Genomic DNA, 144,179 nt, shown 5'->3' with positions numbered 1-144,179 from the left:
ATCTCCACATCACACATTTTCGTCTTACTTTCCCCACCCCGAACGCTTTCTTTTTTCTTTTTTTTTTTTCTGGCAGTGACTTTAACTTGAGGCAAGAAACACGACAACTCATTATTTCAGGAGCATCACAAGCTTCGGGTGCCCTGTTTGGTTTTTCCAGGTCACCTTTTGGCACTGAGGGGATTCTTTCTGAAATATGAGAAGCCTGAAATATTTCCCAGCTTGGCAGCCATTTGGACCAACCGTAATGAGCAAACACTCATCCCCTCCTCTTTAAGCCATTTTTTCCACTTCTTCTTTGCTATGTCCATTTCTCCCCGACGCGCAGCTCTCTTTACCTTCTTCCCTTCCCTCTCCCCTCTGGCTCGTCTCTTTATTGTCCTATCAACGTTGTTACCCTTCTTCCAAAACTGCTCTCAAGTTTCTGCTTCAGACAATGCCTTAGTTTATTTCCTTGCTGCCCATCCTGCCGGTTTCAACCCCCACCCATAAATCCGTTCCAGTCAACCCCTCTCTCATTTACTTTTTCATATTTCCGCGTAACCCTTGTGTTGGACCTCACCTGCCCTGCGATCCTCCCTCCGTGACTCTCCTGCTCAGTGCCATCTTTCAGAGGGGATTAGCGAGTTTCCTTGTTCTTTATGCGCCCGTTTCTCATCCCATGTTGGCTTTTCTGTGTTTGAACAGTCTTCAGTCTTTCTATCCGATGTCCTCCTGTGCCCTCGTTCTTTCCCTCTTGGATTTTCCCTTCTGCTGAGGCCTCCTCACCCACATGACCGACATCATGAGAAAGTCCTCATGACAGCACACTCTGCCAGCTCTACCATACACTTGCACCCCAGGAGCAAGGAAGTGTTTTGCTGTACAAAGTTCTCCAGGCCAGCATTGTCTCTCATAATAGCAATTTACTCCATAAAATTATAGCCTGGTTCCACAGCAGGGAATTTTCCATGAACCAAAGAAAGTTGGTGTTTAATCCAGGAAATCTGAAATGCATTTGGAAGTGTGGAACCGGAGTCGGAAGGCCCTCTCCGAGTCCCCAAGCCTTTTAAATCAATTAATGAGCGCCTTTGTTATATCTTCTGAGAATAGACCCAGTCTTTTTTATTAAAGTTAACATTTCCGGGGCTGGAGCCCATGTGAGCCGATACTAAGGGAATATCAGGGTACACCATCAGCAGCGCTGGCAGATCATAGTGTAGAAAGAGGTCTGCAAAGACCCTGTCTAATCCGTTTCCGTCTTACTTACAAATGCTGCCATATTTGACAATGAGAAGATGCAATCAAGAACATATAAAAACAGCATAATTAATCTATCCTTCTAACTTCTATATCCACTTTTTCCAAGTAATAACTGATGTGATCCAGAACGACTCCCAAACAGTAAAGGTCACAACGGGATATCCATCTGATGAACTTTTTTATCCTTGGATTGAATTCCATTTTGTTAAGGAACTTTGTGTGCTGTCATCTAAACCATGATACACGTCATATAAAGAGATGAACATTTTCTGGTAGGCCGGTCTTCCTGAAAACCAACATGTGAGATTTAATGGAGCATTAAAAGAACCACAAACCAGAAGCGTCTAAACCATCCACGCAGGATGTTGCAGAAGTCAGAACGGACAAATCTTTTTCAGCAGATCAGCACGTGGTGCTGCCGTTATGTCATCTGTATACATTTTATAAATGTTCTAAGCTTGTAAAAATACCACCCGAGTGATTCGGAAAAATATCACGAGAGCGCAAGCAGTGCTGTCTATTTCCATCGTTCGGTCCAAAGGCAGAAGCAGCAATTTGAATGCACAATGAACCAGACTGAAAAAAAAAGGAGTGATGTTTAGCTTCTACTCTGATCCAGACCAGTGAACTGCACTGTGAGTATGAACACCGCTTCAGACAAGAATGTTCTGTTGATCCTATCTGGCCTCAATCTCTTGTCCCGATCATCAGTCTTTTCAGAAGAGGCAGTGCTTCTTTGGGAGGGGAACTTTTGACACTGCTATAAAAGCTATAGCAGTGATGCGTCTAATGTACCACTGAAGGACCATTTGTGAAACACCAACAACTTAATTCAAGTTTTTAAAGCCAAGACTGATCATCCTGTCTGTAGCTATGACAGAGGTTGATATAAGAAAACTGCAAAACGAGAAAAAAAAAAACCCACTGCGCCACCATGCGGTGGTGCAGTGGGTTCATTCAACCCTTACTGATCATTTCTTCCTGCACAGTATCACTGTTATTATATAAAATGTGTGTATATATATCACATGCGTTCTGCGCTGTTTTGGATACCAACATGGAGATCCTGTTGTAGTGTGACACAGCAGTCATTTAGTGAATTCAGAAAAAAATTCCTGGAAACAGCTGGAGGGAACAAAACACAACTTCAGCTCCTGTTACACATCACAACTCCAAGCTGAAACTGATCAGGACACGAGTATGTTGTGCTCTTCAAGTCTTTCTGTAAGGTATTACTTTCTGGAGTTTTGAGAACAGGCAGAACTTCCATTGGTTTGAGCACACGGTCTGAAACCCACAGAGATACTCGCTACAATAACGAAGGTTGTTTTTTTGTTTCCCATTGAAACCGTTGGTAATGATAAAATACACAATCTGAGAACTATCTCCTGGAGACAAAATCATTTTTGTGCCCATTTAAAACTTGGGGAGTTGGCAGAGAACATCCCGTAACAAATACATGTGAAAATACAATGCCGGGGGACAATCTTTGACAAAGACAAAGTCTGAGGTAGAACACAACATGCTTTGTAATAAAATCTGCAAACAAAAGTTGTGGAGAGCCAGCTGAGGAAATTACACATCACAAGAACAGCTAAGAGTGTTGAATTTAATTGTTTGTGTGGTGGATCACGACCTGGATAATTCTGTATTGATGCAACGACTAAACAATTATTATGGAGAAGTATTCACAGCGCAGTGTGTAGATAGACGCGGGATAATAGTAACTGAATCGAATCACGAGACCAGTGAAGACGCACAGCCCTATTAACAGCAGCCTTTCTGATAAACGGAGGACTGATGTTACATCTGTTCTTCAGATGCACACACAGCTATAAAAAAAAGAGGAAAATCAGACATTGCGAGTTGTGCATCAGTCTGGGATCAGGACCTCCTCCATGTCCGATTTTCTAAATTCATGAAAACCAAAAAGCTATTTGCATGCTATTTTGTACATCCTGTTCCTGCATCAGCTTGGACATGAGTGTGTCTTAGATCAGGCCCTCAGCCACACTGACACTACAATGTTTTATTACCTGTCTGTCGTGCTGGAAAAAAAGCTTTGAAGATGTGATAAAACCACGCAAGTCTAACTGCATTAAAATGAATCATAACCTTTCATAAACCATTCATTCTCAAAAGAAGCAAATCACTCTCCAAACTTCACCTCATCTTGCACTGTGAACTGTGAGGATTTTCAGAATGACTTTGGATCATTTTTGCGGAAGCACAGAATAAATAACTGTCTTGATTTGTTGTTAGATAAACCCAATGTGGGGAAAACATTCCACTGCACTCATCTGTCATCCTCTGGCATTCAGAGTTCAAGTTCTGACATTTACCTAAAAAGTCCACCAATATTCAATAAACGCCATTCATAGTTGTGGGTGTTAACCGCAGCACAATGTGAGGCATTTGTAGCACGAATGCAGCCTACCATTAGCCTCCCAGTGAAGATAATACAACTTCCTCCATTTACATGTTAGAACCTGACAGCCAATTGGAGCCATAAAAGTCCAGAAGGTTCCCATAGCCAGCAGTTCACACCAGGAAGACTGTTGTTAATGTTAATGAGGTGTGATGGCAGGCTGCCTGCTTGTCAAGGTCAAGGCTAGCTTTGCGAACACCACAGAGCAGTGACGGAGGAGCTGCAGTTACAAAAATAAAGTCAAATAGTTGTGCTTTGCCTAAATAAGGACTCTGAGTGTCAGTAGCAAAGCGCTTTCTAATGACAGCTGAATGACGGGTCACAGAAACAACAATACAAATATCAATTATCATTATTGCTTTGACTCTTCCTATGAGTGATCCTTCTATCTTTACTACTAGTATCACTGACCAGAGCTGGATGTAACAGAGATTACCTGATTGCAATGATTATGAGCTAAATGAAAACTCTCCTTATTGATTGCATTATTGATTACAGAAGGTTAGACAGATAACTAACCCGGGGTCAAACAAATTGTGCTAAGAAGATGAACATAAGAACATAAAATAGTTATCATCCTTTCACGTAATTCTAAATTAAATCAATTTGTATCTGCAGCTATGTGCGAAACTAACGGGGAGGAATGTTGATTGGCATGAAAAAAACAAACTTTATCATACCAGATTATATCAGACAGTCTGTCAAACTTATTCTGAACTTTTATGTCCAGTGAATCTGTTGGTTGAATCTGGTGTCTCTGCTGATTAAGCCCCATATATTTGTGTGTGAAAAAACATCCAATAACTGTACTAATTCATTGCAGAGAGACTCACTACAACTTAAAATTCAAGTATTTATTCCCTGTGGATGGCCCACTGATGATAATAATTGTCAAAATAAAAGGACATTTTAAATAATGGGAATTAAAAAAAAAAATCCTTTGTTTTAAACTTATTATTCATGGTTTCAATATGATCTCAAAATATTTACACGATTCAAATTTTTAGTTATTCGACCGTAAACCAAAAGTAACAGTTGTCATGCAAGGTCCTGGCACGCCATCAGGAGTGATTTGAGTGTCCTGCCCAACGGTAATTAGACACATGGACAATGCGTGTTGAGGGATTAATCCCCTAACCTCATGACTGGAAGACGACCATTCTACCAGCTGGGGATAACAAGGTGCAAATCAGCTCAGCCTTCGGCAGTGATGCTGCTGTTACTGTGGTGAGGGACACTTCCTCAACTGGCCCCCCATGACGTTTACAAACTTTCCGATCACATATTTTCTGTGTTGATGTTGCCTTTGTGACTGATCAGCTTCCATATTGCTTTTGTTTTTGTGTTTCAATAGATTATCATTGGTCTCAGTGCTCCATTCAATCACTCTAGAGTAACAGCAAGTAAATGACCTTGGGAGCGGTATGGGGTCAAGCTGATCCTTCCTGAGTAAACAGGGCTTAATGCCAACAAAAGCACTCATTCAAACATACACCTGTTTGCATGATTTGTCTCGTTATTAATCTCACCAGCAAATTGCACGCAGAGTAAAAAAGCAATCTGTATGCATAAACCTGGAATTTAGCAGGCTTTATGGAAGATCTTAGTAAATCAAGCCCTATAAGTTCATAGTGTATGGTTAAAAACTTTTGGAATGTGTCCTCTAAAGCCTCATAGGACTCCTCTAACTGCTGTTTACTCAAATTCACATGGTCTGCCTCATCATGTGAGGCTGTGTCAACCCACAGCCATGCACTCACTATCTAACTGTCTCTGTATAGATACCATGTATACAGACGTACACAACACACAAAAAAAAAAAACTATGTTCTGGAGCTGATGGCTCACACCAACAACTCAGGGAACTCAGCAATGAGGTGGAGTCTTATCTTTCCTCACGATGAACCTGACCAGGCCAGGGCACATAGTTGACATTTGACCCCCAGCTCGACTGCTGTGGGGTCTGTGGGGAAAAGCCACAATGTAGCCTCCAGAAAAGAGAGAAAGAGGAAAAAAAAAAGTGAGTGAGCGAGTGAGACTCATATCGGATAACAGCGAGGCAGAGTATGTGTGTTTATGTCAGGCTGAGCCCAATGTAAACTGCTTGGATGCTGTCTGTCACCACTGCTCAGAAACACGGTTGTCCTGTTTTCAGTGTCCCATTTATAGCCGTTATGAAACTGCTTTTAGAGGATGGCGGTTATGAAAGCACACCATATATTGAAGCAGCACCCAGCAGTTTTATAGTGCTCCGAGGCAAGCGAGGTAGTTTGCGGCATTGCTTCTGTTTGTGCAAAGGAACAAACAGAACATGTGAGAATGAAGGTTTGCCAGAGGACAAAGGATCTGCCAGGGGATGAGAAATGTTCTCACCTCAAACTTCTGGCTGGTTCTTTCGCCACCAGCCAGCAGAGATGGGCCTCTGGAAGGTGTTCACCTGTTGTCACCTTCTGTCCATATTAGAGATTTCAGCATCTCACAGATCAGGAGAAGAAACGCTTTCTAAAAAAGGGACTAAAGCAAGGACTTCTTGTTTTAAGTAGGTACTTCCAAGCTATGATCTCCACAATCCAAAATGTAATCTGATTGCCATGCATGTCATAAAGCAGAAAACAGTGATGGTGAACTTTACAGAAGAAAATCATTTTTTCAAGGCTTCATATCCATAAGAAGTCTCCAGATGAGAACACTTCCTCTAAAATGTACAGATCTGTGTCCAAGACATGATCGGATGCAAGTCCACTTTTGATTCATTTGCTTGTTTGCCTCATTCTGATTACCCTAAATGCATGGTCATGCAACTTTAAAATGAGGAATAGACTAACACCTATTATTTCTTTCAAATTGAAAGTTCTTTTCAGTGTGTTTGTTTGTTTGTTTACCTTACTGACACACTGGTCTGTGGAAAAGAACTTTCGATTTGGATTATACTTGGAAGACCAAATGAACCTTTTTGGACTATTATTTCTTTGTTAAATAGACCATGATTAGATGTTTTGTGGACTTAGTGATGCACAAGCACTCAAAAAAAGTAAAAAATGAAGGTTGTAGCCCCTGAAAGGTCAAGGTCCACCAGATCCAACAACTTGCCTTTTTTTTTATTATCCCTGGGAAAACCTCTTTAGAACTTCATGTTCTCATCCAAAGTTCACTTAAATCCAAACCAAGCTAGTTACAACAAACACCATATTTCAGACTCGCTCAAGGGAGCTCAAGAACAACCAGGAATCACTCCTTTGTATTGCTTTTAGTTATTTAAAAATCTAGACCAAACTCCCTTCTGAGTGGCTAACCTTGCACTGTTTCCTTGTGTTAAAAATGACAAAACACAAAGGTTTTTGATCCGCATACATACAACTGAACCTCCAGCTGCTGCTTTAGCAGAGACAGGTGGGAAGTGTTGTAATGCGTCACATCAAATGAAGATAACATGCTGGCCCAGCGGCTCTGTCAAATTAGGCTTTCAGGAGTCCAGGACGTATTCAATTCAATTCAATTCAGCTTTATCTATGAAGAGCCAATTACGACATAGTCATTTCTAGACACTTTTACACAGCAAACCCAACAGATCCACATGAGCAAGCATAAGCGACTGTGGAAAGGACAAGCGTATGCCCAAAACAGTCAGCCATGACAACCAAAGTCGACCACAGCTGCTTTCAGTCCCTTCTGTGGACAAACAAACTTTATTCCGTCATACTTAAGTACAGAAGTTGTTGGAAATGATTGTGATGTTTGGGATCAAGCTGAAATTGTCTCATTAGCTTGAGGATGTACCCATCCAAAGTCTTGTGCAGCCTGGGGTTATGGGGTCCAGAGTCCACAGCAGCTGACCTGAGGCAAGGAAGGACACACCCTGGACAGGTCACCAATCTGTCCCAGTGTTAACACAGAGACAAACAATCGCCCACACTCAGCACCAGCAGACAGTGCACTAAAGTAAATACATGTCAAGGAACATGTCATTAAAGAGCCAACAGTTTGCATAGGCTGCATTTACTTTTTTAAATTGAAATCATGAGCAAAATCACCAGGAATAAGAAGCCTTGCAGGCCAAGGCCGGGAAACCAAAATGTAAACATCACTGATTGCTTGGTTACGTAACTGACTACAGTCTCACTTTAACACATGTGTACCGGGATATATATGTATATATATATATAATGTAGATAAAAGACTATAGAAAAAAAATGGCAACAATGTGGAAAGTCCCAATAACATTGAGTGAAACTGTGTTTTTAATGAAAGGGCTGGATTTGTCTTTGTTTGTCTTATTTTTAGTAATAACTTGTTTGTTAGGAAGATATGAAAGTGACTACAACACATCCTCAGCATTTTCATCTTACTTTGATGAAGGTAGCTGCCGTCCTTCATTTTCATTCCACAAACTGTATCTGAAACCTCCAACAACTGTTGAAACTCGAAGGCTGAAGTTTCCGACTTGAACTTCCAACGTGTTTTAGATGTTTCCTTCTTTGACCACATTCTGCAGACCTTGATTATGAGCAGATTAATTAGGTGTTGGAAAAAGTAAACATCTAAAACATCCTGAGGACAAAATGGTAGGTTTTCACATTTAATCACATTAGTGTTCAATAATTGCTTGTAACAAAATGTGTTTTTGTTAAATCCTGGTGTCATATCTGTAGTTCTCTGCATGTTCTTCATTCATTGATCGTGCCTCCTGTTCCTTTTGATCCCTCCCATCTGTACCGACCCACCTGTGGCCATATGCAGTACAGACATTAAATTCCAACATGTCTGGGATTTACAATAGAGTTTCTTCAATGTTTCCTCTCTATTACAAAAAATAATGTGAAAGTTCAGATGTATCTGATCCCAGAGGCTCCGTCTCTTTTCACCATCTCAACACTCACTGTGGTCACAAAGCCAAACAACCTCCGCCTGTTTACGTGATCCATCATTTTGAAGTGACGAAACATGTAAACTGGAACACATTCTTTGGCAGCATGGTCACAGGTAATATAAGCAACTTCATCAATAGATAGATAGATAGATGATCTGTCACAGATTCAAAGCTGTGTGGAAAAAAAAGCAAGGAGATGCAGACAAGATATTAGGACTGAATAAAGTGTACAACACAGAAAGCACCGCATTATAAAATAAGCTAATAAAAGTCATGGAGGGCCAGCTGGTGTCCGTGTTAACTTGTGACCAACAGATTTTGAAAACCCAACAGAAACTTGTAGACATTCTAGCGAACGTCGTTTATCTGCAGTTACAGTAAATTTCTAAGTTTAGTGCCTTTTGTGAGTCTTATTTTAACATCTGCTGTTACCAGCATGTGTTTACAGAAATCCGTCACTTGTTAACATGGGAACCAGCTAATCCATAACACCGGCTGGGCGACCCGCTGGTAGTTTACCACGGAGCTCTTTGAACAACTCGCTGTTACGCGATTTGTGGCCATCTCGCCTCTCCAGTGTTTGTTCTCTTGGGGTTTTTATTAAAAACTGTTTCTGAACCACCATCCACTTCTTCTGCTTGTTTTTGACTTTCCTGCTTCCCGTTTATTGTCACGTCATTACGTCACTACGACCGAGGGAACACATGCACGGAACAAACAATCTCCCGTTTAATCCACTCCGCCTTCAGGCCTGTATTTATGAGACACAGTGGATTATCAATCAGCGTAGACTACCTCGTACATTCAGATACGAAATACAATCCACTCCGACTGAAGCGGATCCACTCAGGTGTTTGACACATTTACAATCCGCTTTACCTTACAGTCCGATTAAACGGAGGACTTTTGGGTCCATGTAAACGTGATCACTGTTGTTTCACATGCAGAAGCTTCCGAGTGAACGAGATTTCGTAGAACTGACTTTTGATGTTGGCATTCCCAAACCACCTCTAATCTCTCTATTGCGTAGAAGATCTACTTTACAGCCACAAAGTTGGGAGAACTGCTCCTCATTCTGTCACTTTAGATATTTTCCATAAATTGCAAAAAGAGTTAAAAACATAATTCCAACTTAAAAAACTTAAAGCATAAATTCATACAGATTCTGATAGATAATGAGCAAAAGTTTCTGGAAAAATCACAAACAGATATCCTCTGTTTACAGATCTCTGCTGCTGCAGGAAAGATCCTCCGCTGTGATAATTCCTCTTCTTTCTCTTGTGCGGCTACTGAAACTGCCTGTGTCATAAAAGCTTTGTTCAGGTGAAGGCCTATAGGAAGCCCCGGGCCTCCGGCCAATTCAAGCAACCTGCTCTCAGCGAGTGTAACCAGAGAAATGGCAATGCTCATGGGAGCAGGGATAGTAACTCAAAGACACCCATTCAGCGGCTAAACACTCCTCCCAGGGGTGTAAGCCACACAAGCAAGGCAGCAGAAGGATCACACACTCTCCGTTGTTGCCTCTGTGGAGTTATCGATTCATATTTTACATTGATCACTTCAGCAAAAGAAAAAATGAGCACGATGACCTCTACAGACTTCACAAAGTTTGCTCAGAATTACTTTGAGCAAAAACCAAGTCATCACTTCGGACCTGAAGTCAACGTCTTTAGAGTTAAAGATTCGGAATATAGGTTCTGGGTGACTTTGTCTACATGTATTTTCATCAACCAGAGCTATAGGGTCACATCAGGACACATCAGGCCCCTGAATGTGCAATTTGACAGTCAAAGATATAAAACGCCTTGCAAGGCTGAAATGCTTGACAAGTTTGAATGTGCTTTGCAGAGTTTCACTCGATGTAGTTAAGTTTTCTGGAGCAAGGAGACACATCAGGGTGTGGTCATTATCAGCCAGTTTGCATTAACTTCATCCTAATTATATTGTTTGTGGGGAAACAATCAGTACCATTCAAACCAACATGAGTGCTCATTAACTGATTTTATTGCCGTTTACGAAAACTGAAATATGGTAAGGTTCTTTTTTTTTTTTACATAATCACTTAAAAAGTTGATGCAACTTAATATTTCATTTGTGTTGTTTCTCAGTCCAGTTGTAAAACAAATATTGTTTCGCATGAATCAAGCAACCCCCGCCTCTTGGTTCACCTCCAAATTGACTCTGGCGAGGTCTGTTTGCAACAGAATCATCACAGAACAAAAACATCTTCACCAACCAAACTTTGGCTCCGTCAGGTTTGGAAAAACTATTTTCTTTATGCCGCTATAGATTTAGGCTAATGACAGATCTTACTTAATAATTCTTTTCTTTTCTATCTTTTCTTTCGTATGCAACCATATTATTATGTTAACTCATTTGTCTCTAATCTCTGTCCTTTTCACTTTCACCTTATGGTCCAAAGCAGTTCTAGTTCCCTCCAAATCATCACCTTGATTTCTCTGGTTTGATTTTTGCACGAAGTTGGACTCATAACCTAAAAAGTGAAATCTTATTAAGAACAATCGGCAAAACATGTGAATGAAAACATCCAACCACAGTTATTTAGGCAAATTCTGATTCCATGACATGTCACCTTTCTTTGCACATCATTTTTCATTTTTGTTTTCATCAGAATGGTAAAGAAGACCATTCATCTTGCTCTCTGAACAGGACTGAAGTGCACCAAGAGAAAAATTTACAGTCACTGAAATCACGTGGATTCGATTTATGAGGGTTTCTCTGAAACCTTAAGTTCCCTTTCACAATCCTTTTTCTTAGCTTTCTTTCCAAATAATACAGTAAGTGAACTATTGTTATTGTTGCCGCAAATAATGGAAGAAAAAGTAAGCCCTAATCTAGCTATTACTGTAATCTGGATTTTCAGAGTCATGGAGTTGTTTATGAATATTGTCTTCATTTATTATTCCCGCTGGACTGAAATGACCCCGCGGTGCGTCCCCCACTGCCCCCGAACTCAACATGGCACACTCGTCGATATGAACACTGACACGCTCCGGGCGCCCCACGCAGTCATTTGACATGCATTTAAGCACATAAAATCGTTAGTCTCAGAATGGGGTGCACCCTCCCGTGTGCTTAAACAAAGGGAGAGCACATATGTCAAAGCTCATATGACCTGACAACAATATGCTGAACATAACCATGCACCAGTGAAAACAAATAGACGGGCCGTCTGTACGTGCCAGTGGAGGAACACGCATGGCACGCGATCCGTGTAAAAGTGGTTCAGTGGGAGGGGGCAGGATTTGGAGGGTGACGGTGATAGTGCCGCGGTGCCCTGGCATTAGCAGCAGCTTCTCTTCAGAGAGCCACAACGCAACAAGAAGCTGGAAAACCGAAGAGCCCAGGAAGGAGGGAGGACGGACAGAGGGGGAAATAAATGTGGATGCAGGAGGTAGTGAGGGGATGAGCCTGAGCCGGCAATCGAGAAGAGTGGATAGAGGAGGAGGAGGGCGCTAAGAAGAGGCAAATTCCCCCTCAAGATCATTTAGAGAGTCGAGTCGCTCCACACGGAGTCTGGAGAATGAGAACCACTACAAATTAAGAAAAAGAAATGAAGAGCAACAACCAACCCACCAGCACAGAAAGTACTGAAAAAGAAATGGATTAAAACTTTTTTTTGTACTTTTTTTTTTTTAGTATCACTTTGTACAGAAAAGAGCTTAATTAAAATGGGATAATTTAACCTTAAAAAATCAAAACATGGACACGTTTTTTTACCAGAATTTATCAGCCGTTTAAATAAAATATATAATAAGAATTGAGATTCATGGGCGTGTAGAACAGAATTTTCAGGGTTTCACAACACAACACAGTAAAAGTTCCCAAAACAAACACGAAGTCAGTGTCCTTTAAGTTTTACTGTTAGCAAAACTTGACTTTTCCTGCTCAGTTCTTCCCTTTTCAAACATCAGGAATCATTTCAAAAACCTGCAGGCTTGCAGACGATACGCCAATTGATTTGTTGAATCCCTTTATCTTAGCCAGGTAGCATTAACACAGTTTAGCCAGTAAAGCAGCTCTCAGTGACTCCAGTTGAGAGTATTGATAAAGTGGTAAAACTTTGGTGGATGCCAGACTTTTCTGATGAACCAGAAAGAAATCTTCAGTTGAAGACCCTCTTATGACTCGATGAAGTTACATACACACTCGTGTCACTCCCTTGTGTTGCTGACATTTTAATTTTGTCCAAAGTTTCAAAAGATTCTGTCCATAAAAACATTCTTCGACAGACAAATTCATGATTTAACACAACACACCCTTCTAACATTGGCTTCTGCAGCGGATCGGCGCGCTCCAGCCCAGCCTTCACTCCCCACATGCATCAGTGAGCATTAATCACCCTGTCACCGCTTCGCTGCTCTTCTCTGCTTGGACCATTCTGATAAATACTGACCGCTGCAGGCTGGAGAGTCACCCTCCACAGACACTGCAGTTATGGGGATGCTCTGGCCAAGTTCAACTTCAACTCTGGAAGCCCGTTTCATTCTTCTACTTATAAAACAGACGGTTCCCTCTAACAACTGAAGAGATGACGAAGACACAAAAAAATAAATGACTTCACATCGGTGCATTCACACACAGTGGCTATGCTCACAGTAATTTTACAGGGACTTATCACCCTTTGAGGGATAAAAAAATCATTAAATATTAAGGTGAATCCAAGTTTTTAGTTAAGATGTTGACATCAAGGCTAGTTAAGGTCAGGGATAGTGAGTGGTAAAATCACTTATATGTCCACTTTTCCACTGTTTTAATGGCCCCAAAGCACTTCACATTTTCATTCTCCCATTCACACTTGTACACCATGCAAGACACTCAAATCATCTGAAGAGGAGACGAGGATCAAACCTGCAGCACTGCAATTTAGAAATAATCTGCATTACCAAATGGGCCACAGCTAAATATATCAAAATAAAATCAGTTCAATTCAGTCTGGAGGTATGAATGGTATGTATACAGTATAAGTACAAAAAAAGATTGATTGATTTATTTTACAAAGTTTATTGACGATCAATCACTATTTTGCTACTTTCAAAAGTATTAATTGCCCCACTCTGAAAACTGAAGTTTCCATTCACTGCAATGGGAACAGGATAGAATGTCTGACGCTTGAGAAGCACGTCGTCTCTCGGAGCTGAGCGATCAGATTGCTCATCAAAACGCCCCTCCGGTGCCGTGCGGACGGCGTCCGAGCTTCTGCTCCCACCAGCTGCCAGCAGTGTCACAGGGTTACTGGGCCCTTGAGCCACACAGATAATCAGCTTTATTAGCGCTGCTGCTAAAACCAATTTAAGAGCAGACTAGAGGGATCAGACGGGCCAGCTGTCCACACCAGCGCCTCGGCAGGCACCCCGGCCACACAAAACACCAAAACAACAACCGGCCAGCGATGAGCGCTGCCAATTCAACTGTGTGAGCAGGCTTATTACCATACCTCAGACAGTGGCCCGGAGACAGCACACAAAAGCAGCTACAGAGTCTGCGCTCCGGGGATTATAAGAACATTTAAAATAGATAAACATTAGTGGGTTTTAAGTTTTTTTTCCTCGCTGTAGTTTGGTGAAGTGCCGGACTTTCGGGTCCCTCCCACAAGCCACCGAACTCCATGCAGTCGAAGCATCGGCGCTTCATTAGGAAGTCCGTGACCCTGACAGTGACCCTTCACCAGCCCCGTGACCTCCTGGCGTTTCCTCTCCGCGTACAGTTCGCCTACCCAGCCTGCCTCCGCTGCTAATTAGATGGCGGCGAAAGGAGGCTAACTCCATATTAGTCAGCGCGACGCAAGCGACGCGCTCCAGGCACGGCCTCGGCATTATGTCACGTTTGCTGTCTGGGTTGACAGTGAGACGAAAGGGGGAAGCACCGCTACGTTTAATCTGGTCTGGCCTCTGGTCTCGGTCACGATCGCACTCTTAATGGAGCACCAGGTCTCGTCCGCTCAGACAGAAGTTTCAAGACCAGATTAGCCAGAAAAGGGCAAGTGGAAAAACAGATTGGCTATTGGGGCACGAGGACAGCAGACAGCTTCTACGCTTGTCTAATAGGGTTAGAAACTGCTTGACTGATGCTGTAAAACCAATATTGGAGATGTGTAATTAAGGGGGAAATCTTCACGGGGTTTTTCGCTGGACCAGCTACCTGGACGAAAACAAATTGTCAGTAAAGCATCAAAAATCTACAGAGGAAGAGATGACATTTAATTATTAGAATTAGATTGCACTTTTAGGTTTCTCACAATTACCAGTCAGATTATCAGGTACACTTTTAGTTGCTTTTTTAATGTAAATATATCAAGAGTGAATCAAATCCCTGCTAGAAATGTGGATAAATTACAAATGACACATCAGTCTGAACAGGAGAATGAAAAAGACAGACTCTCAGTTACTCTGAGTTACAGATGAATTTTTCAGACTAGAAGATAATCTCTGAACACGTAAACATTAAAGCAGATGGACAACAGCAGAGTCCTCAGCTGACATTGAAGAATTTCCCCCTTGGATTAATCAAGTATTTCTGTTCTATTTTATTCTATTCCTCATCCACAGATGCACCAAAGCCTGATAATCAAAGGTTGCAAAAAGATCTCCTGAGTCTAAATTTGGATCCGCCATGTTTGTATCAGTGGTTCCGGCTGCTGCTGTGTAATGGGACGGGAGACATTTTCACTTTGGACTCATTGTCCCTGCCTGAGTTTATTCTTTTCTTCATGGGAGCAGTCGTTCTGGATATCGTCTGATGTTTCAGTCACCAAATCACAAAATAATCTGTGGTGCTGCCACGTCTACAGCAAGCACAACCTCTGAGTTCCCAGCTCTGTGTTGCACCCATAAAACGTGGAATGAAGGCTGATTTCAAAGGGAAATTTCTGAATGCAGCTACTAGAACAAAGTATCAAATGTTCCTGCCTCTGAATTCAGGTGTTTAAAGAAAGAAAGAAGAATTACAGACACACATGGAGAAAACACACAGACACCAGGTCCTGTGAAGACTCACTGTGGGCTACAAAACACAAATGTAACTGCTGGAAATCTGGCTTTGCTCGTCTTGCTTGCGTTCGCAATGGAGTTACAGTGGATGGAGCCCTGAGCCCCAAGAAGCACAAAATGATACCATGGAGTTTGACTTGTTGAAGGAAGTAATCAAACACATCAGGGAGCTAATTTAGATTAATCTTAAAAATGGAAAAAAACAAACAAACAAAAAAAACATTTGGTGATCTGTCATCTGTCAAGTTCAAGCCGTGGGAAAAAGGGGCAAGACAAAAAATATTCTGGTATAAGACTGATGTATTATTTTGTTTCGTTTCTTTTATTTTTAATGTTCAAAAACTGACATCAACAGCTCAGCTGAAGATTTTGTTGAATAATTATCAAGTTAATCTTCAGTGTACATTACCACATATTGAATTATCCTGTTTCTGGGACAAATGTTTCCTATTTGGATCAGATTGCAGATATCCGGGTTCACTGAGTCCCAGAAGATTTCAGAATTTTTTGGGGGTGGGCCGTGGGAATATCTACTATAGACAATCTTTAGAATCAAGCATAAGGATCATTTTAAATACAGTTTCACTTGAGGGCCAGTCATGACCTTCGGATGAACTGCAGCCTTATGGTACTTTAACACCAATGTGGCTTTAAAGTGATCATGTTCAAACATAAATGACCCCAAACCTGCCTGTAAATATGAACATCAGTCCCCCCCAAAAATATTTAATGGCATGTAATTTATTTTACATGAGGGAATCACAGTTAGAATATATGAAGGTGAGTTTTGATGCTGAATGGCCTTCCGCATATCTGTATGATGACGACAAGAGAGATTATAAACGATGTGACAATCCTTCAGGATCAGTTGAATCCATCATGTCCGCAGCTGTTCATTCATTCATTAGCGGTCCATCAGCGAACCAGAGGAATCTCCAGTTTTTGTTACAAGCCCAAGGACAAGCTTTGTATTCAAACATGCTTGTTTCTATTGCGCACGTGCACATGTGTGTGTGTGTGTGGACGGACATGCGTGTGTGCGTGTGTGTGTGTGTGTGTGTGCGTGTGTGTGGGATCTGAACGGCAGATTCTTCCAGGCCAGGAGCACAGATCTCACTTAATCTGCAGTTAACGGCTGTTTAAACAACCTCCATAAATGTTTAACCGTGCTGCTCATGCCCTATTGAATGGGAGGCATTTTACCTCATGCAAAAACAGGCCACCAGGGGCCTCAAGGGTCCCCCCCCTCCCCAACTTGCATTTAATGTGTGTAAGAAGGCGTCCATTATCAGCCTCACAATGACACAATTCACTGCGGCTGTGTGTCTGCTCTCCCATTTGGTTTGTATCAGGGCCCCCGGTCCTGCTGATGGCTATCTAATTGGAAGAGTTAATCAGGAGCTAATGTCTGGAGAATTGATGCGTTCACGCTTTGCGAGATAGACCGTACACACCGCGTTTCCTCCGGTAATGATCCGGCGGAGCAGATCAGATTATTCAGTTTCAACATAAAGAAGTGGACGAGTGGTCCCATTTCCAACCACAGTGTCAATCACTAATGGTCCTTTTTTAGTTATTTGGTTTGAGGTTAGAAGTGACTTTTGTAAAGTAACCTTGATGGAAAATACTTTGTTTTTATACTGAGGCATCAAAACAGTGCTTTCTAACCAACTATACAGAGATTTCACTTCATTCTGAGTAGAAGCATGATCTATTCTGGAGACTGTGCTGTAGTTTCTTGGTCCTATTTTTGCTTTTTTGGGGGGAAAATTTCAACTGTATTTTTAACTGATAACAGATGGACCCTGTCTTTTGACCTTTGACCCATCGTCCTACAACGCTCGATGTAACTAGCTGAATCAATGATAATCTCACAGCGTGATTCTGCCACTGCAGAAACCTCCAAACGAAATGCAATAGCATTTGATTACTTTAATGGGATAACAAGCAAGCTTAGTCTTCAAGGGCCAGATCGCATTGAATCTGAGAGAACCGTGCAGCCAAGACTGTCATCAGGCCACGGTATGTTTATCAAAAGCCTCCACTGATCACACTGAGCTTGAATCACGGTCTTGAATTATTTTTGGGAGTGACATATTGGTACAAATCTGTTCACATCTTTTATTTATCATTCATCGTAAACTCCAGTATGATGAATTTTAATGTTGGAGCTTGACATTTACCAGCAGCAGATCGAGTTTTCTATTTGGAAAAAACTGCAGCTTCACTCATTTCCAGACATTTCCACACTTAGCTAAACAAAGTTAAGATATGGTAACAGAAATTCAAACTCCTCCTGCTGATGCATTGCACTGATGCATTGACTAATTTATCGTTTACTAATTTTGTTCAGTATTTGGGCTTTAATATTTTAGAAATGGGATATACTGTTTGCTTTGTCAGGGAAAGATTTTTTTTTATATATTTAACAAGATTTGTACAATGAATAGGATGTTACTCTGACTAATATCCCAAACTAACTGGCAGGTTTTTTTTTTTCTTGGGTTGTTTGTTTTTGACAGCCCACAAATGATCGTCTGCATTTTTTCCCAGATAAGCCATCCAGACGAGCATCCACCCGGAATTATTGACAAATCCAAACTCTTGCCAATGCCTTCACCTATCCCAGACCTTGGCATTCCTTTACACAATAATCTCCAACACAGACACTCAGCCGTATTACTCATGGGTTTCATTCATCGTCTGAATTCATTTCTCAGTCCCTTAATTTAGTCTCGTAATACTAAACATGTGCAGTTATTACATCGGCAGTCAACCTTACATTACAGTTTTGACTTTACATCTATACACCGACATGAGTTACTTTAGCATCTTGTTGATGTTCAGAAGAGAAGAATCAGCAGAAGGTGCCTGTAGGAGGATTTCTGAAGCTCCGACTGACAACTATTTACCCATAAACTGTGAAAACTGTGGAAAAATAAAGGAGGACAGACTGTCAAAGACAAAGATTTCGTACTGACTCCCAACACATGTAGGAGATAGCGTTTAAATTCTACGAATGACAGTTTCAGCCACCATCAGTGAGTGTGTAACTCTCAACCAAACTAGCAACGAATGGTGAGCACAGTGAACCCCCCCCCTCCCCCCCCCCCCCACACACACACACACACACACACACACACACACAGAGTCAATGGTGCCCAGTGCGTTTGAGTGGGCAGGCCTCCCTCCGCTGGGCGCTCCAGGGGAGCACAGTGATTTACTGTTCCTCTCAGCAGTGTTATAAACGCTGCTCCGCTCCTTAATGACACTCTGACATGCTGCATGTTTCCACTGTGTTTTCCTTCGGCTCGATGGTGGCGGCTCCCTGATTGCTGGCCCCATTAGGAGGGCATTCTCCCTGACACCGGCGTGCGCCTTCAGCCATACGCACTCAGGCATTACAAGCAATCAAGTAAAGCGAGGTAATAAGGGGGTGCACCAGCACCTGCTGCGCCACCGCTTGTGAGCAGAGCTGGAGGGAGATGGATGCTAAATTTAAACACAGACCAGAATGCTCCTTGCTGTGGCGCAGTAACTAGCCTGCAGCTCCTGCAGTGACATGATTTGGCCTCGTGTTATTGTGGGTTATTGCAATAAAACGGGTTTTGCTCACACTTGTCGTGACTTAGAAGAAGTAGAAACAAAAACATCCTCAAGTCCAAAATACTGTAACCTGTGAAACTGGACTGTCAGACGGCAGCTGATTCAAGGGTTCACATTCACCCCCAGTGACTTTGGAGTGTCTTCCATGATCATTTGCACATCTTTGAACCACTTCAAGAAGAAATATTGGGTTTGACTGATTATGAACATCCCTACTGTTTAAAACAATAAAACTGCGCATTATTTATGAACCCTCAAGCCTTGACTAAATGAAGAGGTTGAAATTACCCAGAACCACGTGCCTCTGCCAACAGGCCATCACAATAACTATCTACACACTGAAGTGTATGTTCCACTCCAGGAGAGATTTTATTTTTCTGCATTTAAGTGCAAAATGAATATGTACAGGTGTCAGAATCAGAAATCAGTCAAAAGATCTTTTTTTATTTTATTCTACTTTTTCGCAGTTTATCTAAAATCTAATTCTTCCTTCATGGTTTGTAGTCCACTGACCCACTGAACAGCCCAGCGTGTCTGTTATGGACAGCACATGCTCATTTCAGATGAATTCCACTTACCCCAGGTATGTGCTGCAAATCTGCACGTTGTGGTGCAGTTTCGCAAGATTCTCGTAATCCACTTAAAGACAAAAAAAACGAAATCCCCAAAAAGCCATCTCGACCCAATCCAGGCTCTGCCACATCCATACATCCTGTTCCTCAAACACAGGGCGAGAAGATAGTCCAGTGCGGCGGAACGCAGTGACTGACTGACAGCTGCCAGCACAACCGCTCATACCCAATATCTGCGCGCCGCCAGTTGCAGCTGGACCAATGGGACGGAGCGGCGACCATCTCTAGGTCGGCACTGGCTCAGTCACTTGAAATCAGCCTGGACTCCGCTCCGAGGACCACAGATCCCAGTGTGCCCCAGTTTCCCACTACTGCGTGACCAAATCCCCTCTCGAGGTCTGTCTGGACCTGCCGTGTTGAGCTGCCAGTCCCAAGGATGCTGTCCAGACGCCATACGACTCGCGCTCTCGCTGGATTATTCTGTAACCAGCTGGACCTCAGAAACACGCCGAGCAAGTTTGGAAACTGTACTTTCAATTGCATCCAAACTGAAAGTACATTTTGCTTTGAATTCTCATAAGAAATGACTTTTTTTTTTGTTTTTCTTTTTTTTTTTGACATGACTTGGCTTCCAGGGTCGAAATGATCAGACTTTATGAATTATACATTTCGGGCTGTATGTTTGTTCTTTCTGCAAGTGGTTTTTCCAGGGTTTCCGATCATTAAAAAGCACGTGCACAATTTTTTACCCAAAACGTGTCTTTCTGGTCCCACCGCTGGAATATTGACATAACTGAAGCAAACCTTTCAGGAGCTGAAACAGACTGAAGAACATGTGTATGGCTGCGATGTGATGAGGAGCTGCAGAGAGCGCTTAGCGGGCATTAAGGAGCTAACAGCCGAGCACACCAGCTAATCCGACCTTTCTACATGCTATTTACCACTTCAGCTAATTTTACCTCGCATGTGCTTTCTACTGTACCACTGAAAAAGTATGAGGCGAGTGGAATACCTCTTGTTTGCTTTTCCACAAAAACGTTCCTTTTTATGTTCATTCAGCTCAGCTCACATACTAAGGAACAACAGTAAATAGAGAAAAAAATAATATTTATTAACCAACTGTATCTTATTCTGCAACATGCAGTTGTTTTAATTTATATCAATATGTCAAAGTCCATACTGTGTTAATGTCATTGAAGGCAGACAGGAATACATTCAAATGTGTTGGAGAAAGAGCTTCTTGCTGTGAAGGGATGTTTCTATATCACATAAACGTATGAGAGCTACTATGACGAGGCCAATTCAGGATTTGTTCTGAAAAGTGTTGTTGTAATAGTGACTGGTGATGGGGGACGCCTGTGCCTTTTGAAGAATTTGAGGGTGTTGGCACATGGAAAAATGTTCTGTCACCTCTCATCAATTAGCCATTGAAGTCCCCCAACCATTACAGCGTATTCAGCTCCAACTCATCATTCTTTCCATTTTTTCCCGATACCTTGTCCACCACAGGGAACACTAGAACAACATCCAGTGAACAAAAATTGGAAAATGGAAAATTATCCTGTTGAAAATCCAATGTAAAATGCCAGTAAGGTGATTTTCACCAAGAAAATTCAAGATACTCATCGTATATCTCAAATACTGAAACATCCACTCCTTCAGTACACAGAAGTCTGGGATTATCTGGATCACTCATGAATGCATGAAGCATTAACTAACTGACTGATAATATCAGTGATTTACATGACCAGGTTTGTGTAACGAGTTAGTTCATTATTTCCACTTGCCGTCACTTCTACGAGTCGCACGATGGCTCTTGAACGCCTCCTCCTGCTGACGTGATCATGCATCAACGCTGATCCCGTCAGTTCGAGGTTGTTCACGTTTGAGGTGAGTCGGGTCCCCCTTGCGCTCTGTAGTTGGGAAAGTTTAAAATGATGTGGCTATTGTAATTAATAATATAGCATTACAACTTTTGGATTCTCTCGCAGGGGATTGTGTTTGTGCCCGACCGTAGAGTCATTGTGACGGCTGACCAGCACTTTCATTCATTGTCATTGCAGGTAAATATGTATATATTGTTCATATATTTTTGAGGCAGTTCGAGGTTGTTCACGTTTGAGGGGATTGTGTTTGTGCCCGACCGTAGAGTCATTGTGACGGCTGACCAGCACTTTCATTCATTGTCATTGCAGCAATAAACGGCCGTCGTGGGGCGAAATCTCGACAATCGTCTCTGTCCTCGTTATTAAAGAAAACAAAAAAACACAACGCAGAGTCAAAGGACAGAACTGAACCTGCCAGCACCAGCAGCTGGCATGGTTACACTGGTGCCGTGACCCGTTCAGCTGTTTTTTGCGTCCGAACCGGGCGCCATCTATTCCTTGGAGCGTTGCAGACGGTGGAGGAAAGCCCGCGCAGTGGACTCCGCCCCGTCTGGTGTGAAGCGCGCTCAGACAGAAAAGCCCGCGAAGTGGAGCCAGCGCTGTGTGGTGGACGTTTCCGCGGTGTGAAGAGCCGCGAAGCTCGGTGGCGTGGTCAGAGACTGCACGGCGGATCAGCGCAGGTGGCTGCGCTGCGTGTCCGGGCGGCTGGATTGAGGAAGCGTCTTTTCTGCTCTGGCTGCGGTACACATTACACCACTAGGGGGCAGTGTTGTATAAGAAATTGTGGCGTTTTCTCCTACTACCTGTTTAAACAGCCTGGGTCTACAGTGATGTTTTGAGATGCTCATGAATGTTTGATTTTGTGTGGTAACCTCATTGAAATTTTTTTTTTTTTTCTTCCCTCATTTACCAGTGTTTTATTTGTTGGTTATTTCCTCATATAAGGGTTGTTGTATTGTTTGTGCAGGATGGATAAAAGTTTGTTTTTTGGAAGGGGGCGGGGTACAGTGACGTCTACCCCACTTCGGCAGGTTGGCAGGGGCAGAGGTACATTTTTGCTCTCCCCGGTGGCCCCCACACCAGGACTTGGTGTGAGGATTCTGGAGGAAAATGATGGTGCTTCCAGCAGCGTGGATCATGGCATGTGTCAAACACAGCTTCCAAAAGGGGGTGAGGCATCAGACCAGTACTTGGCTGGTGTGGCAGCGCAGATTGGCCTCTCCATAGGTGAAAGCATCGCTGCATGCCTGGAGTCTCGTTTGGGTACCGGGTTGGGACTTAGTTCTGCGAGTCCAGCAGGTAACACAGCTTTTGATCCATCGCTGTTGAATGTGGTGATAAAACCTGAGGTTAAAGAGCCTGTTGGATTCAGAGGGGATGGTCGTGATGAACACACTGTTCAGGAGTGGGAGGAAATGATGTTGGCTTACCTGAAGAAGAAAGGGGTTCCAGTTGCTGAACAAGCCGAAGAAGTGCTGAATAAGCTCAGTGGGAGGGCGCGGGAAGTTGTTAAAGTGGGCGTTCGCAGTAAACCACATGTATCCCTGTCTGGAGGCCCAGATCCTGTTTTTGAGATTCTGGCACAACACTTCAGTGGCACAGTTTCTTCTGAATTGCCTCTGGCTGATTTTTATGCTACATTGCCAAAGGAGGGTGAGGATCCCTTTGATTACTGGCTGCGGTTGAACAGAGCAATGGACATGACACAAGACTGCCTTAAGAAACAGAGTAAATCATTTGAGTTTTTGCCTCATGACTTGACAGCCATGTTTATCAGACACTGCCCCGATCCAGAACTGTCACTGATTTTCAAGTGTAAACCTCTGTCTCAGTGGTCTGTTGCAGAGGTGCATGAGCGGCTTGTGGAGCACCGCAGGGGCAGTACACAGGTGTCTGGTGTCAGGATGCCCGCTCCGGCCCCAGCTCGTCAGCAGCAGCAGGAAGTGAGCTCATGTGTGCAGCAGTTGCCGCGGGCTGTGGCTACAGTGCAGCCGCCGGAGGTGCGACGTTCTGATGACTCCGTTGACAGGCTTGACCGCATAGTGAACATGCTGGAGAAGGTGCTGGATCAGCAGTCGCGGAGTAATGACGTGTTGGGTGGAGTGGGAACTCGCACTCGCCTCAGTCCAGCACCAAGGAGCAGGGTGGCTGCTCCCTGTGCTATCTGTGGTGATCAAGCACACACAACTCACTACCATTGCAGAATGGATCGATTGTGCTTCGGCTGCTACTCACCTGATCATTCACGTGCAGCCTGTCCCAAAGCTCCACCCAGCACTCAGACGGCCGCAGGTTTGGCGGCTCAGATGGAGGGAAACTAAGTGGCCGACATTCAGAGGGGGAAAATGTTGGGCCAGAGGGTGAGCCCCCAGTGTGTACAGACAGTGAGGGTGATTTGGAGTCTGTTTATCAGAGTGTGTGCGAGGAGAGAGTCCTGGGGCGTAGACCGGTTCTCCAAAACATTCAGAGATTGAAATCGCATGACGATCTGTTTTATGAGACTGTGATCTTGGGTGGTAAATTACCAGTGAGAGCCATGATAGATAGTGGTTCCATGGTCTGTACATTGAGCTCTGCTGTAATTCCCCGACTTTGTGAATGTGATGTCTTGACAGGAGATGTTTTGGACTCCACTGATGTGGTTCTGGTGGGCTGTGGTGGTTCCAAAACAGTACCATCTGGTTTGTGCGAACTAGAGGTGGAAATTTATGGCTGCAGTATGACTGTCCCGGTCTTGGTGGTTGACGGCCAGAATGATGACATCATTTTGGGCAGTAACATGCTGCGCTGCTTGGTTCACCAGTTGAAGTCAAGACAGAGTGTGGCTGATGGAGCCTCCACTCCCGGAGATGATGGCAGCCCTGTGAGGAAGCTGTTCAGTCTGTTGGCTGGGGTAGAGGAGGGCACAGAAGACCTGCCAGACAAAATTGGTACTGCAACAACCAAAAGAGCCATTACACTGGAGCCGCTGACTGAGCACCTGGTATGGGGTAAATTGCGTGGTGGAGGTGATATGCTTGCTGGCAGTACTGTGATGTTGGAACCTACCAGTGCTGGGTCGGGTCCCAGATCAGTGATGGTGGGCAGAACGGTTGCAGTTCTGAGAGTTGATGGGTGGCTGCCAATTAAAGTTGTTAACCCCTTTGACAGACATGTGACCTTAAAGAGAAATGCCAAGCTGGCTGATGTGTATGCATGTACTACATTGGAGAGCTTATGTGAGGCGGAGTTGTCCACTGGCACTGGTGCTACAGTCAGACAGTCTGTGCAGATGTCTGTTGAGATCTCAGGTGTGGGTGCTGATGCCCATAGCCTGGTCACTGACGTTTCCAGTCTTCCCGATCACCATCCACCTTTGAGAATGGAGGGTCATGCTGACCCTCTGAATGCATCATTGCATGCAATGGGATTGTCAGATATTGACATTGACTCGTGTGAGGTGTCGCAAGCTGGGAAGGAGAAGTTGGTTGGTCTCATCTCACAGTTCCAGTCGATCTTCTCAAGAGACAAGCTGGACTGTGGGAAGGCGACTGGTTGTTGTCACCGGATTAAGGTGGTTGATGAGAAGCCATTCCGGCTCCCGTGCAGGCGTGTCCCACCCACACAGTATGAGAAGCTGCGGCAAGTACTGGACGAGATGGAAGAGAAAGAGATCATCCGTAAATCCAGCAGTGACTTTGCATCACCGCTTGTTTTGGTCTGGAAAAAGTCGGGAGATCTAAGAATCTGTAACGACTTCCGTTGGCTCAATGCCAGGACAGTCAAAGATGCACATCCTCTCCCGCATCCTTCAGATGCCTTGGCAGCATTGGGTGGCAACGCCTTCTTTTCAACTATGGACCTCACGTCGGGGTATTATAATGTTGAAGTACACGAGGCTGACCGGAGGTACACGGCATTCACGTCCCCTTTTGGCTTGTACGAGTACAACAGGATGCCGCAGGGGCTGTGCAATAGCCCGGCGACATTCATGAGAATGATGCTGAGCGTGTTTGGTGATCAGAACTTCCTCAGTCTTCTGTGTTACCTTGATGATGTGTTGGTGTTTGCCCCCACTGAGGCTTTGGCATTGGAGAGGCTTGAAATGGTCTTCAGGCGGCTCAGCGCTAACAACTTGAAGTTGGCCCCGAAGAAATGTCATTTTCTGAGGAGATCGGTGAAATTTCTGGGGCACATTGTGACGGCAGATGGCATTAGCTCAGACCCAGAGAAAATAGCCGCCATTACATCATTGACTGAAGCGGATTTGATGGAGGACCAGTCAGATATCCCGTCTCCGCGGAAGATCCGGTCTTTTATGGGCATGGTGGTGTTCTACCAACAGTTTATTGAGGGTTGTTCGTCACTGGCTAAGCCGCTGTTTGAACTGGCATCGAATGTGAAGGGACCCCGTGGAAAGGGGAGGAGGCCCCTCAAAGAAAGGAGGGTGCTCCGTGCAGGTGACTGGACTGAGGAGTGTAGTCAGTCCTTCAACCAATTAAAGCGGGCCCTGTTGGATCAGGTTCTTCTGGCACACCCAGATTTTGAGAAGCCATTTCTGCTGTCTGTTGATGCGTCGACAAGCGGACTTGGGGCAGTTCTGTCACAGGTTCCAGAGGGGGGATCTACCGCCAGACCTATTGCATTCGCAAGCAAGTCCCTCAGCCACGCCCAGTCAAAGTATCCAGCGCATCGGTTGGAATTTTTTGCACTGAAATGGGCCGTGTGTGATAAGTTTCACCACTGGCTGAGAGGACACGCTTTCACTGTTTGGACGGATAACAACCCTCTGACCTACATTCTGTCCAAGCCACGGTTGGACACCTGTGAACAGCGTTGGATTGCAAAGTTGGCACCTTTCACATTCGGAATCAGGTATATACCAGGGCCGCAGAACATCGTAGCTGATGCTCTGAGCCGAGAGCCGTTTGCACAGGAGACAGTGTCTCATCGGTTGACCAGAGTGGCCTATGGGGACCTTCTGGCGGAAGCAGCAGCTGTGTGTGCATATGGTGTGCAGGAGGCTTTCCGATGCTCTGTTCATCCCGGAGACAAGGCTGTGGATGGGTGCAAGGCAGTGAGTTCAGAAGCTGTTGTGGCTGGGTCTCTGGAGGCTGACGAAGTCTCAGCAGCCCTTCAGGCACATGATCGAGTGGAGCACAGGCTGTGTCAGCAAGCCCTTCTTCTGACGCACTTCCCACAAACTGTGCAGTTCCCAGATTGTTCTGGTTTGAAGGTGATTCCACAGGAGGAACTTCTAGAGAAGCAGTGTGCTGACCCTGTGCTGTGCAGAGTACTGTCCTATGTGAAAAGGGGGCGGAGACCTTCACGGAGAGAGCGGGCTAAGGAGCCAGCAGAGGTCAATAGACTCCTGGGAGACTGGAGCAAGTTGACAGTCAGAGATGGCATATTGTACCGTGTGTCGAGGAACGTGCTGACGAGGAACAAAACATACCTGTATGTGGTCCCTTCATCACTGCGGGTCAGAGTTTTGAGAGGTGTTCATGATGAGGCTGGCCACCAGGGTCAACAGCGGACGCTGTACCTGGTGAGGCAGAGGTTCTTTTGGCGGGGGCTGTGCAAAGATGTGGTGGAGTATGTGCGGCGCTGTAGGCGGTGTGTTGTGGCAAAGTCTCCGGATCCTGAGGCTAGAGCTCCATTGGAGAACATCAGAACAACTGAACCTCTTGAGCTGGTGTGTGTGGACTTCTGGACGGCCGAAGACTCTTCCAACAGATCACTTGATGTCTTGGTGGTGACAGACCACTTTACCAAACTGGCTCATGCGTTTTTGTGTCCCAATCAGTCTGCCAAAGCGGTGGCACATCAATTATGGCACAATTATTTCTTCATTTATGGGTTCCCCAAGAGAATACATTCCGATCAGGGGGCCAACTTTGAGAGTGCCTTGATCGCTGAGCTGTTGGAGGTCGCTGGCGTTCAGAAGTCACATACTACTCCTTACCACCCAATGGGGAATGGCTCTTGTGAACGGATGAACAGGACCCTGGGGAACATGATTCGGGCTTTACCTCCAAAAGCCAAGCAGAAATGGCCCACAGTGCTGAAGTCCCTCACTTTTGCCTACAATTGTACAGTTCACGAGACTACTGGCTATCCACCGTTTCTTCTGATGTTTGGGCGGGTCCCAAGGCTGCCTGTGGACATCATTTTTGGCTCTGTGCTGGATGTACCAGAGGTCACTGATTATGATCGGTACATTCAGTCTTTGAGAAAGGATCTGAAGGAAGCCATGGATGTGGTGCAGTCGGTGGCGTCAAAACAATTGCAGCGCCATGCTGAGCTGTACAACAGGAAAGTGAGGGGCGCGCCTGTGGAACTGGGTGACAGGGTTTTGCTGGCGAACAAAGGGGAGCGTGGGAAAAGAAAGATTGCTGACCGTTGGGAGAATGTGGTTTATGTGGTGACTGGGGTGCAGGAGGGCAGTCACACTTTCAGGATTCAGAATCCCTCCTCAGGTCAAGAGAAGGTAGTCCACCGCAACCTTATTTTGCCAGTAAACTTCCTTCCAGTGTGTGATCAGTCATCCGAGGATGGGGTGGCAGTTTCATCCCTGTCTGATTTGAGTGATCTGGATGTGGAGGGAGCATCAGTGGCTGCGTCCGAAGGCTCGACTGATTACAGAACCAGAGTTTGGGTGTCTGGCTTACCATCGGCGTCAACTGGGGGAACCACTGTGGATGGTTCAGTCGCAGCTGCTGATGAGGAACCAGCTGTTTTGATGGCTGATATGGCATCTTGTTCTGATTCTCATTCGGTGTTGGATGACCTGAAGCCAGCTGAGGGTTCTGGCCTTGGTCGTGACTCACTTGAGCCTGCGAAGGTCCCGTCGTGCGAGGCTGGTGTGGAAGATCTGGATTGCTCCAGGATGGAGTCGTCTACGGTTGTGGATACCGTGACTGTTCAGGACACCAGGAGTCGTGTCATGTCTCGGGCTGGACGGCTGTTTAAGCCCGTGAATCGACTGATTGAAATGATGCATCAGAGGATGGAGATGGCATCATAGTTTTTTTTGTTTTGTTTTTGTTTGTTTGTTTTTTTTTTCTGCCCCTTTTTGAGTGTTGAGACCTGGGGGTATTGTAGTGTTGGAGTTTTGTACTGACTTGTGATTTTGTTGCGTACGGTCGGTGTGACCATGCTGAGGTGCAGAATGCGACAGAGTATAATATATGTGACTGGCATATGTTGCTCGGTGTGTGGGGTGGAGGTTTGGCCAGCCTTTTCCTCATACTGACTCTTTGGGAGTGGTCTTGTGACTGAGTTCTGTATCTATTCATGTAATTACCTCAGCTGTGTGATATTTGTATGCTTATGTAGATGTTTGTATATATATATATATTTTTTTTTCTTTCCTTGTTCCCTGTATTTGGAAGAGAGTGCTGGTCAATTTTTTTTTGCTTTTGTTGACGGGCAAGTGGAATTTGGCAGGGGGGAATGTAACGAGTTAGTTCATTATTTCCACTTGCCGTCACTTCTACGAGTCGCACGATGGCTCTTGAACGCCTCCTCCTGCTGACGTGATCATGCATCAACGCTGATCCCGTCAGTTCGAGGTTGTTCACGTTTGAGGTGAGTCGGGTCCCCCTTGCGCTCTGTAGTTGGGAAAGTTTAAAATGATGTGGCTATTGTAATTAATAATATAGCATTACAACTTTTGGATTCTCTCGCAGGGGATTGTGTTTGTGCCCGACCGTAGAGTCATTGTGACGGCTGACCAGCACTTTCATTCATTGTCATTGCAGGTAAATATGTATATATTGTTCATATATTTTTGAGGCAGTTCGAGGTTGTTCACGTTTGAGGGGATTGTGTTTGTGCCCGACCGTAGAGTCATTGTGACGGCTGACCAGCACTTTCATTCATTGTCATTGCAGCAATAAACGGCCGTCGTGGGGCGAAATCTCGACAATCGTCTCTGTCCTCGTTATTAAAGAAAACAAAAAAACACAACGCAGAGTCAAAGGACAGAACTGAACCTGCCAGCACCAGCAGCTGGCATGGTTACATTTGCAAAGGACTACAATCTTACAATAAAGTTCAAAAATAAAAGCTGAAGGGGGCCAGCAGAGGAAATGCTTCTCACTAGCAGCATCTGAGCTCAAAGCTGAGCAGACTTTCTTTTTAAAGCAGAAGAGACTTGAACCACATTTTGTGTCGTAAAATTATTAGTTTGAACTCCACTTGAGACATTGCCCTTATTCTAGATTAATGAATACTAACTAAGTCAACAGTTTTCTATCAAATATGAGTTTGATACATCAGCTTCCACCATTTGATGAGCGTAAATTAATCTTTTGGTTTAGGGAAACATGCTGAATGTGTTAAACCCCTAAAGGTTTTTGCAATGTTTTTTGAGAAAACACTCACCTTTCCAGCACAGGAATGATGTCTGATAGCAATACAGCACGAAGAAAAGAGTTAGATAAATCTGCGATATACACCTGAACCTGAAACATCTGAGAAGATAAGATAAAACCATAGTGTGTGTGTGTGTGTGTGTGTGTGTGTGTGTGTGTAAGCTCACACCCGCTCGCCCTCGGGGGGGTAATACACACGGCCATGACACATTTCTCTGAGGAGCTGCTGTATACTGAATGTGAAATATGTGCCGCATCATGACCAAAACACACAACAATGGCTTTATAATTCACATGTTATTGACACCACAGGGGAGCACAAAGGAACAACATGGCAAATAATCACATTATAGAAGATATAAGCAGGGGCCATGTTTCAAAACAGAGACCTTTCAGACCTCTCACACGATTGGAACAAAGACGGAAATGTACCAGTGTGTGATAGAAACTGAGAGTTTAGCAAAAGCACAATGGAACAATCCAATCTGTATTTACTGCTTTATGAATGTAGATGGTTTTCATTTAAATAAATGCATAATGACTGTAAGCTCAAGTGGGTTTTTCCCTGATACCACGGAGACAACAGGAGGCCCCTCACTCTCTTTTCCAGTCCCTCTCGGGGTCCGAGGCGGCGAAACCAGCCCGGGGCACAAATGACTTTGTTGCGGAGAAACTGTGCCTCAGTATCACCGGTGCCCAGTTAATAGACAGTAGGTGAAGGATGAGAAAGAGCAATGTCAACAGCGCAATCTGAGCCGCCCTTTGGCTCGTCTCCAGACCTGCTCAAGCCCTTCGACTCAAGCGGTACTCCAGTGACCAGCAGTGCCGGAGGGGACTGCCGGGAGACCGCCAAGTCCGTCATTCAGACTGTTAGACCGTCAATGTATCAGCAAAAAATGACAAAGACAGTAAAGAGGTGGACTTTTAGCCAGAATATCTTGTCAGTAAATATTTGTGATGCTTTTTTTGTGACTCTAATTTTGTAAAATTGATCAGAATAGATCATAACTGAAGCTTTAGGATAGTTCACATAAATCGACTGATCTTTATTTGTTGGTAATCCAACAAATTCAACATAAAAACAGCTGCTGCTCAGAATGTTTTCTCCTCATATTCCAACTTTTCCTTTTACATTTTAAAAGACAAGTTTGATTCTTTCAGTCTGGAGCGTCAGAATATCAGGAACTGAGATGAATTCTCTAGTAAAAGTTGTAGTCAGGCGGTGGTGCAGTGGTATGCAGCCGTAGTGCACACCAGGAGGAGCCCTGATCAGAATCAACCCCTGGCTTCAGAGCCTTTCCTCATGGAGTTTGCATGTTCTACCTGTGCGTGTGTGTTTTCTCTTTGGGTTCCCTGGTTTCCTCTCACAATCCAAATACATCCAGTTAGGTTTATTGACAACCACGACTGTAGGTGATGGGCGGACGCCTGTACAAGGTGGACCTCACATTTCAGCTGGGAGTGGTTTCAGCCAGCGGAGGCTGTAAATTTGTGCATACAGAAGATAATAAGATGGACAAACCTTATTATGAGGAATTATTGTTTTACGCAGCTGGAGATGCGTGCAATTACAACTTTTCTTGGTAGCTTTTTTTCCACTGAAGTTAATTCTGGATCAATTATTGGACCATAAATCTTTATATATATAAAAAAAAAGGTTGTGGTGAAATTTGGAAATCAGTTCTGGGATTTTTTGACTGAAATAGAAATGTTCTTCCACCCTAATAGAAGTTTGTTGATGTTTGAATCTCAAACCTGCATCCAGCTGGTCGTTCCTGCTGGTAACAACAACACCGGAACACTCATTAAGCACGATTTTGATCTTTTTCATGCAGTGTGAACACAAAGCCAACCAGAGTAATCACATTTCTTTCCCATGTTCTGCTCTTCACTAGGGAATCCTATCACAAGCCTGAACACAGATTCATCCCAGAATATTACACCCACATTGTGCGAAAGCACGTCAGCGCAGAGACGACCTGGGTCACATGAGGTAGACGAACTTCCCTCTGAGGACAGGGGAGGCATACATGTTACCCTACATGCTGCCCTGGTTTTAAGGACAGAAGCCCATTGTCATTAATGACAAACACAGAGGAACATGTGAACTCGTGTACATGCGGACATTTTTCACCTCCAGCTTGGCAGAGGGAATCCAGCACATTTTCATCTGCCGGTGCATGAGGTTACAGTGTGTCCCTGCGCTCACTAATCCACGTTTGTCTGGAACATGTCTCGTCTCCAAACTATTAAGCACAATTGTTCCACTTTGCAGAAAATTAAAAAACTAAAAAAAAAAAAAAAAAAAAAAAAAAGCAAGGGGCATGCTGACGGGCACGTGGCGGTGGAAAGTTGGAAAACAAAACAAAGAGTCGGTAAATGAATGCAAAGCGTGTGCGCACATAAACATAATGCAGCTTAGCGAGATGGATTCCCGCTCATTCATCTCTCACACTGTATTTTTAGAAAGATTGCAAATCCTCTGTCCCCTTTGGCTGATATCAGGCTGTGCTTTGATTTAGGTGGATTATGGGAGTAATTCGTGTGTGTGTGTGTGTGTGTGTGTGTGTGTGTGTGTGTGTGTGTGTGTGTGTGTGTGTATGTGCTGTTGACTTCCGGCCTTCTGTTTGTTTGTGTGTGTGAGACAAATGTAATGGTTCACTGGTGTCACCGCGAGCAGAGAGAGAGGAGAACGCTGCTGGATCCCGCTGTCTAGACTCTGGTAGTGCTATAATGGGATTCAGACAGATTACTGTGATTACACTTGTAGTTGTAATGCGGGGCAGCTTTCTGGGTAGCCAGAAGGCTTCGGTTTCATTCACTGATGTGCCAAGCTGAATTCCTCAATGGCTCAGGGCGTTTCTAACGTGCAGAGAGGATTTGAACTTTTGCAACATGAAGGCATGCAGCAGAGGAATCTCTGGAATTGCTGAATTATGTTTTGCACCACTGCAAATGGGAAGTCAAGCATTGAAATTTCAGTGACCAAATTGCTGTTGACAGGTATCGGACGCACATCTCGTGTTGAATAACATTATTCGAAATAATCCTGCATCAAAGTATTGTGAATGTAGCCTCAGAATTATTTTTTTTTTTTTTTCCCACTTTGTTTGATTAATCAATTTTTGTGGATCTATTTACATTTCGTTGTGTTGGACAAACCCTGTGCAGTGAAATCCATGTGCCGAGATGCACTGAAAGGGAAGAGGCTCCTCTCTGACCCGCTCTGAGCTTTCACACACCGCGGCGTCGCTCAGGTGAGCGACTTAACGCCACTCCTGCCAAACAAACCCGCTTAAGCTTCTCGAATGAGGCCGTCCAGCTTCCCATGTCAGAGACGAAGTGATCGGGGTTAAGACTGACGAGGAACTGACACGAAGTCCCAGACGCTGCCCCAGTCGGTCTGATTCACTTTCGAGATGTCTACGGCCTACATGTCACTTTCAGACCTGTTTGCTCTGTTTAAATAGCTGTCCCAATATGGCTCCATGCTGCACAGCGCTATAAAAGAGCCTTTGTTCCTGGTTTTTGTCCTTAAAATACCCAGCAACACTCAACACGCCATATGTGAGCTGAGGTAATGTGATAGGAGGCTTGTGTTTGCTTTGTGTATCGGATGCCAATGGGGACTGGTTCAGTCACTGCAGGTCGATCCCTCTCCAGCCATCAATCAAAAACAGGCCCTCAAGATATGTTTTCCAACTACATGCTCAGGGATGTAAACGCTCCCTCAGCCTCATCAATGGGATAGCGTGTCTGTACAGGTGGACACCAGGTGACATAAAGCGCGGTCATTTGGGACTTTGACTTTGGAGGCTTTAAGTGCACTCTTGAAGTAAATCCTCTTTGTTGCATCTCGGATTCTAAAGGGTGTTTTTACAGTAGGTCTGAGAACTGTTGACAACACAAGAGCCGGCGTCTTTCATCGTCATTCACCTGTCTGCGAACGATACCATCCAGTCCCCCCGTCGCCCCGTCACTTCCAAACTCATCTAATGGTACATCAAAGCACTTAATCACCAAAGCTGCAGGAGGAGACCACAACAAAAGCAAGAAACATCAGGGAAACCCCCCAACCTCTGACCTTTCTCCCTTATGAGACTCCCTGTGAGGAACCGAAGCTCTCTGATGTGGCACACGTGAACCCCTCATTTCAGTCCCTGACCCCCACCGCGGCCCCAGAGCTACACCCCGTTAGCTTTATGAATTTAACTGTATTTCTCCAGATGTGATGGGCCTGCAGAAGGAACAATGGTGGGGCCAACTGGATTACATCTGAGGAGACCACGAGGTGCACATTTCTGGGGGAGGCAGGAGGCTTTAAGTCCAATTTCCTCGTCTGTCTCCATATTTCAGGTTCCAGATAGTTCGGTCATATGGGGGGAAGGCAAGGTTACTCTTTCATACCTCAGGCTGGATCTCTTATGAAAACACAGAGAGTAAGACGTGTCGGGAAAGCGTGGCCTTGATCTCACACATCTGCATGGTGTTAAGGTTAAACTTCTTGGGCAGGTGTTTAAATGCCTTCTGATGAAGCACAGGGTGGGAAGTGAACTATGATGTTGGGGTGGTAAACATACAGCAAGCAGGATGTAATCCTGCTCCTCCCAGCTCCAGAAAACAGGAATTCTATTTTGTTTCTATTTTTTTTTTCTTTTTTTAACGAATATAAGCTGCTATTTCTGGTTTATTTGGTCTGTTTTAATCGGACTGGCAGTAATTTTACAACACTGAGACTTTGGCCCAGTGATTCAGCTGTGTAAATACAATTATCATCTCAGCCAGACTGTGAGGATGAATTTATGAAAACATGCATGTTTACACCAGAGTGATGGCCTAGTGGTAGAGCATCCGCCTCACAACCCGGAGGTCATGGGTTCGCTGGGCCGGGTCATACCAAAGACCTTAAAAATGGTACCTACTTGCCTTCTAGCCAGGTGCTCGGCGTATATAGAACGGGGTAGGGAGTCAAACACACAGAGCTACCAGAGGTCTAACCACCCTACTGTAGCTTCCACTACTACTCACAGTAGCTGTGTGTAGCCTGGGGTTACGACACGGAGATAGGCACCACCCTACGCACTTAGCACGGGAGACTTTGACTTGACTTGCACGTTTACAGTTGCAGAAATCCTGCAAAATCAGAAACTGGAGCTTGATACCAACATTAAGCCTGAAGAGAAACACTGTGGCAGGAAGGGTATTTCAAATGCTTCAAATGATTTGCATGAAGAAGCATAGAGTAATTGCTGCCTGTATTTTTGGATGTCACAAAGCGGCTAAAAAATCAAAACAAATAAAAGGAGCAAATGGAGGATGTGTTCAAGAGGCATATCTCTCATCTTTACTGCTTGTCCTATTCAGGGTCGCAGGGTGCTGGAGGGCAGCGAGGGCAGCATACGCCCTGGACAGTTTGCTAGTCCTGCCAGACCAAACCCTGCGAACCAAAGTGACCCTTCGTCCTCACACAGGGATTGTCAGGTCTGCTGTCGACTGTATGTCTAAAAAACAACTGTGTGAATTACTTTAAACCATGCAAATGAACAGGAATTAATACGTCAGTGTAAACAGATGGACTGCAGATGCTTGCATGGCATTATTGCAGAAGACACTCATGTTCCTTGTAACCTCACTTTAACCATCCAAACTACAAACACAACCCTACACTCACCAAATTGCAACCTTTCACTGAAAACCACATCTTGACAATAAAACCCAAGTAGAACATTGTGAGGTCCAGTATTTATATCCGTAGGGTGCCCTCTGGTTCGTGGACCCCCACACAGGCCCAGATTAACAAATGACTTGAGTTCAAAGCTTTATAGGAAATCGTTACAAGCTGGCTGACACTAAAGAGAAGAGAGACCACCTGAGAGAGGTACTTGTCAACCTGCCAACTTCCACAACTGTCTGGAAAGCTGCACATCCTCCTGCATGAGATATGGTGATACCAAGAGCTTCAAAATTGCATTTAGATTATTACTTGATCACACTGGTTCCACTTTGACCATGTTATTGAAGACTTTTCAGCTCAGGCTAAAATTGAACATGGAGTTCCACAGGGTTCTGTCTCAGGACCAATAGTCTTCACATTACGCCTCATGTACACCAACTTTCATTGTTATGCAGATGATGCACAAATCTTGATATTGCACAAAACACAGTTGATTTAAATGTCTGACACATTTGTAAGGCGGGTTTAATCAACCATCAGAATAGCTGCTTCTCTTATTGAGGTCAGAGATGTTTTCTTTGCTGGCTCTCCACAACCTTTATTTGCAGACTTGTAAAGACATTTTTTTCTTTTTGGGGGATTTAAGCAACAGTGTTCCAATATATTTGATAGCATCTTCCATCAGAATGCTCAAACCCATCATGTTTGATTTGTCCCTCCAGTCACTTTGATCCTCATCCAGCAGCTTGTTGTCATGTAAAGACGGCAATACAAATGCTCCTGCTTGGCATATGAAGTCGCTCATTGTGTTGTTTTTAAGGATCAACCTCAAAAACACACACAAACCAAAAAACAAAATCTATTTTTGTGGGCAAATTAGCAGACTTTGTATGGCATCTTAGTGAATATGTCTCAGTCTTCAATGAATGTTAAGCATCGTTCAAACACTGAAAAATCCTGAGTATGAAAAGTTTATCTTCCACCCTTAATATCAACCAGAGAAGTGAAAACCTCTGTCAGGCGCTTATTAAAAAACAAAAAAGAATTAACAGCAGTGCTAGAACATTTAAAACACTGTAAATGCCAATAATAGACCATTTTTACATTGTTATGTCATTAATAGTTGTAAGGTAGGTGTCACATCAGGGAGAACACAGAGGTGTCTTGTCCCTAAAAACCTGCTCGGGGTTCTTGAAAGCCATATTCCTGAAGTCAGCTTCTTTCAGGGTTCTCTCGTGCGTCTTGATGTAACTCAGCTGTTCATCACTTCCAGTTTTATCTTGGCTCCCCTGTCTTATCTGTGTCTCTGTGCACTTGCTCTTCCTGTGCGTGTGTGTGTGTGTGTGTGTGTGTGTGTGTGTGTGTGTGTGTGTGTGTGTGTGTGTGTGTGTGTTTGAGTTGTTTCCTCTGCTTCGCTCCTTCAGTATATTTAAACTCTGTTCCGTGTCATTTCCTGATCATCTCATTCCTCGTCTCGTGACATCCCGCTCTCCTCTACTGTTTCTTTCTGTGGATTACGTGTGTGGATTACTCTCTTCTGCTCCCGACTTCTCTCTTAATTAACCCTTGGATACCTTCGCCTTCTCCAAGGACAAGAACTGTTAAACTCTGAGCTCTTTGAGCCTGAGTCTGCTTCTGGGTCCAGTCCTGGTCTCTGTTCAGTCCTCTCTGGAACATTTCAGTGGTACCACTGACGATTAACAGACTGATTGACAGACGGAATATTGTGATTGTGACACACTGTACCTGCGGTTAAGTTGAACAGAAAGCATTCAACCTTATATAGCAAACATCAAGTGAGTCATTAAAGGTGTGTCTCTGCTTTCGGCCTCATGGAGGATCTTCAGCTGTTCGTCTCACATCGAGCAGTAATCAGTCCAATGCTGGACTTAGCTGCTGTGTGGTTTTATAATTTATTAGTCCATATACATAGCTTGTACTAGTTACACATTTTACATATATCTCCTTTACATCGTCAAATTTTGACCTATGCTTGGAAACTTGATTCGGGTCATTTTCACCATTCTAGAGAAAAAGTGACTTACTGAATGGTTCACTCTTTCGTCATGATCTCAACGTGACGGGCATCTGCAGCGGAGTGACGGCGAGACCGGAGAACTGAAGGAGTCGCATGAAGGAACGCCCGAAAGTAAGCAACGTGGGAGAGAGATAAGGCGATGAGGCAGAGTTCAGTCCTTTCCTCTCATTTATTCTCTGAGGCTCACACCAGCGATGTGTATCTTGGATCTGTCCTGCATATTTTTTGCTGATCCCTCCCCGGCGTTCCTCAAACTGCCCTCTGTGTTTGGGCAAGCTTGAAAGCGAGCTGATAGTATTCAAAGTGCCATGACCAGAGAGTGACGCACGAGAGTCGCCGAGCTTTATCTGCACATCGGCAGCTGGGAGCGCGGCTTCAGCGCAACGGCCGCCGGCTCACGTTTCGGCAGCAGCGGTCCCAGACGCAAACCGGACCATGAGAGGCGTTTCATAGGTCAACGGTTTGGTGATTTATGAGACGGTGGAGTGTCACACAATGACAATGCGCAGCATCATGTCACCCGAAGAGCCGCCTTGAAATTTTATCTGCTATACCCCAAAGCCACGGATGGATCTGAAAGGAGAAAGACAAACTAGAAATTACCAGAGGTTTCAGAAAAGTCCTGTCAGCTGATACGCTCATAAAGTTCTCCTGGTCTAATTCCAAACAGGCTGTTCTCGTCACAGAACAACAGGATGCCAGCTGTAAATTAGACCCACCAAGATGCGTTTCCTGCAATCGAGTCAGAAAAACTGACTCACGACCGAGAAGTGAAGAACCGAGCGGAGGTTCCTGAAAAGGCCTCAGGTGCAGAAGTGGAGAAGTGTGTCGCTCGAGTTCTCGTCATTTCGGCAGACTGCTTCAAATCAGGTCTTTAGGACACAAAATCTTCTCATGGTTGTTTCATAGCTTCATGCTTGAGTGTCAAAGTGCAGTTCAGGGAGATTTTTAATCATTTAGCATTTGCCTTAACCCATCAGTCCTTTGTTTTCAAGAGATGAGAAAAGAATTAGTGAAGATGGTCACTGTGATTGAAAGACAATGAGTTAGTTTAATAAGGTCTTGATTTATGCAATTCTCAGTGAGGCCTGTTTCAATAATCCACACTCGAAGCTCTAGAGTGTGGATGTGACAGTTTAGCTGAGCTGTTTAATGACTGATTCACTCATTCAGTGCAGCTGTGAGTGGGAGAAAAATGCTTTATAATCATTTGTTAATATTTATGAACTCAAGGAAACAAAAGAAGCAGAAACAAAACAGCTGAGATAAACTACAAACATGTAGAAAAAAAGGGAAACTGAAATATTTAAGGCTACTTTTCCCTCTATTTGTCACAACAACTGACAGTCAACAATACAACATAAAAATATCGACAACAGCATCTGAAGGTTGTTTTTTGGTCTGTCTTTTGTACCGTATCTTAATTTTCTAATGCTGATGTTCTTTGGTGTTTGTCATGTTTCACATAGTTCCCGGACTGATGAGCCATTATCCTTAAGGAAAAAAAAACAGACATAATCCAGAAGGAGAACATGCAAACTGCACACAGAAAGGTCCCAAAAACCCAGACAGATGTTTTGAACATTTTTATGCAAAAGCTACAGTTGTCATTTGATTATTTTGCATAATGAAGAAAACCCTTAAAACCACAACAGTCACTACTGTACTGAACTGCTACAGTAACAGTTTTAATATTTTTTTTTTCCTTTAAAAAGAACACGTGACGCGATCGCAGCGAGAGGCAGGGCATTATTAGCGCACAGGGCCAGACTGCTTTCCTTTGGTCTCCAGTACATTGTAATAAAGCTGCCATATGTTGCGTGTAGACTGTATTTAATTAGTACCCTGACTATTACGTGGAACGGGTATATTGGTTCTGCACAGTTAACTTCTTTTGTGTTCTTGACATTGTGACCTAATACTGGGAGAAAAAGGGCCATTTGAAATCCGCTTTGAAATTCTGCAGACTTTGTTGTATGTGCTTTAAATTTAAATCATGAATGGGAATGACAGAACAGACCCGCTCCTGAACGGTCGAATACCTATAAAGTTTATAAATATAGCACCAAGGGTTGAATTCCTGTGTTTCCTGGGTGAAGCAGTCCAGAACCAGAAGCACATTTTAAGCACCATGTATATTTTCCTTTTTAAGCTGTTTTGTTTTTACAATCTGCAATGCTCCTTGACTGCTTCTCAAGCAGAAACTCAGACTGTAAAACAGAATTTTCCCTCAAATTCAGCACAGGCAATGTAAAAACTGCTCAGAAATGAGCAAGAACTGTCCACTCCACCCAATTAAATAATCATCAAATGAGCTGAACATCACTGCCCCCCTGTGTCAACGCATGTGAGGCTGTCAGAATGATATTCATTTGAATGGAATAAATTTCAGCCTCGTCGTCCCTGATGAGAAAAGAAGACATTGACCTCTATATCCAGACCCACGAAGATTGGTTGCTGGTTCTTTGGATGGAATTTTGATGCCAACATTTCGCTACAATATGTGTCACCTTGAACCGAAACGTTGTGGCCTCATGTCTCTTTCTGTGTTTTTCCAGTAATATATGTGTTTCTGTCCTCCAAACAGGGTTTCCATATCTGTTCAGGAAGTGTATGATGAATTTATGACTCATGCAGCAATCAAAAATTCATCAAGCTTTCCGGTAGACTGTGAGTCTTTAATTCCATAAAAAGCCTAATCCGGTGACTCATTTGCAGATTTGAAAAGGAAATAGTTATTTTCCATTTTTGTTTCTTCGTGTCGGGGAAACCTGTGCTGAAGAAGAGGTTTTAGGCTGAAAGGTTTGGGATTCTCACTCACAGGTGAGGCGAGGTGGAACTGTGACAATTGTGATAGTTCATGTGGGGATGGAACTAAATTTTAAGGCCAGGCTTCATTCACAGGCCGGTGGGTATCTCCACTTTTACCCGTGATCACAAACTCTGAGTTCATTGACGCAAATATCCTACAGGACTGTTGTCGCTCTTTTCTGTCCCTTTTGGGTGAAGAGTTCGAGCGTCCAGGATGACCTCCGAGTGAAGCCCCGACTGCACTGAAAGAAGCCACTTGAGGTGCTTCAGGCGCCTGATTAGGATGCACCCCGGTTGCCTTCCGTTGGAAGTGTGTTATGCACAGCCAACTTGGACAAGATCTGGAGGTCAGCCCAGGACCCGCTGGAGAGATTATGTCCCTCGTTTGGCCTGGGAACACCTCGGGGTCACCCGGGACACGCTGCAGGAAGTTGTTGGGGAACGAGTTCTGGGGCTTCTCTGGTTCTAACGCAGAACACTCGACCCTGGGCCGAGTGGATTCAAACCTCGTCACATCAAAAACAAACTGAGTGGTAACTATTAGTTCTCAAAAGACTGTGGTGGCAGAAACTCGCTTTGATTCTTCGGCCATCCAGAGATGAGGCGCTCCACAGCCTTTATTGTTCAATGCATCGGTCCGATGCACCAACCGGAAGTGAGTAAGTGTTGGTTTAGTGCAAAACAGTTATCTGTACATGAGAAGTGTGATGATGTTTCAGCACTGATGGGACAGAATAAACTACGATACCCGTTGCCAGCCAGAAAAAATGCAAGACTTATGGGCATCTTTAATATAAACCACATAAATTTTATCTTTAAATTGTATGAAAGCCTTAAAAACACCCAAAAACATGAAGCAGTTCATACCTTTGGCTCAGAGCTTCAAAGGTTTTCCTGATACTGGAGCAGGAGCAAAAACAGATCACTGGTTCCTCCTAGTGGCCATTATTAGGTACTGCTCCTGACACTTTCACACAGCCACCAGTAAAAATCTAAACTAGGCACGAACAGTAAATTCCCATTTATTAGTTGAAGAAGAAGAAGAAACAGCAGCTGCAGCTGTGAACCATTTTCCTAACGTGATCCTGCTCCTTACCGTAACGGCAGGGGAAACTTTTTACTGCATCATTTGGACACATCACAGCGCTCCCTCACCGATTCCTCCCCGGAGAGACCCTGGACGTGTGATTAGTGGTCAGGGAGTGCGTCGACGTCTGATGGCCTTCCACAGGCTCCGTGCCGCACGCTACCGTGGAAACGAGAGGACGGTGGGAGTCAGAGCGGTCCCGTGAGTCACAGAGGACGAGGGGCGAGGGGGGGGGAGACCTGTGGCCTGTCGGGCCCTGCCAGCTCACTCAGCCGGCTGTGGCTGCTGTGGCGAGCTGCAGCCTGACAGCAGCAGGATCTGCACGAATCTGCGGTTTGCTGTCTGGATCTGAAGTGACCGGCGCGACTCTCTCATGCACCTCAAAGGGGGAAACGAAGGAAAGTCCCAGACAAAGTCACATCCGAGAAGGAGCAGTCTTGTAATTCTTCCTATGGAGGAAAGTACAAACAGGAGGAGCTCGGTTGGCATTTGCAGTCTTTAAACTTAGAAAATGACTTGTTCCCACCTGCTGGATTCCCAAAGCCTCAGACAATGACAGCTTCTTGACTATGTCAAGCCAACAAAATGCCTGGACTGGAAGTTATAGAGCAGGTCCTTTGAGGTTGACCATGAGTCACTGAAAGGGGACAACACCCTCCCTCCCCCTCTTCTTTCAGTCCACTCCCACAGCTTTGAAGTGGTGGCAGATTGTGCACAAACAACATAAACTTCCCTGCGACAAACGCTGTGATTTACCACCCAAGGCAAGGAAATGGGCGCTAAGACAGTTCCATTCAGTTTATAGGGCTGTTTTGTAGGCTTCGTACCTCCGGATGGACGCTCTTTTGTGATGGACGCTTTGAGAATGCCTGAAATGAGGATTCCCAAAGAGGAGCCAGGACAAATGCCTGGGCATGGCGCCTGGCTGTGGCTAGCTCAAGCTAAAGGGGCAGGTCTGTTTCTGCTGGCATCAGAAGGCCAAATAATCCCAGCTCTTCTTTTTTTTTTCCCCTCTCTAAAAGTAGTGGGAGTTCCTGACAAGGCTGGGAAATTTTTATAGCTTGCGAGTTATTTTTTAAGCTTGTGTCAAGTTTGAAACTGATTTACCTGAAATCCTGACCGGAAGTCAAAGACAGAGTGAGAGTTTAACACGCTTCGCTGCTGCTCCGTAACTTCTGTCACCCCCCAGCAACTCAACAGAGACTGTTTCTACTCAGGACAAACTGAATTTCACAGAAGAGGACGTCATCTCAGAAAGTTCATTCAAATCAAAACTGTCTTTGTGGCTAAACAAAATAATCAAATATGGTTCATCAGTGATCCGACCTCTTTCACCCAAATCTTCTTGAGTGAATTAATCAGAATTTTGACTTTTTGATGCTCACTGGAACTTGGTCAAAGGGGAAATAATATCCCAGAAAGAATTTCAAAGCGACCTTTCCTACACATAGTATTAATGACCATATTCCTGGAGAACCTGGTCAGGAAGGAGGGGAAGCATCCATTCACAGCCGGGATTAAACAAGCAGCACTGAGCCGTTTTCAATCATTTATCAGGCAGGTTTCACTCTGTTCAGCTCAGCTCGGACTAAAGTTAAACATTGAGTTCCACAAGTTTCTGTCTCGGGACCACGACTCTTCATAATACTCGCTTCCTGAAGGGAATGTTTTCAGGAAACACTCCATTAATTTCCATTGTTGTGCAAATGATATACACATACATCCCAAAACATCTGAGAGCGATTATCTGGAGATGTAACTCTGGATGGTGTTACTTTAACCTCCAGTAACACCTCAAGGAACCTGGGACTCACTTTTGAGCAGGACTGCAGGAACATGTTTTTCACCTGCGTAATATTGCAAAAATATGTAATCAATGCATTTGTTGCTCATAGTCAGGCTTTGTGATGAAATGTCAGGATGAACCTAAAATGCTTTAAAACCTTTCCAGGTGAATTGAATGTGACCTTCTCTAAAATACTGAATGGGCATGGCCAGCTGTTCAGTGTTTCACTGCATCCACTGCTGACTTTTGTTTCAATATGCATCAAAAATGTTCTGCTTTCATCACTGTAGCGTGAACAGATTCGTACAGATTTGACCTGAAACCCAGATATTTCAAACTTTTTGTGTTTTTTTTTAATATGTGCTGTCACTTATACCACTTCACAATAACCCCACCTCACTGCCAATAACTATTTCAAATTAAAAGAATCGATCCGGTCCTCACTAAGAAAGCGATGGTTTACCAGAGTACAGGTCAGCCCACAGCAGCAGCACTTATCTCTCTGTCTGCATGATATTAATAATCAACATTTTTGTTCATAAAACCATTGAAGAAACAGGACACGATGTGTACGTCGACTAATATGTAACATTTGACTCAAATGGTGAGGAGAGTGGATAAACGTTACGTTTGGGTCAAAACCCTCCAGCTCAGATCATCGTCTTCGGGCAGCTAAATGTCTTTAATTCTGAAGTTACGAGACACAGCGACTGAGGTGAGTTTGCTGTGGATCTCCAATGACCTGTAGCGCTCACCTTCTCCATTGGAAATTTATTCACTGAACAATTAAAGAAGAGTTTTTTTTTTTTTATCCCTTCCAGTTCACCTGGAGGGGATCTCATTTCCCTACAGCCTGCAGAGCTAACACAGGTGTGGAGGATGCAGTTTGAATTTTTAGCAACCTCAACAGAGTCATTTATATTAACTTTTCCTCAGCTTTTAACTGCATCCAGCTACAGATGCAAATATTTTAGTTAACACTTTCAAGATTGACTCTGGTGAGTTTACTGGCTTAAGTAACCTTTACTCATCCAAGGTTCGCCTCAAAACTGTGTCCTCTCCGCTCTTTTACATATACCTATGCATTTCAGAGCCATTTGTGTCGTTTTAGAGAATGTCTGGGACAACAAGTCGACTGTGATGAGCCAGTACTCCACTTTTTAACTAACTTTCTACAGGTCGATGAGGCAGTAATTTAATGAGCATGCTTTTCCTACAAAATAAAGATCAAGAAATTGCCAAAATAAGTAATCTAATAAGTCTGCAGGTTATGCATGTTTATAAATTCCATGTTTGTTTTGCAGAGAGAAGTTAAAGTGTATTTTCTCCATCCTGGGACTGATTTGGCAGCAGCCAGCAGTGAATTCACGTCAGAGGAACATTCACACGTTCTTTCTTCGATAGTGCTCTTCTATCCAGAGCTCGTAATGTGTCACAAAAGAGCAGACCTTCTCATGTTGTTGACATGAAAATCTGAAATCAGTGTTAAACAATACTTAGAGGCTCATACTTTGAAAGAAGTTGTCAGTCTGCATATTCAAGAACTTTCATCATTTTATTGTTCTTTTAATAATGTTTTTCCTGAAAGTTAGAAATAAAGACATGATGGAGAAACGGACCCTTCTCCATTACAGACCGTGTCTTTAAAGTGACAGTTGTTTGCTGTTCGATAGAAAACAGTCAGTTCTGTAATGAAAGAACAGAATTACATGTTTATACAGAGGTCCAACAGGATGAATCCTGTTTCCAAATGGTCAAAATTACAGTTTTGTTTTTTTTTTCGAAACAAGCTGCAACATTGTGAATGCTCAGTAGAGGGCAGCATTTTCTCATAAGTTCCTGTCTCAGGGTCCAGCATGAGAAAAGAGCTGCAGTCTGGAAGAGTGTGGTCATATAAATGAAGAAATTCCTCCTGAGTGGAGCATTATTATGTGGCAGGGTCCTTTTTGACAGGGGCCTTTTGAGTGTCTTTTAACTTTCGCAGCATGTTTTAATGTATTTATTGTGTTTTCAGTGTGTTTGTAACTGGATGTTTTATGGACGTCCTTAGTGCTGATCCTTTACCTGCTGGTCAAGAACACTGAAACCCGGGGTGGAGCTGAGGAGGAGGGGATGTCCGAGTCCCAGTCTCCATCCAGGGTCAGTGTGAAGGACGACAGAGATCTGAGGGTGTGTATCGACAATAAACTGTCTGGGTGAAGAATGCTGAGGCTCTCTACAAGAATGTATGAACTTTTAATCCAGCACGAAAGCATAATTTCACTTATTTATAAAAAGGTGAAAAAACAGTGTTAGCTACATCTTAACAGAATTTTAAGATTATTATTATTATTATTATTATATTATTATTGTTAAGTAACAGTAGTGGGGGGATTTCCCCAAAATGATTATTTTAATCTTTAGTATATTACATTTTCTTATATAATTAAAACAGTAATCTGTATTACTCAGTAAAAGTAAATTAAGATTGTTTTTGTTATTCTAAGGGCCATAAAAGTTCTGAACACTGGTGAATTTAACGGCATTTGAAAGAAAATATCTTCAAATGCTAAAAATCTGTCATTTATAGACATTTTATCTTAATAAAAGCCCACTGATATGAATTGTTTTTAGAAAGAAAGCACATCTAATAATAAACTTGTTGCAACAAAGAAATCAAATCTAAAAGTGCAAGTTCACATTTTTGTGATGCAGCACAACCAATAAACATTATCAGTTCATCTCTAAATGTTTTCGGCACATCATTTTAAAAGGGCTGTTTTGTATTTCTTTAGAGTTTTATTGAACTTCAAACATTTCTGAGAAGAGAGATTATTCCCTGGATTCATCCATCACGGCCCAACACAGAGTCCAGTTTAGAAGAATTCGAAACAAGGCCTGACTTCAATGTGTTATCAGTACTAAATTAAGTTTAATTCACCGAGAGCAGCACTGTAAGAGTGGCATTGATGAAATCTCGCTCTCTTGTGAGGGGAAATATGAAAGGAACGTACATGATGCTGCAGAAAGTGATCAGATTTCAAGTTTAGATATTTAGAGTAAAAGAAACAAACCGAAGTTTCAATTATTGAGTGAATAAACTGATAACCTCTCAGGTGAGGTGTTGGTCAGATTCCCTCCTTTCTGGTTGAGCGCAGTGTGGATCAACTGTGCTGAGTTTGCATGTTTTCTCTCTGCTTACATGTTTTTTTTTCCCCCAGGTGCTCTGCATTCCTCCCACAGTTTGATGCATTAGAAAGTAACTAAAGTTAATCTCTAAAGTGCTTTTCTCATAAAATCACAAAGTGCTGCACAGAAACATTGTTTAGTTACCGTCTGGTTTATTTACTCTGCCATATTAAAGCAGATGTTGTGGTATAGAAGATGAACAGAAGCTACACAACAGATTTATTTTCAAAGGAATTGCATATAAATTTAAAGGTGTTGAATGATGTTTGAATTTGAATAAACTGAGCCTGGCTTCTCCCCTGCCCTCCTCCATTACAGATGTGTTAACAGGCTGAACCTTGCTGACCTGAGAAAACAGCGCCGTGTTGTGAGGCGACTGAATGGACCGGCCAGAAGTGCAGTGATGGACAGATAAGAGGACAAAGTCCCCACTGTGCTTCAGCAAAGGGACGCCTCCCTCGGCCTGCCCACACACACACACACACACACACTCACACACACTCACGCACGAGAGGGAAGTCCACCCCGTTTGTGGGGGATGCAGGCACACTCAGGTTTTACACCTTGTCAAGACGTTGCAGCATAAATGCAGATTTCAGAAATATACTGGGCGCACCTGATTAGATGTAACTTTAAAACCTTTCCGGTTTCCTGTCCGGGGTCTCCCTGCCCTCAGCCATAATCCACCAGACCCTGAACAGCTGACTATGGATGTATGTTATTTCAACGCATATTTAGAATATATATTCTATTTTCACGCCATTTGTATTTTAATGGAGGTGTGTTTAATATTTTGAGCAGGAAAAAAACGCAAAGCTTTACAGATTGATGTAGCAGGTAACTTAAGGGTTCATAATATCACATATTCAAGGCTGGAAATTCCTCAGATGCATGTGTATATGGGGGAAGAGGCCAAATACAGTAACTTAGGATGAAGAACATTGTGACTGTTTTGTGAAAACATTCAATGAGAACTTTGGTCTCTTTTAAACTTTTTCAACAATAGGTAAAAAAAAATTATCTCAGTTTTATAGTTTACGACTAAATTTTATCATATATTTTAATTTGGTTTTTTTTTTTAACTCTATAAATGACAAAAAAAAAACTCAAAAATCTACCAAGAGTAGGTCTCGGACTTGTTCCTCATGAGAGGTTAAGGTTTATAAAATGTGTCCAATATTAGAGTCCATAATTAAAAACTGAACAAGCAAAAGAGGCAGTGATTCAGCAGGGATTCATGTTATTAATCAATAACTAACCTGCAAAAACCTCAAACCGCAGTGCAGAAACATGATTCATGATTGCATTGAATTGAAATTTGCTCTCACTGTCTGGTGAGCTCATTTAAACGACACGTAACTCGTATTAACGAATGATGATCAGCAGATGATATCGCCCAAGAACAAACGAGGAAAATACGATCAAGCATCAAATCAGGGACATTATATCTTCACGTCCCCTTCCTCTTCGATTCTCTCTCCAGAAACTTCTGTGACACTACTCCGCAGTTACATTCTTGCACCGCAATTAAGAAAAAGAAAAAAGGGGGCCTGTTGGCTCATTAAAATTCCTGCTTGTGAGAGCGCTGTAGCACGGGAGCGAGGGCCGGCGGGCCCGACACCGCCATTCTCCCTCCTTTCAGGACGCGCACAGGCAGGGAGGCTCGCCCAGCACACTGAGGCCACTCATGTGCACAGGCCGGTTTTCAGAGCGAGCACTCAGGCATGATGCAAGCTCACAGGGACACAATATACGGCAGCACCTCAGACCCCCTCGCCCCCCCTTCACCCCCCCCAACGCAGCCAGGCCTGAAAATCCTAGTGTGACTCAGAGTCTTTTCTTCCCATCCTCCTCTTCTGATTCCAGAGCTGACAGATGTGGAGGTTACACGCCAGCCCCGTGTCTGATCGCGGGTTAGGCGCCGGTGCTCCTGCGTGTTTGGGTTTGATTGACAGGCCGTACGAAGCATCACAGGCCTGCAGGGATGAGCCGACAGAGGCGAGTGAGCGATCAGTGAGTCACCTCATGCTCATTTCACTCACTCCGTCTGTTTACAGTGTGGGTGGCGCCTGAGTGGGACTTCACTCACATCTAACAGGGTCATTCATCTTATTACGGAACTGGTTTTTAGTCATTTCCACGTTGAAAAAAATCCTGGAGAGGAGCTGGAAGGAGTTCAGTCGACTCCAGGGTGATGCAGAGTTCATCACAGGTGGAGTTAAGATACCAGGGATGCAGCGATACCGGTACTGCGGTAGTAAACATGATTAAAGGAGGACTGAAACAGTCATGCAGTTCGCATATCGCAGAGTTGATACTCAGAGTACTATGCATACTGTAGACTGTAGCTACTTTCAGCAAGTAGCTGAAAGTTGCAGATCACTGGGTACGTGGGATACGGGATGGAAAAAGTATTTAGATCCTCTTAATTTTTTACTTTATATTGCAGTTTTTTTTACTAAAATCACAAGTTATTTCCTCACTGTACACACACCAGCCAATATTGACAGAAAAAAAAAAGAATTACAGATTTATTACAGACCAAAAAAAGCATCAGAAGGCCACCAGTCTTCAGACCCTTTCAGACCCCCTGCTCCCTCGGTGTTGAGCAGAACGCACCCGGTGAGATAACAGCCTTTTACTCACCCCTTCAGAAGCAGACAACAGCTTGCTGATAAAGTTTGAGTTTGGTGTTTAGATGGGGGCCAGGGCTGAGTAGAGGTGAGGGTTTCGTCTCAGGCAGTGTGTGGAGTTGTGGTCGTCATCAGTTCTGCTGCCCGGGCCTGGACTCCTCCAGGTGAGATTCAGGACTGTATTTCCATACGAGTAGGACTGCAGGTAGACGTCTGTGTGAAACCAATATTTTACGTATTTGTGTCCTGAAGTTATTCCTTCGTATCTTTTCAGTAGGATGAGCCTCGTGACACAGCGCGGGTGTGGAATGCACACAACATGAGGTCATGGACAAACGACGTCCTCAGAGTCCGAGGCGATGACCTTTCACCTGCCAGATGTGTGTGAACTCTGCAGCATATGGATCCGTCCCACGGACAGGCTGGAGGCTGTTGGTGTGTCTGTGGGACGCCATCAGTGCAGCGCAAGGTTTTTCTGCCCATCTATTGTTTTCTGCGTTGTAATTCTTAAATTATTCTGTCAGATTTATTTCAATGTTTATCAAAACAGAAGCAAATAAAACATCACCCTGCTTTACAGGATGTTTGTTCTTGAATTAAAATGATCTTTTTTTCTGATAAACACCAAGTTATGAATCTCACACAGCAGTTCACTGCTAACAGTTTAAAGCTTCGGGCAGAAGTCTGTCTGAAAGTTAGATTTTATATCAACTTTTTATGATTACATGAAACTGAGAATGTGTTGTTTTGTGAAAACCAAGTGATTTAATACATTTCTAGATGACTGTCAGACAAAAACAGATGAATGTGTGTTATCTGTGGATTATAGTTGCAGCCGAGACATTAAAAAAAAATGAAATGTTCAAGCTTTATTAAACAGAGGCTTTATTATGAACAGCTTGTCAGCATGTGACTGTTTTTAACGATGGCATGAACATCTCTGAAAATGTGAACCTTTTCTCCCCGTGGCTGCAGCTTCCTCACAACACGAAGACCTGCTCATCAGGATATTGGACCATTGATTCATCACGAATGAAACAACAGGAAAATGTACTTATCTAAAACTGTACATCAATAATAATAATAGTAATGATAATAAAAACCCAGAGGGGCGATCGAGTCTTTAGGAATGATTTAATAAGATTTTATATAAAGCGTATTAAATTGCACTTCAAATATTAAGTACATTTCATGTGGCCAGCTAACTGCACCATGAGTAACATCAAACTGTGGTATTTAAACCTGGGTTTTACATGCAGTGGGCATAGAGTGAAACGGGACCACTGAGTCCAACATCACATGTGATACCATGAAGCTGGACATGTGGTGGAGGAAGTTATTAAACATAACAGTTTTTTTAAAGAAGCCATCTGGGAAAATGATCAGTTGCAAAGCAACGGAAAAGCTTCAAGAAAGAAAGGCCGAAAAAGGTACGACACATGAAATATTCTATATTCCACAAACGTGAAATTTGTAACAAATTGTGGCAAAAACCTATCGATAAGCTCTGAATGTGGGATTTGCCCTCCAGATCCAGAGTTGTGGGGCCTCAAATGAGAAAATTGTTTAATTGAAGCATAAACTAAGGTATCCAGTAAAACATCTCTGTGCACCAAATGACCTCTATTAGAACCAAATACAGGAATTCTTGATGCGCAGCTGTACGTGAGGGTTTCCTCCTTCATAATGAAGGAACTCTGTAAATAACTAATCAAAACAAACTGAAGAAGCACTCGGATAAGGTGTATTTTTACTAAAAATAATGAATTTGGACGATTTAAGTACTTCAGTTTAGTCAAGTCGGCGCGTGTGTGTGTGTGTGCGTGTGTGTGTGTCCGTCCATCCATCCAAGGACTTGAGGTTTCTCACAAATTAACTCAATGTGGTCTTTAAATGTTCAGAATTGTGTTGTTTTCCCCATATTTAGTGAACATTTCAAATGAATCTTGACTAAACATTCAAAAAGCTTTGCAATTATTAAATACAACTTGAAAATTACTAGAATTATTCTACTGCGCTAATTCAATGACATTAATTTTTCTTCCGCTGCGTATCATGTTGCATGATTTCAGAGCGATTACGCAGTGATCCCTCACATTTCCGTCTCTCGCTGCATGTTGCGGATTGTTCTCAGACTGTTCATATACAACCCCGTGCCAGCCAGTCCGCCACAGGAAAAAAAATTAAACTTCTCTGATTTGAGGAAAAATCCTGGTCAGCTGCGTAAAGTCGCGTACCAGTCGGTGTTGCAATCGACAACAGATCGCAGCCCGGTGTGAAAGTGGTTAAAAGACAGAACAGAGACGAGCGACACTACTTTTTGGTTTTCTCAAAAACTTTCAGGCTTGGTCACCTGATGAGCTCTGAAACAAGCTAAAGAAGTGAGCAACGCCCCAACCTCTGGGGAGAACAGAGACTTGGTTGTGGAAGAACTGACTGTGCAGATAGAATCTTTTCCAACGAGGCCCAAACACACAATGACAACGGCTCAACTTTTGGATTTTTTTCTGTGGGAGAAAAACCTAAAATAGTGCTGCTCAATATGAGAGCAGTGAGAATCGCTGTCACCACACCAAACTCAAAAAGATTAAAATGCATTGGAGATCCTCAGGATCAGTATTAATCAGAAAACATCAAACACATTTCCAAAGTCGACTCAGCAATGGACTGAAACGGGGATCAGACCACTGTGTGAACCACAGTGATACAGGTTGAGACGGGCCTTCATGGTGGGTTCAGCTGCTGCTCACACAGCTCTCTGCTGCTGCAATACATATTTGAACCCGAGTGTAACAAACAATTCCACATAGTATAGCGGGTAGTGAAATATTTTTAGCACTTGTTCCAAATGGAAACAGAAATGCTTAGAAAGGAAAACACCTACCTGGCTTTAAGGGAGTCTTTTTAAATTGAAAAGTTTATGGAATGTGTGTCAGTTATGTCTTCTCATTTTGAAGTGGTAATCGTTTCTCTTTTCTTTGTTGTTTTCAATGTGTAAAATTCAGCTAATTGTACACATAGTAGTTTTTATTTCAACAAACAACTATTTTAGTCATGACTATAAGATGTCAGACTGATAATTCTGGACTAGAACTTTCACTTTTTTAGTTTTGCCAGTCGTGTGACTTAAATCCAAATATCCTGGTGAGTATCGTCTGTGCTCGTCATTTAGAAATGGTTTTATTCCTCTTCATCATGCATCTACTGACAGGTGCAACTCACAGTCTAGAATTCATAATGTTTGAAGTAAAAACAAAGCAGTGAATCAGTCATTCGGTGTAAAGTGTAGCTCACCTTTGACCCCACAGAGACAGACTCGGGTATTTAAGGTGAAATGTACTGTAAATGCATCTCATAGCAAATGTTTGTCCACAGTGTGGAGCAGCTTCCCCCACTGGAGGGCTGAGTAAAGAGCTCCAACCCAGATGAAACAGCCTGAACCAGAATAAACAAAGCATGAATTATGAAAATGGTTTGTTGCCTACTTTCAAAGTCAACACGCCGTGGCTTCCACCAAAAGGTTCGTGTGTCTCTCTTTGTTTGGTTTGTTCGTGATAAGAGAGTTCTTTGATTATCCTTCCGCCCACTCAGAGACGCGGAGAAAGCAGGACATGGAGGGGCTGCTGGGGGACACTGGGGGCTGCTGGGGGTTTGTACACAAGGACAGCTAGAGCGCCGAGCTCCATCACCTCGACACTACACAGAAGAGTACTGGAGAAAAAAAAAAACCCAAAGTGTTCTACTCAGATCATGATGATCATATTTACCTCAGGGAGCCGAAGGAGGAATGGAAGGAGTAGGAGTCTGAATCTATGATTGATGCTCAATAATTGTTTCCAGTTGTGTCACTGAAAGAAACTAATTTCCAAAGTGGACAGTAAACATGTATTTTGTATGTATTTCATTAAGGCGGATTTTTGGTATGCTTTTATTTTATGGAGAACGGGCTAAATAATTACGATTTTGACAGAAGCAGAAAATAAATGACAAGTGAGACATGTCCAGCCTCATCGTTACCGACGGTGGAAATACAGCAGACGTGCAGGTTCTCTGCAAAGAGAAACAAGTATTAATTCAACAAAAGTTGATTTATACTATTTATTCCCAGCAGTGAATTCCACATTTCTCCATAATGATAATTATTTGTAAAAGTACTTTTCATTTAGGCAAAAAACTCAGAGATACATAAAAGATGTGAAAGGGATAAAAACAAAAAACAGGTAGCCTACAATTAAATTTTGAAATTCAGTGTTACATTATTAACATTAGGGCTTTGTCAAAAATGTGTGTCAATAGAGAATTTTAAGATTTTGAAGATGAAGAAAATGAAGAAATAAAACAGTCAAAAATGAAAACAGTTTATTTCTATATCATTGGTAGCTTTTTTTTTTGTATTTTTTTTTTTTTTTTTGGGGGGGGGGGCATTTCTGGGCCCCTTTACATGTTTTTCCCTGTAGATCTTATCCCTCAGGATGAATCATCTATTAAATATTGCTGAAAAATACAGATTACCACATCTCATCAGAAAAACACAGAAGAAGCAGAGCATACTGGTTAAATGTAAATAAGCTAGAATAAAAATCACCCTTTACCTGTGCGCCCCAATTTGTTGTTTTGTGGGTTTTTAATAAATAAATGAAGCTCAAGAATCACACTGAAAAACTCTCAATGTATGTCTTGTGACTCTTAAGAGTTGCACAGCATATTGCAGTTTTATTGTTATCGTGACATATATATATATACAATATACATATTTCAAAATATGCTCTGAAACAAAAAAAATGGCGATTTAAACATGATTTAAAAAACAATTGACAGTCTGGATTATTTCCCACCTGGGGCAGACACCACAAGCAAAAAAACAATGAAAAAAATAAGTCAGCAAAGTGTTTCCCTTCTGAAAAGCTGCTGGTGGCTGCAGACGCTCTGAAATACAGACCACACAGCAGGTGGAAATGATGGGCAAAGAGAGAGCACAACTATTACGACAAATGTAAATGTACACACATAAATATCTAGGCATGTGGCTATATTCACAATATGTTACAGTCCAACAACATGATGGCAAATTCACATTACATGAAGAATCAACTCTCCAAACTGACGAGTGCATGGTGGGAAATGCGCTTCAGTACGAGCAAGATGGCATATTCTTCAGTTAGTGACAGTGAAAAACGCCATTACTGGTCTGATTAAGTGGAAACGCTGATCACTGCGCTCCGAGTCCAACTGCGCGTCTTTTCGTGAACTTTTCTTTGGCTTCGATGCGCTCACAGGAGAACAAAGAAAAAACATTCTGAACAATATGAAACTTCACCTAACTTTTTTCTCTCCCCATCTACAACTGCTGGATTAAGTTAGCCCGGCCCATCTGGTGCAGCAAATGGCCCAACTCACCAGGGAGCAGGGGAGTGAGAGAGGAGGAGGAGGAGGAGGAGGAGGAGGAAGAGGAGGAGGAGGAGGGGGGGATTGAAAACGGATCAGCAGCCCGAGGATCTCAACACCGCCGCATGTCTCCGCAACAACTGCCGAGAGAGGCCAGGCCGCGTTTACACCCAAACTTATCGGGAGAAGTGAAGGAAACAAAACCCAGAACCGGAACTGGACGGACCGTTACGCACCATGCGAGTGCGCTGATGAACGCGCTCGCCCGCTCGCTCGCGCGTGCACGGCACTGTTTCACGCGCACCTTCCCGGAGAAGATGGATTGTAAGAAAAAGTTAGAGGCGACTTGTGCCCCGCACTGAGCCCTTCCTTCCGTGGGGGAGAGAGAGGGGGAGGAGGGAGCGGGCCGCCGCGCGTCTCCAAAACTTTTCCAAACTCGCTTTCATGGAGTTTCGCGTCCAGTCCGGAGCGGCTCGTTTGCGCGTTTCGATGTCGGCGCCAGCTCTGCTGTAGTTTACGGGAATCGGACTCCTGGCAAAAGAAAAAAAAAAAAAGTTTTCCCCGGAGAGAAAGAAAAGAGAAAAAAGAGTAAAGGAAGAGTGGATCTGGGCAGGAGAACGGAGACGCACGGAAGGTAGGAAGTTTGGTGATGCTGACAGCGGAGCGTCGCTGCAGCTTTTTCTTCACTTTCGCTGGTTTGTTTCCCAAACCGGGCTGTTGTTCGTGGTGTTCCTCCTCTCCTCCTCTCCTCCTGGCCTTGCGTGTCAGCGGCAGATGAGGCTCAGAGCAGCTTCACATCTCATTTGCACTTTGAACCTATCTGACACAGGAATCCAAAAAATTTTCTTCTCCTGCAACTTGATCCATATGGGAAGAGATGTGATCAGAATACTCGGCGCCAATGCTTTTCATAGCTACACACGAAGTGGTTCATTGATTTCTATGAGAGAGCCTCAAAATCTAAACAGTCTTATTTTTTACAGTTAAATTAGGAAATTTAGCCCAAAAGTTCAGAAACAAAAGAAACTTGTAATTACCTCTTTTATGCACTTAAAAAGTAGCACTAAATGTCCAGACAGTCCCTCTTGTCTTCCTTTGGAGCTTCTTGAACCTCTGAATTCTGCAGAAAAGCATCCAGAGGTAGAGGATGCAGCTGCAGCAGCAGCAGGACTGCCGGTGACAGAGCTGTGGGAGATGTGTACTTTCTGCTGAAAGATTCAAAGTTTACTATTTGCTCTGCAGACTGAGCAGTCAACAAACACTTCACGCCTTTGTGGGGGCCCTTTAGCAGCTATATTTGCAGTTGGCTTTTACCCTTATCTAACAGGCTCTGCTAATGATCTGCATACTCATGTGTGCACTTATCAGACCCACTTTTCTGTTGGTTCTTCTGGCCTACATGAGGAGGAAAAGAAAGTGTGTGTTTTGTTGGATTTATTTTCCTCCTCTTATCTGTTTGAAAACCAGTGCTGGGATGATTTAAAAAAAAAAAATTAGCCATGTAAATAAAACAGATCTAGAAAAGTTGGAAAACAGAGTTTATCATTCAAAGATTAATTTGATTGAATAAAAAAAACATCTACAGTCAGTTAAGTTTGTGATGTTTAGAAAGAAAACAGTCAAGCATGTGCATGTTTTCTGCTTCACATGATGACAACGCTGGTCTGGGCTGGGGGGCTGATTTGCATGAGAAGAAAAAAGAAAAAGTTTTAGTGCATTTGTCCATTGTGAGGAATGAAGAGTTCCAACAGTCGGAGCCTACGGAGAGTGAAAGGAGTGAAGAATGGATGAGCCTATTCAGCTCATTCAGCCTCAGTCCGGGGGCTCCGCTCCGCAGCGTTCTGAGACCCTATAGTGACCATGTCACTTTCATCTCCACACTGTGTGTGTGTGTGTGTGTGTGTGTGTGTGTGTGTGTGTGTGTGTGTGTGTGTACGACGAGCCGATGTATGTATGTCTGTGTGTGTGTTGCTGATGTAGTCCCACATTTCCACCCTGGAAGCACTTTATTGAACTGCTTCTCTTTTTCCGAGCCTCTTTCTTTTCTGAAAATGCATAGAAATATACTGAAAAAGGACCCTGTGTGTGTGTGTGTGTGTGTGTGTGTGTGTGTGTGTGTGTGTGTGTGTGTGTGTGTGTGTGTGTGGGGAGGAAGGGGGTGGATTTTTTTTAAGGCAAATACCGATGAAGTCTAGCGTACAGGGACAGAGAGAGAGGGTGAAGAGGGTGAAGTCTGAGTGACTCCAAGGAGGAGGAGGAGGAGGAGGAGGAGGAGGGGCGCCTCCCCACCACCACCACCAACAACAACACTCTCCACCTCCTCCGGCACGACCACCACCACCCACTCCTGCTGAGTAAACTCAAAAGTTGATGTTGGGGGAAATAAAGAGAAAGACCACCGCTCGTCCTCCCCGGACCGCTCGCTCCACTGAGCTCCAGCCCCTCGCTGGACCAGATGAAGCCGTCCAGAGGCCTGTCACACCGGGACGCCGGCCGTACCGGGACGCCGGCCGTCCAGAGGCCTGTCACACCGGGACGCCGGCCGTCCAGAGGCCTGTCGCACCGGGACGCCGGCCGTACAGAGGCCTCGGTGGTTTGGCTGCTCTTCCTCTTTATCCCGAAAGCCTTTCTATCAGCAGACAGCTGAGTAACAGCGCTGGGAACGAGGCCACAGCGTGCAGCTGATCACTGTTACAGCATTACTACTTTTAAAATCACTTTCATGAACTTGAAGTCATTTAAATAGGCATGAACTTTAAAATCTAGCTGTATGCATGTTGGTATTTCATCTGCTCACATCCAGACTGTAGAGCATCTTCCTGCCGTCAAATCAGGGGCTCTCAAAATGTGGGGCGATGGTATTTTTGACATGATAGATCCAGAGTTTAAACCACAGTTCAGCATTAAATGAGACACTTTGTTTGAATTTACTGAATTTATGATTAAATCCAACATTTGATCAGACCATTTAGTATCAAAACCACGTTTTGAACAATAGTTCACTATAAAAATCAAACATTCTTTGTAGTTTTCCAATTAAACCCTAAATGTAGTCACTCCTTTTCCTAAGTAGGAGAATTTAAACAAAGTTCACTATTAAGTTCAGCATTTTCCTGTAGTTATCTATTTTACCCTACATTTCATTACACGTATTACTGGTAAACCTGGTATATTAACCAGGCTGACCATCAAACAACATTTGATCACACATTTTACCAGCAAGACAAGTTTTCTCCACAAAGCCTTCATTAGGTTACTGTTTAATCTCAGCAGTTCACCACGGTGAGATGGTGGGAAGAGCTTTTCATTTAGGATCACTTTGATATTTGAGCATGCGATTTCCATGCAAAAGTCATTTTGGACAAGAAAATAACGTTGACTTAAAATTCTGCCACATTGACTCAAGACAATTTTTAAATGAGAGTCTTAATTATTCATGAAACGATTTGGAGAAAAGCAAGAAAAAAAAATCACAAACTTGATTCAGTTGTATTGAATGGTAGTAAAATGGATTTGAATGTCTCCTCTGCTCTGGGATGGGAGGCCCACAGAGAGTGTGTGTGTGTGTTGTAGACTGAAACACACCCGTGCAGGAATGAATTGATTAGATTTAATTTAATGGCCATTTAACAGCAGTTGAGGCTGTAAAAGGCAGCTATGAGTCGAGTGCCAGCAGCTCTCCTGCACTTGACATGGAGGAAAAATGTGGCCGCTCACATTCATGTGTAGAGCCCTTCACCGGATCCCGGCTGCTGGCGTGGAGGCAGCGGCGCGGGACAATCCCCCCTTGTTTTAACCCCTGTTGTTTCTCTCTCCCGGCCGGGTCCCGTTCATTCTCCCTCAAGTGGGCGAGGTTAAACCGGCTGGACGTGCGGCGATGAGCGGGCGCCGCCGCCCCGGCACAGACGCCAGGCCAGCGCTGGATTGTTTTACACACACTCACACGGCTTCTGGAAACACGTGTTGGTGGGAAACACAGCAGAGGCTGACGTGCATTTAACAAACCGTTTAAATGGCTTTTCAGTAAGACAGAAGCATCAATCAGTGCAGACTGCAGCGCTGTTTGAGGTCTACGTGCTTCGACCGCCTCAATATCCCAGAAACAAAAGCAGAAGTTGAACAGATTCGCCTTTTATACAGTGTTCCCAGCATGATGCACCGTGTGTCAGCAGTGATGGAGGGTGTAAAGATCCGACTCCTGCATCTCGGGCCAAACTGTTCCCACTCCTGATGAGTCTGAAATGACTCATCGGAAACTCAGTTTCCCCCCAAAAGCGACTTCGCAGTAACATCATCATTGTCTGTGGACTCACAAAAGGAACAATGGCGACTGCAGCTCGGAGGTCTTGTGTGGAAACCCGGCCCAGGTCAGCAGAGGTCACTTGGTTTTTTTAAGGAGGGGGAGATGCTGGAACTAATTTCATTATCTGAAAACATGATAAAGTCTCAAGATAATGGAAAGTGAGAGGATTTTTTTTTCTTTTTTTACACTCCATTTGAAGAAAAGAATAAATATGAGCAAAAATATTTATCACATGAAAAAATGAAGCATCAACTGCAGAGGAAGTAACTGGAACTGGAGCACTAATGACAACAGAACAATCGATTGGTGTTAACTAAAAGAAAAAGAAAAGAAAAATCCCACTAATCTATCCTGAACTATTCTGTGACCAATTTTTATTGCATATGTTGCTCATGTTGATGGTTTCAAGCTTCACTAAAACTAATTATTGGTTTTTCTCGAGAATGTAACCCTAACTTGAACCAAACGTTGTTCTCCCCTGACAGTTTCACCATAACCTCAACAATTTTCAGTTTCCTGTTATAGTCTTACAACAGCCTGAACCAGATTTTTGGCCTATCCTGTTTGTCTCACCCCTTGTTTTTTTGCCTGAACAGCCTTTGTGGCTGCCATCATTTTTATTTGTTGTCATTTTAAAGATTGTTTAAATTAGTTCAACAATCAAATGAAACCATTGAATTTGATCTCAGCATTGATTGAAAAAAAAAAAACACGTTTCAAGATGGGAACTTCCATCCTTCAGCAGATTATTTTAAAAAAAGACATATTTGGGACGAATAGTTGGGTTTGTAAGGCGCAGGGTGGCAGGACTCCTGATTGCACCTGACCTCTGGACAACAGGAATATCGGCTGTTTGATACCGCCACACAGGGGGATTATGACTTCCCCTCACTGTATCATTATCACTTCCTCATCAAACACCCAGCAGCCTTTCTGTGTGTAGCTCTGATAGACCAACACAGACTGACAGACAATGGCGTATTGTCTGCCATGTTTGCCGCCGGCCCTAATCGGATGCAGAGGCTGGGCCCGGGGTCCAGGCAGGGGCCACGGGCAACAAAATGCAGCCGTCATACAGAGGGAGGAGGAGGAGGAGGAGGAGGAGGGGGAGTCAGGTCTGTTTGTGCTCGTGACTCTGGGGTTTGTGTTGGGGAAGGGGAGAGGGTTTGTAAGTTATGATTTACACCGGGGGCCTCCGTCGCTCCGAGTCTGTTCAGCCTCCAGGGCAGATCCGCTGGGCTCTTTCTCTCACGTTTCCATAAGATGGAAATATTAGATTCCACAGCGTGCTGATTCAGCGCCAGGCCACAGTCTCCTCTTAGATAGAAGCCCGAGACAAGCGAGTCGAGCCTGGATATAGACACATGTGGTTGTCTTTAGCAGCTCGCTCTGAAGCCATCCCCCCCTCCTCCCTAACATGGCTGTTGCCTCCATCATCTCCGCTCTCTGTTCCTCCCTCCTGTCTCCCCCTTGGCTCTTGTCCAAAGCGAAGTTTACTCATGTTTTGTAATCAGCTCATTAGAGGGAAAGCGGGACGAGGAACGCGGCGGTTGCTCGTATTTGCGTTCGGCCGTTTCACACGCGAGGCTTTGTGCCGTCGGGCTGCTCCCGGAGTGAACCCGGCGATTTCAAAAGGTGAAAGCAGTGAAGATCGCAGGAAGTCCACACTGGTTCATCAGCAGGCCTCACACTGCTGGGCCTGCAGATTGAGGAGCGTGAAAGACTTGTTGCATGGTGACGTGGTGGCATTACCACCTGAGCACCACACGCAGTTACAAATACAGTTCTGATATAAACAAGCACAACCAGGTTGTGGTCTTCAACTCGCAGCTTCTGCACCTCTTTTAGCCAACATTTGTGTGTTGACAGCCATGCAACTTATGACACACTTATTCCAGGAGTTGGTGCAACGTTCTAGCCTCGTGAACCAGACCCGCTCACTCCTCATCCACATTTGGATTTGGAGTTGGGCTCAGTCTGGATAGGCGCCCATTGAAACTTCTTGCAGGGGGCGTCGGTTACTCCATTGACTGACAGCGTACTTCAGCCAATCAGCGCTTCAAAACAAATACGTCATCAAAATGTGTTCGCTTCTCTAAGGGTTAGCATTAGCTCATTAGCTCTAGCTTCCCTACACGCAAAGACAAGCGAAAACGTCTTTTCCTGTTAGAAACTCACCAGGCGCAGACTCTTGCTTGATTGTTGTAATACTTGGTATTTTGGCTATAACTTTACTGATTGCAGCTTTCAGACGATGGTTAAAGTTAAAGTCCATCATCTCCGCTACGCGCAGCGATAGCGTCACTTCCGGTTTAGCCACCGGAATTCGCCAAAAAAAATTTGAAAACAAAAAGTGGCAACGCTGATTGGCTCGGCCATTTCAGACCGACTGAAATCCCCCTCTATGGGCTCCTACCCAGACTGAGCTCAACTCCAAAATCCAAACGGATGAGGAGTGGGCGGGGCTGGTTTACAAGGCAAGCAACGTTCATGAACCATATGCATATTACTAATTTACTGTGATTCCAAGTGACAATGAATGAATGAATGAATGAATTTATTTCGAGATACAAAAATACAAAATAAATTAAGAATGTACTGTACAATATTCCATACAAAAGAGCCACATGTCATTATTGTTTGTCAGGCTTGTTGCTCATTGAGAGAATTCCTACAATCGTCATCTGTGCCCTCCCAAATCAAAATTGCATATTTATATTAGAATCATGTGAACCAAGAGTGAGTTCAACCACCCTCTAGCTTGGAAAGCGTGGTTATTACTCGTTTAGATTATAGATGCACTTTATACACTTCGGATAACGTGCAGATAATTGTATTTACCGCTAACTGTCAGGATTTAAAGACAATGTGACAAAAAATCCTCCTTCATGAAGTCGACTTGGTCAAACATCTTAGAAAACATTCAGCCCCGTATCAAAATCATTTCATCTGTTCTTTTTGTCTCCGTGACCGGTCTGACTTGTCGAAACAGTCCAGTTGACTTGATTTAGCGACTTTGAGATACTTTCCACTTCAATAAATGAGAATATGCAGACGTTTAGGTTTTACCGTCTGTAACAGGGATAAACTACTTTGATCATAATGATTGTCACAACGCTTCCATTCTATGCACGAGGGCCAAATTGTAGCAAATTTCTTACTAAATTATGATAGTTGTGAAACATTTAATGTAAATAGCAAACAAATTCAATTAAGTTTATGGAATGGAAATATGTGCATTTTATCATTTGCATGCAAAAATGTATTGACTAAGAATAAGAATGAATCAAATGTGGTCAGTTCGCCACCTTCTTCATATCATTACATTATCCCACTGCTCGCCGGGCCTGCTTTATGAGTTTCAGCAGTGGTTGTTGCAGTTGAAGCAAAATCTCACCTGGAAATGTGCTTTGGCAGCAGCTACAGATTCATCCTCAGCAAGCAGGCGTGCAGACGCATAACTTTAAGGAGAGGGAGTCCCTTTCTGTCGCCAAAGGCCAGAGATCGGACCGGGAAGCGGCAGCAGCTGGTGTGAACAGGTCAGCCACGTGCAGCCACAGACACACTCAACACTTATCACATCCACAGGCGCTTTGAAATCACCAAAACAACTCTGCAGTTTCCCCACAGTGCAGCAGGTTGACCAGCTTTGAGTTGGCCAACTTTTTCTCTCTCCAACTTATCAGTGCGATCTATAACGCACACAAATACACACAATGCCGGCATGGCTTAAGTAGCCGCCGAGCTTATTGACAGCTGAGGCAGTTGAGAGTGAGTGCTAACAACACATTTAGGGTGAATGACCCGGGCCAAATGCTTCAGAGAGGAAGCCGACTCCACTTTGCTGTTTGCAATGTGGCACCGGCGACAGCTGAGGCTGTAACGCACAAACACACACCTCCATTATAAAGCTGCAGAGCGGACTTTGTGGTATTCATTCAGCTGTGACTCCAAAGTGTGTAAACACTATTGGTTGACATTCAAAATTATATATGCAATGATTTAATAGTTAAATCATTTAAAGTGGTTCAATGTATATGGAAACATTTTTAACCTATTGGGATTATATAGAATTTTTTTTTTTGAAAGTTACAGTGAAGTGACGCTTTTAAAAATAACATTGACTTCATGAATATATACAAACCTCCCCTTTCCTGTCTAAAAAAAGCAATAGAAACCTGGTGGATACAATACAAAGAACCTGTAGAATCTATGTGGAATCAGCCAACATTTGTTTTGAGGCGGCTGTAGTGATCAGAACAGGGACATTGTGACGTGTTGGGAGGAGAATGTGCCGGATGGATGGAGGGGTTGAACACAAGACTTTATTTTCCAAGAGATTTGAATCTGAGCAAGTGAGGAGAGGGCCGATCACATATTGTGAAACATGCTGTGGTTTTCATTTGAACTTGGTTCTCAGCTTTGTTGCAGGAACATAAATCAACAAGCAGGCCAATTTGTGTAATCTTGAGGAAAACATCTCCACTCTTAAGTGTTTCGGTGTGACAACATGCTGGTCCCGCAGACGATGGCTTAAGAGAGCGAGTGAAAAATAACCAACTTTCATCTGATCTGCCATGAAAATCCTTTTCAAGATTTTGAAGAACTCTATTTTGGTAAATAGTAAATGGATTTCTCCACTTTTCCACCACTAACCTTACATTGGAAATCACATTCACCCTTTCACGATGAAATCAGCTGCCATGCAAGAGGCTCAGTCCGTCCACTGGGAGCAGTTTGGGGTTCAATGTCTTGCTGAAGGACACTTTGGCACGTGGACAGACAGGGAATAACACCTGCAACCTTCCGATTGAGAGACGACCCCCCTCTTCATTTCATGTGAATTATTATTTTGTGAACTTTTTGGTGACTCTTCAGGACAGATGGTGCTGCAGTGGTTTGTACTCCTACTTCACAATGAGTGAGGCTGGTTTGAGATTGGGCTCCTGTCTTTCTGTGCAGAGTTTGCATGTTATTCCAGTGCATGTGTCAGGTTTACCGAGATATGCTCGTTTAATGCTGAAGTGTCGGGATGCATTGATACGAGTGGAGGGTACTGCGTCTGGCACTGCACAGAGCACTTCGCCTCATAAAAAGATCCCTGATACAACCCAGCAGGTACTTCCTGTCATGTGGCAGCAACGCAACCTGAAAGTACGTGAGAGAGGACGGGCCATGTCACAGAACAGACTAGGGGAGGAGGAGGAGGATAGTTCGTACAACACCAGCAACTTAACCACCAGAGACATTTGAACCAGCAGAATTAGCCTGATTTGTTTGACTGCTCAGTGGATCTGTTAGCACCGAGCCATGCTACATGCTACATGCTACATGCTGAAGAGCGTCGGGCTCAGGGACCCTGAACAGGTCAGCAGGCCAACTCAAGGCTGAGTCAGTCACACATTCTCACATTCACACCCATGTGAAATTTAGAAGCCAGTCACCACAGAAAGACTCTGTCATTACTCAATTAAAGAAAGAAAAAGAAAGCAAATACAGTATATTATGTAAATTAAAAGATATGCTCAAAGGTGTGTCGGAGTTGTTAGTTTTTCGGGAGAGCAGTCCAGCCATACAGGCTGACGGCTGAAACGTCTTGACAGCCGTGGAGTGGATTGCTGTGAAAATGCCGTGTTCCCCTCAGGATGAATGGATGAAGGATGATGAACACTGACATGCACCTGACTTTTTTTTTTCTTCTCCTTTCGCATAGTTTAATGTTGAAACGCTCACTTTGCATTCCTGAACGTTGCAGTTGTCTTTCAGGGGGTGTGAGGATGACGAATGCCTGTAGAGGAAGCATAGCTTTCTGTTCAGCGGGACCGGGGGGACTCCCGTTTTCACCGTCCGTCGGCGTTGAGACAGAAAAAAAAAAAAGATTCACATGTGTAGAGTTATCCCCTGCTGGGGACGATGTACTATATGGGCCATGAGGTCCACATCTGTTTTCTGTTGTTTGAAGGAGACAAAGAGATCAACCACAGGATATTGCCTTTACTAGGTGGAAAGGTCGGGTTCAGGGGTGGGGTAAGAACTCATCCACAGGGCTTTCCTCCACTGTTTTAGATGCCTTTTATATTACATCAGTTGTTAGCTTCTCATTGCTCTCGATCTTCTGCCATTCACTGGACGGTCGGGCTCTGACAGGGGATTTCAATCCTCAAGTGCCGCATGTAGACTGAGAAGTTTGGAACGGTGAAGAGATTCCTTAAAAACTGGAATTTGGCGGAGGAAGTAGTTTAAAAATGTCCAGATTTTTACAGCTGTGATTGAAAACAGGACTTTTACATGCAGTGTATGAAATCTTTAGTTCATTTTCCTGAATCGACCTTTAGAGGAGGAATCCCACCGAGGGTCCCTCCCCCTGTGGAAGACCTGCCCCCCTGCTGTGAGGAGGCACATTGGGGTAATGCTCTCCTTCCCGCTTGACTGACCGGGATCTATACATGTGTGGCAGCCTGTAGTGATGTTGTTTCAACCTCTGAATCGGACTAATGGATAATGTGCTGCTGTCAGGGGCCTCTCTCAGTCTACCTCCTGACCTTTCAGACCTGAGCTTCAAATCCTCACCGGGATCTCCCTCCACAGACAAGTGATTCACCCGCCGAGAATGCGCCTGTCCTCGCCTTAACTTGTCCTCCCCTCTGAAGTCTCTGAAGCTCGCCGTCCGTCCATTCCGTTGTATCGTCTGTCAACAAAAACATTCTCCGTCTGATATGGGATGTTCTGCACTGATAGCGCAGATTTATGCCACAACACATCAAAGCCGCGGGACCTTCTGAACCGGAACAGTTCTGGGTCTTTGGAAAATGTACAAATGTTCAATTCATCTGCACGTCGCAGGACGTTCAAACATTGGTCGTACATTTTTTTTCCACTTTCAAGTGCACGGCACTCTTGTTGGAAGAATCTTGGGAGTTGAGCATCTTTTTGAAACTTCGACACACTAATGAGGCAGTTAGAAGGACCAGTCTGACTCTTTAAGCGTCTGTGGCTCAGGCGCTAAACTGAATTATTTTCCAATCCTGACAGCATCGGTTCAAGTCCCACTTATGTTACTTATATTTGTTTAATTGAAAAAAAAAAAAAAAACATATATGTAGAATTGACTTTAGCCTGAACATTGCAGACAAGTGTATTTAGCATTTGCAATGGTAAATACTAAAATGACATCAATACATGCACTTCTTAAGAGAAAAAATTTAAATGTTAAAATGTAAATAAACTGTAAGATAATAAATACACTTAAATTATAAACATGGGACGCATCGATACTACTTTTTTCAAGCATGAATACAAGTACAGGTACTAACCAAGTACTTAAGTCTCAATTTCATGCTGAGTAGTTAAACTAATGAGCGACAGCGAGCTAACTCTGCTGCTCTAAACGTCTCGTGGTTAAGATGCTGTGGTACCAATTATCTTTCTCCTCCTGTTGATATTTTGACATTTGACAGACATATTCCATGACAAATACCGTAAAGTTCTCCATAGCAGTAAGAATTTGCTACATAAGTGAAGTCCATTTACTGTTTTCACAATATAGCCAGTAAATCCCACACATTTACCTTTCAAAACCATGTTGGAGCTGTGAGACTGAACAGAAACAAGAGCAATGTATGCAAACCAATAGCTTCAGGTGTGGAGAGATGAAGCTGTTCGGTGGCCATTAATGACCAGTACTTCCCAACAAGTGAAAAAAACATCTGGGCTTACAACTACGCCTAAACAACATGTACAACTTGGAGGAAACCTGAACTTTTAGCCAGCCCAACGACTTTTCCCTCACATCTCCATGAACAGAAGTGTCTGCATGTCTCACCTAACAGAAATGTAGTGGTTATTACAGAAAGTCCTGGAGGGCGCTGGCAGCTTGGCTCAGTTTCAGCTGTGGCAAACTAAAAGTGAAAGTTTAGAATGTGGTTAAAAGAAAAAAATAATCTTTGCTTCAGCAGCCGAGACTTAAACTGAGCTTCAGTCTGCAGGAGGAAATGAACTGCAGGGATCGTTTGGCGAAGTAAATGAAAGGTTCCTCGTGCGGCTGCTGCAGTGTTGCAGAAAAGTCTGTCCAAAGCGGTTAAGCTCCAGACATGTGGGGGCAAAAACTGCTCTTTTTTTTTTTCGGCTTGTATAATGCGAGGACACTACGGAGTCGGACATATTGGAGTCACAACTGAAGCTCAGTGAAAGAAAAAGCTTGTGTGAAACTTGTCACCCCGACCTCCCCGCGCCCTCACACCTGTCCGCCGGTAAATTAGACCTGTCGGGGGCAAACGCTCAGCTCGGGGCACCGGGGAGTTTTAGCACGGACTGGACGGGTTGTCAGTTCATTTCATGATTATTCTACTTGAATAACTGCCCCTATCAGAACAACCGACGGCTTATTTTAAACACGTATTCAGGAGGCATGCGATGGTCTGAAGTTGCATCTTTCCAGGTTAAGTAATGAAGAGATAAAGTGAGGGAAATCCAAGCTGCGCTTTGTCTTGGCTTTTTAGTAATTGGTCTTCAAATGATAGTTTACAGACACTTTTTCAATGAACATTGTTTTTGTGATTTTAACATTTCACCCTATTGAACACAACTGAGTGTGAAACTGTAGATCTCCCCGACACTGAGGCCCAACGACCTTCGCTGCTTTTTCTTCAGCACGTTATGAATGTTGTGAATGTGACAAAATCAAAATTTAAAGTCCTATTAAAAACAGGAATTGCTTGTTTTTGTTATGGTTAAATATTCAGTCCCTCCAATGGCTATCATTGATTTGTTCACTCATTACCAAAATTTGTCAAGCTGAGGACGATATGCCTAAAAATAATACCTTGATATTTTTTCAAAATGGTGACACACGATATGAACATTTTCCTTTACTTTTCTTTAAATAAAGTTGAAACATAAAATTCTGGGCCAAGTTACTAACAACCTGCAACACAGGCACTTTTAACCACCAGCTGCAAAAATTAAACTTGAATTCACCAGATAATGGTGGGAAAAAAAGTGGCATGGCAAAAAAACCCCAAAACAAAACAAAAAAAACAAAAAACAATTAAAGTTTGTAGGGTTTCAGCTAGTTGTGAAAAACTCATTCATCAGACATTTGAAAACTGTCGCACATTGTTTGATCACTACTAATCAGATATGTCCAAATTTTTACAAATGAGACTCCTTCAGAGCAAAGACTCCATGTTTAAACAGTGTGACAGTGTGTCGTGTGGTTGTTTGTCCAGTTTACAACAGTGTGTGTGCTCATGGGTACTTGGTAAACATGCAAAAGAAACTTTATGTGACTGAGGGCAACACCATATCAACAACAATACATCCAAGAAATGGATCACAGCAGAGATGCCTCAGCAGCCATAAATCTAACATCCAAGAGGAAGAACTAGACCACAACCAATCACGAATGCGAGATCCACAGTTAATCAGCCAATGTCAAATAAATTCTCTGCAACAAGTGGGACAAAGAGCAAGATTCACACGCACATAACAACAGGGTTTCTGTCCAACGCCACACAGATAACTCAACGTGTGCACGCTCAGCCATGTAATCGTTTGCACATCGTACTATTGTATGCAAGTGTTGCACTGTAACACAGCAGAAACAAACACCTGCACCTCAAGGCTGGGTGCATCAACAAAACCAAACATAAGAACGTAGAAAAAGTCCTACCTTTTGTTGTCACAGTGTTTCCAAGAATATTCGGAAATATGTCATGTTTGGTCCCAGTCCTCTTTCTCACTCCACAGTGTGTACTCTGATCCAGTCAGCCCTCGAAAACAACATCAGAGACAAATTTAATGCTCAAAATTTATAAAAGAACTAACAGATGTATTTCACTCTGCAAACATTAACAGTACTGCAAAAAGTTTAACATTGGTGCCATTTTCAGCCTCTTTCTCCACGTTTCCCCATCATCTTACCTGGTAGTTGAAAACTTTTGTTTCAGACAAAACCTCCAAGTTAGTTTTAAATAGTAATCACATGATGAATGTAGAGTCTTCTGTAATCATTTCCTGAAGCTTTTTGCTGTAATGACATTTGTGATGCTGGAGTCATGTGTGGATTGATCCAAAGAAACTAGTCCCCACTGGTTACTAAATCTGATGTTACAGGATCAACTCATGATTAAATCAACTTCTGCATGTAAGCTAATTATTTTGAAGATGTTCTTCTTTTCTATTCGAGAAGAAACGTACTACATAACTTGCCAGACTTTTTTTCTGAGGTTGTTTAAAGGAACTACTTTTTCTTCCGCCTGTTGCTGTGAAGGTGTACTGAGGCTGATTAGCTACAGGTGTGCCTAATTAGCATTCATGGTGCATTCAGTGACAACTGGGAAAAGGGAAAACTCTTAATTTCTGAAGTTTACAGGAAAAAAAATGTGATGACTCTCAACAGAACATAATTTTTCAGAGACTCCACTCTTAGAATTACACTTGAAAATTACATAGAAGAGCTGGGAGGGTGTTTTTGTCTGAATCATCGCCACATTTATTCGTCGGGGGAAAAGATCTTCAACAACAACGAAAATGACCCACTGGTTTGCTATTTATGTAAATTGTAACTAAGAACAAATTGCCATATTGCATTTTCTTGGTTATATTGTACTGTTTTTGTTTGTTTGTTACATTTTTTTCATTTGCACTGTGCAGCTTTCTGCCACATTGTATGTTAATAGAGGCCTTTTATTCTATTCTAATTCACTACAGTATTGTTTGCCTTTTAAACAATGCAGTAACTAAGAAACAGTTTAAACATTAAAAAATGGCAACTAGTTTTTCAAACGTGTTCTTTACTTATACAGATTTAAAGCTTGCAAAACCACTTTCATCGTGGTTAAGGACTTAAAGTTGATGCAAGCAATACTTTTATTGCAAAGCTTTTTAAGTATTTCACTCCAAAATGTGCACATTTTTGACTGTTTTCAGAGTGTTTTCTGAATTGAACAGTCTCATATTAATTGGCAGAATCTCAGTTTCTTCACTCACTACTGGGTTGGAAGAATATTAAACTAAATATTCTAAATTGAAGCAACAAGTGTCCTGTTAAAGTTTCATTGTGGAAAAAGTTGACAGTTCACCACTTTTTTCCTTCTGAAGCTAAATAGATTAGATTAGGAATTGACTGAAATCCACCATTTTCCAGAATTCTGAATCATACTTAGAAAAAGGAATTAGCAGTGAAATATATAAACAATGTGAAGTATATACAAAGTGTTGCTGAAATGTTTCAGGAACAATAAATTAAGTCGGTTAAGTGAGCTAATGCTTGGAGTCGCTCCCCTTTTAGTCACTGCAGGAAATCTGCAAATCAAACGGTGTCAGAAGCAGCTTTTAAACTTCACCAGTTCTCCAAAACATCATGGCGCCTGTGATTGAGAGCCAGAAATATGTAAAACAAAAGCATATTTTGGCTTTTGGTGGTTGTTATTTGAGTCCCGGCATCGGAAACCTGAGCGGAGGGGTCTGCAGGTGGCATCGGGGCAGCGGACCCCCGCCGTCCTCCTCCCTGAGCCGCTGCCAAGCGAGCAGAGTGTGGGACAGCAGTTGGTGGGGCGCTTGTGAAATGTGTGTGTATGCGCGCGCGCGTGTGTATGTGTGTGTGTGTGTGTGTGTGTGTGTGTTTGCTGCCAGGAAAGAGAGCCTACCAGCATAAGGATTGCATTCAATGAAAGATAGGACGGAAGAAAGTAAGAAGAGCAAAGCCTGGAAATCTTCAAAATGAGAGGGCCTCTTTTGATGTGTGTTTGCATTCCTTTCAGTGTTGGTGAAAGGGGAGCTGTTGAACGGTAGTGGAGGAGAGGAACACTTGAAACTGAACGAGGCGCTAAGAAAAACACACACCGGGTCTCATAACAAAAGTCCTGCCAGTCCGAGATGGAGGGGGAGGTGGAAGGTAAAAGAACAGAAAGAAGTCCGCAGAAAAGAAAAGATGAAGTTTGACCTAAAAAAAAGAAAAAAAAAAAAAGAAAAATGTAAACACAGTGAGATAATTAGCCAACTGAAGTCTGAGCGTCTTTGTTTTTTCCCCCATTCATGCAGTTTAGTGGCAGGATGCTGTGGAACTTTCTGACTTTCTCATGATTTCAGGCTGACCTCAGCAGCAGAAAGTATAACGTCGCTTCTCACCATTACCTCAGTCCGTTTCCGGTGCCTCCTGTGGTGAAGTGGCAAGTCTGGACAGTTCGTTACAGCTCCAGCGCCGGCAGAGGAAAATTAAGATGCACGATCTCTGGTACTCTGTTCGCCTCCACTGCTCAGGCTTTTTTATACATCTTGAATCATGAAAACAACCTGACTACCAGAAAGGAAATTGTTAAAGTGTCCTCAGTGCGATTAAAACATGTTCTGCAGAATCAATGTTTTTAACATCTCTCGCTATAACAAAAAGTCCAGTTTGGCATTTGTTGCAGAATGAAACAAAACAATTTGTGTCTGAATGTAAAGAACACAATCATCTTTGGCCAATCTTTTTACATTATTTGAAAAAAATAAATGACGGAAATGTTAGACAGTTCTGTAGCTGTTTCCTGAGAAATGTTGGCTAGATAGGATAGATTGAGGTAGGCCTGGGTGATAAAACGAAAGCGATAATTATTGAAATATAATTTTTGTCAATAGAAATAATAAACACGTTTGATAAAAGTCGATAGATTTAAACTGTAATTACACCACCCAAACACCAGAGAAAGGGGGGCGCTAATGCGACATGAACGCTAGTTCTCGACCAACATTCATGCGAAGAAGAAGGTGAGGAGGACCAGAGCGGCTGGCACAGAGCATGAAAGCTAAAGGACAACACCACAGCCAAAATGAGCGATGATGCGACGGAGGATTACACCGAGCCGACCCACTCAACGCATGCTGAAAGAATCGTAGACAAGAGAGGCCCCTCATCTTCAGTTGTTTGGTGGTATTTTGATTTTAGCCGAGCGATGCCGAGCAGTGCGCTGCTCACACGGAGTGTCGAAGCGGCACAGAGCGGGGCGGCGCTGCCGCTCTGCAGCGCTCACTCGTAGCGGAGCGTCCAGCTCAATCGATTGAGCGCAACTGCTAATATTAGCCGCAAACGTTTAGCTATTATACTATAATGTTTTTCATGTTCGTTGTCCGGGTGCTGCAGAATTTAGCGTGGGCGGGGCGCCCGGACTGAAAAGATCTGGCGTAAACCCTGAGTGTTGAGCCCAAGCAGCAACAAAGCCTCATTACAGCATGTTTTTCGGCACCGTGCAATGTTCTGCATTTTAACTTTTAGTTTTGTGCAATGTTCCTCATATTTGTGAAATGCTGTGTAGTAGTTTGTCATTTTCTGACATTAAAGACGGGCTAAATTACAAAAGCAGCATCTGGTTTTGTCAACTTTCACTCATGGTCAAGAATCAGCCTTCAAATTTGAAAGAACAAATGATTTGACAATTATCGTGATAATTATCGATATCGACTGATAAGAAAATTTATATCGTGATAACATTTTTTGTCATATCACCCAGGCCTAGATTGAGGTAAAAGAGAACTATAGGCTATGCTGTTCCAGCATGAGAGAAGCTTTTCTTTTCGTTGCCACATGAGAAACTGTGTATTCTGACACTTTTCAGTCAGATCCAGCATTAACCTTCACAGCTCATCCATCGAATCAGACCTCCCTGAACAGTCTTTATCCTCAACACAGCAGTTTTAGAGATGCTCAGTCAAAAGGAAATTAATATTTGATCTTTTCTATTCTTGCACAAATCCTCCCGCTTCAAACACGCAAAATGAAAATCTGTGGTGGTTTTAATATAAAAAAAAAAAACCCAAAACAATTACAAGAAGCACCTAAGATGCTGATCACTGAGCTTTCAAATTAGTTTCAAATTACTTCATTCACGCTGTAATTTTTCAATCGTTTTTATTCAAAGTTTGGAAATGAATCACCGATGCCAGTTCCATGTGTCGTTTGATTGATGATATAAATGAAAAATATTAAAAGACGCCCAAACAGCAGTGCATCCCTCGGCGCCGTCGGTCTGATTTGTGTCTCAGGCGTAATTCGGTCACATATTAATCTAATGGTCTGGTGTCTCATGCGTCTGTTTTTTTTTGTGGGGGGTAAATCCTGGGCTCTGAAGTCTCTGGGCTTTGTGGTCACATGGCAGCGGAGGGGCGGGGTAAGGAGCCCCTTTACCCCGTCCGGGCCGCTGTGGGCTGCTCAACCAACCAGAAGATGAGAAAAGAAGTGCGCCCTTGTTGTTTGTTCGCCTTTGGCCCCCGCCATCTGTCCGCTCGGTTCCTGACACCTGTACCGGCCCGTCAGAGCCGGGCTTCCCTGTCAACGTGGGCCTGGTCTGTCGGGGAGGCATGGTGGAAGCAGGGAGGGTGGAGAGCAACGCCGCTGCTCCACATGGTCCAGGGCTGAGCGGCTGAGGGTGAAGTCTGGGACACTTTCTGGAAAACATACTAAAAATGAAGCTTTTTATTGACATTGGTTTCAGATAAAAACCTGCACCTGCTTTTTTTCTTCTCCTCTACATAATTTCTACATAAATGACCTTCGCAGGTGCTCGTTTCCAAACCGAACATTGGCTCAGGGTTCAGAGGCGATTGGAAAGCAAATAGTTGGCACGGCGTAAAAGCATGGAAACAGCTATTAATGTGGTGCCAGATGTTTACACAATTATATAATTCCTGAGCTCACAGTGTGACATTTTAGAACAGAAGAAAATCTTGAGCAAAGAAAGACTTAACCAAAAAAGAATCTATTCTGTGCCAAAATATATATATATTTATGTTTGAAACTATCCACACAAAGGCACAGTCCTGGTGTTTTTCATTCACTGTCCTGAAGATCTCCCCTCTTTGTGGCCTCCACGGCTTTCTCACTCGCGTTCAGCTCTAAGTTCAACTAGTTTGACACAGAATTTCAAGCCCACTTATGGAAATATGTAAATCCTGTCAGGAAGAGTTTTCTGAGACTTAGAAGGATCTTCAGTGGTGAGCTCGGCCACTTTTTGGCTTGATAATAAAAGGAAGCAGATGCAGCCTAAACCTGTTAGCCGCCCACCTCTAATCGGCTTACACTGGCTCAATGACAGGCGACTGGCACCTCGGAAGGGTCACAGGCACGGTTGTGTGAGTGAACGCAGATCACAGCGAAGGATGACATGTTGGAAATCCACATGGAACCAAAAACAACCCTTCACACTTTGGACTAGCAGCAACCTGAACATCCAGTGACCAGGAGGTATCATCCCCAGCATTCCTACGACACACACCGTCCACTGCGACAGTGTGCCACAATAAGCTCTTGTCTTTTTTTTTTGGGTCTTTCTTGCAGCCTAAAATGACTTTTGTTTGCAAGAGTTTCAGGGTATTTTTGTCGTTTGGAATCAAGTCAATCAGAAACATGTTTAGTTTATAAGATTTGGAAGAGAAAACTTATTTCTCCTTCACGCCTTCAGTAAGTTTTAATCCACCGACGTCCCATTGCTGCGAGCAGGTGTGAGGAAAGGACTGGCGTGCCTCATTTAGATGACCCAAGGCGCTCGTTCGTTGTCATAAAACACGGCTGTGAAGGTTTTCAGACCATCACGCCGTTTCTTTCTCCTCGCACTTGTGAAAGAGTCAAGTCACCCCCGCTGATTGCGTGCAGTTGTTGGGCCTCGGCGTAACGTCGTCTCAGCAGCCCGTCGGGGCCGACGCGACGTTTTCCCACCGGTGTTTGGGAGCAGGTGGGAAAGCGACGAGCGCGGTCTGGAATGACTTGTTCCCTTTGAGGCCGGGCGGGTGGAGCGCGGCGAGGCGGGTGGGGTGGACGGGAGCACCGGCTCTTGTTTGCTCTCAACACAGGATGATCTTGTCGGTCCCACCAAGTCAAACAAGTGGCATGTGGCCGAGCCATTGAGGGGGTATTTACTCGGCGTGCGCGGTTCAGACCTCAGTGCAGAGCGCCGCTGGCTCGTACAGTGGGAACAGGAGAGGCTCTGTGGACTGAGAAGTTTGTGTGCGTGTTGAGGGTCTGGCCTGACATTATTCACACTGTCCAGATGAAAAACGTGCGCACGTCAGAGGCAGGCGGCTCTTTTAGCTCTTCAGCTGTAAACACTACCGTTAATCAAGGACTTTAAAGAATGCGCGTGCATGTTTCTCTGCAGTAAATACAGGCTGGAAGGCATTCTTAACTTTTAGTTTTCATCTTGCATCCGAGTAAATAGCATTTATTTCTTTTGATGGTGTGATGTAATGTTTCTGTGCATTGAAGCTTGATTAAAAGAAATATTGATATATATCGAATTGAAATCGAACATCTGCCAGAAAAATCGCTATGAGATCTTTTCCTAAAATCATTCAGCCCCAGAGGGAAGACAGTGAAAGTATGGCACCGCTTTTGAAAAGCAGCTGCAACTGTTTTTACTTAACGCAGCAATTAAAATTTAATGTTCATTTGTCCTGAGCCCATTTTTGTAATGCCAACTTAATGGAATGAAAAGAAATGTTCCAATTCTTCATTTCCACCACAGATTCATTACTTCAGCTTTTATTGCTGTGTATTCAAAATGTGTGAATCTGCTATTGCGTCCACCTTTCCTGCCTCCGTCATTTGACCGCATATCCATATTTCTATCACCTCTCTAGACTGTGACGGAAATCGAAGAGCAACATGGAAACTTCAGCTCCAGCCGCCTCCGACAAGAAGGAGTGCAAAGCTTCCGGCCTGGATGGAAGCAGCTTCTCCGAACTCCCGAAGAAGCCTTCGCCGACCACGCTGACCAGAGGTGAAGCTCGTTTCTCGTTGACTGTACCCTGAGAGTTTACACAGCCATTTGCATTTTAGCTCAGAAAAACGAAGCACAACAGAAACGTTTCTTTCAAACGTGATCAAATAAGACTACTCCCATATGCAGATTCCGTTCTCCTCCGTTGGATTACTCTGTAGTCTGCAGTGCAGTGAACCGAGACGTTATGGCTACTCACATAAGTATCTGGGTGGCACATGAAAAGAGTTAGACCCAGACATGGGGGCCGCATGTTTCAGAGATGTCAGAGAATGGATGATGAAAAAATGCTATAATGAGGCCGAAAGACCTTGTTCTCACCTCCCGAGTGTAAATTTCATGAATTACTAAAAAATGGCTGGCGTAGCAGTGGACGACATGGTTTATCAGAGGCCTCGCGCAAAAAGGCTGAGAGGAGGGAGGCACCTTTGAAATGCAAACAAGATGTTGTATGACATTGTGGCTTCAGCGCTATTTCTGCTTAATGATGGGCCTGGTGGCCTGCCACGAGAGGAGCCGCGGGCATTAATTGTTTAGGGATGCGTGGCGAGAAACTAGGGCGTTTCGCTGCGTCCTCACTGGCACCTCCACAAAGGGGACGCCGGCTTTTTCTTTTTTAAACCAAACAAAACATATTGCTCACGCCGCAATATGACTTAAAGAGGCGTTTACGCGGCAATGACCACTGTGTGGAGGTTGACTCCTTGTAACCTTGCTCGATTGAAAACCTCCATTCGGCACCCATCAGGGGTTATTTGTGCTTGTGAGGTGAGGCCGAGTGTACAGGCTGTGCACGGCTCGGCTCCATGAGGGGGTCATAATTAAAAGATGAGCGCTCATGTTTTCATTAGTGGATGTGTGATGAAAACTCCTCATAATGAGGTTGGGGGACCTTATTGGGGCCTCTGAGAGATCAGTGCTATGAATTACTAACGCCTGCTTGTGGAGACGGTGGTGGACACTGAGCCCCCTCAGGAAGACGCGCTGGCCGCTGCCGGAGCGCACCGTTCACTTACTGTTTAATGAAGGGCCTGGTGGCCTGCCATCACAAAGCTCACTTCGCCACAAAAGAGCACAGTAAAAGTAGGACATTAGATGTTAATGATGTTCTTTTACGTTTAATTTCCATGATTTTCATTTGTACCAGTTCTCAAAATAGCACCCGTGTTCAAACAACAAAATATGGGACTACATCAAGCAGCTTTCATGAAAACTTTGCCATTTATTCTGCTACTCTACTTGCATTTGAAAAAAAAAAATAAAAAAAAAAAATTGTGAAGCACTCCAGACCATGCAGACTGGGATGGAAAGGCTGAGCACACCAGACAATAGTGTAACCGGAGGAGAAACATCCTGAGGACGTCTTGTTCGCTGTAATCCGATGTGTCAGCTGCTCACGAAACTCATAACTTGTTTCATGAGCGCTCACTTTGCTTGTGTTTCACGGAGACTTGCCTTGCCTTGTTGAACTTGTCTGCGTCTCCGAGTGCGGAGACAGAATGGAAGTGTGTCTGGTTTCTAATGAGAGTGTGTGTCGGGGTCCGAGGGCGAGGCGGGGGCGAGCGCCCGGCCGGGTTCAGTCCTCATGATGGGAACCGGGCCTGCTCCGTGGGACCTTGTTAATGGTTTTAAATGGGCACCCGCATTTTGCGTGACAGCCTGCATCTGTCTTGCTACAGGGCGTGCTTCCACAGGCTTTGTGCAACCCGACTCCGGGGCCCTGGGATTTACGAGTCTGCGTTGGCTTGTGCTTTTACCATGTTGGAGTAACATGTGTTCAGATTAGGCGCCCGCTTCCAGGACTGTAAAACATTCTCATGATTTCAAAGGAATACCTGTGATTGATGTGCCTTCCTCATCCCTGCCTTCACACCAGACACAGCAGTTCTGCTGTCTTCCTCCGAATCGCTCAAGATCTGCCAAACTTTGCCTCGCAGCCCTTACAGTAATCCACGAAAAGTTTGCCTCAGAGAATGTTTCAGCCATCGCTCACGTCGGTGTTGACTGTACCAGGCCAGTGGAGCAGACACGCTCAGTAACACAGATTTTTCTTTTTTCTCCGCTATGCACGGTGTGGCATATTTATCTTTCTTGGAATTTGGCCCCGAGCCTGAAAAGTGTAGAAAATGATTGATGCTCTTCATCATAAAAAAGCACATTGTCCACAGATAATTATTCACAACAGTGATGCATCTAAGCAGAGAGAGGGAGAATAAAGCTCCTTCTGTCAACACTTACTTCCTCTAAACCTGCAGTCAGTTTTGAAGCAGTCTGGCTCCAGTCTTTCCTCGTGAAAATGCATCAGACAGCAGACCGTCCGAAATGCTCGCTGTAGCGTAGATGGATGAAGAGGAGAGCTCCGGTATAATGAGTCTGTCTTGGGGAAGAGCGAGGGTTTGTGATAAGAGCCGGTGTGTTAATCATGGTCATCCTGGGTAAGCGGCCGAAGCCCCCCCCCCCCCCCCCCCCCCCCCCCCCCGACTCACCGGGGTCTCTGGCTGGCCACAGGGCCTTTCTGTAGAAGGTGCTCTGGAGTGGGTCACGGCCCCTCCTGGCAGAGAAAAATAGACACCCCCACCACAGCCAGCCCCTCGTCCCTCCCCATCCACAGGCCTACTCCAAAGGGAGGGCCACTAATCTTCCTGAGAAAGAGATTTCTGCCTTTCTTTCTGTGCTCCTAAATGAGCCTCTTACGCTGCTGTGCTTCCACCGTGCGGGTAAGAGTTGGCGGGAGGGGGGTGGGGGCTCTCCGTGGCCGGGGTTATGCAGGGATGACTGCATTCATGCCAGACCTCTGTGCCCCCTTCGGGTTTAACTCCTTGGCCCTCCACCTCCGTCCAAAGAATCGGAGTATCCGTCCCCTGAAACTTCAAGTATTCTAACAAGAAAAAAATAAAAAGAGAGAAAAATGCCTCACAGCGCCGTGCCGTGAGGTCCTGGCGGATCGAAGTGAGCTGAAGTGTTCCACACAATGCATTCTGTGCATTTATGTTCTCCTTTGATGTGGATCAAGTTACATGGACATCCAACAAGTAGCTCCCAAAGCCTCCAAACGTGATGGATTTCATCTTTAACAGCCCAACGTGCATATTTGTATCCCCCGTGCTAAAAGGGAATCAGTTCTATCAAGTGTCATCTACAGTAACATTTTGGAACACCATATCAATAATGTCTTTCCCGATACCCGAGAAGTCCGGCGAGCAACAAGCTTACAGGAAGGCCTATTGACCAAGTCCCAGTGTTGTTTATATTCCTGTCAGGGTCTGCAGCAGCACACTATCAGGAAGTCACTGCTGTCCTCCAACAGTGACTTCCAGAGAGACCGATTCTGTTTCTGTCCCGGAATGACTTTCAATTTATGGTCTTCAGCCTGCAGATTCATAGCGTCACAGTATGCAGAGTCAGTTTACACACCGCTGTACGTTTAACATAGTATTATCACCTGGCCATGAAATGTCAGAAAATCTCAGGGAATACTTTACTTGAAAATAAGAAAATCAACAATTACATTATACAGGAAGCAACTGAAAAAATGCTTGGGTTTTTTTAATTGTCTGTATGACGCAGCAGTAAACATTTTGTTGTATTAAACCCACATTTCACGTCATTTTGGTCTGACAGATCATCTTCTGGTTTAGTCTTTGATTGCAGGCTAAAATCCAAACCAAAGTTGAAAAGCAGTAATTGTAAATATAAAGTATACACACATGAATTCACAGTGTTTTCTATGCCTTTATTGTTAATATCAATGTCAGAAGTTGTTCTTTTTCTAGCTATTGAGTTTGATAACATTTAAAGTCAGTTTAACTGAAAAGCTGTCCGTACCGCATATCTCACTTTTAACTGTTTCCATGTTTTGAAAAAAATATTCCGGCAAATCGTACCCACGCCCAACAAAAATTCAGTATCAGTTCAACCTGTTCTTTTTTTTTGTTTGTTTCTGTCATGTCAGATATAATACATTTTAGCCAATTCATGCCATTACTATTTTTTCTACCTGATGTAAATCCTCCAACAAGGAGCTATGTTGTTAAAATAGATCAAGAATTTCAGGCCACAGAAATTTAAGGTAAAATGCAAGTTCTGTCCAGATTCACATCTGGCACTCCAACTAACATTCTTCCCTGTTTTGAAAATCTCAAGGGGTTGCAGAGATCACATTTGAATTTCAGTTCTGCTAACTTTATTATTTCAATAGTGACATTTTCAAAGGAATTTTCGACAAAGGCTTGAGTAGAGAGACACATTGTTTTGTCTCTCAACTTTACAAGACACACGTTTCCTTAGAAGACAGTCAAAGCCAGTTAATTAGACAGGTCTGTCTAATAAAATAACAGAGTTTTCTGAAGGAGGGTCTATTATATGATGGCTAAGCGAAGACTGACAACCTCTAACGCCGTGAGGAAACATAAATCAGGCAATTATTAAAAAGAAGCAGTATGGTTTGCTTTGGGCGACACCTGTGAAACTCTCTCCCTGCAGCAGAGGTCTTTACACACCCAGGGTCCACAAACTGCATTCCTCGGAGGTGGAAGCAATATACGGATGCTTTAGGGGATTAACCAAAACTTTCTAGTCCTCTCTCCCTTTCTAGTCGCTCCCTCCTCACTCGCTTGCACTTCCCCTTTCTCTTTTTGTGTTCCATCCTCTCTTAGACTGAAAGCTCTTTCCCAGCATGCCGTGTGTAATCCATGCCCCCTCCGCTGAGACGCTTCCTGTCTGTTTTGTTTGTGGGACTGATGGGAATCGGCTCGTAAGGTGCTTCGGCGCTCTCCTCTTCTCCGAGGCGTCGCTGCTTTCGCCGGACCGGAGGACGTTATCAGAGTGCTTGTTGAAAGTCCGTCGGTCTCCGTGACCCCGCGTCACCCTCGGTATCCGCCGTGCCCCGCGCTCCCAGCTCCAGCTACTTTTATCCGCTAATGTTAGCCCTAACACTCACAGTTCAAGTGAAGCAAAATAAACGTCCGAGGAGTTCAGACGTGGTGAAACAAAAATGTGTGCTCGCTGTAAACACGGGCGGGAGGCGCTTGTGTAAACAGGTCTGGTTGCTATGGCTGAGTTGGTCTTGAGGCGGACAGTCTGTGGTTGGGCTCTTCCGGTTCTTACCCCCCTCCAACCCCCACCCTCCGTCCCCACCCCCACACTCGCTTGCCGACACAGCTGTGGTCCGCCCCAGTAGGGAATGAGTCTTTTTCAGTGCTGCGTGTAGCGAGGAAGCCCTCTCACCCGTGAGAAGAGAACCGCCGCTGCTGGGATAGAGGCCTTGGTTGAGGACATACACCCCCCCGCCCCACCCCCCCCCCACCCCCCCCCAACACACTCACAACCGCTAAAGATCCTCAGAATGTGTGCAAGCCAGTGGATGAAGTTTGCCTTAATGCCCGGTGTAACTGTGTGGTGGTCACACCCACAAAAGCCGAAAGAGGAAACTGATTTCTCGCCATCGAGTGAAAACACTGCTTCATATATGTACAGATCCAAGGTTTCAACACTGCAGCTCTTCTGCCTCTGGTTGCGTTCAGCAATTAGCCTAATCATCCGGCACAGACTTGTTCATACTGATCAGCCGCCTGAAACTTTAAAAAAAGAGGTCACAACACCGGACTGTCCCCCCCGCCTGGTAGCAGCTGGGTTCATGTCGAGGCGGGCGAATTCTATAAACACCTTTGAAAAAATAAACTTTTACTATTATTTTTCATTGTGGCCACATCTCCTCGCCCCTTCACCTTCCCCAGAGGGTGAGTCCAGACAGACCAGGCAGCCGCGACACATTACCGTCCCCAGTGGACCCGATCCAACCAGACGGGCTGCTGTAAACTGGGCAGCCAGCAAAATAAGCAGAGCAGGTCGTCTGAGTAAATACTGGACACAGGTATAACTTATAAAATCCCACAATGCACTGGCTCCTGGTCAATGTCCCACACACAGGAAGTGAAAAACTGAAACTGTACTGCTTAAACAAGCACTTTTCAGAGCAATCTGGGTTTTTTTTCCCAGTTAAAACTGAAACTTGTGTGTACAAATTCATATTTACTTGATACATATGCATACTTGATACATGCTTGATAGATTTGGAGTAACTTCTAAATGCAGCAGGTGGAAATATGACATGTGAAGAAATTGTTTCTTATTATTAGAACTCACGATGGTCTCCTTTCTTAGTTCTTTTTCTAACTGCAAAGATTTTGCACTGAAACCGGACTAGGAATGTTTGAATAATATAAACAAATCAGTGCAAGAATATAACCATATGCCCCAATTCTCAAATTTTACCAGATTATGACTACGTATGTTGCAATCATGTCCTTTCTTTTCTTTTGAAATCATGATAATAATAGTATAATAATGGATTTTTGGCTCAGGGACTTAGAGAGTGAGTGTATTAATGATTTCCATTAGGTTGACGTCTTGTGGTCTAAAGAGACAAAAGTAAGAGGTTGCTTTTCCTTGTCATGGTGTTTCGTTGCATTTCTTTTTTGGGTCTGCGCTACTGTTAGTTACAACAGTCTGTACTCACAGTAAAGCCTTTCGTAAGTCATCCTCTAAGGTAGTCATGGTCCTTCAGAAACAAGACGAAGCAAACGCCGCCATATGGAGAAGTGATTTGTAATGTCAGTCATCGTGCAGCTGCAGGAAATATGCAGAAATACCGACGGTCGCTCCGTAACAGCTGGGTAGCGACAGATATTGAGTGGTATTCCTGGCCAGATTATAAAAGTCTAGAAACAGGATGTCTGAGATTTGGATCCTAAATTCTCTCTGCTTCAGCAAAACTTCCAAACATCACACATGGTTAGCTATCCAAACTGTCCGACTGTTTAATCCCACTTTTAGCTGGGGATTGACTTTGTGTGCACGCTTCATATGCACAGCAGAGTTTGGCAAATTGAGAAAAAAAAAGTAAAACTGTTGCAGCGTTCACTGTTTTTGTGAGTCATCACGAATAGTTTGAGATTTGAAGAGTCTCTTGAGACTCATGAAGTCAAAAATAAGACTTGAAGACGCTGCGAGAACGAGGAGCGCGTGATCTCCGCTCAGCAAGATGTTTACAGTCATTCATAGATTCATCTCTGATCCCGACAATAAAACAAAAACAGCCCCTCCAACTTTCTTCTGTGAAGTTATTATCCCTAACCACTGAGTCCATCTGCTAAGATATAATTAGGCTTCTCATTTTTCGTTTGGTGCGACGCGTTTACCGCCTCAGCCTCATTACGTCAGCGGAGTCTACGAATAAAAAAGGGCTTGTTGAATGAAAGCGTGCGTGTGTGTGTGTGTGTGTGCGTGTGTGTTAGCATAGCGTGTAAGCCTGTTGTGTTTTGTTTGCCAGGTGATTTCCCCCATGGTGTTAGCTAAGCCTGAGAATTCTTGGCTCCGGCTTCAAAGACAGGCAGGGTCATCTGCTGACAGCGGCGAATACAGACATGTTCACGACACACCGCCAATCTGACGCGCACAGGAAGAAAAGACAGTCTGATTGACTGCATTTACTTTATACCTGCAGTTATACACATTTGTGGTGTCACACGAAACTGCATTAAGTGTGGGAGGTTTTAACCTTCTTTGGAGTTAAAACTGCATTTCTTGACTATGTGGGGATTCTATGTAAAACTTACACTTATTTAGAAATAGCTTCCATACAAAGGGTTCAAATGAGTTGAATCTAAATGGGTTATTTGCTTCAATTGCTTTAATTTGATCAGGCTTAATACATTTTCAATGACATAAAGTAGATTTTGATGGACCAGTAATTTGGCTGCGAACAAGTGGCTGAATGAGATCACACAGCAGTCTGATGCCGATTGTGCTTGTCTTCCTTGGTTTTCCTGCTCAAACCTTCCAATTTATGAGATTTTACAATCATAACAGAGACAGTAAAAACATTTGCAGAAGAGCTTCAAGTGTTGCGGCACTGACCTTGGTTCTAGCTTAAGATGAGCAGAAACTGTATCGATTGCGTCAGTTGACTTCATGTTCTTACTGAACAGAATGGTACATATCGTCACCCATCTTACTTTATGCAGCAATCTAAAACCAAGGGAAAAAAATTCCATTAACCATTTCCTGTTGTGCATGTTAGCGAAGACAAATACATGATGCGGTCCTTCAAAAATTCCTCCCACTGGAGGCGCCCAAAGTTGGTGTCTATTTATGACATGATGCATCCTCACCGAGCACGCTAAGGAGTTTTTCCAAACCAAATACTAATCAGTAAATAAACTCATGTCCTTGTGGAGCCATATATTCAGTGTGTTTGTCACTGTTTTATTTTGAAGCCAGATATTAGCAGCATGAGCGAGTGTGTGTGTGTGTGTGTGTATGTGTGTGTGTGTGTGTGTGCTCTGCAGGAGCAGCGCTCGTTCTGGTCTGGCGGTGTTAGCTTTGGCACAACAGGTTTGAGATGCTTAGGCGATAAAGGTACTGTAAATCCTCTGCATTCAGCACAATTGTGGTCTCAGGGAGAATCTGGCCCGTCTGAAATTCCCACGAAACAAAGGAGGAGGAGGCGGGTGGGGTGGGGGGGTGGGGGTGGGGGTGGGGGCGGTGAGGCAGGGGAGAAACAGAGAGGGTACTCAGCTGAAGGGGGGGTATTGTTTACATATCAAGACACTTCCTCTAACTCCCAGGAAAAGCTGTAATTTGCCTTGCGAGGTTTTTACAGTTTAATTTCTCCATTGTGCAGAGGGATAACCCCTTAATTACAGAGGAGGAAGTGGCCCTAAGCCTCGGACAGAGGGTGAGGGCTCGTGGAGGGAGAGCCGCCCCGGCGAGTTCCACTCGCTCCGTCTCCTTCAGCGCATTTCAATCTGGATTTCTTGGTTTTCCTGTTGCCACGTCGCCCATTCATTAGCTCTGGAAAAAAAAAAAAAAAAAGTGGATTCTTGCCAGTTGAGCACTTTCCTCCAGTTAATATTTCTTTACACGAGGTCATGTCTGCACCACTAATGGAAACTTCCTGGGGTTTCAGCCCGGAGGACGACAGGCGAAAGGTGAGGGGCTGACGGAAGGCTGGTGGGAATGAGGGTGGCCGCTCGTCTGCCAAGAACCACGAGGATCGCTATCAGTTACCAACTGGGGATCCCTTCGCGAGATCAACTCAACTTTATGACACGGAGCACAAAAAAAAAAAGAAAAAAAAAGTTTCATGACCAACAAAGCAATCAGCAGGCAGGCCGGGTACTTGTGCTGTAAGCCGTCATGACAGATGTGAGCAAATATTGACCTAAATTATAAACCCTCCATACGGTGAAATATATGGATACTTCAGAACTATCCATCAACACATCATTAAGTTGTGTGTTTAAGCTGCGGAGGGAATTTTTTTTCTCTCTCTCCTATTTTTAAATCAGTTTAACGTGAAGTGACAGGCCGCACGGTGGAGCAGTGGTTAGCACTCTGGTCTCAGAGGGTCCAGGTTCAAATACCAGCCAGGGTTTTCCTGTGTGGAGTTTGCATGTTCTCCCCGTGTCTTTAGGTTTCCTCCCACAGTCCAAAAACATTTATGTGGTGTTAATAGGTGATGCTAATTTGCCTTAAATTGTGAGTGTGCAGTACTGAAGACGGATGGATGGATAGAAGAAAAGAATGAAAGTTTGTTTTCACACAGTGAAGAAACCAAGTCGAGTCAAGTCAGGCACTCGGTTCAGATAAATGAAGAAGAATTCTACTTCCAGTCTCTTGAGACGTGAACATTTGTTGTCTTGGGTTCGTTGCAGATCACCAAACTAGATCCATGTAGAAAAAACTAAAATATCGAGTCTACCGGCAAGTGACCTTTGACTCTGTCTTCACTTGCATGACAGCAGAACAACCTGAAATCTTGCGTTTGGTTTGGACTAAAGAAGGAAGAAGTACATTATGAAAAAGGCCTGTTTTAAATGAATATCTTTTTTTTAAAACAGGAATCAAATCTAAAATAAAAATCAACATTACATTGTCACAACGATATTGGTTCATATAAATGAAATCCAGTTCATTGCTTCATACTTTTCACTCAAGTCCTCCCTGAATGGCGGACCAGAGAACCGGACAGGAACATAAAGCCATCAAAAACATTGTTTTCCTGGTTGTGTTACAAAAGAGGGTTTCTTTTCAGTGAAAATGTGTCTCACAGCATCGTTTTGCCTTGAAGTCGGGCTGTTTTTGCAGGTGTGCAGCGAGTCTGCTGGTGATTTGGTGAAATGGGTTTTGTGCCGACACAAGCCTGTGTGTTATCTTGTGTTTGGTTAAAGTTCAGGCAGCTTTTCATAGCTGCAGAGACGGTGTAATTGCCCCAGAATTTGGCCAAGGGGGCAGATGGAGCAACAATAATAGAAGGCTTTCATTTGGGGTGACTCACTTTTTTTTCTTTTTTTTAATACAAGGCCGGGCAAACGGAACGACTTACAAAACCAGCTAAGCCGTGAACATTTATTAATTTTTTCTTTGAATTTTTTGATGATTAAGACCTCCTTGGATGCACATGCTTTAACTCTTTTTGTGCTCTGGTAACTGTATACCCTTCACAAACTCCGGATTCCTGCCGGCTGTGCCTTCAGTCTGGGAGACTGCCGGGGGGAACAGGGGGTGTTCTGTCGTCTCACATTCACCAAAAAATCCTCTAAACAATATTTTCCCTCATAAAGCTAATGTTGAGGGCGACACCTCAGACCGCAGAGTGAAACCTCTCAAGATTACAATTTGCAGCTCGCATTTAAGAAACTCGTTTTCGGGTCTGGGTGGCCAGTGGCGGCCGAGAGCCTAGAGAGGTGGGTTTGGGATCCGGAGCTCGCAGTGGACACGACAGAACCATATGTCCCTGAGCATGACCCTTGACCCCACCAGCACCGCAATGTGGCCGCCCACTGGGTCAACTCAGAAAAAAAAAAACAATTTTCCCAAAGGGTTTATTAATTTATGATTAGCTTAGTGTTTGAAGACAATCCCAAACAGAACTGCTGTTATGATCGATTGCTGTTGTGCTGTTTCCCATCATTCTTAAGAGCATTTTCAAATCTTAAATCCCGTCTTTATACGTATTTACCTCTGTCTCTCCCCTCCACTCACCCACTTTCTCTCCTGCCACACAGTTCCTAGCTCCATTAGGCTGTCATAACATGGCACATATAACCCGAGGTGATCCCAGGACTGAGTGAACCGAGCGTCTCCGGGGGCCGGGCGCCGGAGCAGCCAAGCCGGATCGCTACCTCATGGTCTGTGGTGATGGGTACCACATGTAAGCAGAGGCAACTGCCGGCCCTAATAGGAGCTGACAAGTGGCGGTCTGACAGCGGGAGATCAGATGTCCGAGGCTGGGCCATTGCTATAGAAACAGGGCTCTGTTTCTACACGCCCTGTGGCGCAGTGGCTGACTTTAAATAGAGTTTTTGTGCAGGAGAAAGACTTGGGTCATAGCTTGTTCGGTATTCTCCGGCCGTGCAGACCTGCACTGGCCTTGCAGACACACATGCTTCGGTTTGCTTCTTCTAACCCGCAGACAAATTACAGTTTTTCAGAATTTAACATTAAAAAAAAAAAAAAAATCAGCTGTTTGACTCATATAAATGATGAACTGGGTGCTACATCAGCTCTCATTCCACAAATAAATGATATGCCACATTATTGGAGGATCCTCAGCGGCGCAAACTGAACATTCACAGTCATCTGAAAGTTTTCTTTCCTCTGAAGACTCACAGTTCAACATATTCACCATGTCATGTGGACGCCTAGTATTGTAATCTCATGTTGGTCTAAGAAATTTAAAATGCCACAGAATGTCTTTCCATTGCCAGAAAATGTGATGCTGTGAAAAGCACGAGAGTGTGGCTTGGTGTCTTATAGATCAAAAAAAAAAAAAAAAAAAGCTGTGTTTCATCCATGTGACACTGAGTGGCACCACACAAGAAGAAGAGCTGTCACCAGCCCACTGGGGAGTTCAAGATAAGATCACAGTTTTACCGAAGTGTCAAATGGTATTGATGCCGGAGTGCCGGAAGAGGAGCTGTGGTGTTTTGCAACGCGCTGCTTCTTAATAATGCCTGCCTCAACATCAGTGCAGTGTGGCCTCGCACTCACAGACAGAAACATTTCGGAGTATATGTACACACCACTGTATGTGTGTCTTTAAATGCGGCTGAGAAGCAGACGCCTGTAATCCAGCTTTGTTACTGGAAAGTATGTCAAAGATATCTGAAGCCACCAAAGTCAGTGTCGGAGTCGTGGTTCCCCCCTTCAAACCACAGAGACGGCGTAACTCCATCTGGCGTTTTCAGAGACTGCTTCATGTGGCGTATTTAAAGAAAAGATTTAGAATAATACAGGGGCAGCATGTGGCAGTCTTTACACACAGAAGGGAACGGGAGTCGGCTTGATGGCGATCACAGCGGTGCCACTCCTGGATCATTATCAAGAGCCGGGGCAGGCAGCATGATTGGAGCTTTGAAGGGAAAACGCATTTTTTAATCAAAGCTTTGCAGAAACAGAATGCTGTAATGGAAAAAAAAAATGTTAAAATAAAATAGTTTTTGTTTGTTTCAGCCTAACATAAGCGACTTTGTTTGTTTTGTACATGAAAGCCAAGCACAAAGGGTTCGGGGATTCACTAAAAGGTATAAAGTAAAACTTTTTGGTCTTGAAAAATGGAACTCTGATCTTGAAGTACGGCTGTTAGGAGAGGGTTTTTTTTTTTTTTTATGATGAGAGGATCTAGTCAAGATAAGCGTAGACGACTTTACCCTGGATTTGGTCTGGAGTCTGCAGTTTAGCTTGGCTCCACACTGTAATTGTTTCACTCTGTTGACGCTCCGTCGTGCCGTCAACCAGACTAACAGAGCGAAACGCCGTGGAGCCCGACTCCGTCTCTCCAAAACACGGAGGTTTGATGAAAAGCCACTGTTATCATCACCGCTGTGCTCGGAGTAAAACCTCTTGAATGCCAGCGTCTTAGATTTGTTTCTCCAGTGTTGAAGTGTGTCTGCTGACGGAGGCCGTCTGGCAGTAATTCACAGTAAATATGGGATCAGTGATACAGGGAGGACACACATGCCTTCCAAAAGTTAAAGCATTGCGCTGAATGCTTGATTTTCCCACTGAACGCAGGACCAGAATGTTGTGATTGTCCATCCAACCGTCTTCTACGCTGCTTTCAAACAAGACCCAGTCAAGCCTACATTCCTCAGAAAACCTGAGAGGAATAGTGTCTGGACTGTGAAAGGAAATGGAAGTCGATACATGCATAGCTAGAACAACCTTTTAAAAACCTTTTCCCAGCCACTTCATGCTGATAATGATGTTTGTCTGGAGTCGTGACAGAAGAACAGCAAACTGGTCAAAACTCGAAGCCTGTACTGAACCGTTTAACGGCATCGAAGCGGATCACGCAGGTCACAGCATCAAGTATCCTCCAGAACAGAGTCAGCGTCCAACTGGTGATCTGAGAGGACCTGAGGAGAAATCTGCAGGGTCCGAAAATATGTTCTAAAAATAAGACCACTACAGACCATCAAGAAATAGCACAGCACTGCGTGACTGCTGAAGTTTGTGGATCCCAGTCTCCCGTTTTAAAGTCACTATGAATAAACACGCCGAAGACTGATTTTTGCTTTGCAAGTGTCATTAACAAATAATACTTTGAAAGAAACAAGAGAGAATGTAGAAATGGTCCTGTAAATGGTCAGCAATGTGACAATGAGCTATATCCTAGCAAGAATTTGCATTTATTTTTGTAATTCTGAGCTCTATAGTGTAAAAGATACTTTCATGACAGAGGATTGTGTTCCAGCCATTCTTACAAATGAAGTCTTCATCCTTGCAATCACAGCTCGGTCACCCCTATCTCTTGTAGGATCAGATTCCACGTGCATCGGGGATGGAGAAAGTTCAGACTTTAATCAGAACCTGCGTGTTTTCACGACGTTTTTAACCGCTTGATTGTACCGCTGTCAGCACTGATTCCGCCCCAAAAGCGGCCTTTCACTTTTTGATCGCACGCCTCAATGTGGAATTGGCCTCCTTTGTTTTGACATGTTCATGTTTTGACATATTCACTGAAACTCTATAAGAGTACATGTGTGCACTTTAGAGCAAATGCATCACAAAATGCAGACCAGATGCTGGAGGAAGGCAGACTTTCTAAGAAGCAACAATAATAGCTGCTTTATATTCTTTTGTTAGGGTAGGAATATGGGACAGTTTAACCGACTGAAAATGAATGTATTCAACAGTTTAAATGAAATGGAATACAGACAAGAAAGATTTCCTTCTATGTTATTGAGTTGTGACTCATTGTGAAGATGCACCTGCATCACAATGCCTCTTTCTTCGAGGTAAAAGTCTTGCAGTGTTACCTTGCGTTCATAATTCACTCACACACACGCACACACACACACACACACACACACACACACACACACACACACACACACACACACACACACACACACACACACACACACACACACACACACACACACACCAGCCTGCTGCAAGGTGCTCGATCCATTCAATGGAAGCAATCTGAGGTTCACGTCTCCCTCAAAGACAGAAACACATCATCAGGCTTAACCTAACGTGTATTATACCTAACGTTAACCCTAATCATAAACCCTAATCTGACACCCCAAACACGTTACCCTAACTCCTAGATCGTTAAACCTAACCCTGACCCCTAACCCCGAACCATAACATTGCAAAATACTGTCATATATGAGATCATTCTGATTGATTCAAAGGTATTTCTGCTGCAAACACACAATTGGGAGACAGGCTGCACACTAGGTTGCTGCAGTTCTCATGCATTTCAAACTGAAGGAGGAGCTTTATTTTCATGATTTTTAATGTGGCGAGAGAAAAAATACTCCGTGTCCATGGATTGAGCAAGAACACGAGCAGATAAAAAGTCGTGGCTGGCATCAATCCTCTCTAGTATTAAAAGTTATTACAATGCACTCCAGTCACACCAAAAAAATAAATAAATAAATCTTCCAAAAACATCAGGGTTTTTACTTTCTTTGAGATGAATTTTTACACATTGTGGTCAATTGAGGTGCCATGAATCTGGGGATATTATGTAGCTCATGACACAGTTGCTGGACTTTTAATTCAGTGTTGTTGCATTGGCACGACAATAAAGAAATTATCTTGATTTATCTTTGTGTGTGTGTGGGTTTTTTTCCATGTGGTCACACACTTTTAATCAATATACAGATACAGTTATCCCCCAGTCTCCAGCAAAGCCCTTCTGAATTAACGCACTGGGAAATTGCAAACAGCTTCTCCATGATTGAAAGCCCTTTGTGCCCCACGCCCACTGAAGTCCTTGTCAGATGAAGGAGATTCCCCTACAGTCTTACCCCCGGGGTGACTCAACTCTCGCACTGTCACACAAGGGAAGTGGCGTGTTGGCTAATTTTATCATACAATGCGTGCCGTTTGTCAGAGCAGCCCCAGTGACAAATGATTCCTTATCTTGAGGGGCTGTTGTTTGTTGTTGCTGAGTAATGTCCTGGCCACTCGCTCTTGTCTCAGGAGCCTTCATCTGCCCCATTGTCAACTGTCAGGGAAAACGCGCTCGCATTGCAGTGCTTGTGCAAGCACAATTGAAGATGTTCAGGACGTTGGGAGCAGCTCTGACATGAAGAACTTTCTTTGATTTGTGCACAGTCTATCTTTAAGCCATCTTCTTCTCTCCGACTTACTGTTTCTGCGACTCTCCTCAAACTTTTCCATTTTCCTACATATGATCTAAACAAGGTGGATGAGATTCCTAACAAGGATCAGGCTTCTTGTTCTTTTCCATTGTCACTAAACCTTCTGGATTCCTGACTCCACTGACAGTGAGAGCCTGATTAAAGGGACCTCTGTTACTGGTTGTTTATTTGACTTCCATGCTTGCATTAAGGTGGAATAAACACATCGGCGGGCCCTCCAGGTTGCAGACCAGCCAAAGAGAAGTGAAGACTGTTTTGTTGTTTGATCACTTTCACTGGGCCGCTCTTACTCACTGGAGACAGCTTCGAGCAGAAGCTGAATGGACCAGTGATCAGAGTCAGGCAGCAGCTTTCGTTTTTGTTCGGGCATGGAGGTATAAGACACACATGATTTCATTTTGGGGATGAAACTTGCTCGAGACTGCTTCGACACACTGGGGGTAAGCATCTGACACACTACCCATTTAGCAAACTTGCAAACAAATAAACATGGAAACACAGTTTCCAAAAGGTTATTCTCATGTAACAGGAAATATTGTCATGCAAACTGTATTAAAACCTTTGTTTTAACACTGTTTGTCCACTTATAGAATTCTTAGCTGATCACACAAACCAAAAGCTCAATGTATTTGTGCATACATGCATTTTAGCACACTTTACACTGGATTTTTTGAATTTTTTGCAACTTCTGCATGGTGTGATCATTTAAAGAATACATCAGTGGTAAAGTCGTCGCTGTTCTGCTGTTAAAACAGATGTTTCAAAAAGTAACCTACAGATCCTGCCTGTTGTCTGACGCAGCATTCATTCAGTAATCTCAGAGGCAAGACTTACAAACGTGCATCTGTCACAGTAAGACCATCCATCTCAGACGGTTCGGGTGTCGGTACGCCGTTTTCAGCTTGCTGAAACAACAGCAGATGGAAAAAGATTCCGCCTGCATGCTTTGGTTCACTGCTCAGAGAAAACAAGCAGGCGTCACATAAAAGCACATTTCTATCTACCTGTTACTACTGCTTTGAAGAACTTCACTGGATCAGCACACAGCATGTTGAGTCAAAATAATGGGTAATCGGGAAATTATATGAAGCCTGTAAGTGATGTGTTGCTTTTTTTTAATTAATTTTAAGGATAAATTAACATTTTTTTAATAATGCATTGAGGACATTTGCCCCTCAACTTCAACCTGCTGTCATATGTTGAAGTGTTTCATAGAAGAAGTTATTTTGTGCCTCTGAAGGCAAACTACCTAATCAACAAAAACAATAAATTTAAAAAAAGACATCACGTTGGGGTGGCCATTTATGTTGAAGGCTAACTAACAGTCTGTTGTCAGTCAAAACAACTGTAGTTTAACCATAAAACTTCAAATTTATCTCCATCTTGGAGAAGCAGAATGAGTATGGCAGCTCGGCCAGGCTGAAGAATCACCTGTGAGCCAGTCGGTCCGTTTGGCTGAAGGCCCTCTGACCTTCTACGCAGCTGTTTCTTGTTAGTGCTTTAAAACCAATTCCCAGAGTTTCCATGCCGAATCCTGGCCCGAAGAAAGAGGCCAGGAGAGAAGGGGCTTCATGAGACCCTCTGTGTGTGTGTCTGTGTATATAAACAGAGTGGTCTTCATGTTTTATCTTATCTGGATGGCTGACCTGCAGCACGGGGAGCCTGCACTTTACACACTCTGCCCTGTGTTAAGAACACCGGCAGCGGTCGAGCTGCTGTGCTTTGGATTGCTTCAAAAATGCCAGAAATCGAATTTTAATTGATAAAAATCCGCAATGCAATCACACATGCACTTCAGAGCAAATGCACCGAACACCTTATTCCCATCATTTCCGAGGACGACTGAGCTTTGAAATGCAAACATGCAAGAAAACTATATGAAAACCATTCCTAAACTAATGGATAGCAGTTGTGTGTAGCATTTCTCCTTGTGAATGAGTTTACTCTTGAATTACTTTGCCTCGGGATGGACAGAAATCTGGAATTTTCAAGCCTCCGGGCATCACTGTGAAAGTAGACACATCCGACCAATTCATAGAGACAGTTTGATAGAGACCAGGCCGGGCCCGCTCCCCCGCCCCCAGCCCCTCCCCCACTGCGGGCCGGAGGAGGGGGGTGGAGGGGGGGGGGCTCACCTCAGGGTGACCCCCTCCTCTCTGCCCAGCTGAGATGTCTTCAGATTGATGTGCGCTGCCCTCCCTCTCTCCTCCTCCCACACATTGTGTGACTGTTTTGGGCACTTCCTCTGCTGTTCTTCCCTTAAAAGAAAAAAGCCCCCTTAATGTTGTTTTGGGGTGGGGTGGGGGTTGCTGAGCTTGCACTCAGGCTGCCGTCATACATAGGACGCTCTTTGTGTGAACTGGCAGCTCCTCAGTCAGCTGTGTCTGAGAGGTTAAAGGGCCCGTGAGAGACAGAGGAACGCTCTGAATTCCCGCCATTTGAAGTGACTTTATCTGATTGGTGCTTCGGCACCCGCCGGAAACCGGAGATTAAACTGCAGCTTAGACCCAGGAGAAGAATGGGCACGTTTTATTTCAGTATTTCAAGTTTTGCTGCACAGTTGACGTCCCACCAGCTGCCCCCCGCTGTATTTTTCTCCTGCATCTTCCTCCTTCGTCTTCACGGCCATCGCTGCAACGAAAACAAAGCCAGCGCCTGGATGCCTTGATCAGCCTCACACCTGTGCTCCAAAGTGGCCTGGCAATAAATCAGAAGTCCACCGCGGAAGCTGATTATCCCGACACATCATCAGTCTTCACAGAGAGGCCTGTACCTGCCACAGGCAGCTACACTGACGCCAACATCACACCACAAGCACACAGCCCGACTGCACGCCCTGCATGCAGGGCAGGTGGTGTATGTCCATCGTTAGGGAATAATCCCATTATGCCAAACTTTGTCATATAACAAAAAACAAGCAAAAAAGCCCATCTCCGTGTCGGCTTAACAGTATAGAAATAACCTTGTTTAAACAGTTCGCTTAATAGGTTTGCAACTAAGTGATGCAGTGACCAAGTTAATCAACCATGCCACACCACTGTATGTCATGTGATGGTGTGAGGATTAACTTTTAAATCTGCTCAGACTGGTAGCTCTGTCTACACACTGTATGTGCAAGGCTGCGAAGTGTAAGGCAGGGTTCAGTTCTAAAGGAACATCTCATCTCACCGTGTCGGCCATCACACACCATGTAAGTCAGGTCAGGTACAACCACAAACCCACCAAGACATGGCCGTCCACCTTAACTTATGGCCAGGAAGAGAAGCATCGAGGAAAGAAGCTGCTCAGAGGCCCATGGTAAATCTAGCGGAGTTGCAGAAATCCGCAGTCTGTCCACAGGACAATGAACAGTCTGCACTCTACAAATCAGGCAAGAAGAAAGACATGGAAACAAGGCCAGGAGAAGACAAGTCTGCAGTTTTAAACAAGCCACGTTGGAGACACAACAAACATGGAAGAAAGCAGCTCTGCTCAAATGAAGCCCAAACCCAACTTCCTGACAAAATACAAAGCACATTGTGACGTGGAAGACTTAACACTGCACGTCACAATGAACACATCATCCCCACTGTGAAGCATGGTGGAGGCAGCATCATGATGTAGGGAATGACAGGGAGGCTGTTCAGAGTTGATGGAAGATGAAGATAAGTACACGACAGCGTTGGAGGAAAACCTGTTAAGACTGAGGGAGACTGTGGCGAAGGTTCCCCTTCCAGCAGGACGAGCAGAAACATCCAGCAGAGCTACAACGGAAAGGTGGAGATCAAAGCACGTTCACATCCAGCCTGGCTAAGCTTGAGCTGTTTTGCAGAGAAAAATGGGGGAAAATAATTGTCTCTACATGTGCAAAGGATCTGCAGCTGTTATCAGCTAAAGGTGTTTCTACAGAGTACTGGCTCAAGAGGATGAATACTTCTGCACGCCACACTTTGCAGTTCCCTTCAGTCTATTCACTCAATACAACACGAATATTATGGGATACCACGCCCCCGCATGACCTGCTGAAGACACTTCAGTTCACACCTTTACGATGATATGATCTGTGAAAACGCATGTGAGGTCCCGCCTGCTCATATGAACGCCGCTCATCACAGTCATCCCTCAGTTCAATAGTCGCTCTCCACATCCCGTTGGTTTCACGGAGTTTCCCTGGGCTCCTCCGATGGGCCACACTCACCATCACAGCAAAAGTGAAGCACAAAATTAACGGGAATCATTCTTTCTTGAATGGACTGAAATGATCCAAAAATCCCTTCTCTCCATTTTAGATACTTTGAAGTCGACTGTATGTGGAAACAATTTGGATTTGGAAGTTTCTGACAAAAGCAGACCTTCCCTTCTGCCCTGCTGTTTCCCTCAGGGCCTGTTTGACACTGAATGGACATTAGCGTCCTGAGTTAATAGTAACCCAGGTGAGATAAGGCACTCGTGGCTTAGTCTTTAGAACAATTAGGGGAGGTGGTGCAGCACCTCCCAGGGCAGGTGATGGATCACTCGGGCGGTCGGTTCTCGGGATTGACGCTGAAAATGGGGAAAGATTGGTCGAGGCAGGCGAAGAGATTTGACAGAGACTAATCACAGAGGAGTGAAGCCAGCTGGGTCTGAGTGGGATCCATAAACAGGACGGGACAGGAACGAAGGCCTGGGCAGCTGCACAACAGCTCGGCGGGAGGATACAGCTCATCCTGAGGGGCACAGCAGGGGTGGGATCGATGGGGGCGTTTTGGCAACAGGATATAAACATGGAACCCTCGACGCAACCAACTTACTGGGATTTTAATCTCACACTCATACGCATACATCATCCTGAAAAAATCCTTATCATGTAGACCTTATCAGAACAAGGAATGCAGTCCTGATCTCTCGTCTCAGATACTCCAAGGTATGCTCAACGTCTGCAAATTTGTGCAGAGGAACATGCAAACTTCACACATAGAAATCATCTCAAGCTCTGATTTTATGATTAGCTGTAGTCCAGATTAGGATGACTAATCATGACATTACTGTTGAACACATTTCAGTTTTCTCTCCAGCTAGCTTCTCGAGTCGAACGCGTGATGCAGGCCGAGCTGCAACAACTGACTGATTGTTGAGGAAGACATAAAACCATCTAAATTCCTGCCAGGCAGCAGGAGATTTAAAAGTTCCATGCACTTTTTGCAGTGCTGACTTGAAACCTTCGGGAAACAGCAGTTCGAGTCTTCTGTTTGATGTGTACATCATAACATATACGGGCTTAGCAGACGTTCACAGGGACTAATGAATTTCCGCTGGAGTCGTCCCGTGTCAGTACGGAGACCATTGGCCTAATCCACTCACCTTCTGCCCAAAATCCTCCTATCAATAAAGAAGGTATCATCTTACCCTCCCGGAGGGCTGTTAAAAGCAAAGAGCTGCCCCGTTAAAACTTCCTTTCAGAGATGGCGGTGGCTTCGTGCTCTCCCGTAAGCCTCTAATCCTCCTGTCGCCATCACTCGCCCATGTGTTGCCCCAGAGGAAGCAACGTCTTGCAAACTAAACCTGATGGTTTCATGTTGTGTGTGTAGTGCAGGATTCCCGGATTAGGCTAAACACACACTTTTTATTAACCTTGGGCATAACACTTGCAGCGGTGTGTTGTGCATGTGTGTGTGTGTGTGTCTGTGTGTGTGTGTTTATACGAGGTATTTCTGTCCAACCTCCAAGTAACACATTTGTGTTTGTCTCGGTGGCTCTTGATGGCTGCTCACTGAGACTTGAACTGCAGAACAAATCAGTGTCTGTCTGTGTAATTGTGAGTGTGAGTGTGTATGCAAGCACATGAGCGTTTGTGTATAGCCATTGGCACGGCGCTGTGTAGTTAGGACCCAGGCCAACTTTTTTGGTGGAATTTCCTGTCGAATGGCGCACCCCCACCTCTCCTACTCCTCGGCTCCACCGCCCCCACCCCCACCCCCCCACAGCTTTCTCTCACTGGCTCGTTCTCTCAAAGCACGACAAAGGTTTTTTTTTTCTTCTTCTTCTTCTTTTTTTTTTTCCACAGAAAATTATTCCTGGCTGGGCCTGTCCTCTCAGGGTATTATTATAATCACTGAGTACTTCCTCGAAGACATGAGCCCACTTTGCTCTCCACTTCAGCACAGCCTTGATCCGGGGGCTTCATTGGGACATAATGAGAGCGCCTTTCCCTCTTCTTTGCCTGTGTCCCCGGAATGGGAGAGGCCTGTCCTGAGTTTGCACGACTGGCGTTGTCTTTAGTGAAGATCAAACTTATCCTGAAGCTGCAGCCTGATCAGGGAAGATAGATGTTGGCAGGATGTTCGGCAGGTTTCATTACGGGGGCAAAGTGGCAAAAAGATGTCCTTTTTGTGCTAGTTCACAAATAATCCCACATTTAATGTGCATTTTCACCTATAATGTTTTGTAGTGTTTGAGTTATTCAAACTTTCTAATGGGGATTGCTGGTGTACTTCTGCAGGGTTTTCTGTGGACACTCAGAGAAAATTACTGAGATGAAGTAAAAATATTACTTCATGCTATTTGCTGTATGTAGGCTGGTGCTTTTAAGAAGGACTCACGTGCACTTTGCAGAGGAGTGACCATTGCTGTGACGTTTGCTGTGAGATCATGTAAAATGTACAGCCTTCGGTGAGACAGTGTGTTACTGTCTTGATTCCAGGCCAGAGTCTTTCTGTATGAATTTGTTCTATGTGAGCCTGTCAAATCCATCTTCTTTTTTTATTTATTAATACTTATTTTATTATTCTTATATTGTTCGGATTATTAATTAGCTGCAGATGAGACTGCGTGTGGGTGAAATTAAAACTTAAATCGAACTGCAGATTACAGGGATGTACAGTGGATACACTGCACTACAGTCTATACAGCTTTACAAAATTCATCCATTGTGGCAATTTTTAGCAATCAGGCTCATTTTCACTCCCATTCAGTCTGTCTTTTTCAACATTCAATAATTTCAAGAAATAAACTACAATGTTGAAGTGTTTTGAATAGTGTTTATAACATACTGCATTACATAGCCCTGAGACGTCCTACTCATCCTAACATTATGTGCAAATTAGCCAATATATTGTCTGAATTGCCTAATACTAATACCAAGATAACACACTGAAAAAGTGGGGATCGTTTGAAAAATGCTTTTAAATGTATGATATTCATTTTAAAAAAAAAAAAAAACCTTCACTCTATGCTGATTTATGTGAACATTTTGTTCATAAGTACACTCTGGATGCTTGCACATCATCTTATATGCTTGTGAATTTGGTGACTTGGATTACAGCGCAACTGCGTACTTTAAAAAAGTCTTCAAAGTAGTCATGGTCACACTGTTAATGCCTGATTCATTCTTTGGCACATTACTTTCCAGAAAAGTTGATCTAATGTCCTCCGTACTGACACCCAGGGCAGAGTGAGCCCCACATGCCAACACACCCAAAGGGCACAGCCGGGCGGTAAATCAAGAAACCGAGGCGTGTGAATCGTCCCGCCGCGCGTACCTGTCGGTATTTGTCCCTGCAGCCCCACAAACAATGCAGCTGTCTGGGTGATGGAAGGTCCCGCTCAGCCCTTATCACCCCCGCGTCCAGCAGCACCATCCTGGGAGGGGGCAGGTGGGGGCCGAACGGGAGGGGGGGTAGAATTCTGCCTCTGGATCTTCCACTCAGTGTTGTTTATTTAGCTGTGTTTGTGCATGTGTTTTTCCCAGTCTTCCTTATTAAAGAAAACTTTTAGACCAGCCGACACATTCGCCGATGAAATATGTCACGAAGCTGAAATAAAACAGGAGAACTTCGCTGAAGAATCTAAACTTTGAAGAGGAGCACTCTTTAATGCTTCTCTTCCTCCGATTGGCTGTCTTTCAGGGAAGTTGAGGTTTCATCTCGTCTTGTGCCCTCTCCAACCTCCGTGCCAGAGATGTGCCAGGCAGCACAAGCAGGAGGCACCTCTCAGACAAAGCCCCAAACTTCTGGCTCCACTTGTGAAACAAAGCTGCGACTCCTTTTCCCACCTCTCAACCCCTCTCGCTCATTTACTGGGTGCCTCTTTTGGCTTTCTAACACACAAGTTGACTCGGATTTGGCCGCCTGTCTTACACACAAAAGCAAGGGAGGGATCCCTGGCCGGGATCCAGCGGCGGAGATCTTGATCGAAACACGGAGCCCCTCAGTCCTCACAGCTCAAAGACAAGAGGAGGCACCAGACACATTTTTACAACTCACTTTGTCTCAGAGATCAACAGATCTACACACTACAACAAGACAATCGCTCGAGTTCCAGGACATGCTGGATATTCCCCTGGGCATCCTCTATGGGATACAGCCAAACAGCACCGACGGTATTTCATTCAAGGCAGAGCAACAGTGACAGCTTTGGGTTTTTTTTATTATTCATGAGACCAGAGGTATTGTTCATGCTCCTCAGAATTTGCTATTAAGATTCATGCCTCAATTTTACTCAATAGGCATAGAAAAAGCAGCAATATAGACTATACATAGCACACGAAGTTGATTTGAGACATTTGTATTATCTTTGAAGTTGCATAAGTTCAGCAGCAGTAGTTCAGATGGTACAGTGCTCATCTTCCATTTGAATGTTTGAATTGGTGAAGAGTATTTGATAAGTCATAGAAACTTCTGTGAATCTGCATGAACTGGCCTGGCAACTACATTTTTTACAGCCCAACTGTGACCCTCAAACCTCAATCTATTCAGACTCACACACCAATCACAGCAGCTCCTGTACAAGGTTCAACATCGAGAGCAGCTTATTTGGACGTATATTCAGGGAAAGAAAGGGAATCAAACCCCAGAATATGAAGACGGGAGGCTCCGGCTGCAGGTCAGTCAGCTGGATCTGGGTTGATCTCAGCCTGCTGCAGCCCGTCCTTACAGAACCAGACATGAATGTCCTTTAGCTGGAAACGATCTGCTGACATGAGGGGACATGAAGTGATCATACAGGGGATTCTTAGCAGGAAACTCTGTTTTGAGGAGATTATACTGACCCTCCCTCTGAATTCTTCACAACTTAAGCACATTGGATCTTTTCAAAGCACCTTTGTTGTTTCTTCGTTCAGACTTGAAAGCTCATCAATACATTGAAGTTTTCAGACACACACAGGTAAAAAAACCATGGAGCCAGAGGAGTTCAGCCTTGTGAGAACACAGTGGGAGACGTACTTCTGACACCTGTCTGCTCCACTGAGACCTGTGGTTGTATTCCACTCCAGGTTTGAATGGTTCAGTAAAAATGTTTTCATTTAGTCACAGCTGGAGGGGTTCTTCCTGTGTCTATGTGACATTTCTCCATATATTCTGTTAATCTCCAACTGGTAGCTCACACTCTCCAGGTGTTGGTGAATTTCTGTCTGTTTTCTGTTTTTTCAGTCTTAAAATGGATCGTAACCTGCCTTTTGTCCTGAATTGGCTGCATCCCTCTGCCAGATTAATTAGGATATAGAAGACAGATTGAAAAATGCAATCGTAAAATTGTATTAATTTTGATTTCTTATCAAAATCTGCTTTTTAGATGTACCTCTTGGAAATGCACAGCAGTCGCATTGTTTGAGTAGCGCCAGACTCTTCTAAAGTTTGACTTCTGAAAGGAAAAAACAATCACGAAGAGGCGGTGCGGTACTCTGAAGCAAATTCCACAGCACTTAAATGTTTCCCAGTTCAGAGTTGCCTTCAGGGAAAGTCTCCTCTCCCAGTCGTGTGTAATCCCATCAGAATTAACCGAGAACAAGATGGTACAGCGTCAGTGTGATTGCCCCAGTCACGGTAACAAAAGGCTCAATCAGGGTTAAGTAGCTGTAATGTCTGTCTTTGTAACCAGCATCACCTAAAAACAACATCCCACATTCTATGGCCGCCCCGAGGCACAGGGTCCTGTTACACCTTGTTCCACAGCGCTGGCTCCAGTGAGGGAGTCACCTCAGGCACATCTGAAACAGGAAGCTGCCGTTTAAGAAATGCAGACATTAAAACAAAAACAAAAAAACATTGTGCATTATCGTTTTCCTGCATGCTGTCTTTTCTTTTTGATATGTTGTCTTGACGGATTAAATAAAGTTGTGCTCCACTGACCACGTGTAGAAAACATGTTTCATCAGCTTCCCATTTCCAGTTTCTTACCCTTTATGTTTATTTTCCCAGATCATCAGAGAAACACAAAACTTTGTGCACAAATGTTTCACATTAGAAGCTCTCCAGAGCAGAATGGCAAACGGGGGGGAAAACCCTCAAGAGTGGGTCTGATTGAATAGATTAAGTGGATGGAAGTAAACCTGAGTAATACATTACTGCGGCACTGATTCCATGAGCTCTGGACAGATGTACATTACGTAGCATGACCAGAAGTAGACCGACTTATTTAGTTTTGCTCCACAGTATCGGGTTTGTCTGGAAACCTGCTGCAGTTTCCCGTTCGACACTGGGTGATTGTCTTCTCAGATCACGATAACGATCTCCTCTTTCTGAATTTGACCTTTGACTTCCACGGTACCGTGCTTGCTGGACGGTGATCCTCGCAGCAACCGCAGATCAGGCAGAGAACGCTGCTTTGCCCTGCGCTCCATCTTTTTTTTCTGTCTCGTTGCAGTCAGTGCACACACACACACACACACACACAAATATTTCATATTCCGACTTGTGGTTTTTGTTTGTTTTATCCTCCTTCAAACATCTGAATCCTGAACAAATCAAACTGGGGTGAATTAGTAGGCCTTTTGACTATGATTAGAGCTCTCCTCCTCCACACAACAACATATCCTACTCTCCTCTCGTAATGACAGTAATTAATGAAAATTGGCTGCGTTGTTCTGAAGAGACTTCCCTAAAGGCATCAGACCGTTTATGGCAGGAAATGGTGCATTCGTGCATTCTTCGTCTGACACATAAAAATAACATTCGTCGTTGCGTAAAAGCTCCGTTGGTCTTATTGGATGGAGCGAGACATTAATGAATGTACAGTTCTTGGGAAAAAAGCCACAGACAGTGTAGAAGGTTTCAATTACCAGCGGTTTACGGGAACTGTAAATAAAGTCGTGTCTCATTCTGCAATGAAACCCCAGCGAGTCCTTTCAACTTTAATAAACCTCCATCATGCTTGACGCTGTGTCGGTGCTTCTCTGATTGGACCACATTCATGAAATGCAGCTCAACTTTCATCTGCTTTCTGTACTTGCAGGCGCCCACCATCTTTTCCCCACTTTTCACACGCCCATCCCCATCGACATGAGGCACCACGAGGGGCGGTATCACTACGACCCCCATCCACTCCACAGCATGCACGGGTAAGTCAGATTTCGTTTTTTTGATGACCCAGGAAAGGAAATTTTTCCATCTTCACCAATCTGGGAACATTTTAAAATGTGTGCGTCGGTTAGCCTGCGTGCATGTATTGCGCCGAGAAATCAGAATTTATTTATTTTCTGCAGTATGATTTATAATGAGAGAAAATGATTTAGAACGCTGGGTTGTAAGCTCAGGACGAATAGGTTGGAAGTCCAGTATGCTTTGTAAATTGTGTCCTAACTTGACCTAAAAAAGGAGCATTAATTTGTTTTCCTGCTTTATGGATGCAGAATTACCATAAAAGCGTGGCCTTCTTCGCACTGCCACGCCTTCCCACATGCCTTATCAAAGGTACTACAATCCAGGAAGGGAACCTGGGAGTAAGATCAATTGAGGTTTAGGGAGAACTCTGCTCTTACATTTAAATTCAGCAAGATCAGGTGATACGCAGTGTCGGCACAGCTATTTATCACCAGCAAAGCGAGGAAGAGGAGGGGGGAGTCCATGCACCCGCTTTGTTGTGATTAATGTGATGTGACTCTGACAGCGTGTTCCCACTAATTCATCAAGGCCTTGATGTCGCTGTCTTTTTCCCCAGCGTGCGCCAAATTCACCTAATTACAGCGCGTCGTCTCAGAGAAGGAGGGCAGGGTATCGGAGCGGGGCGCTCGGTGGCAGCACTTTGCGACTGGGTCGCTGCAGAGCGTCAGTGTTGCTCCTCCACTCTGAAGGATCGTTCGGTACATTATTGTTTGGAAGTAACGTAACAAGAGCTGCAGCTCTTTCAGTCACAACTGCACTGCTGCACTTCTTTTCTACCGGATTTCCCTGTTAAGACTCATCCGGACAATTTGCAGTCGACATGCCTCGTGACTGCTATCTTCATTATTAGTGTTAGGCCTCGCCTCGTTTCATTCCTCGCCCTGAGCTCAGTGGAGGCGTAGGGAGGCTTTAGCACGACAGAATGAGACAGAGACACACCTGGGTGGGGTGGGGTTTGGACCTTTTCCTCTCCACCTTCCACTATTGTCTGCTTGACTGTTTTCTAAAGATTTTTTTGATTTATTGACGCTCTCATGGCTTCTTCAGCAGTTTACATTAAACGTGTCCCCGGCATATGTTCTTGCTTCTTTTGCACTGAGACATGTTGATTTATTACATTTGAAGATATTGTGACAGCTATAATTCCAGACTCTGAAAATCCGTCTGTACCCCACAACTTTTGATCCAGTGTCTTACTCAAAGACAGCTGACTCAATTTGACATGGTTAGATTGAATCCACTGCGATGAGGACCTAGTCTGAGTAACTAAACCCACTTCAGTGACCTAACCTCCAAACTCTCACCGGTTCTCCACAGCGCCATCAAATTCTCATCCTCAGTAACACTGTGATCAGTGGTGCCATCACCAACCCAAGATATGGGAAGGTTAAAACAGATGTGATGTTCTATCATTATTCACGTTCATTCCATCAGAAGTAGCTCCAGTTTCAATGCATCCCTGTCTTTACGTCCTCTCTAGGTCATTGTTGTAAGTTTGGAAGAAAGAGAAAGAAGAGAGGACGTTACCAGATATGGCCACTTGCCCAGTGAAGGGTTGAGAAAGAATATCAAACCTAATTGATTAAACAGTCACATCCAAAGTTTGAAAATCAAACGTGTTGAATGTGAGGCCTCTTTTCGTAGTCAGAATGGCATTTCACAGAAAGAGCCTCATGAGAACGACCGACCACATCTGAAGGGGCTTTTATGCTTGTTATTCCAACCTGTTGACAGGGAAGGGCCGGATGAAACGGAGTCCAGGTTACAATGTGAAAAGTTTTAGCAAGGACGCTGTTCAGCACATTTCTGAGTGCTTAGTCCAATATTCAAAAGCAGAAACCTTCAAACTGCGGTCTGCCCATCCTTCTCCATTCCTCGGAGATGAAACGTGCCCCATCCGAACTGCCTGTGGAACACATTAGGAACATCCTCCCAGGGGATAACAGCAGAACTTGGACTCGGATGCAGCACTTTTGTGCTGCATTGTGGAGAACGGGCATCTTCTGTGTAAAACCCACAAACTCAGGGACGCCGGTCACCATGCCAGCGTGTTTGACTGGGTAATTAGCATCTGAAATCTGCTCTTCCGTTCCCAGAACCTCAATGACAACGCAACGGATGAGAAAAACAGATCCCCCGCTCATTCCGCAGCCCGTATTTATGCTTTTCGGGAAGCAGTCGGGGGGCAAATTGCAGCACTGAAACATTGAAATATGCCCAAGGTTTTTGTGTGGCGTGGCTGCGGCCTGCTCCGCCCCTGTACGCAAACAGATGTGGTCCGGCTCAGCGGGCAGCCGGCCCGCTCAAGGCCCACCGCCCCTCTAACCGGAATGTGTTGATTAAATACAGTTTCCAGATCGGCCATTCGGATTGATGCCGTTTTCCCCGTCACTGTTTTGGTTTGGTTAACATGGCAGCGGGAGGAGGCGGAGGGGTGGGTGTTTCTTCCTCAGCCGCTGATTGGCTGTGGGCGGTTGCGACCGACACGCGGTCGTCTTGTGTTGTTTCTCGCCGGCTACAGTCAGGACTCGCCGTCACGGCTCATGTTTGAATTTGGATGCTCCCCTGAGTTACAGCCAGGAATGTGCTGTGAAAAGACAAGGGGGCCATCAATCAAGAGACCAGGATGCTGCAAATCAATGCGCTGAAAATTTCACGGTTTATTGCACGGTGTCTGAGTAATTTCTCCTGCGCTCAAAAAAAAAAAACAAAAAAAAAACACCAAATGGTATGTGACAGCAGTGAAGTCAAATAATAGATAATTACCCTCAATATAATCCCATCTCATTTCAGTGCATTATCCCGTCGTCTGACACAGCTCCAGCGGGCCCCTCCTCTGTGCGGGCCGGTACAGTATCGTGTTGTCTCCAAATCCTCAGCATCCTGATCAGGGGCCAAAAAACAACCCAGGCAGGATCTTAGCGTGTCCCCCGAGGGCCAGCGTGGTGATTTATCTTGATCGCCTTAGCTGCCCAGAAGTACAGAAGTGAGTGTGTCGCACCATAATTCATCCCACCATGAGCCAGCAGGGAAAATGCCAGAGAGGCAAATACTAACTTGTTGGTCAGCGAGCTGGCAGGAAGGGGAAGTTTATGTTGGAGCGTGGTGACGTGACTTTTGACAGAGAGAAGGGGCTAAACAAGGTGATTGAACATTTTCACACCTATGGATGAAGGTATTTCTCTCGAAGCTGAATTGAGCTTATTTGTACGACCACAACTTCTGCACAGCACTTGGTTAATAGCTTGTTGAAGTGCACGAAGATGCAGTTTTAGGCAGTTTTTTTTTTTTTTTTTTTACAGTTCAGTTTTATGGTCATATGGTTCTGAGCTGGATCCAGTATTGATCATAACTATTTGCCAATGAGACAAAAGCAAAACTGGAAAAAAAAAAAAATAGTAATAATAAGAACAAACATTTTTGCCCTCAGAGATGAACTCTATCATTTTTTATTTGGTTTCCATGGGTTCAAATGTAGACTTTTTTGATCGGTTTGATTTTGCTGCCGATATCCCAGCAACCAGTCGCTCATCTTCTTCTACCAACTTTAGCCACAAGGGGGCAGAGCTCAGTCCAACCCTGGTTTATTAAATTGTTGAATAGATGAGAAGAGATGATCCGCAGATTTGTTTGAAGGTAAATGGTTAATGCCAATGCAAATCTGCAAAAAAGTAGTTCAGGATGTTAACGTCCACAGAGTTGCTGTCTACCTTTAGTTTTTGGATTTAAACAGCTGATGGCAGCATGGATGAGACTGAAAGCTACTGCTTTTACTCAGCCACTGCTGTGTTTTGACACTTGGATTTCATACATTTATTTCATACACACATTTCAAGGTTCAATCCTGCAGCTCACCCTGTCCATGTCCCCAACTGCTCTTGGGCAAGGCATTAAAGTCCACCTACATGAGCGTTATGCATTATGCAGCTGTCACTTGCTGTGTGGAGGTGGTTGTGAGAGCGTATAGCGATGCTCATGCATTAAAAGATGGATGGGTGCAGCATTAATTGGTTTTGTTTGATTTTGAACTGGGACTTGATGAAGACGGAGTTGGTTTCTTTCACTGCACCACTGTACCGTACCGTAATCTGCCCCTGATGTACGTGCGCGCTGGTATGCACTTACTCATGAGGTTACTCATATGCTCAACAAGCTGTACCTTGTCCAAATCACTTTTTCTCACAGCACAGTTTTAACAATGGAACAACAGAGAGGATGTAATCACACGGCGCAGAACACAGAGACAAATAGCAATTACCCGGCAGCGAGCATGTCATCGGCTGGCTTATAGCAGCTTCCTACCTCTCTGCCTCTCTCTGTGGTTTTCCCACTATCACCTGCATGAGGACGAGAGCCGAAGCGCTCCTGCAACTCGTCCTAGGTCTGTTTCCTCCGCTCCAGCCACCCATACTGCTCAGGTATGATGAAAAGCCCTTTAAATGGCAGCTGCTGATTAAGAGACAGGGCTCTCCCACCGCTGCGAGACCCCTGGAGAGCCTCTCACTCTCAGCCGAGTGGCTGGAGCCTCTGGAAAACACACACACTTCAAGTAACGTCTTGTCAGAAAGAGGGTGGACCGACAAGGCTTCAATAATGGTACCTGCCAGACAAGGCTGTTATTTGCAGCCTCCTGAAAGGCAACAGCAGTAAATTTCACCTTATTATCATGGCTTCATGCGCACTTTTGGTGATTTGAGAGATTTACTGCAGCTGGAGCGCTGTGAGCCAACACGCTGCCGACGATCAGCCAAAGAAACAAATAACTTTTCCTGATATGAGGGTTTCAGTCAAAAAGCAACAAAATGGTTTGGCGAGCTGCAGCTTAGGCACTTTTATTGGGATTAAATTGATTTCTTTTGAGACTTTATCAACCGTGTTCGACTTCGGACCAATGATTCTCAGTGTAAAACCCAGTTTCGTTTTATTCATAAAGCACCATTCAGACAAAATGTAATACTTTAATTAGTCCAATAGAGAATAGAAATACATCAAAACAAAGCAATGAGATGGCAAGAATGAAATACAATACATGAAGTGTAAATAAAGTAAAATCTGTATTACAGTAAATAAAATATCTCTAACAGTACGCCAAACCTCTCTTTAAGCAGACACTTTTGGTATCTTCCTTTCTACACTTCAAGCCACTTAGAAAACTTATCTATAACCTTAAACGAGTGTTTTTAGCCTACATAGTTTATTTCCAGACTTTGTGTTTAGTTCCACATCGTGCATCTTATCCTAGCTTCTTGTGAAACCTGTGTGACGCCTGGTGCTCAATAATTATCATAAATTATTAAGACTGAGTTGTAATGAGTAAACTAAATCCTGAAATGTCTTTAATCACCATCCTCAGCTGGAAACTTCTGATTTCCCTGTTTTTCAATGAAGAAGATTCAAGAATGTTTTCATCTTGGATTTATTTTTTATTTTATCAGTAATGTTGGTGCATCCAGTGAGTGGAATGAAGCACTTTCATCTTACATATTCTGCCTTCAGGAAATGAGCACTGACAAAAAAAATGACCATGAAGTCATGCTTTCTAACTGTGTGTGTGGTATCACAACAAAATATTTTGTTGACAGAAGTCCATGCACATCCCTGTTAGTTTCGGGTGAATATTCTGACAGCGAGGAGAACAAAAAATTGAGGAGCAGCATATTCTTCATCAGTCCTCTTCGTCTTTCTAGTCTGTTCATGTTTATTTTGCTGAAGAGCCGATCTTTCCTATAAGTTTTCTATCATTCATTATCGTGACATATGGGATGGTGAAGTATTTCTTCTGCAGTTTGTCTGTAAAACTGCATTTATGCTCTGGGATTTTCTGTCTGAGGGGGAACTCGGAGAGTGTTGGAGGGAGGCATTGTCCTGTTTTGGAATGTCTAGTATTAACTGACCAACTAATCTGATTGATGCCATCTTATTGGTAGTTTAATCACTGCTTGATGTTGGTGAAATTAGTAAATACTGTATAAAAGACGGATTACTATTGCAACAACACATCATCAGTAGGGTAAAACTAACCTGTCTCACGACGGTCTAGTAAATTTCTAAAGCAATATGTGAAACCAATAAATGCAGTCCATGCTACATGTTAGCTGTTCATAGTCCGATTTGTAAACATTAGTTTACAGTTATTGAAATGCGTGTGCATGAAAGGACAATAGACATAAATCCAACCAAACAAATAAGTAATATTATATATACATTTATGATGAGTGGTAAAGTAATTAGATTATGTTTTTAAAAAAATGAGCTCCTAATAATCTGGTCTTTAAAGGTGCATTAAGGAGTTTTTCAACTTTAAAAATACCTATTTTCCACCATAAATATGTGACAAATATTCAATGCTGTGTAGAATGTGCCCTGACATATTCATTGAAAGTACTGCTAACAGCGCTAAATTGTCACTTGAAAGTTGCAGTGCCGGTCCGGCAATTTGCATTTCTTGGGGAGAATTTGAGAAGATGTGACGTAATGCGTGCTCCCACTGGCCTGACTTGCTTAGCTTTCGTTTTGTCCGCCATCACTCCGCCAGATGCTTAACTGAGCAGTATTGAGGATGGATCTTCCAGAGAGTAAGAAAAGACTGGCTTCTAGCACTGCCACCACTCCAGCACAGACCCCACCAGGCAAAAGACACTTAAATCTTACTCGAGCGCTACTAAAAGAGCGAAGAAGGAGGCTGACCAAAAGTTACAAATATAACTTTACTTACTTCAGTTGAAGCCATTCTTGCGAATCGATCACCTTTTCTGCGTGCCAAGGCTGCTAATGCAGTTCCGTGCACGAACATGGATGAAAGCCACAGGCAGGAGCGTTTCACTAAGCTGCAGTTACGCCCAAGGCCTGCAGGGGCCGTTGTTTCACATAAAACGTGCAAACTCCTTAATGCAACTTTAACAGCTCTTTGCAATGCCATTTCTGCAGATGAACTTCATATTTTAGAAGAGAACAGTTAAATTGGTCAAACTGCAGCAGGTGAAACTTCTTTAAAAGGGGAAAATTGTGCATGTCTACAACTTTAAATCTTTGAAAACAGTTGTTTGTGAGTGTACTAAATGATATAAATTGTAAGCAAAGTCTGGCATTCATTGTGGCTCTCTCAACATCACTCCACGGTGGAGGTGAAGGGAAAAACGTGCTAAAACTGCTGCATTTCATCAGACAGGTGTTTCTAATAATCCCTTCATTCAGGAAACACATCAGACTCGACTGCGTTACAGCTTTATTATTTCGCCAAATGTTGGGAACCCCAGTGTGAAATTGCCTTGATGAGCTTTGAGTCACCGGGTTTAGCTGGAGAGGAGACCCACATGGTGCCAGCGTACCAGGTAGTCCTTCAGCAGAGCGCCCAGGCACTAATCTGAGGAGGCAGTGCCAGCCGCTCAGTGTGCGGACCGAGCGAAGTGTGTTTTTGTGTATGGAGCGTCTGTTTCTCCTCACTTCTCCCCTCGCGCCCAGAACAGAGGGCCCTTTATGGCTGTTTGTCGGGGGAAGAGTGGCGGGGCCTGACGGCAGAAAGTTGGCCCTCGGACAAGGCCGACAGTCTGCAGGCGCTTACGGGAAATGGAGCGAGGGCCGTGGGCAGGGCCGGCCCGGGCGCAGGCTGGCGTCCGCACAGAGGACGGGGAGGGGGTCCGGGGAGGGCTGGGTGGTGTGTTTCTCAGCCCTCTGCCAGGTCTTTGGCTCACCGTTCATCTCCACAGAAAACAACTACAACCTGCTTTGGTTTCACTCAATCCAAACAAGTCGGGTTTTCTACCTGATTCCTCTCACAGGCTGCAAAGATGAGGAGGCCGTATTCTTTACATTTACCTCACTCACAGTCACAGAGCTCACACACACACACACACACACACACACACACACACACACACACACACACACACACACACACACACACACACACACACACACCTACACACACACACACACACACACACACACACACACACACACACACATGCTGTGTACCCAGCCTGCAGATGATGCTGCCAAGGATCAAAACCACACACATAAACAGTCATTTGTTCACGGCAGCCATTGAGCGGCTCACACGGCGTTCGCTCGGAGTCACTGCGAGGAAGGCTTCAGCGCCGTCTCCATAACATGCCGTTGATGTGTGTGAGCAGCTGGAAACAGGAGAACTTACACATCATGTGACTGTGTTCGATGTCTGATCGATTTAACCAGCAGAAATCATCACCTCTGTTGGTTTTCTGAGTTTGAAAACACAAAGGAAAGAAGATTTGAAGTCACAATGTCGACCAGATGTTAAAAAGAATCCCATGATTCAACCACGGCTGTTACTGGCACTGTATCTGTAGCGCGTGTTACGAGAAATAGAAAAAGAAAATACACAGAACACCCAATTTTAGTTTTTTTTTTTCTATTGTGGAGACTTTCAAGAAGTTAAATTGTGCATTTAAATGACTCTCACTCAGTAGTGATATGCCAGCATTTTACAGTGAAGCCAAACACTAGCACACACACACACACCCACTCGAAGCAACATGCAAAACCAGGAGCCTTCCAAATATGATTTGATAGATGCACGATGATTTCTGGTTCCCCCCAAGGTGGTCCTGGACCCATCGTTACGGTAGTGAAATGGATGTAAATCTACTTCCTATATATACTTTTTTTTTTTGCACAATAATAGTGTGACATATTTCAGATTGGGATCTGTGGATTGTCTAATGGGTTTTAGTTTCAGCTGCGTCTGCTACAGTCCTGATAACAGAGTGTGGTAAAACGGCTACCTAATAACCTGAGCTTGATCTCTATTAGTCATCGTTTCTCCATCCTGAGTGTGCCTCTGAGGGCAGATTTTCTCCCACACACACTCACACACACACACACAGCGGGAACCATAATGCACCAGGCCCACAGGAGTCCTGGTGCCCAGATACCAGCGGCCCGCAGACGGTCTCTCATTGAGCTGAGCTCAATAAGAGCTGAGCTCGGGGCGACTGAGGATTGCAGCACTCGCTTGTCTGCGTTCCTGCATGAAAACCTGCCAATTACCAGCCAGAGACGACAAATTTACAGCACAGCCTGATTTGACCGGCAGGCTTGCAGATGAAACTTGTAGCTGACGTTAGCTACTTAGAGGTTATGAGCATCCGGTTATGTCCTCTTATCAGGTAATAGCTGATGAGGGAGCCTGTAGTTTCTCCCACCCACACGATGAAGACGTGTCCTCCCAGCAGACCCTGGGTCTGGACTTGTCTGTAGCTTTGGGGCTCAATCGGAGAAGGCGAACAAAAGAGGATTATTATATATTAGCTGAGGGGCTGAGGAGGGGAGGGGTGCAGGTGGATGGAGACTGGAGGTGGAATAGCAGAAGTTAAGGCTTGTCTGTGAACATCCCAGATAAGATCATGATGATAACAGCGGCACAATGCAAGCGATCAAATTAGCGCCGACTATCTCTCACCTCGCCATTGTCTATTCTCTCCTTGCACTATGACCCGCCTCCTCATCCTCCTTCTCCTCCCTGATTTTTTTCCCCCATCTCTGTCTCTTATCTCTCTGTATTTGTTTCCTTTACCTCATCCTGCCTGGTTTTTGCTCTCCGCAGACCTCCAGGACTGACGGGCAGCCCGGTCATCTCGGATATTTCTCTGATCCGCCTGTCGCCCCACGCCGCGGCCGGGACGGGCGAGTCGCCCTTCAGCCCTCCTCACCCTTACGTCAGCCCTCACATGGAGCACTACCTGCGCTCGGTGCACGGCAGCCCCACCCTCTCCATGATCTCAGCCGCCCGAGGACTCAGCCCTGCAGAAGGTAAGACTCTCCAAACTCCAAACCACCAGAGACTCGCCGAGTGCATTAGAGCTTTGCACCAGAAACTACAGCGTTCTGTAGTTGCTCTGCTCTGCTGTGTTCCACTGTGCTGCTTTTTCTGTAACGCCACTGTGAATCTGTTACTCTGTGATCAATATTGTAAATCAGTTTAAGGAATCGCATGCCCATGCTGATACAGGATCAGTTTCACCTGGCTTGATGAATCTGTGTGTTCTCAACCTCGCTTGGTCTTCTGTGTAACCAATTAATCCTGAACCCTCTTGGTTTGGATTGGATGAGCCTGGATTAGTCACTTGTCTTGGGGTCTGTTACATGAAAGTAGGATTCGGACATCGATGTGTCGATCCTACTTTCGTGCAACAGGCCTCAGCTCTGTATGTTTTATTGTTGATGTTAAAAATGCCTTGAAAAGTAAGCATCTCCGATCAGTACGCAAAGTTACTGACTTAGTATTATGAATGGTCAAATAAATTATTGTTCAATCTCACTGGTGAAAAGTAATTTCATATGATCTTCTTTCAATATTTTGCTAGTTTTTGCAACCGTAGGCTATTTGCTCGCTCACTCTGCATTGGCACTGATGACAGCCTGGACACTGTGTGCAGAGCTTTGGAAATGCAGCATGACTGTGGTGGATGTTTTACCAGCTAATACCTCACCAACGGCCTATACACTGAACAAAATAATCAAGATTTTAAACAGAAAAATTCCTTCACTTGCAATAAACTATGAAGAGGTGGAACTTCTAAAGTCCATCGCGTCCTGTGTTTGATCGGTTTGCGTCTATTTTACCCTGCGCTGTTTTCACAAAAAATCACAGTGCTGTGCAAGCAGACCAACAAGTGGTATTCAAGCAGACACATCCACTTGTTTGGTGCAGATGGCAGCGTTCACACTTCCACAACTCGCCTGCTCAAACAGAGCAAACATATTGGTGTTCATTTTAATCAGACACAGTCAAATTTCGATAGGTTGAAAAATAGGACTCAAATAGTTGGACAAAATGAAGAAGTGAGAAAATTGCAAACACAGTGTCCTATTACAAAAAGGGCTGAAATACAATTTATAATGTTCAAACTACCATCAGATAATGTGATAATCTACATTTCATCACCTGAAAGAAAAGGTCTCCAACACACGACCCCTGAAACTTTCACAAAATTATCTTTAAATGAACAGATTTTCTTATTGTTATTTTATTTGCAGTGGAAGAATTTTCCAAATGACTCGTAATGTTCTGGCTAAAAGAAATATTCTCAGCTAATGTTGGTTGAATAGATAAAATGACTAAAACTGCTGGAAGTATTAAAGGAAATGAAAAATGACTAAAGTGGCAAAACAAAAAAAACACCTAAAGAAGAAAAATACACTGAGAAGCAGCTGATATTCCCATCTCGCTGTGAACTATGAATTTTACATGCATGCCATGCACACACTTTTGACTTTTCGCCACCTTCAAGATAATAAAAGCTGTGTGGAAGTTTGTTAAAGTTTTAGGAACCAGTCATATGAGAACGCTTGCTGTTGGTCACAGAGAAGGCGTTAAAACCTGCTTCTCTCTTTTAATTGAAAAAATACTTTGAAATGATTCATGATTGACTGAAACAGCTAAAAGAGAAACAGTGCTGAACGTTCAAACCACTAAAAATGGCTATAAAAGGTAAACATGCTACAAATGCAGCTAAACATGTTCCATTTTTGCCATTTCAGTAACAAATTAACAAATGCAACATAAGATAAGTTTGTGTAACAGAACTGTAATTGTTGGGGAGTGACAAACCACTTTTTTGCCCATAAAAGTTGCAAAAGCTCTGACTGTAGACAGAGATAGTTTTTTTTCCGCACTCGGACTCCTCTCATGTGTCGATGATTACAAACTTCCTGCTGGATTACAAACCCAATCTGGAGAATGGGAACACCCTGCCGTCACGTCTTCCAGCGGCCTATGTGATATATACAAACTAAATCATGGGCTGTACATGAGATGGAAAATCTGACAAATAGCATCTGTTGTTTGGCTCCTTTGACCGGGCAACACAAAGGTGGAAACATTCCAGTTCCGTGTGCTGCTCTCTGTAAACCGAGGCTGTCAGTTTGCTGCAGAGGGACGCTCTGCGGTTTACAGAAATGATTGTCCCGTTGCTACTGTGGTAATTAGTGTTGCACCTTATAAACGTTCTGCAGGTAATGAAGCATGCGAGTGTTTTCACGATGCTGATTTGTGGCTGTGTCGGGAGTTCGCGTTGCGGTGCAGGCATCGCGCCTGCTTGCTGGTAGGCTTATAGTTAGGGAGGTGTTGGAGCCATGGAAATTAGTGAGACACAAACACTCGGCGTGTCTCGGCTGTGAAGTCCCCGCTGGCCGTGCTGGAACAGCAGACCCGGGAGGAGAGGAGCCACAGGCCTGCCGCCCGGGCGTCTGTAAATCAGCAGCGCCTTCCCACCTTTCAACTAATGCAACGAGATGTTGTCACTGATAACATGGCAAGAAAAAATATGGCACCAAAACTATGTGCGCTCTGCGGAACACAAATAAAGTCTGTGGAGCTCAGTGAAGCATCTGTAAACTTGTGATAGTGATCCCTGCCTGCCAGGCATGAATGAAAGACTGTTTGTTGAAGCCAGACTCCTTTGGGTACACTGTATAAATCCAGCCGTCGGCATCATGCCATGTATACAATTGATATAGTTCATTCAGTCTGTAACATCAACACCAGGAAAAAACACAGATGAATGAAGTTTTGGCTTCATTGCTGAAAAGGTGTCGCAGTGTTTGTGTCACATTTACAAATTGTTTCTGAGTGCAGTCAGGATAAACTTTTAAATCATCCATTCATCTTCCTCACCGCTGTGTTGAGTCCAGGGTGGAGGTAACGGTACTCCTCAGACAGGTCGCCAGTCCATCACAGTGAAGCCAAATCTGCTCTCTTGAGTCTATTATGGTAAGACGAACTGCAGTGGATCAAGAGAAAACCTTTAAGTCTCAAAGCTGAATCTATATTAACTATCTATGTACCATATGTTCCTCTCGAAAATACAATGGAAAACTTCATTTTAATTTAATTCAGTGTCATTGAGAGCATAGCTTCAGCCTCTCCACACACAAAACACACAACCTGCAGAGGATGTAACGTGATCTGGCAGCCATGGAAGAACCCAATGAGCGTGGCCGGGTCCTGTTCGCTGTTACCACAGCCATGGCCTAATAGCTTCTGATGGATCCACATTTTCCGGACTTTCTCAGCGCTTGTGTGTGTCTTCTATGTGTGTGAAGAGAACGAGGAGGCTGTGTTTTTGCTGCCCCCTTCCAAAAAATTAAATCCCCCAGCGAGCCCGAACCTTACCTCCCCCATGTTTTCACCAGCTTGCATATTAATCCGCCATCAGCCTGCACCCCTGTGTCCTCCACACACCCACCCTGAGAAATGGAGGATGGGGGGAGGAGGAAGGAAATGGGGTAAGGGCACAGACGCATCCAGCCAATCCATCTGTCACTCCTACACTTCCTGACGTTTCTGAATGTTTTTTCACTGGGTGCAGTTTTTAACACATTTCTACATCAATATTACATCCACCACAGCCGTGTTCAGGGCTTTTTTGTTTTTCTGGCATTGCCAGTGTGTGTTTGTGTGTGTGCACCTGCACTCTGTGTAAGACTGTCAAACATAATGAATACACAAGATGAGAGCGGTGCTGGAATGTGGTTTTCCTTCCCTCCGCAGCCCCCTCTCCTGCCCTGCTCTGCCTCTTCTTCCTTCACTCCCCAGGGACGTTTTCCTTACAACCCAGCAAGCCTCAAAGACATCAGGCATTTTTTTTTATCAAAAGCCTCATGCCCTGGGGCATGCATGCAAGCACAAATCTTGGAGTCTGTAAAGCAGGGGGCCCGTCTCCTCTGTTGAGTAGTTCTTGCTGCCTTTTCGATCTCCACTTTGTTTTCGTCTTTCAGTCAAAGGTTGCGTCAAATGGTGCATGTGCAGCTATGATGTTATCACAGAAAGGCCCGACCAAGATGCATTTCGCTCTGCTCTTCGCGCTGCTCAGAGTGAGCTGAACCGCGGGGTTTTTATAGCCTGCTGAAGATTTTCTTAAAAGCTGACATCGTCTCATTTTTTTCTCCCAATGCAGTGACTCATGAACACCTGAAGGACCGGGCCTTGTTCAGTTTACCGCCGCCGCCGCCGGGGGCCAACCCCACCGAGTACTACCACCTGATGACCAGCGCCAGCCAGAGAAGTCCCTACGGCGACCTCCTGATGCAGAGCGGGGCGGCGGCAGCGGCGGCGGCGGCAGCAGCTGCAGCTCATCTTCCAGATTACATCAGTCCGGTGGATGGTGAGCAGAACAGCTCTGTGCTGACAGACTGAGTTGTGTCTATAGATCTGTGGTAGAAACCAAGAGTTCTTACACAGTTCAAACTTACGATCCCTCACATCATAACTACTCTGTGATCAAAACCAGAAAAAAAGCAGAACTGGCAACAAGAATCAACAGAACAACTGTGGTCAGTGCAGTCAAGATGACGACTCCCACAGTGCAAAGAAAACTTCAGTGGGTGTGCATGTTTAGCGTCTTTGTCTTGTGGCGAGATGACAAGATCAGTCACGGAACTCAAAGTTTCCCAGCCAAGAGTCAAGGGAAAACTGTGAAATGAAACAGTACCTCACATCACGCCAAGTGGTCAGTGACTGTGAAAGGCGTCTCAGTGCTGCGACCTCGATACTGAGATGCTGCGTTCGTAAATGTCATGAGTCAGCATTTATTTGAAAACTGAGGGCGAATGTGGCTCCTCCAGCAAACACCCCCCACAGAGCAAACAAAGCTACAATAAGGGCAACAGATTTGGCTGCTCTGTCTTGTGGTGAGAAGATATTCAGATTCCTACGGCTCAGAATGCTCCAGTCAAGTCAAGCAGAAAACCATGAAAGTGTGCATCTTCTCATTGGCGGGACAAGAAGTCCTCTGCTGTCCCAAACAGTCCCTTTGGTCCAGTCAGGGAACCTCTTCTCGTAGGATGTAGAGGGTCAAACCCAGCATACATACCTGTATCCTTCCCATCTAAGACTGGATCTCAACCAAACATATTAACAGACGATGATTAGCTTCAAACACAAAATAACTTTGTTGTAAAAAAAAAAGAAAAAAAAACTTTGGGGAGTTTTGCCAATGGAAGCTTTTTTTACATGTTGTGACAATGAGCTTTTACTGGGACGTTGTGACATTGTGTATATGGAAATCAGGTTAAAAACAGTTAATGGTCATGACTCGACACAGGAAAATGATACTACTTGGACAGTAGCTGAGAATTTCATTGAAGCAAAACTGTCTTGAAAAACAGAGCGTGCAAATTGATGCATCTGTACATTAATAATAGTGTCTTGAAAAGTACAGAACTTTCGAACCTGTGGCTCTGAGGTGCAGGACTACCTTTTCTGCGCAGTATGAAACAAACATCCAAACTTTACCAGCCTCCTCATCCTTTGTTCTCAGCACCAGGCATGTTGATACCATCCTCTTGTTCTTCCTCTTGAGGCTTTTTTATGTGTTTCCCACATCAAAGCTGATGATTTTTTTCTCTAAAACGCACAGGGGCCGTGATTAGTCGAGGGTGCATAAACACGCACAAAGCCCCAAGGCCGGGAGCTTGTAAAAACCAAAGTCACTTCAGAGTCTGTCATTCTGATGGTGTTTCAGGTGTGTGGTGCTGTTATTATGAGTAACATCCTCCAGAAATAAAGTCCAGGCTCATCATCAAAAGGGGGGCAGGATTTAGAGAATGAGAAATGAGCGGCATTACCCTGATACCTTCGTGTCTGCTGTGTTAAGGCTGCTGAAGCGTGGGATTAACCTTGTGGGCAGCGTGCGCGGTCTGTTTAGTAGTCGGGATGAGGCAGGTTACCGCCGACAGACAATCAAGTGACAGACTGAAGTTTCGCTGCCAGGCAGGCAGACGCTCACAACCCACCGCTGCACGCGTCTCGCTCTCAGACTCACAGAGAGCGGCCTGTTCTTTCACGCCGGTTCAGAATCTCGGCTCTCTATCAAAATGACAGTCAGACAGCAGAACAGACGTCTGAGTTCAAGCCACCAGAAGCATCCAAGAAACTTTCAACCCTCATGAATGGGAGATAGAAAAGCGGCTCACGGTGGGAATGTTGTGTGAAAGTGGGAGTCCGATAGTCAAATAGCCTTCCTGGCACCGAGGACAGCCTCGCTCCTGTCGGCCTTTGCTCTTTTCTACCATCCTTTTAAACTTACACACCCAGGAAAAAAAGAAAAAGCGGGTCCAAGGCTTTTAGAGCTGCAATGTCACGCTCAGTAATGCAGCCATCCTCACGTACAGGTGGAGAACCCCACAGAATCCGCAACCAGAAGAACAAAGAAAGTCAATCAGATATGGATTCACTTGGCCATTAATCTTCAAATTAACCTCGATCGCAGAGCTGAACACAGCAGTGATGCAGAGGAGGGGAGAGGCGCCATGCAGAAACTGTACACCACCTCTTTTTCTTCCCTCCCTCACTTTCTCCCCGCTACCTGAAGCCACCTCAGTGACCAGCGCTGTGCAGTCGGGCTGTTTGCTCACGTAACCACAACCCACCCACCTCCTTCACATCCACCGCCTGTTCAAGCAGCCTGCGCTGGCTGCCACCGTCCCAGCAGCTTCTGTTTACCTTCCTGGGAGTGATGTGGTCAGGGTAAAGCCACTCTGCCAGCTTAGAGGCTCTTCCATCGCGACCAGCGGACACAGGGACCGTACTGACGGAGGCGGTCAGAGGTAATGGCCGTTGCGGGCGCGCCTCGGCCTCAGTCAAAAGCCTCATTTCACGGCCGGGGTTACTGAAGAGGGGCAGCTCGGCAGAGGTGGCAAACATTCACCTCATCCCTCGCTGTTAGTTTTGGATGGCAGCGCAGATGAAATCCATATTAAATATCAATTTGGACATTAATATTCAGTAAACCGACTGCAAGAAGCAGAAGCCCTCAGTGAACCCAGGGCTGAGCTTTTCAGCCAATAACCTGCTTTCTCGCCTTCAGTTAAACACTGACTTGAACTCCGAGGAGCATCACGGTGGAAACGTTGCAGACACTTGTGTCGGTAAAGGAATCTGACACTCTGACGCTCTTTGTGGTGCATTTCAGAGTTTCAGGATGGAGTGCTGAGAACACTTAAGCACAGATAAATGAGGATGACTGCTTTAACTAATACTGCTGGGATATGCTGTTTGAAGTTCAGCAAACAACATCACAAGCTGCGGGAAACTTTTGTTTAATGTTGCTACATAAAACACACACCTAGCCCGCTGATGTGACTGTGCTTCACTGAGTACAGATCCAAAGGTATACACGTCGGTTTCTGGCCTGGACAGGTCCATGAGGCAAACGCTGGTTCAGCAAAACACTCCACTGCTTTAACAAGTTAGTGTTTTTTTATTCATTGCAATTTTGGGATGAAAACACATTGTACTCTGAAGGCATTATTTTGACATGTGTGCCAAGATTCAAATAGTTTTTGGATTTTTGTTTTTTTCACAGGTTAATAACATTGGGTCGACCATAAGGCATGCTAACATGTATGCTCACACCTCCAATGGTCCCAAATATCCGGTAGTTGATGCTGTATCCAGATATTCATTTTGAAAACCAAATATTCTCCCCCAAGCTGCTGCCGTTGCGTGCTGCAGTGCTGCAACGCTGCTGTCACTTCTTCACCTTCACTTTACACTGAACTGGACCTGCTGCCACTTGGGTGGTTTAAGCAAGGCGATGATCTTGATCCTAAACTGGCATTAGCAGCCAAGCCTGTGCATTCCAGCCACTTCCACGCCTTAGGAGCGGGGGTCACGTTTGACCGAAAATGTAGATAAACCTATCGTTCTGGAACGTAACGTGAAGAGAGTGCAGGCAGGTAATTGCACTCATGTGTAGACAAGCTCCTTCACTGTCTTTTAAAACTAATTTTAAGGCTCATTTCTACTCATTGGCTTTTAATCCAGCTTTACACATTGCTCCATTTGATTGTTTTTGTTGTATTTTTATTGTTTGCACTGGATGCCTTTAGGTTTCCATATTTATTTATGTACAGCACTTTTCAGCTGTGGCTGTTTTTAAAGTGCTCGATAAATAAACTTGATTTGTTTTATAGAAACCCCCCAACCAACCCACCCCTCTTGCCACCATGCAAGTTACATTTTTAAATATTTGTTATTAATTGGGTTCCAGTGTCAGGAGCACAGTCACTACCTTTCGGACGAGCTCACACCCAAACTCACACATTCAGATTGCTCCTTTGGTCTGCATGCATTTTGCAGATGCTCAACTAATTAAATTGTGTCATTTCTAAGTTAATTTACTTCTGTTTGCCTCGCGTTCAAATGTAATGAAGAAAATCTGTATTGTTAGTCAGAAAATAAAAGTCATGGTGAGCCAGGTGAGGAAGTGTCTCTGACCACGATACCAGCAGCATCTCTGCTAAAGGCTGAGTTGATTTTCACCTCCTTTTCAAAACCTTCCATTGTAGCGTTTGACATCATCTGTCAGTATAAAATCCTGAGTGTTTTGTGCAGTCTGGAACGCAGTAAAATGAGTGTGTACTATTTGGATGTCTGCCAGACACAATCCTCAATTTGTCCTATAAGTCTGCTTTCACATTGCTGTGATTCATACATCTTTGAGTCTCATTTAGTGATCAGTCTATCTCAGGATTTCGTGATTTGATTTTAATAAAGCTTATGAAGATTATGCTATAAGTGAAAACTAAAAGTCCTGGATTGATACCAAACAGCAAGTGCTGACAGTCAGGTGATTTTCAGCTGCTGAATTCCACAAAATCAAACCATCCGTCCCTCTTCCGTCCGCTACACTCAGTTCAGGGGTCAATGGAGCTGAACCAATGGGGCTGGGTACACCCTGGGAAAGTTGGGCCAGTCCATTACAGCCAGGCATAGAGAAAACCATATACACTCACCCTGAAACCTGTGGGCAACTCCACCACTTATCCTCACATGGATGTTTCTGGATTATTAGTTTTAAGCACATGTATTGTCTTCAGACTGAAGGTCAGATGAGCCCCCTTTCCAAAGAGAAATAAACAGACTTTAAAATAATATAAGATATATATTTGAGAAGCATTGTTGCAACAGAAAAAAAATGCAATCCAGCAAGCACAGATTTCTTAATTTTATGACTATCGTTTAGATGGGGGAAAAAAAGAAAAAATATATAGTAAAGATTAACGATGTGTGCATTTTGTTTGGCCATCATTGTACTCAAATAAAGTTAAACCTTGTTCTGCCCTCATAACGTCAATGCTTAACATCATTTACAAGATCATGTTAAAATGCATATATATGCTTCTTGGGGTTTAAACTGTTAAAAGCATGTTTGGATCATAAAACGAATCACTCTTGCAGTAGAAAGATCTGAGAGTAACCCAAGCATGTGTAAATCCAGTTCCCCCTTTCCACAGTCTCCAAAGTCCAATAGAAGTGAGACGGAGAAAAAAATAATTCCAGCATTTAAGTATGACTAGCATCAGCATCGGTACACCACTTCTACTGTGAGGGCGAATACAGTCACATTATGGTATTTCACATTGGGCGGCTTTCAGAGGACTGTTTGTATATGAATGTGCAGGTATGTCAGGCTGGGTGGGCAGCGAAATATCAGTGGTTTGCGGGAAAACGTTGAAACTCCCACGACAAAAGCAACGGCCAAAGTAAATGTCTGCCATCCTGAGGAAAAAGACATTTTAGTGTTGATACAGCAGAGGGAGTGAGGGACTGATGTGGCGGTGAGGGGAGAGGGTAGGGTCCCCTCAGACTGCACACACAAACACTTAACTATATGTTGGTTCATGAGCGCATGGTTGGAAGTGTGTGCATAAACACGCTGGCAAACACAACGGCGGCTTTGGGGCTGGACACTGGGGGCTCATAGAGGATTCAGCACGAGCCCCCCTCTCTAATAAAATTCACAGTGTTAGTATTAGTGAGATTTAGTTGGGAAAATAAACATGCTCCCGCTCTGGCCGGCTCGGGGAGGGGGATGAAAACGCGAGTTCCAGGGGCCCTGCTGGCACCGACTCAAGGCTGGTATGCTAAAGTTGGCAGTCGGTTGCTCCGAGCAGAGAAGCTCGTGCTTCACTGTACTCAAGGTCACGGCGGCCAAGCCAAAGATTACATGGTGAGGCCAACTGCTTGGAACATAGGAAACAAATACAGTCAGACAAGAAGCTCAAGACTCAAACAATTTCAGAGCTGTTTTTTTAACAAACCGGTAATAACCAGATTTCACAGCAGAGTTCACATTATTCATTAGCTATGATGTCTGTTTTTGGCTAATGGAGTATTGTTGCCATATGAAGGGGCTACTTTGCTCTTTGCCCCAATTTAAAGCCTTATGTTCATGAAAAATTGTAGTTGTGAAAGAGGAAAACAGCAGACCAAACAAGCTAACTCCGAACACATTCTTATAATCACTCATTCTTCAGCAGGCAAATTCATCCTGAAGGCGTTGAACACCTCTTCGCTGAGTGCTCCAGACTTCTTTTCATACAGTCGGACAAATGCAGGCTTTTCTGTTTGTTTTTTTTCAAACTAATGCTTAATGCTCCTGAATGCACGAAGACTTCATTAGACCTTCAGGGTCATGCTCGCAGAACAGATGCTCACACACTGTTGAAAGTCACTGGAAAGTTTGCATTTCTCATTCCATCTCCGAGGACTCATTTTCACCAAGCAGACCTCCTCACACCGCTTCTGGTTCCAACTCAGGCAGCTCATCATTCTATTGTCAGAGAAAGTCTGCCGTCTGTTTGCTTCATCCACTTATTCAACCCACAAAGAGGCTGCAGGATTCCCATGCTTCAGGGTTGAGCTTCGTAACATTCAGAGTTCAGCGTAACCTACTGAAGAACTGCTTTAACTGGTTTGCTCTGTCGGTTTTGTGGTCTTTTTGCAGCCTGTAATGTTCATCATTCCCTCCCAGACCTCTCTGATGTTGCTCTGTTAGGGTTTCTGCTCCATCTTTCTGCTGTCGGACTCCTTTGCATCTTGCAGACAGACCTTGAGTTCCTGCTGTGTCTGCTTCACATCCTCCCCGTCTCCATGTCTGAATGCCCTCTTCTTCCTGTTGAGGACGTCCTGGACGTCACTTATCATCCAGAGTTAGCTGCTGGGGAAGCAGAGCATCGTCTCAACAGAAAGGACAGTGTCCCTGCAGAAGGTTCAGGTAGTCCGTGATGCAGTGTGTGACTCATTCACTGTCCTCACTTTGCGACTCTTACTATACAAAACAGTCCCTCAGAGGCTGCTCTGCCTCAGAAGACCTGAAGGAGCGTGTGGATGTGGGCTGGCTCCAGATCCTGGGACTGTGCTGCTTTTATCACCACTTCAGTAGAACGGGAGGCAGAGCTTTCAGCTATCAGACTTCTCTCCAGGTTCAGTCTGAAAGGCCGACACAGTCTCTGCTTCGAAGGTTGGACCGAAGACTTTGCTATTTATTGAAGTTCACAGCTGGAGCTAACTCAGGACACACTGAGCCATTTTCTAGTGAAGCTGCTGTAGGTTTAGACTGCTGGGAGACCGTCACTGCACTGAACTTCTTTCCTTTCTCACTTTCTATGTTTCACTATTGCAAGTCACTAACATTTGTGTCCCTTCTGTAGTCTGCACTTCTTCCTGTGAAAAGTTTTTTCTTTCCACCGTTGCTGATGCTTGCTCATGTGGAATTGTTGCTTTTTCTCTGTAAAAGTGTCTCAGAATGACTGTATATGTGTGATCTGTGTAAATTCAGATCCCACAATTACAACCAATCCACGACGGATTCCCACATAGACACTCATCCACACGTTCAGTACACACAAGCAGTTTTACCACACACTGCTGCGTCGCTGCGGCCTGTGCAACATCTGTTTTCTCACTCCCTGCCGGAACCTGCTCACCCTTTCAATTATAACCACCACCTATAAAACACCCCTTTACCAAGTAGTGAGAGGTTCGTGTGTGTGTGTGTGTGCACACTGCGTGTGTGTGTGTGTGTGTGCATACATGCGTGTGTGTGTTTGAAATTTGTTCCAGGTAAAAATAGGTTAGATCAAGGACATCCACTTTAACAATGCCGAGCCGAATGTTTGTGCTTTGGCTTTCAGAAGACTGAAAATTGCTGCAACTTAAAGTTTTTTTAGCTGGAGGGTTTCTGAATTCTTCGGAGCTGAGCTCGACGTATAGATGAAGGAGGGGTGGGTGGATTGAAGATGGAGGCGGAGGGCGGAGGAGAGGGCTGGCGTCGTGCCCAGAGGAGTGAGGCAGGCGCCACTCTACCCCCGCCACCAGGCTGTGAGGCCTGTTTCCTTACTTTATAAAGGGGGGAAAATTTATTCACGTATCTCCTATTAAATTTTCTGGCACGACTGCAAGCTTGGCTCGTCGTTAAAAAAAAAAAAAAAAAAAAAAAACAGCGTCTGTATGATGAGCATGAACCGAAGCAGAATAAACTCATTCATTCACCATTCATGTTTCTGAGTGTAGTGCTGCTTCCTCTTCTTTGTTTTCTTCATTAACTCTCTGATGCACATCTCTATCATCTCCCTCAGCCTGTTTTCTTTTCTTTCTTTTTTTAAATCCTCCAGGCCTCCAACTACTGTTGTCTGCCATCTGAAGTTCCCGTGGGTCTTTTAACTTGAGCGCATATGCCTTTGCTTTACGACTCGCCACCTCCAATCGTAATAGCTCTGGAAGCAAGGCCCCGCTTTATGGCCGCAGGTCTGGCGCGGTGATTACGGCGGTGCCTCCGTTCATTTGGCTCCAGAGGCTGCAGCAGAGAGTCGGCGATTGGCAACATATTGACAGCAGTGGGGCTCACACGCTGTGTGTGTGTGTGTGTGTGTGTGTGTGTGTGTGTCGGGTCTCCATGCATGTGCAGAGGTGAGCTGTGATGGGCCTATTATGAGTTTCCTGCCTCTCGCGCCTCTGATGATGTCTGCTGTAAGTCTTAATTACACCAGAGCAGCACTGGGAACCGGCACCTGTTGATCCAACCAGCGATTTGTCTCTGCGTCTGTGGGAGTGCGAGCCCACATACCAGAGAGATTTAAAAGAAACAAATACGCATGACTGATGGACTATCAGTATGTGTGGAAAAATAAATAGCCTCCTCTTAAAGTTCATGGGAACGTGGTCGAAACCCTGTCATTCCTCCACGCTCCTTATTCACACAAGTGCAGAATGAACCCTACCTTTGTTCACCACTCTTTTTTTTTTTTTTTTTTTTGTTAAACGGTATTCTGAAATCAATTTGTTTAAATTGCCTCCATTTAACTTGCCCAAGTACAACGGCCTGAAAGAGATCGCTATCGCCGTAATTACTGAGAATGATTGGAGCGGATTCATTATGCATAAGAGGATGCGAATGTTAAACAGGAGAGCGGTGCAGGGAGGGAGAGAGATGCAGGAGATAGAGTGTAGCTTAGCATGGCTGTGACCTCGGCTACATTGCTCGGGGGTGGAACGTCACAGGGCAGCTGCCGGTTAGCGCCGAGGCCAGGCACTCTGAATCAAACAGCGAGGGATTTACACACGGCTTCCTCAGTCTGGTTGACGGCAAGGCCATTGGGTCAAACCTCAAATGCACGGTTTGTAATCAGTTTGGAAGAGAATCACCGTAGGATATTCAGAGAGAGCTCCTGTCTGGACTCGAGCAGCAGCGTTAGCAATCAGCATGTGAGCGCTTTCTGTCATCGAGCAGATAAAGCAGGTGTCCTGTCCCATCGTAACAAGCCACGGTCCACCCGACCGGGCCTTCGCCTGCCCTGTACTGACTACGTTCATTGGTTTGATTGTTCTGGTTTGAGCTGAAGGGGTTAAAAGCAGATTGTGAGGGTAACAGACAGACAGATGAAATACACCTCTTCAGTTGCCTCGATGTGCTTTACTTGGACAGTCTGCTCACCTGCTCACACAATTCTTCACACTGTTCTTGGCCATGCGATGTGCTCACAAACCAGTGGGAGAAACGTCGGGTTCAGTGTTTTGGCTAAAGACAAGCTGACACCTGCAAAGCGTGAGAAAAGAGCTAATGACCTGCTCTACCATCACAGTCACAGTAGTCCTGCAATTCCACAACTGGATGATCTTTATATGTTTCAGAGTTTCAGATGGATGCATGGATGGATGGTCCTTCATCTACTCTATACCCACCAGGCACATATTCAGGTTTTAAGTTATTTGAACGTATCACAGCAGCTTTGAGCTAACACAGAAGACCACACCACAGCCAGGCGTTCACTATCACCAATTACTTTAACAAGCTTGTCTTAAAATTGTGGGAGGAAGTCAAGAGTTCCCAAACACAATCAACAGGAAGATTAACTCCTTAAAGCTTAAAACTGTTGTCCAGGGCTCAGACAAACCTAATATCCACATTCTCAAAATATGAAACTGTTGCGAATTTCCCAGAAAGATTTGTTCACATTTCTTCCAGAAACAAAACAATTCAATAGAGACATGAGCTAATGGTGATAAATCGCATTATATTAGTTCCAAAAAAACAAAACACACACACAATAAAAAACTTGCAACAAGATACTTACAACAAGATGTTGGTATGAGTATTCAAGAGTATTCAAAGACTCTAAAGTTACAAAACACAGATACATACAACATGTTTGCGCATACATATGTGTCCATGCATCTCTTCTAGTGATTACAAACTCAATACCATGACTGAATATTGAATCCAAAAAATACTGTAATTGACCTTTGGAGCAAACCACTGACTGACTCATTGCTTGGTTTAAATGTTTGCCAAAAAGTGCAAATTCTATTAAAATTCTTGTACTTTATCATCAGTGTCATTTGTGACCACACAAGTTGAGTGTCACATGCTGAGAAGAATCTTTTCTTTTTTTTTTGTGCAGTATCCCGATTTTCCAGCCCGAGGTTGACACCCCGGCTGAGCAGGAAGAGGGCGCTGTCCATCTCGCCGCTGTCCGACGCCAGCATTGACCTGCAGACGATGATCCGCACCTCGCCAAACTCCCTGGTGGCCTACATAAACAACTCCCGCTCCAGCTCAGCCGCCAGCAGCTCCTATGGACACCTGTCAGTGGGAGGAATCAGGTGAGTGTTCTCACACACACAGACACACACACACACACACACACACGGACACAAACACTTGAGCATGCACTACTGCAAAAAGTGTGGATTCGTAAAAAAAAAAAAAAAAAAAAGCAGCAATTTAGTTCAATTCCTGCAACTACCCCGCGTAACAGTGAATTCCCTGATTTCCCATTGCTGATTCTAAAGAAATGTTGTTGTTACTTTTAGCTTTACTCCACTTGGGTGAAATACACCATGCGAGTGTTTGCTCTAAGTAATGATACGTCATAGTGGCAGGCAGGCGAGCCAAGCGTCATTTAGAAGGGATCACGAATCAAATCTGCTGTAACTTGAAGGCTTGCCATGTTTTCAGCTTTTTTAAAACATTTTTTTAACCTGCCTAACTCCCCCCCCAGCCCCACCTTCAGCTTCCCCCATCCCATCAACCCAGTGGCCTACCAGCAGCTGCTGTCCCAGCAGAGGGGTCTCAACGCCTTCGGACACACGTCCCCTCTCATTCAGCCGTCGCCGTCCTCGTTCTCCGCCCGCCAGCACCCCCTCACGGCGACGCCGATGTCCACCCACAACAGCTCCGCTTTGGAGGCCAACCAGGTAGGAACGTTCGAGCTCATTTCAAACGTGAGTCAAACTGACACGCTCAGATCCGGGAGATAAACATGAGGATGCGATGCAGCGGAACAGAAGTTTTATGAAAGCTGTGACTCTTATCAGTTGTTTGTATTCATGCCGATTACTTTCCCAGCCTTTTCTTCCAACTTTTTGAAATACATGCCGCTCGAGCTGATCTCAGTTTCAGCATGTGATGTGTCGTTCATGTCCTAATGGAAAGAAAGTATGTTTTCTTTCAGTTTCAGCAAATTTGCGAATTGGTCGTGATCAAGACGTTCTTTCCGTAAAAGAGGTCAGGAGGAAAGTGCAGCGGCTTCCTCCACCTTCCATCCGTCTTACTTCCTCCTGTCTCCCCTTCTCTCTATCAGCCCTCTGTTTACACTGCAGCCACTCCACATGTAAACTTCCCCACTCTGTGAATCACTCCGCCGCCCCGTTCGGTTTCATCACGCCGTTCGGCAGCGTGAGGGAGACTATTTGCACCTCTCTGTGCACGCTCCAGCACACAAGGAGAACATACACACATTTAAGCTTTTATTCCAGCTGTGATCAGAACCATATTTCCCCCTCTGGTTTCCAGCCAACTGAGTGAATCATGGAGGGCCCCCAGAAGTGCTCCACTGCTCTGTGGCGTCTGGGTGGGATTACACAAACCCCCCCCCCCCTTCCATTCCTCGTCTTCCTCCAGGGTTGGACCCCCTTCAATGAACCTCTGTACACACTCACACACTCATTTATATCTTTCCTTTCTTTTCCTCTCCATTAGGGCTTTAACAGGCCTTCGGAGTCTTTGTCTTTTCGTCGTCTTCAGAATTAAGTCGGCGGATCAAAGCCACCGACCCCCACAACTCGCACATGCACGCCCACGTACACGGACCCCCCCCCCTTCCCCCTCCCCCACCACGTCCCCGCCGCCACATTCACCCTGCTGCCCCCTCCATCTGCAATAAGGGCAATAACTCCTCTTCTTTCATATTTCTTTGTGGCTTTGGCGATCATAAAGGAGTCTAAACTGTTTAGTCTGGGCGGCGGGTCGCAGTCTGACTTATGGGCCGCGGTTCCCTCACATCTCTTAGCAGTGAGAAAAAGAAAAAGAAAATTACACAGTAACATTGTGACTCTTATCTGGTTCCCCCTCGCCGCTCCCTGCGGCGTGGAAAGCAGCAGTGGAATGTGGCGGTTTAATCGAAGCACATTAATGAGCGAGTGAATGTGGAGGCAGTCAGGATGAATTGAACAGTTGGCTGTTAAAAGGTGAATAAGTGGCTCAGAACCTTGTTAAAAGCAGTCCGGAAATTGTCTTTACCACATCACAAAGCTGTGTCTTTGTACAGTTGAGCTCATGTTTGAGTAAACTCCACATAGTTGTTGGTTCACAATTGCATTTTTACCATCTGATTCAAAATGTGTAACATGCAACACATCTTGCATAACTTTTGCTTTGCAGGAGTCATTGAAGCAGTTCCTGCTGTACCTCTTCCTCGTCCAGTTTTTGGAATCAAACGTTCTCGGTTTACATTCAGGCTGCGACAGGCCAAACCCACCAGGATGTGTGAACTCACCTTCAGAACTACCTCTGTTCTTCCTGTCGTGTCTCAGAACTCTGGTGGAGATCCAGCAGTGAGCAGCACAGTCAACCCGCTGACCACCAAGAGGTCAAAGGTTAAGACTGAAGGAGAGGGCCCGCTGCCCATCTCACCAACCTCTCAGGTGAGTCCACCAAACAAACTTTGACCAAACCAACCACTCCAGAAATTAAAGATACCGTAAGTGCACAATGAAAATAATCCCTCATTTGTGTAATGTGCAGGTTGCTTCTCATTACTTGTGCAGAGGCCAGACGAGACACCAGAGCAAACCCATCCTAGTTCAGTGCCACATGCAAGCCATATAAACCCAACAGCTGTGCTCTCTTTGATTCTCATGCCAGTTCTGTTGATTGGCTTAAATTCCCATTTACGTTTGCGTACTGTACCTGTAAAGGATGTGGTGTTTGGATCTGTGATGGAAGCCTAAATATTTTATTTTTTTGCAGTTTAGCTGCCTCCATCAGCGACTTAGAGCAGCTTCACTTTTAACTGTACTCGACAATTTGGCTCCGATTGATTTTATGTGAAGATTAAAAAGGCAGCTTAGTGAACAACTCCAGTCTGGCTGCGATTAGGAACTAGATAAGATAAGAAATATGCAAAACAGCACACAAGGCTTTCTGCTCTTATTGACCACAGATTTGGCTGGAAGATCTTTGTTTGCAAATTTTCTCTTTAAAGAATTCCGATATCTGTACAGCGTGCAAGTCTGTGACAAACTGAACCATCTCTAAATTCACTCCAAGGACCATGGCGGTGGGATCTTGGACCTGAGTGAGGATTTGGATAAAGATGAGTGCAAGCAGGAGCCCGAGGCCATATATGAGACCAACTGCCACTGGGAGGGCTGTTCCAAGGAGTACGACACCCAGGACCAGCTTGTTCATGTGAGTGCCAAGCTAGACCTCAGCATTCAGAGGTCATCTACCCTGTCAGCTCCACGTTCGGCTGCACAGAGTAACTTTCTGAGTGGTATCAAAGCTGTTAAGGCTCATTTATGCTCCACATTCGATTCCCGTAATGTAGCTTACAGATCTTTTGAGCAATGCAACCAGCAGCCACGGGGGGGCAGTGTTGAGATAAGAAGTAAATGACAAAAGTAAAAAGTTCTTGGGTTGTTTCCGAAAACTTTCCAAGAACTACTCTTTCGTCTCGATATTTGACCATTATGTTGAGTAGCGTCCTGTGGTCGATGCCACAACGCTGTTTACACTGAGCGTGAATGAGCCTCTGGTTTGCTTCATTGTTTTTTGACTGCAATTTGTTGTCTTTTTTACAAAATGTGTATTAGTTTCAGTCACATTTTAGTGATTTCTGTCCTTGTAAAAGGAGCACACACACACAGCAACAAAATATTGACCAATGAAATGTAAATTTTTAAATCTGAATCTACGAACCTTATTATCATAAAATGCATCCCATTTTGACATATGAACTTATGGGATAAACACAATACAACTTACCTAACAGGTTTTACTGCAAGTTTTCCCAAAATATTACCATGTTCAGAAAATATTTCAAGACCAGCAAACAGACACAACAGAAAAAAATGACTCATTTTGTCATTAACCTCATGACTTTGTTTGCATACTGTGGTGTTGAGTTTGGATTTGGAAGTGTTTTCTACCCACCAATCCTTTGTGCTGGTGGACGTCACCAAACATGGACGGGACAATGCAGGTGCAGGGCAGGCAGAACAGACAGAATAGGGAAGACTATCGAAATGCTGTCGCCAACCCACTAATATTTTCATCTTGTCATATTTTCATCATCACAGAGCGGATGAAAACATGAAACAAAAGATATGTTCACAAAATCATTTCATCACTGTCATCATTAACAGAAACAACACTGCTGTGACTTTTAAATTATTTCGTCAGCATCTGTTGTGTGAAAAGTCAAAACACCTCTCTGCTGCTCATTAAACCCACGCTGATCGGGTCCGGTCAGGGAGCCGTCCACTGACTGATCCTTTCCTGTTGGCCTGACACGTCCAACGTTAATGAGGCGGCCGGCTCTCGCCAAATTTAAGCCCGGGCCCTGCAGCTGTGCCCCCATGCCCCAACCCCTCCCCAACAAACCTGTCAAGCTCCGTGACCCCTCACCTCTAACATCTCACTCCCAGCAACACTCCCGAGCCCCGAAGCCCAAAGGGCCGGCCATAAATCCATCGTCATGCCAGCAGTTCTGGAGCGGGGAACCTTTTCGGAGCCACGCTCTCCACTTTCTGACGGACTGTCAGTCAAGTCGGGGTGGGGGTTCTGGGTAAGGCGGGCTCCAAAGACGGGTCGGGACCAGGAGTGACACTGCCGACGTCAGCCAGTAGCGGTCAGTTCCAAGGCGGCTTAATGTGAAGCCAACACATTCCTGAAGCCTCGCGGGATGGCCGAGGGGATTTCTTCAGGTTTCTGATTTCTATAAACTTTTCACAATACAACCTGAGATGTATTGTTTTGATCTTTACCAATTCCTGACATATCCCCAAGTACTTCTACAGTTACACTCACGGTTTTCATGATCGGTAAAACATACACCCAGGATCGTTACCTTTTAAGGGAACTTGCATTGCCTTTTTATATTTCCTACAAATCAGTTTGAGGAAAATTGTTCCCTCTAATAAAAGGCTGAAATAGCTTCCTCGGGATCTTTCACACTGATAACATATACTGAATTTAATGTGGTGATGTGTGAATAAAGTAGAAATAAAACTACAACCTGCCTAACCTCAGTATTAATCCAACCTTAGGCATGCTTCCTGCTGAAGAGTTCAAGTTTTCTGATGCTGATTACTTTGTCTCTACAAGATCCCATAATGCAAGAGTGTGAACCGATTCCGGTCTGTCAACAGTAATAAATGCAAGCGTGTGCGTGCACACACACACACACACACACACTCACACTCACACACACACACACACACACACACACACACACACACACACAGACAAACACACCTGTGGGTTTCTCCTGGCTTCTGCTTGACCAAAGTAATCCCACTTAAAAAGGCCTCAAATTATGGACTAACCTGAAAATGTGCAACCTGAAAATAGAGAGCTGTGCTTGGGCCACACACTTTCCATCCGTCCTCTTTCCCTCAAAATAGATCTCAGCAGAATCGCCGACCGCAGAGCTTTCTCGCCGGCGACCACATAAGTGGAGCATTGTGGGCTTGGATGTCCTCAGGAAATGAAGTGTTTCCTCCGAGTGTGTGAATATTTGCATGTGGTGTGTCTGTTCAGAAGCGTTGTGCGTGCACAGGAACTGGGACTTTAATGAACTGTGTTTTTGAACGAACACCTGAGCTGATGACAAAACAAAAAAAAAAACACTTAGGTACAGCTCGATGTGTGACAAGCATGAGAAGAGAACAAGTATGGAACGTGTCTGGAAGTGACATGTTCAGATATTTCTGTTTTTTTATGCTTTTATCTTGGTTTATTTTTGGATCGTTGTGCATAAAAATGATGTAATAAAAAGCAAACAGCTTTAAAAGAAAGAATCATCGATGTATTTGACTTCAACTGTAGATAGAAGCAAAACAAAGATTTTTATATGCAAGTTGAAATTTCTTTTTATTGTTGGGAGGGTGTGAAAAACAAAAACACACCAGAGTACACAAGCCTTACTGATATATTTCAGATGCATTGTATTTTTTAACCATTTATTTGAAACACACTTTCACAAAAATATAGAACAGAATTTTGTTATGTAAGAAAATATTTCATTATTCATTAGAAGATATATTAGAACTTTTTTGAGGTAATTTGGTGTGAGTGCATATTTGATTTTTTTTATGTATCTGGTATATGAAAAAAAATCAAACGCACTAAAGTTGCAGTCTCAAGTTTGAATAAAACAAATGTCATTTATTGTTCAGAGTAAATCTTTGTTCAAGAGTTTCTTACTGCAGATCAATCACATCCATTCTGAAACACTTCCATTGAGCCACTTGTGGGAAAACGGTTAGGCTGCACAACACATCACAGACTCAACATGTTATCAATCAGCAGAAGAGACTGTGGAGAATTACGAGGAAAGTTGTATTTTTAATGATTCACTTAATTTGGGCCAACGACAGCACTCTCACTTAAACCTAAATGTTAAAGCACACACCTGAATATTTAAGAAAAAAAAAAATCATGTTTTGTTTTTCTTAATATCTGTGTTTGCAGATTTATCAGCCAACTAAAGTTGAAATATTTGAATCTCTCAGGGTGAAAATATTCAAACAGCCTAATGGCATGGAAGGGAGATGGACCCAAAATGCCAAACACCACTGGAGTCTGGACAAACTCATTTTATTGTCCATAAATCAAGAAAGAAAGTGCAAAAAAACAAAAACTCTTCTCCCAAGTTGTGAAAGCTTCACTGCAGCATGGAGGAGCTGCTGCTCAGGGTAGAAACTGAACACTAAGCCACAGTGCACACAGACAAAGTCCACAGCAGGGACTTTTAACGGCTGAAGCACAAGAGCAAAATGCAGAAATCACAGAAACTGAAGCAGCAGAGAGGCACAGACATGCAGTGAACTCAGGAGGACGAGGACAGCCCCTTATAAGCCCAAGGCTCCAGGTGACTGCGATCACACACTGAGGGACAGGTGAACGACATCAGGACGAGACCAACGATCAAACATGAGGAGGGAAAGTCAAGGAGCCTGAAGCAAGGGACAGAGACAAGGGACATAAATTGATTGAATGACAGAGAATGAGCGCTGTTTTTTGGAAGAACAAAATCTCAAAGATGTTAACATCGTCTGTCAGGTGTTTGTGTTCATTGCAAATTGTATCGTCAATATACTCAAACATCATTGTGTTTTCAGGCTAAGCTAACTACTGTCGTTCAGTGTCAACAATTCTTTAAATGATGTATGATGATTTGAACCACTTCTTAGTCCAGGAGAGAACATGTTTATTTTGATCAATACAAACTAATTAGAACACAGAAATCAAGTTAACTTGAATCACAGTGAAGCTCAGATGCAGGTTTTTAGAATCACACAGGAAACTTTGACCTTTTCTCGCTGACGTACCGATCCACTGAAAAGGAGGTCAGAGAATCCTCTTCCTGCTCACTTTAGCATGGATCAGAGGAAGTTCCTCCTGCAGAAAGACGTTAACACCAACACACTCGGCCTGAAAAAACACAGCCGGCGTTTTACAGGTTGTGTCCCATTGACAAAGAGGCAATAACTGTCAGCTGTAATGGACGGCGCCGTCAGCCGGCGCTTTTAGTGACGGCGCGGATAGGTGAAACAAGGAGGATGTTCAAGCAGGGGGAAAAAGACAAAAATTTGCTGACTCGCTGTATTTAGTGGCACAAACCCTCGGTATCCTGTCTGCGGGTTTCTCCATCTGAGATAAACAGTCCACGTTTGTGTCTCCACAGCACATCAACAACGACCACATCCACGGCGAGAAGAAAGAGTTCGTGTGCCGCTGGGAGGAGTGTTCCCGGGAGCAGAAGCCCTTCAAGGCCCAGTACATGCTGGTGGTCCACATGAGGCGGCACACCGGGGAGAAACCCCACAAATGCACGGTGAGAGATGAAATCATTTACCACGAGTGCAGAGTAGATGCATTACTTATTTTTAATAATAATCAGAATTTTAGAATTAACTTATGTTAATTAGTGGTGGAACGCTATTAAAAGTTTTAATTTAAATAAGGTCAATCAATTTATCACATTTAATCATGTTTTCAACACACAATAAAAGCAACATTCCACATGCTTACACAACAAAGGCATGTCATTTAAATGTGACATGGAGTCAGCCCTACCTTCAAGTGAATGTAATATTTTCATCAAAAGCTGTGAGATATGTTATACAGAAAAACAATGAGTGTGAAAGGTATAATAGTTCAAAGAAAAGGGAAATAAAAGCACCCAGTTAGCACAAATGGGGTTTTCTACTGTTTTGACTCAACATAATCAATAAAACTGTGTTTTATTGTGAAAAGGCTTGCGAGGTGTGAGTTTAGAAAAAAAAATGCCCAAAGTCAAAGCTCGATGTTATTCGGCCACATTGGCAGCCAGAACGCTTCAACCATCCCCTTTTTCCCCAAAAGGAAAAAAATCAGACTTAGAAGAAGTTAGTGAGGGTTTCTTTGTGCTCGTCGCTGGTGATGTCCTCCATGTAGATAAGTCATCGGGGTTCGACTGAAGCCTCCGTTTGCTGTGTGAAGATCAAATTGCGAGCCTGTTTGTTGGGCTTCAAAGCTCACTCACAGGCTCTTGTGAATGCATTAAAACAGATGACTTGTGAAGGAGAGTTGAAAAAGCTGATTGACGGCGTGGGCGTGTAATTAAAATCTGCAGACAGGCAGGGAGCCGCGGATCCTTATTAGAGCGAGCTGCAGATTCTGTGCACAAATCCCACAAGCATCTTCTCATAACACCATAACTCCCCTTTAGTCTTGTGTGATAAGGGAGAATCTTTTGACTTTTTCATCTCATTTCGGGGCCGCTCTAATTTGATTCTCTTTTAATTTCAAAGCCAATTACGCTCACAATGACTGCTCTGAAGGAATCCCAAATTATAGCTTGTACAGTACAAGCGAATACAAAAGCTAAACACAGACCTCTTTTTGTCTCAACAAAGCGCAGCAGACAAAGAGCTCCACCACACCTCACACTTAGTTTAGATATTTCACATAATAGAGCTTTTTTTCCCCCAAACTGCAGTGGGGTTTTTGCTTTTGTGTGGCGCGCCACAGTAGGTGGGCAGAGGTCCAGGAGCAGATTACATATGAAAACTGAAACACACACAGCTTTTCTGTCGTAGCTCTCCAGCCAGTCTCACTCTGTCTGGGCCTTTCCTCCACAGTTTGAGGGCTGCTCCAAGGCGTACTCTCGCCTGGAGAACCTCAAGACCCACCTCAGGTCGCACACCGGGGAGAAGCCCTACGTGTGTGAGCATGAAGGCTGCAACAAGGCGTTCTCCAACGCCTCAGACCGGGCAAAGCATCAGAACCGGACACACTCTAATGAGGTATGTCGGAGCTGCATTGCTTAAAGCAGCCTGTATGTGACTGAGTGAGGACTCCTTCCTCCGGCGTGAGAGTCATGTTAAATCCCTCTCGGCAGAAACCGTATGTGTGTAAGATCCCGGGTTGCACCAAGCGCTACACGGACCCGAGCTCTCTCAGGAAGCACGTCAAGACGGTCCACGGACCCGAAGCGCACGTCACCAAGAAGCAGCGAGGCGACGCTCCTCCGAGGCAGCAGCCGCCCAAAGGCAACGGGGAGAATGACATGAACGCCAAGCACGGCGCCAGAGGCGCGGACAGCAAGATCGAGGCCAATAGCACTTCTAGAGGAGTGGAGGACTGCCTGCAAGTCAAGTCTATCAAGACTGAGAACTCTGTGGTGGGTACTGCTCACTCTGCTGATACAGCGCCGATGCTGGTGACTGCATGGCTGTTCCCGTTCCACAAGAACCGACAGACGGTTTCCCACTTTACTAACATGAGCTGCAGTAATTTTTATTCCGAGTCCCTGCATCCTTCCTAACTCACTCTCTGGTTGCTGCTTGACCTTGCTTCTTTCTTTCTCCTAAACCTTCCTGTTGGACAGACTTCTCTGAGGTGAGCACGCAGTGGGTGTTCCTGCCTTTCTCTGTGTCTCAGGTTATGTCGCATTCTTGCATGATACCAATGTATTACGGTGCTCTGTGGCCATATGCTTTGTCATTTGCAAGATACTAACATACTTTGGCATGTTTTCTGCATGAGTCCAAATGAAAAATATCAAAACACACAAGACTCTGACCCTTATACCGCACAGACGATATGAACCGCAGCCCGAATTCATGTCTTTCAGTGTAGAATTTTAAATGACTCCAGAAAGAGTTGAGCTGAAATTGAAACAATGACACCAGATTTGAGTCAGGTGTAAATCTGTCTTCAACTAAGACTGACTTATAAAAACAAATGGACCTGATCTAATAACGGTTTGCATGCTGAACGCATTGTTATAATTGGATACACTCATGCTTCGATAGACAAGCAAAATGACACACACTGGACTGGAAGCAAGGTGGACTAAGCATCACACTTCAAGGTTGCTTTGCTCCCTCTCATTCTGGATTTCTAGATTAATTTGACAGAAAATGAATATCCGTTTTTGTTAGTCTGTTCTACAGGATAACATCAGGATGTCTCAGAATGTGGTTGTTTCAGCAAGACAGTGAAGCCTTAACATGGAAGTGACTAACAGCCTGTTTAAACGATGTTTCAACTGAAAACGCATATTTTTTTGCATTTTCATTTAACAAGAGTTTCATGATTACCCCGCAGCGGAAACACTGAAAATGATGTAGTTTTCATGTTGGGCCACCAAACATTGAATTTGGAGCAAATCTGTAAGGACGAACAGTCCAAAATTACTTGGTTATTTGTCTTTATGGAGGTTTGATGAGATCTTGAATCCAGTGCTCTCTTTCCCCTTTCCCAGCAGCTCTACGAATAATTAATGACCATGTTCAATAGAAACATGAAATATAGAGCCTTATGATTGCAAAGGGGTTAAGAACATTGTGTTTGTCTACACTTGAGGCTGAGAGGCATGAATTCATGTGGAAACTAGTTTATCTGTAAAGCTTCATGTTCATACACACTCTACGTCCAAAAGATCCCTGTGACAGTCTCTCCAACCAATGATCGATGTAACTGTGACATTAATATTCAAAGCCTGGGACTGAAGCATGGATGCTGAACAAATAGTGCGAGCATCAAGCTGTGATCAAGACCTCTTTTCTGGACCAGTGTGAATTACAGTCACCACTGAATTGCTGCTCACAGAACTGATCTATTATCCACTGTTTTCACTTTGTAAATAAATCATACTCCTAATTAAATAATGAGATTATGAAACTACAGTCCTACATTAGTTATTTCAAAACAAAACCACAATCAGAATTTTTTAACTGTGGAATTTATTTAATATTGAAGAATGCATAGCAGAGTTCTCTGAACTCTGCAGCAGACTGAGGATTAGACTTTTCCCTGTTTTGTAATCATTTATAATTTGAAATTTTGTTTTACATTTGTTTTGATTCTGCATCTCATCTGCGCATTAAAGTGTGTGTTTTGCAGAATATTTGTGTGAAAAAGTGATGGGCCCCTCTTGTAATCAAGCTTGATTTCTGCTGTCCCCCTCCAGACGTATCAGTCCAGTCCTGGCGGCCACTCGTCATGCAGCAGTGAGCCGTCGCCTCTCAGTGCCAACAACAACGACAGTGGGGTAGAAATGGCCATGCACAGCGGGGGCAGCTTCGGGGACCTCAGTGCGCAGGACGAGTGCCCCATGGTGGACTCCACTGTTCCGGCCGGGGGACATCATGGTGGGGTGGGGCTTCAGCTGAGGAAAGCTGCAGGTCATGGCGACGCTGTTACCATCAAGCTTGAAAACATCAAAAAAGAAAGGCTGAAGACAGTGAGGGACTCCTGCCCGTGGGGTAACTCTGCACCACAGCCACCGCAAGGCCAGCGCAACAGCATGAAGCTGCCTCCCATACCTGCAGTCGGTAGGTCGCATCATGATGAGGAAAATGTTTAAAGACTGGTGACAGATACTCTGATAATAGTGCAATGTTATAAATGATAAAACAATTTTTTTTCATATTCACAGGGACTTGATTTTAACCATTACCAAAATGTGTCACTGATTGATTATGTTATATATTAATGTTGCTTTTTGTTTTCCAGGTTCCCTGCTAGAGAACACAAACGTGATGAGTAACTTAAGTGGGCCATACCCCGGTCAGCGCATCGGCGATCTGTCTTCGTGTGAAGTAACACTCCTGAACCAGCTGAATGAGCGACGCGACAGCACCACCAGCACCATGAGCTCCGCCTACACACTGAGTCGGCGCTCCTCGGGCATTTCACCATGCTACTCCAGCCGTCGCTCCAGCGAGGCGTCACAGTTTGGTACCAACCGCCACAACAACATCAGCTCAGCTGACTCCTACGACCCAATCTCCACGGATCTGTCTCGGCGCTCCAGTGAGGCCAGCCACTGTGGAGGCGGTGGTGTCGGTGGAGGGGGCGGAGGAGGTCTTCCAAGTCTTCTCAGTCTGACACCGGCTCAGCATTATCGGCTTAAGGCAAAGTATGCTGCTGCCATAGGGGGCGCTCCTCCAACTCCACTCCCAAACATGGACAGAATGAGCCTGAGGACACGCATGGCGCTCTACAGTGACTCCCAGGAGGGCTTATCCCACCAGTTCCATCAGCAGCCTCTGGGAACTGTGCCAAGACGGTGCAGTGATACTGGCTATGGCACACAGAGCATGATGCCCCATGAGGTACCCACCAGCCTTCCTCGCCGGGCCAGCGATCCGGTGCGTCGTCCCACATTGGACCCTCTCTCCTTCCCAAGGGTCCAGCGATATAACAGCATGAGCAGCATGAACCCCATGAATGCTCCATCAGCTGCAGACCGCCACCAGATGCTGGCTGCACAGGGCTACACTCGCTCTGATGGAAGCTTGCAACGCTACCCATTTGCCCCCAGACCACCGAGCATTTCTGAGAATGTGGCCATGGAGAACATGGCAGTGGATGGAATGATGGCTGTGGGAGAGCCGAGTGGAGAGGATGATATAGTGCTTCCAGATGACATGGTACAGTACCTCAGGTCACAGAATTCCGGCCCCTCGGGTCCCAATGTCAGTCAAGTTGACTTTATTTCCAACAATCAGACTCAGGGCTACCAGACAGGCATGGCCCCGCCAGTGTCATTCTACGCACAAAGGCGGATGGCAATGGTTGATGCCACCATGGGTCAGTCAGGGCAAGACATGCAGTCCTGCCACATCAGTACTCGTGGTTCCCAGCAGCCTTTCCCAGGACCACCAGACAGCATTAAGAAGAATAACATGCCAGTGCAGTGGAATGAGGTGAGTTCAGGGACAGTGGACTCCACAACCAAGCTCTCCAAACAGCAGCACAATACTCTTCGAGGGAACCTTGCTGTTGTTCAGCAGAGGCAGAACTTTGGATCTTTTCAGGTACAAGGCCAAGGCCCGAGCAACAACCAGCAGATCGGGCCTATGAGTCAGAACATTTCTATGCAGGGCTATGCAAACCCCAGCAGCCGGACAAATATCTCCCTTCAGCAGCACCAACTACAAAAGCAGTGCAACAGTATGAACTTCAGTGAGCAAATGAGTCCCCAGCAAGGATTTGGCCAAGAGGCAATCCCAAATTCTATGTCTGGGAGCACAAGCATGAGGCCGATCCACAACAATATGGCTGATGCAGAACTGCAACGTTACAGAGCAAGGACGCAGATTGATGGGTTTCCTCTTGTGAACCAATTGGACCAACCGCCAAATTACAGTGTTCTCTCTCAGCAACAACACAATATTCCAATTGGAGGCAGAGGAATGCTACAGCCCAGGCCTCCTCCAGAACCCAGGACCAATGTCAGACAACACAATGGCATGTCACAGCTGAGCCGAGTGCCCAAGCTGTCAGATGTGTACCCCACTCATGGCAATGACACATCTGAAGCAAGCCCAAAGAGACCCAATGGGGCAATAGCCCATAACACCAACTCGGAAAATCAGAACTCTTCTGTATTCTACACAGGTCAGATTCATATGCTGGGGCCTTCTTCTGTCAACTTTGATGAACCGATGTCCCCATGTGCCAGCCAGGTTCCAGCCAGCAACAACTCTGTAGCAGCCAACATGGCGTCACCGGGAGTTAACCAGGTCTCCAGCAGCACAGTAGACTCCTCCACTGGAGGAGCAGGGGGTACTGAACAGGTCCAGATTGACTTTGACACCATGCTGGATGATGGGGACCACTCCAGCCTGATGTCAGGCACTCTAAGTCCTGGTCTTCTACAGAGTCTCTCCCAGAGTTCCTCACGTCTTACCACACCCCGCAACTCCGTCACCCTTGCATCCGTACCAGCAGGGATTGGCAACATGGCCATTGGTGATATGAACTCCATGCTCACAGCCTTGGCTGAGGAAAGCAAATTCCTCAACATGCTAAGCTGAGAGCAACTGAACACCTCATCATCCCTCCATTCTTGCCATGTCCATCAGGAATAAAAGGACTACACAAGAAAGCACTGATTGTAAAATGCAAAAATGACTGTTTCATGAACTTTGTCCTCATTGTCCATGGTGATATGCTTATCTTGTAATATTTGCTTCAACTCATAATATGTTTCATTGAAAAGATCATAGAAGTATAGCTAGGTTTAAGAACCATTTTCTATCAACATTTGTTAAAAAAGCCATACTTTTTAGCTACCAATATATGATAACCCAGGGTATGTAAATTCATTATTGCCATTCAGTATTGCTGGTGTAAAAGGCCTTTTACTAAGTGGTGCACTGACAGCAGTTCACATGGTGCCTTGCTGACGACATCAAGTTGACCAGGGAATGGATATGATATGTATTTGTCAGATTATGTTCCTGATGAAAACCATTATGTGTGTTGATTATACTGAATGGTACTCACTCTAAAATATGCCATCGACTTCTGATCCTCAAACCAGGGCTGCCAGAGGCCCATTTATCACATATCTATATTGATCTCTTTCACCTAATTAAAAAAAAAATAGAAAAGTTAGGTGATTATTAATTTTCTGATTTTGTAACAATAACATTCATTTTGAGCAATAGCAAACTCAAGGACCTTTTACTTCTGACTCGTCAAACTAATGTCACAAACCTTTTGAGAATAATGGATTTTTTTTTCCAAACTCAGAAAGCTAAATTTGAGAAGTTATAGTTATTTTATCAGTTCAACAGCTCAGAATCTCTGTAAAGTTGTAAAGTAAACACATTGTTTAAAAAAGTGTTTCTGTCTTTTGAACTGATCATTTTAAGAACCATGTGTGCTTCTTTTTTTTCAATATTGACATACTCTTATGCATCTGCATAAAGTTTAAAAGAAAAGTGACAGCAGTTGCTAAGAACAGATGACATGTGCTCTGTGACAAATAAACCCTTCCGGTGTGTCAGCTTGAAAAAGTGAAGAAAGGGTGCACAGGATTATCTACCTGTCAGATTCTAGTCCAACCTAATAATGCCACAGATTATATCTTTACAAATAATAATGAAATAATGATTATACATTTTTGTACATTTGTTACGTGCACAAAATATACACAATTTTAGGAAAGACAAATTACTGTAAGCAGTGAACACAAGAGGTCAGAGAGTTTATGTGCTCCTACTCTGGATAATTTAAATATTGGCCTCACAGCTGGTGTTAATGGGTGAACAGTGCAGTTCCATTCTGTTTAAAAATAAGAGTTTGTCCCAGAAGAATCGAAACCGTATTTCAGTTTAAAACCAGCAATGTGAAAACAGTCTCAATTTAGCAAACCTTTGTTTCCTGTGACTGTACAATGTTTAGATCCACGGACATTATGTGCTTTTTTGATCGTGGTCTGAGCTCTTGGGAATGGCACTGAAAAAACAGATTTCTTGCTTTGCCCTTTGGATCAGAGACATTAATTCTCAGCGGCCTCATCTTGCAAGGCTAAATGATTGAGAAGGACAAGAATATGCTTCTGTGTTCATCCACCCAGGCACACAAACCCCCGTGTGTCTGATGAGGAGCATTCTCTAAAAGAATATACAAGTACCTCTGTGCGTTCTCGGTAGAGATCCAGCCCTAATTAACACATTCATACATCCTTCCTCGTTGCATCCCTATCTCCCCCTAGGCTCCGGATGAACTGCAGAGTCCAGGAAGGGACACACAGACTCGGATAGTGAAATCCTGTTTGGGGCAGGATTGGACAAACCAAGTCTGCGACTTCCTCAGTTTTATTATATTTGCTGACTTTTTAAATATCCTTTCAAAAGTTTGCGTGTATGCTACTATCCACTCTTACTATGCTTGGTGTGTGTGGGGTTTGTGTGTATCTGTGTGTGTGTGAGTGTTTGTGTACATAGTTTTTGTACATTTAAAATAAACTATCTCATTTTTTTCTCTTTAAAACTCTGTTGGGTCATCTTTGAAGTCAAATGGTCTGTGCTCACAGGAATCTAACAGGAAGCACATTTCATATGTTCTCACAGCACGTTCTCACTCGTACACACACGCAACACACACACGCAATGCAGTTAATACACCACCATCATTTCTATGTAAAAATAACGGGTTTCAAACTACATTCTGAGTTTCAGTGTAAATCTTAGGGGTGTCATGATCATATCAGGGATGATTATTTTGATTCAGCAATCGGTGGCTTGAGCTGATCAACACTGTCATGCTACAGCCATGTGACACTGCAGCAGCATCTGCAACCCAGTGGCTAAAATACTAGCAGCGTGGAAATTTTTTAGTTGAAAACAGTCCAACAACCACGTCTGATGTCTGCAATAGCAACGCTTCAGGAAGCGGAAACCACAGAGATTCATTAAGTGCAATCAGTTTGATA

The 144,179-nt window shown here is 44.3% G+C and overlaps 1 protein-coding gene across 1 annotated transcript; it reads left to right on the top strand.

Annotated features, from left to right (window-relative positions):
* The first annotated feature begins 54,640 nt into the window (after positions 1-54,640).
* Positions 54,641-143,703, top strand: gli2a (GLI family zinc finger 2a). Its single transcript, XM_030112123.1, has 14 exons — positions 54,641-55,184; positions 75,465-75,604; positions 102,478-102,583; positions 112,210-112,415; positions 116,564-116,770; positions 127,353-127,554; positions 127,953-128,148; positions 129,766-129,876; positions 130,502-130,642; positions 135,144-135,293; positions 136,582-136,746; positions 136,842-137,123; positions 138,918-139,281; positions 139,463-143,703. The coding sequence occupies exons 2-14, from the start codon at positions 75,490-75,492 to the stop codon at positions 141,769-141,771; spliced, it is 4,554 nt and encodes a 1,517-aa protein (XP_029967983.1). The 5' UTR covers positions 54,641-55,184; positions 75,465-75,489; the 3' UTR covers positions 141,772-143,703.
* Positions 143,704-144,179: the final 476 nt, after the last annotated feature.

The sequence above is a fragment of the Salarias fasciatus genome, chromosome 16, assembly GCF_902148845.1.
Source record: "Salarias fasciatus chromosome 16, fSalaFa1.1, whole genome shotgun sequence".
NCBI lineage: Eukaryota > Metazoa > Chordata > Actinopteri > Blenniiformes > Blenniidae > Salarias > Salarias fasciatus.
The sequence above is the reverse complement of the archived record's forward strand: the minus strand, read 5'-3'. Positions and strand labels throughout refer to the sequence as shown.

Coding starts and splice junctions, on each gene's coding strand:
- gli2a (XM_030112123.1), top strand. CDS start 75,490: ATGGAAACTTCAGCTCCAGCCGCCTCCGACAAGAAGGAGTGCAAAGCT. Junction 127,555..127,952: donor CTGTCAGTGGGAGGAATCAG/GTGAGTGTTCTC, acceptor CTCCCCCCCCAG/CCCCACCTTCAGCTTCCCCC. Junction 139,282..139,462: donor GCCTCCCATACCTGCAGTCG/GTAGGTCGCATC, acceptor TTTGTTTTCCAG/GTTCCCTGCTAGAGAACACA.